The 144179-nt window shown below is 39.0% G+C and overlaps 1 protein-coding gene, 1 non-coding gene and 1 pseudogene across 3 annotated transcripts; 2 read left to right on the top strand and 1 right to left on the bottom strand.

Moving 5' to 3' along the window:
* Nucleotides 1–45226: 45226 nt before the first annotated feature.
* On the bottom strand, nucleotides 45227–45333 carry LOC120072430. Its single transcript, XR_005480489.1, has one exon. It is a non-coding gene; the product is annotated as a small nucleolar RNA R71 (small nucleolar RNA).
* A 34375-nt stretch (nucleotides 45334–79708) lies between these two features.
* LOC120070744 lies at nucleotides 79709–137492 on the top strand. 2 transcript variants are annotated; one of them, XM_039022617.1, is made up of 12 exons: nucleotides 79709–80156; nucleotides 80255–80384; nucleotides 80488–80590; nucleotides 84733–84856; nucleotides 93986–94051; nucleotides 99089–99127; nucleotides 111762–111842; nucleotides 111966–112013; nucleotides 136208–136258; nucleotides 136363–136431; nucleotides 136541–136777; nucleotides 136968–137492. In XM_039022617.1, the coding sequence occupies exons 1-12, from the start codon at nucleotides 80019–80021 to the stop codon at nucleotides 137217–137219; spliced, it is 1338 nt and encodes a 445-aa protein (XP_038878545.1). In that variant the 5' UTR covers nucleotides 79709–80018; the 3' UTR covers nucleotides 137220–137492. The 2 variants fall into 2 exon arrangements, with proteins under 2 accessions (XP_038878545.1, XP_038878544.1); XM_039022616.1 differs by having other exon boundaries at nucleotides 79712–80168.
* Nucleotides 137493–138574: 1082 nt separating this feature from the next.
* On the top strand, nucleotides 138575–141157 carry LOC120072189 (annotated as a pseudogene).
* The last annotated feature ends 3022 nt before the right edge of the window (nucleotides 141158–144179 follow it).

The following is a 144179-nucleotide window of genomic DNA, read 5'->3' as shown; positions in this document are numbered from 1 at the left end:
GCATCTCTACAGTTGTAATGCCACACCTTCCAGGGACGCCTCTCTCAACCTTATTCTTTTGCATTTTGTATTTTAAGTTATGTTTGAATTTGTTAGTTTAGTTATTTGAAGGTTTTAAGTTAATTGTTTTGCCTTTACAAAATTTGGAAATTTGATTGTTTTTCTTTTAGAAAAGTTGTGTATAAATTAAAACTGAAACATTGGTCGCGTTAGACACAAGTCCAATGCAGGGGGCAGTTGAAGGCATGCGTCTCGAAAACACAAAACACTCGAGTGTTTTGGCTAAACAAGGCGCCACCTGACGTCAGCCACAATCATCCTCTCCCCCTACAAAAACCTCACTTGAACCAAACCATTTCTTCTTCTCCTTCACCGCGCCTACGAACCTCCATTTCTTCAGAAATCCTAGAACCTCAGATCCACCAAACCTCCATTTTTCCTCTCTCACTCAACATCTTTGGTGAACAGTGTCTTCCGGCTCAGATTCTCAGAACCAAAGCTACAGCCTAGGCAATGATTCGCTGATAAGTTCCTTCTCTTCCTCTTCATTTTCGAGTTCACCACCACCTAGCCCTAGGAAATCAACCTCTGGCCCTTCCCAATTGAAAGCCTCTTACGGCAGAGCTACCTCTGCTCAGCGTCTGGCCACCTCTACACCTCCTTCCACCTTCATGAAAGCTTTGGCCAAGAGCTCCAAGAAACCTGTAAACCCTCCGGCCAAAACTTCTTTTCCTAGGGCTAAAACCCTACAAAAACCCAAGTCTGCCCCTAAACCAAGGGTAAAGACACCAGCCAAGACTAAGACGCATCTGTCATTTATGGCCACGTCCAAACCTTATACCAAGCTTGCCCCACCACCATTTATCCTGAACATAACCTTGGTGGTTGCAACGCATGAACCCCTTCCTTCCTATGCCCATGCCGCACCATCTTCAGTGGTGTGTCCACCTCCCCCTCTATCCATTGAACCCTTAGCCACAATTTACCTGATTGATTCAGACACGTCTAACCAGCCATCACCTTCACCCATCCTAATATCCTCTCCGGGGACGCCTCACACCCTTGTGGGCACCCCGCTATTCACTCCACCTATCCCAGCCTCTGACAGTCCTGCGTCAGAGCATAACCTTGAAGACTTGGCAAAGTTAGCAAGAAGTGATGAAGAGGAAGTATTTGGAGCTATTCTAGCATCGCTCAACCAAGAGCAAGAAGCAACTCAAGTGTTGCGTTCAGATCCACCAAATGCATCACTCGAGTTGGATGAAACAGAAAGATATGCAGTGATGCTAGAAGAAGAGATGGAAAATGAAGAAAGGGAAGAGAATGAAAGAAGAGAAGAAGAAAGTAGAGAAAGGAGAGTTGGCCCCGACGCGTCGCAACTACGCCCATCTGATGCGAATGAAGGGACTATAAAATCAAAGAGAGTATCAAGGAAGAGAAGGTTGATACTGGAGGAAGAAGAAGAAGAAGAAGAAGAAGAAGTTGCACCCGGACCTGAGGATGCAACGCGTAAAAAAGGGCACAACGCGTTGGAAAATGAATTGGAAGATTATGCGCCCGCGAGACAAGGGCGAAGGAAAACCAATCTCCAAAAGGAGTTGGAGAATGAGTTAAGAGAGTTGGCTAAAGAGGCAAGAGAACACACGGCAGAGAAACGTGAGGTAACAAAGGCGTTACCTAAGAGAACCATGGGAAGGAAGCGACAGTTTAGTGACATATTAGTAGGGAAAGGCTTCTTCCCTGAATGCCACCCATTGCCAGTCTATATCACGGAAACCATCAATGCACTAGGGTGGAATCAATTCTGCATTGGGCACGATCGCATCTGGACCAACCTTGTCCACTCGTTCTATAACAGCGAATTCGACATGGAAAAGAACACCGCCTTCGTGGAAGGGGTGTTAGTGCGCTTCTCAGCAGACAAGATAAATGAAGTGTTCAACTTGAGTAGTAATCCTGATACAGAAGGAAACCACATCTTAGAGCAACCGACGCCTGATCAATTGGAAGATGCGTTGAAGACAATGGCCAAACCTGGAAGTAAATGGCAGACACGAAGGAATGGATCAAAGATGCTTGCTTCCAGGAATCTGAACCCAGACACTAACATGTGGTATTATTTAATCAAACACAGCATCATGCCTACAACGCATGATGAAACGTTATCCAGAGAATGCATCCTGGCCACTTACTGCATAATGCGATGCATCCCGTTGGATATTGGGAGGATTATATGGGACCAGATCAAGGCCATCAAGAACAAGCCTCGAGGGCAACTATATTTTCCGTGGCTGATTTGCGCGGTTATGCGAACACTGGGGCATCCCTCTGGGGGATGAATATGAAGAAGTCAATGGTCTAATAGACATAAAGGCAGTAAGGCGTCTCCTTCGAGGATCACAGCATCAACCAGCCTTACCTGCCAAAGAAGTGGCATGTAGACGTCGACCAACAAAACACACCCCCAAGAAAAGACGTGTCATGACAGTTGAACACAACGATGAAGCTTCAGAGAATGAAGAATGTGAAGATGAGCCAGAAGCTTTGGCTGAAGAAGTGCAACTTGCACTTGAACTTTTCCATGACTCACCAATAGCCCAGCCAAAAGGGGGTCCTGAGTAGACGCATCAAGAACCCATATTCATAGATCAGGACCTCCCTCACTCCATTCTTTCGCCCCAACAAAGTCCAATCCAAAATTTTGTGCCACCTCCAGTGATCTTTGAGCTAACTGGGTTAGGGTCCAGTAACGCAGTCTCATTTGAAGACCCAGTTGGACGAAAAGAACCAGTACCCCAATGCAGTATAGACTTGGAGGAGTTGAAAACATTCATCAGTGATCAACTCCGACCGTTGGCCGCATCAATTGAAGATCTTCAACAACAAAACCGGGTATTAAGGGATTACTTGAGGCAACAGACAAGATGCATGCAAGACTAATTTGTCTACACAATGCAGTATATTAATCAGGTCTTGGTAGGTATGTTTGCCTTGCCTTCGTTACCAGCCCATCTCAGAAATCCCTTGCACTTCATGGACGAGAACCCCGAAGAAGAATGCAGAGATGATGTGCCAGCACCGTAGAACCTTGGGGTGTTGGGTTAAAATTATTTTGTAATTTTGGTTTAATTGACCTTTTGCATCTTTTTGCTGTGTTTATGCAATCTATGTTAAAATATGGAAAAAAAAATGAATGAGAAGTTATTATCACTTTGATCCTTGCATTTGTCCTTAGGATACTTTATTTTTGTTCTTTGATTGTTTTCAAGTCTTGTGCTTAACCTCACCTCAATGATATCAACTATATGAACTCATAAGCATAAGATAGGCATTAGGAAAATAGACAAGGCTTGAACTTCTCTTAAAAAGATTAAGTTTACTTTCTAACGCATGCAAGCTTGAAGTCTTACACTTCTTTCAATTTATCAAAGCCTTTTAAAACTGTTTCTCTTTTAGCAATAACGATATAGCTCATCTCCAAATTTAGGGATGAAGGAAATCCGAGCGTAGACGCGTCAATCTATACATCATAAAGAAAAAGGGAAACAAAATAAGAAGAATTTTGAACGCAGCTCCTCTGTCATTACTTCAAAAGAAAGAAATTTCAAATGACATGAGCTTAATTGGAACAGGCACTTAGCCGTAGTTGGATGCCCGCATGACACCCGTGGGGGTAAGCCAAAACGAAGTTAAGTATCCTAGACCAACGCATCCCATAAAACTCCTCTATCTAGTCTTAAAAAAAAAAAAAACTGTACTTTGAAAAAGGAATGAATATTAGATATGAGTTTAGTTGTAAAGGGTTCTCACCCGTAGTTGGATGCTTGCATGACACCCGTGGGGGCAAGCCAAAACGAAAGTGAGATACCTGGAGCAACGCATGGGTAAACAAGTACACAATCGTTTTCTTTTTATCCAGCATCTATTTTTTTTCAAAAGAAATAGCACCTAACGCATTGCTGGTTTAGAAAAGATTGAAATGTTTTGAGAAATGAAAGGAGTTACGATGAGAAGCCTATCACATCGGAAACTAGATATTAGTCCTTTTAAGAAAAGCATCAATCTATGTTATATTTTCTCAACTCTTATTTCAGCTTTGAGACTAATATGATGAGAGGTGAAATTTTCACATCTAAGGCAGAGGAGATAGCAAAGAATTATTTTAGAATGCTTGAGGACAAGCATTGTTCAAATTTGGGGATGGTTGATAACTTGTAAAAATACAGCTTATCTTTGCTCTTAAGTTAGAACAATTAGGATTTTTAATAATAAACTCTCCTCATTTTTAATAGAAACGCATGGATTTACTTAAACATTAGCAATTTCATGTTAAAGAAGTTTATCACTAAAAATCGCGGTGCTAACGCACTACTTTGCAGGATTTCAACGCAAGAACTGACAATAACGCATTAGACAAATGCCGCAGGAAATGTGCTAAAGGCATGTGTCGGAGGAAATTCAACGCATGGAAGATTCATTGCTCCAGGCTGATTGTGTCACATCACCACTTGCAAGCATGGGCTCCTGCAATAGGCGGCATCTGAAAAGCTTCCAACAGCAGGCGCCGTCTGAAAAGATTCCAGAGGTTAGGTAGCCAACCAGGACATGGAGTTTAATGTTGACCAGGGCATGGACTTAAATGCAGCCCATCCTTCAAGTGGACGAGACCAACACCTATAAATACTTGAAGACCCTTCAGAATTAGGAGTTTGGAGAATGAGAAGCTCCATACTTTCTGTAAATTTGTAGACTTAGTTTTAGTTTGTACAAGCCGTGCCGAGGTGTAAGACGATCGAAGGAGCTGAGAACCACCACCACCATCGGCCAGGGAGTGGAGAAAGTTATTCTTGAGAAAGATACTTTGTCCTCGACTCTTTAAAGTGATTGCACACAACAAGATTGAGCCAAAGAACTACAAGAGATTGTATTCTTTGGCTTGACTCAGTTTCTCTCTTAATATCATTTCCATTTCATTTTGATTGAATATAGTTCTTTGTAAAAAAATTCATATATTTGATCATCACTTTTGCTATTGTTTATCTTCTGTTTATGTTGAAAGCATTAGTACTTCATGCATAATTCTGTACCAACGCCTAAACCAACTTGACAACTTGGTGAAAGCTTCTTTACTTAGTTGATCGAAAGAATAGCTAAGCCGCATTAAGTAGAACGCCTAGTACAGCTAGAGATAGACTTACTAGTGTTTCTTGCATTCTAAGTTAGACGCATGCACCCTAGAGATAGGCTTGTATGTTAGTCGCATTGAAAAGTGATAAATGATGTCTAACGCATGAACAGAAAGATAAGCAACCCATCCCATTTCATCCACATTACATCAATTGTGTGCAATTATCTTTAACCGGCGCGTCCACCTACTTAAATTCCATTTTCACATGATCCTTCATTTTCCACTCAACTCTTTTGTATTATCTTGCACAGGCATAGCATGTTAGTGTAAATAATTCATCTCTCACATTCATTTAGGAAAAACCTCCTACTGCAAGTACAACGCATGATCTGTGTTAGTGAAATTGAATCCCTGTGATCGACCTTGGACTTGCCAGGAACCTAGATTAGATTTATACTTGGGTTTAATCTAGGAAAACTTGAACGTTATTATAAGGGGTTGTGTGCCTTCTATGCATAATACTAACGCCCCAACGCGTTGCATTCATTTAAATGCATCAAGGCAGAACACAACACTTAGACTTTATTCTTCCAACCTTTTTCACTTTATACAGTTCGAAAGCATTGATAGAAAGCGAACAAGTTTTTGGCACCGTTGCCGGGGAATCAGCAACGAGAACTAACTAGAAATTTTGTTTGTATTTGTTGTAGGGACACTTCAATTAAGGGAAGTATTATAAGCTACGTCTAGGCTTGTGAACATGTATGAACAGGGAGAACACTCTTGAGTTCAGATATGACCCCGTGATTGAACGGACCTTCTGGCGTAGGAATCGATCCAACCGTCGTTGAAGGTTGAGGCAACAGTTACTCAGACAACAAGAAAGGGAAAGAGCAATGGCGGAAGAACAACAAAATCAGCAATTAGCTCAGCAATTGGCTCACGCTGCACAGAACCCAATCTTGATGGCAAACAACAACACGCGTCCTATGTGAGAATACGTGTCCCCTATGCTATATGATTTCTCTCCATGAATCATATATCCGACGCTTGATGGAACTAGGTTTGAAATGAAATATGTTATGCTTCAAAATGCTCCAGAGTGCTAGGCAATTTGGGGGTAGTCGTGGCAAAGATCCTCATGCCCATATGAAGCATTTCCTAGAAACATGCAATTCCTTTGTGATTCCTGGAATCACACCAGAGGCAATCAGACTCTCCTTGTTTCCCTATTCTTTGTGAGATGACGCGAAACAATGGGTGAGTTCATTAGAGCCTGGGGAAATCACCACATGGGAAAAGTTGGTGGAAAAGTTTATGCGAAAATACTTCCCACCTACCACCAACGCGAAGAGGCGTCGGAAAATCTTGAACTTTGAACAGGAAGACACCGAGACCTTGAGCGCTGCATGGGAGCGTTTCAAGGGCTTGGTCAAGATCTGCCCGAACCACAAACTACCATTGACTATTCATATGGAGACGTTTTATGGCGAACTAAATAGGGCGTCACAGATGGCAGTAGACGCAGCAGCAGTCGGAGGACTGATGGACAAATCCTATACTGAAGCTAAAGAAATATTAGACCGCATTGCCAAACATAACATGGAGTGGGTAGATGACACCTATGATGGAAGAAATGACTGGAGAAGAAGATCTCAGAACACTAACTCTGTTGATGCCAACGCTATAGCCATGCTCTCCGCTTAAGTGGCTACCATGACCAGCCTTCTATAGAACATAACGCTAAGTAACCCAACAAACCAACAGAAGGTGAATCAAGTGGATGCGTTTGGGCAACCCATAATAACCTGTGTAGGATGCGGAGATTTTGCAATCATCAATTAAAATACATTTAGTTGAATTTGTAGAAGATTCTTAAGAAAATCTAGTTGATGCTATCTTCTTGCTGTCAAAACAGTTTTCTTGTGTGTTAAAGAAGTTTGATAGGAAATAAGGATCCTACTCCCCAAGAATTGCTAAGACTGGCAACAACTTAGGATAAAATATTAAAAGAACTCAACGATCAGAGAAGGACTCTAACAAATTGGGAGGTAACAACATAAATAAAGGTTAACAGTTTCAGTGTTGAGAGTGTGAAAGATTTAGCCACTATTAGTCAAAATGTCCAACATTTATGAAGCGACAAAATAAGAGCAATGTTATGACATTTCAGAAGTTTGATGATAGTAGTGATCCAGAAAAAGATGTCAAGACCTTTATCAGTTGCATTTCATTTGATAGTTTGGAAAATAAAATGCCTATAGATGAACTTGATGTTGTAAGTGGAGATGATGACTCTCATGACTCATCTATTGCAACTTCCTATCGTGATCTTTACAAGCAGATGTGGGAGGATGCTAAGGCTCTTGATGTTCAAAAGGTAACGATAAAGACCCTTTATGTTGACAATGCCCGACTTATGACTATTATTTATGACTTGAAGTGTGAACTCAACAAAGTTAAAGCTGAGAAAGAATCCATGTGCAAATCGGTAGGATGTTAAATTTGGAAACTGATTGTCTAGAACGAATTCTTTCTGAAGGTAAACCTTCCAGAGATGTTCATAGCATTGGATTCTCTAGTTCTAGTTCTGATAGTTAAGGACAAAGTTTAGATAAAGGAAATAGAAATTTGTGTTTGTCGAAGAGCAAGTGTAAACCCCGAACACTATTTTCCCAACTTAAGTATGTTCACTAATATGTTAGGTATGTTAAGAGGAATTAATGTTATGTTTGTAGAGAAAGGCATGAAGATGATTAAAGAAGAAAGGAAAAATCTTGAGTATTGAGAAATGACGTTTTAGGTGGTAAGGTGTTCGCTTTAGCAAGTAGAAATTTGGCTAACTGTAGAAGCCAAGTGTAGTCTTGCGATGAAGATTGTAAAACATGGGCGCATGAAGCATGTGGTGTGCGACAGCCAAGGTTGTGGAAGTTGAGGGTGCTGGGATTGGTGTCCTAATTCTCCCGGTGGTCTCGTAGTTTGTAAATTTTTTGTATACATTATTATTATTAAAATAAATGTTATTTTATTTAGCATTTAGCGACAACAATCCCCGTGTTCGACCTCGGATCATTCTGAGAAACTTGCGTTGGAATTATACTTGGTTTCAGCACAAGGAAACTTGTGACACGCACTACTTCATCACATACTACGAGCATATCACTATCAATGCATACACTTAGAACATAGTATCGCATATTATCTTTATCACAAAGCACTTGAGCGCATATAGAGCACTTTTATTCATTCATTAGCGCAATAGTTGGGGACATGAACTTGCATTACATTCATATTCATCATTGTCCATAAAGATAAAGATTAATAATTTTTTTATTCGTTACAAGTTTATGGCAACATGAGCTTGTATGATTCATCCATCAGTAGTGTGCATAAGCGATACAAAACATACACAGCATAACAAAAACATACATATTCATATCCGCACAATGATCTAGGACTGCCGGAAGAAATCTCCATAGGTTAAAATTAATATGAACATGATTCATATTAAAACTATAGGTTAAAATTAATATTCGAAAATAAATCCCAGGGAGTTAATTTCACGATGGTGGAGATAATTCCCTAACATTTCTCTCATATGACCATCAAATAAAGTTTTTTTAGGACGAGTTCAATACGTGAAAAAGTTTGAAAAATCTCTTCGATCTTAATTTTCCTCCTTTAACAATTCTCCTAAAAAGAAAAATTATCCCTTCATTAAAATTATCAAAGCAATCCCACATACACTTCTTTGATTCTCACCTAGAGAATAGCAAGGAAGACTTCATTGGTGGTGTCCAAGTTTCACTATTAATCGTTGTTGTGTTCATGGGAGAAATACTTTGTTCGTGATTTCATCGAAAGAGGAATTCATGAAGACTATTTTGGCTTCAAGGGTAAGTTTTCTCCTACCCTTTTTCCTCTTTGTAATTCGTTGAAAGCATGCTTAGTTTTCTAAATGTTTATCATTGTCTGTAAATTCTTTGTTTCAAGTTTTTCCAAAATAAAATTCTTAGACAGAAGACGATCACTCGTTTTCGCTGCGGGAGTTCCATTCCTTCAAGGAGATCAAAAGATATTTTGCTTGAGATAAGTAGTACCCATTAAATAGAGACGAGACCTCAAGTTCAAGAAAATAACTGAATGGTCCCAAGTCTTTCATTTCAAAGTGTTTGCTAAGATAATGTTATGGATCAAATATAGCTTGAGGATCACCACCTATAATATTCAAGTCATCGACATATGAAAGAAGAAGAACAATACTCGAGAAGCTTGTTTTAATCCATATAGGGCACGATGAATGAGCCATACTTTCTGATGTGGAGGGGAAATGTCGGGTGGAGGATTCATATCGACCTCCTCAGATGAAGTGTCATTCAGAAAAATATTTTTGACATCCATCTGCAAAAGTGGCATTGTTTGACAGCTGCTACAGCAAGAAGACTATGAGAACAGATGTCATTTAAGCAACTAGAGCAAACGTCTTCCCACAGTCAACCCCATATTTCTAAGAATAACCCTTTGCCACAAGACATGCTTTATAATGCTCAATAGATCCATCAACGCGAGTTTTGATTTTATAAATTCACTTACAGCCTATAGGTCTTTTTTCATGAGGCAGATCAACATAATCCTAAGTATGGGTCTTTTCTAAAATCTGGAGCTCTTCATCCATTGTTTACTGCCAAAAGAGGGTCAGTATGGCTTCATGATAAGACGAAGGTTCAACTAGAGACATAATAGTGGAAAAGCAATGGAAGTATTTTAGATGATAGGGAGGTTCTCTTACCCCGGATGAATAGGGTTAGATTCAGGATCAATGATGGAGGCAGGTGATGGATTAAGGAGTGCAAAGATAGGAGAAAATTGAGTAAGCTCAAAAGGCAGGTAGTGGGTGAAGCTCAAAAATAGGTATAGGATCACACGTAGGAAATAAACCAATGATGACGGGTAGAAATGCACGTTATTACAACGCAAATAAGTAAAACAATGAGGGAATGCGACGGTAAAAATATATAAAATCATGTCCAAAAGCGTTAAACTGAGAAAATTGTGATCGCATGCGCCCATTGCATAAAAGTAGCTAATTTACTTATTTTGTGCAGGAAAAATGCGTTGACGCAAGTAAAATTGTGATCCAAGGAATTAGGCGTCCGCGCGTATTCAAAGATTGCGATCACAAAGTCATGCGATCGTATCCGATCGCGAGAAGTTGCTCAAGAAGGTGGCCACATAAGGACGGCGCATCAAGGTGAAAGCATAATAAATCATATGGGACGGAAAGTTGATGACTGGTGCGTTATTTTATGTGATGAATTTATGGAATGAGATGCGGTGATGGAAATGCATTGAGCAACAAGTTTTCTCAATGGAATCCAAGTATAAACCCCACTGAGTTTCCTGGTAAGTCCAGGGTCAAACTCAGGGACTTGGAAAAACGATATGCGGTGGTAATTTCTCAGAAAACTTTGCGGTAACCAAGAAATCAAATAAGTGTTTTGGTTTGTTATTTGTGGTAATAAAATAAACAAATGCGACGGATTTGAGAAAAGGTTGATTATGCGGTAGATACACTGAGTATGCGGAGGAACGGGTTGAGAAGGTGTTTAGCTAGTGTTTCCTGGGAATGCGTCAGACTATGCGATCATGCTACTCTCATGCAATAGCAAATCATTTTCCAATGCAAACACAGTGCTCCTAAGTCTAGGACGCATGTGTTAAGTGCAACAACGTGCATAGAGCTTATTCCTAAGTCTCTCCTCTTTTCCTATGCGATGATGCAAGATGCATACAAGGACAAGTTGACTGCACCCAATCATATCCTATCTCTAGGATGCATGTGATGCGTTAATAGCAAACAGTGCTTATTCCTAAGATCCTATCTCCTGATTATGTGTTCTAATCTGACTCTCCCGAGCCTAGATTCTAACCTGACTTTTCTGAGCCTAGATCCTGTTGAGTACCCTCCCATGTATCTCTAATGGACGAATGAAGCATACATAATACAAGATAATCGCATAGAGTGAATATCCCCAGTTAAGCTAGCTAAGTACTTCTCAACCCATTCAACAGATTTAGCTACTCATGCATGATAAACAGAGAGTGAATAGATATAAAGAAGTAAATTCCATTTCTATAGATAAGTTTGAGTACAAAATGACAATGGAAGTTAAGGATAGAGAGCATGGTAGCAATCCCTTGCTTCCCAAGGCCTTTACACTGTCAACTCTATTCTATTCAAAAGATATTCCTGCTTCCACAGAAGTTGGCCCTCTCTTTGATCTTGAAGCTTTTGGCACTCTCCCAAGTTCACCGGAACGATCTATCGGCACAATCTTGCTTCTCTCGCTTCTGCCTTAAAATAAAAGAAAATCTAAGAACAAGGCTAAACTATCTAAGGGAAAATTCTCTAACTCTCCGAACTCGCTGAACTAGCTGAACCCCTTTTCTGAAGGTTTCCTTCGGTATTTATAGAGCTTCGAGGTGAAAGGCGGCTTCTCTTTTATGATTGCACAGATGGGATGGCTTTAATTCTTTGATTGATGCGCCGAATATTTGTCACCAAAAAACTGAGTGTACTTGTTATCGTTAGCGACTTGTCAACTTAATTCAGATTTGACCGTCATCAGCTTTATGTCCCATTGTGATTAATTATGCTTTTCATCCAGATGTGCCCACCAAGTTGCGTCGGCTCTATGAGGCAATCCTTCTTGAGCATATGTTTTCGAGCACAAATCACCGCAAAGCCCTACGGTAACGCTGCGCTCGACCGTTGATTTCTTGTGATCGCACTTTCCTCCTTGCGTCAACGCATATTCTACATAAAAATACAAAAGTTAACTGATTCTATGCGATGGACACATGCGACCGCACTGTCATGAACTTAATGCTTTTTGGATGCAATCTAACATATTTCATCAATGCAAACCTTCATTGTTTAATAACTTAGCACAGTAATAACGTGCATTTCTGCCCGTTATCAATGATGGTCAAATCCAAATTTGTTGACAAGCTGTTAAAGACACACTGTAGCAAGTACACTCAACTTTCGGTGACCATTAATCGGCGCATCAGAGCAGGAGATTTAATGACCGCCCATCATTGCAATCATTAGAAAGAAAAGTTTCTTCACCTTGAGCTCTATAACTATCGAAGGCCACCATAGTTAACAAGGGATTGTCATATACAAAATAGAGATCATATACAAGATAGAGAGTCGTTAGTCTGTTCATAGTCATACTTACACTTAGAAGACGAAGACGAGCCAAGAGAAGAAGACGCCGAGAGATCATTCTTGGACAACTCAAAAGACTGTCGGGAAGCACTACAAAAGGAGAGAGGGCCAACACTTGCGAAATTAAGGATATTCATCTGGGTAGAGTGGAGTGAAAAGATAGTGTAAAAGGCCACAGGAAGCAAGACATTGCTACTGGGCTTCTTATCTCTACATTCTATTGCTATTCTGTATTCTGCATTTAATTTATAGACAATGGAAATCTCATTTCAACTTACGTTCAATCTCTCCATACTTCACATGAGTAGCTAAATTTCCGAATGGGTTGAGAAGTACTTAGCTAGCATTACCTAAGATTTACACTTTATGCGATCATCTTGTCTTATGTATGCGTCATTCACCCTTTAGAGATACTTGAGAGAGTAGTCTAAAGAAAGAATCTAGACTTGAGAGAGTCAGATTAGAATCTAGGCTTGAGAGAGTCAGATTAGAACCGCATAAGCAAGAGATAGAAACTTAGACATATGTTTTGTTTGTTATCACGCATCGCATGCACCCTAGAAATAGGATATGATAGTATGCGATCACCTTGTGTATGTGTGCATCATTCATCATCGCATAGACAAGAATAGAGGCTTAGACATAAGTCCTATTGACATTTTTCGTATACATCGCATGCGTCCTAGAAATAGGAATTATGGTATTTGCATTGAGAGATGACATGTTGTTGTTTGTGTGTAGCATGATCACATAACTTGAACGTAATCTTAGGAAGTGTTAGCTAAACCCCTTCTCAACCCGTTCATCACATACTCATTGAAATTCTCGATTTCATCAACTCTTTATTTAGACTCTGTCACATAGGAAATATACTTAAACAAAACACCATCCAACTTATTTGTTTTCGCTACCACAAGAGAATAAAAAATTAGCTGTCGCATATTAACTCAGTAGTCCTTGTGTTCGACCTTGGACTTACCAGAAAACCTATGAGGCATATACATGGGTCTTATTAGGAAAACTTGCATGTGCAACACATAACACATCACCAAAACTCCACATCATAATCGCATCACATTTAAAACGTATCAAGTTTCTGGCACCGTTGCCGGGGACTGCGGCAGTACATATTGCGCTAACAGTAAGCCTTTTGATTTTCTTTGCAACTTTCGACCTCTGTTCACTGTCAATCCTTCAGTAAAGGAAGAAGCAGGTGTCGCATGAGTGAAGGACACGTTCCTGAGCCCAACTATGACCCAGAGATCGAAAGAACATTTCGAAGAAGACAGAGATAACCGCCGACAACAACAAGAGAGAAATCCTAGAATGGCGGAACAACCGGAAGAAAGGGTCGCAAACGCGAACAACATCATGGAAAACCCCATTCTCCTAGCAAACAACCACAATAGACCCATCTAGGACTATGCCTCGCCTAACCTCTACGATTTCTCCCCAAGAATCATGAGGTCAGCTTTGGAAGGATCGAGGTTTGAGATGAAGCTAGTTATGTTACAGACGATTAAGACAGCCAGACAGTTTGGTGGAAGGCATGGCGAGGACTGATAACGGGCAGAAATGCACGTTATTACAGTGCTAAGTTATAAAACAATGCAGGATTACGATGATAAAAATATACAATATTGCATCTAAAAGCACTAAGTTCACAACATTGCAATTGCATGCACCCACCGCATTAAAATGGCTAACTTATGTATTTTATGCAGGAAAATGCGTTGACGCAAGGCAGAAATGCGATCTGAAGAAATTAACATCCGAACGCATAAGAGATTGCGACCGCAAGGCTATGCAATCGTTTGTGTTCGCGAAAATCTGCTCAAGAAGGTGGCCGCATAGAGCTGGCGCATCAAGGTGGGCGCATTTGGGTGAAAGTTTAATAAATCACGATGGGACAGAAAGCTGATGACGGTATTCCAAATTAAGTTGATAAGTCGTTAATGACCTAATAATAACTTGTAGAAATACAAGTTATTTATACTATTTTATTTAGATATTGCACCAAAAGAAAGGAAAGTGTGTCAATTGTATAGAAATTAGCTAAAAATGCGAGAATTATAAATTGTCATCAATACACCTACTGACACCATTGCGATGGTAGAAAAGAATATTTCAGTTTTTTTTTCCAGGAAATCAAGTCACCGCATGCGTTCATGGCTCAAAGATAAAACGACAATGCATCTACGTCGCATTGTGCCCATCAGTCAGGAATGAATAGACGATCAACGCAATGACGGTGCATGCGACAATCAATCAAGAGCTAAGCGATCAATGCAATCTCAATCGCATGCGGTAATAAAAAATAACATTGCATGCGGGCAAACGATCGAAGATGTGAAGAGCAACGCAATTGCGGAGGATTCTGACGCGTGTACAGCTGACCGTTGTGCATTTCTAACGGGATTGATTGTATAACAGAAGGAATATTCACTCCACCATTTTAGGAACTACCTTAACAATAAAGTGAGGACCACAAGTCAGAGAGTCAAAGCTTAGCCTATAAATAGCTCCGGCCATTCCACTAAAAAATGATGCTTGAATATAGAGAAAAGTGTATATACTGATATGAGGGAGAGACTGGTTGAGCGACTAATCAGAGTAGATCTGGGAAGAATTAAGAGACAAGGCCGAGAGGTGAGTCTCCAGGCAAAGAATCCTTTCGATCCTCGCCGTCGAAGCTCACCTCTATCAGACGAGTAAGCCTGAGAGGGAAGCTCTTCTATTCATCCATTCCACATGTCGGCAAGCAAAACCATCGTCCAGATCTGTCTCAAGACGTTGACACTCTTCTGTATTTGTTTCTATCTCTTTTCATCACTTTTACTCATCTTCTTAATCTCTATCATTCACACCATGTATCAGACGCTTAATCGTAGTATTAAATGTTACAATTAATAAGATTATGTATCAGACGCTTTATCAGACGCAACTTTAGTTTATCTGCAAAATTTTGATTTACCGCAATTTACTTTCCTGTATAAACACATAATCTTATTAATTGTAAAAAACCGATCGCATATATCAAGAATGTGACACATTAACGACAACAATCCCTGTGTTCGACCTTGGATTACTCTAAGAAACTCGCGTTGGAATTATACTTGGTTTCAACACAAGGAAACTTGTGACAGCGCATTATTCCATAGCATACTACAAGCATATAGTTAACAACGCATATATCTAGAAGTAGTATAGCATAAAATGTGCATGAGCAACAACACAGCATAAGATTACATTTTGCGTTACAAGTTTATGGCAACATGAGCTTGTAGCACATCATCATGCATGCACATTACACACGCACCAAATCCCAAGTCATCATCTACTATAGCAAGTACACTCAACTTTTCGGTGACAATTATTCGGTGCATCAGACAGAGAATTATTTCCATCCCATCAGTGCAATCTAAGAGAGAAAAATCTTTTCACCCTGAAGCTCTATAAATATCGAAGGCCACCATCAATGAAGGAGTTCGTTCAGTTTTACAGAATTCACCCTATAGATAGAAGTTAGCCTTGTTCATAGTTTTTCGTTTACTTAGAAGGCGGAAGTGAGTAAAGTGAGATTACACTGAGAGATCATCCCAGTGAACTCGAAAGAGTGCCAGGAGCATCGAAATCAGAGAGAGGGCCAACTCTTCCGGAAGCCAGAACATCTTTTGGAGCAAAATAGAGATAACACAGTGTAAAAGCCTTGGGAAGCAAGGAATTGCTACCAGGCTCTCTACCCTTATTTTCCATTGTCATTTTGTACTCTGAACCTATTTATAAAATGGAAATTGCATCTTTATATATGTCCACTCTTTTTACATTACGCATGAGTAGCTAAATCTTTCGAATGGGTTGAGAAGCACTTAGCTAGCATAACCTGGGATCTTCATTCTATGCAATCATCTTGTATTATGTATGCGTCATTCGTCCATTAGAGATACTCGGGAGGGTAGTTTAAGGAAAGAATCTAGGCTTGGAAATGTCATATTAGAATCTAGGTTCGGGAGAGTTAGATTAGAACCGCATAATCAAGAGATAGAAGCTTAGGAATAAGTTTTGTTTGCTATTAACGCATCGCATGCATCCTAGAGATAGGACATGATTGTATGTGGTCGCCTTGTCCTTGTATGCATCGTCATCGCATAGGCAAGAAGTAGAGACTTAGGAATAAGTTCTATAGTCATTATCGCATTCATCGCATGCGTCCTAAAATTAGGAGCTAACGCATTTGCATTGGAAAATGATTTGATATCGCATGAGTGTAGCATGATCGCATAGCTTGAACGCATTCTCGGGAAACGCTAGCTAAAGACCTTCTCAACCTGTTCCTCTGCATACTTAGTGCATCTGTCACATAATTACTCTTTTCTCAAATCCGCCGCATACTTTTTATAACTTAAACAACAAACCAACCAAACCATTGATTTAATTGTTACCGCAAAGTGATCTAAAATTACCATCGCATATTGTCTTCCTTAGTCCCTATGTTCGACCCTAGGCTTACCAAGAAACTTAGTAGGATTTCTACTTGGGTCTTACTAAGAAAACTTGCATGCTCAACGCATATTCCACCATCGCATACCACTCCATTATTTCATCGCATAAAATAACGCATCAAGTTTGTGGCGCTGTTGTCGGGGACTTCGGCAATACATTGTGCTAACGGTAATTTTTTTTATTTCTTTACAGCTTTCAATCTCTAGCGAATTACAACCCATAGATTGAAAGAACGTTCCGAGGAAAATTGAGAGACAGCTGCCAACAACAACAAGAAGAGAAAAATAACATGGCGGAATAACCAAGAAATGGAGCACCAAATGAAAATAATGTCATGCCGAATCCCATCCTATTGGCAAACGACCGCAATAGGCCCATTCGGGACTATGCGTCATCCAACCTCTATGATTTCTCCCCAAGAATCATGAGGAGCGCTCTTGACGGATCAAGATTCGAAATAAAACCGGTGATGCTGCAGATGATCCAAACTGCCGGACAGTTTGGTGGTAGGCGTGGCAAAGATCCTCACGCCCACCTCCGGAGTTTCATCAAGATCTGCAACACTTTTGTGTTCCCTAACATCTCCTTTAATGGCCCCGGCATTCCCCTACGTCCCCTGCGACCTGGCTATGTCATCCTCCCTTCCCTATGCATCCTAGGAAAATTCCCAAGAGGTCACCCAACATAAGATTGTTCCAAGCTAAACACGCTTAACTTCTGAGTTCTTATGATTGAGCCACCAAAAAGGAAGGTGCACCTTGTTGGTATAGGTAGTAACTTTCAATTCTTATGGCCCCGGCATTCCTCTAAATCCCCTGCGCCCTAGCTATGTCATCCTCCCTTCTTCCTCCCTTGCCTTGAATGCTTTAGAAGTGAAAGTTGTCCCCATAAACCAACACGGGTCCTTTCAGCATGCTTTTTCCTCACTCACATGCATCCTAGGAAAATTCCCAGGAGGTCACCCAACATAGGATTGTTCCAAGCTAAGCACGTTTAACTTTAGAGTTCTTATGATTGAGCCATCAAAAAGAAAGGTGCATCTTGTTGGTATAGATAGTAACTTTCAATTCTTTTAAGCCTTTCTTAGCCATACTTTCATGTCCTTACGAATCGCTCAGCGACGCTTGGGCGAGGTTTAAAAGCCTTAAGAGATTGACCGCATAACGGCTTACCAGAATTCTTACAAATAGAGATTTTCTACCACGGATTAAACCCTGCATCGCAGATGGCTGCCAATGCGGCAGCAGCTGGAGGTCTACTAAATAAAACTTATGATGAGGCCAAGAATATCCTTGATCACATTTCTAAAAATCATGAAGACTGGGGAGAAAGTGATCAAAGATTGAGAATCAAGGACAGCGACGCGAGTAACGGGGCCATCACATCTCTTCATAGTCAAATGACTGCCATGATGAACTTGATACAGGGAATCGCAATCAATATCCCAGCTATGCATAGTGGGCAAGTGAATGCAATCAACCAAATGACTGCAAGTTGTGCTACTTGTGGTGAAGGACATCCAATGGTGGAATGCCCGCGAAACCCACAGTCAGTCTATTTTGTGAAGAATAATCCATTTTCTAACACGTACAACCCTGGGTGGAGAAACCACCCCAACTATCATGTTGAAAAATCAAACAGCATCGGTGGTGCAAAAAGAAGGGCCACTAGGATTTTTCCCTTGAACCAACGGTCAAACGCATAATCAAGCCAACAATTCACAGGCAGCACAATCTTCCTCTTTGAGAGTTTGTTGAAGCAATATATTGAAAAGAACGAAATAGTGCTTCAAAACCAAAGCGACGTCTAATCCGCAACATGGAAATTCAGATAGGCCAGATTGCAGGCAAACTCAAGAATAGACCGCAAGGGGTCCTGCCAAGTTCAAAGGAACTCCCACGCAACCTAGGGGGTACGGGTAAAGAGCAATTTCAAGTTGTGACGTTGCAGAGCGGAAAGACTGTGGCAGGGGAGAAGAAGAAGCTTAGTCGGACTGCTCCAATTGCACTGATGGAACCAGAGAATTTGTTGACTCAAGGAGAAACAGAAGAAAAAAAGGTGATGGAACCAAAAATTGCGTCCACCTTGGAGCCGAAAGAACAGCGGACCGTAAGAATACACCTGCCACTATTCCCCCTCAGAGACTCAAAAAGAAGAAAAACGATGAGGTACAGTATCAACGCTTCATGAATATGTTAAAATAGTTGAATATTAATATTCCGTTCACTGAAGCAATTGAGGAGATGCTTGCATATGCGAAGTTTCTAAAGGATATGGTGACAAAGAAGAGAGGCACTTGTAAGTTTGCAATGGTGGCTTTGACGTAGAGTTCAAAATATATAATCCCACCGAAAATGTGCGACCTTCGGAGTTTCACCATACCTTGCTCTATTGGAGGATTATACATCGCTCAAGCGCTATGCGATCTCGGGCCAGCATCAACTTAATGCCCCTATCAATTTTCAAGCAGCTGAATGTGGGGCAACTTGCGCCCACGACGGTGACTCTCCAATTAGTGGATAGATTTCTTGTGCATCCAGAAAGGAAGGTGAAGGATGTTCTAGTTACAATCGACAAATTTATATTATCAGCAGACTTCATCATCCTGGACTACGAAGCAGACAAGGATATGCCCATCATTCTGAGGCGACCATGTTTATCCACCGGTCGTGCCTAGATTGATGTGTACAAAGGAGAGATCACGCTGAGCTTGAATGGATAGAAGCTTAGGTTTGACATTATTCGAGCCATGAAATATCCTGATGAAGAAGACAATGAATCCGACAATGAACCAAGTCTGAGTGAAGAAGAAAAGTCTGAAGATGAAAATGAAGATGAGGATGCGATCGCATCCAATATAGCATGCAATGCAATCACAGAAAAGACAACCAAAGAAGATGAGATGATCGCATCCCAAGAAGACAAGTCGGCGGTGAATGAAGAAAGAAAAACAACAAAAACATCCTTGGAACAACCACCAACAATAGAGCTAAAGACCCTTTCTAACCAGCTGAAATATGTGTTTCTGGGGCAGAATGAAAAGCTACCTATAATCATTTCCTCTGCACTTAATGAAGACCAAGAAAATGCACTGCTGAGCATTCTGAGAAAGCATGTAAAAGCAATTGGCTGGACGCTCGCAGACATTAGAGGAATCAGCCCCGCATACTGCATGCATAGGATTCGTCTTGAAGAGAATCACAAAGGATCGATCGAACATCAGCACAGACTCAATCATGCGATGAAGGAGGTCGTAAAGAAGAAGATAATCTAGTGGTTAGATGCGGGTATCATCTATCCAATAGCCGACAGCACGTGGGTCAGCCCCGTGTAATGTGTACCGAAGAAAGGTGGGATGACGGTAGTCCCTAATGCAAATAACAAACTGATACTACAAATGACAATCACGGGATGGCGGATTTGCATGGACTACCATAAATTAAATGCGACAACAAAGAAGGATCATTTCCCTTTACCTTTTATCGACCAAATGCTAGATCGTCTAGCTGGAAATGATTTCTACTGCTTCTTGGATGGATATGCTAGCTATAACCAGATTATGATTGCTCCTGAAGATCAAGAAAAAACCACATTCACCTGTCGGTATGGAACATTTGCGTTTTGACGCATGCCATTCTTCCTCTACAATGCGCCGAGCACTTTCCAAATGTGTATGATGGCCATCTTTTTTTAATATCTCAAAGACTCAGTAGAAATATTCATGGACGACTTCTCTATGTATGGGCAAACATACGAAGTCTGTCTTAACAACCTAGAGAAGATATTGAAAAGATGTGAAGAGACGAACCTCATGCTTAATTGGGAAAAATGTTATTTCATGGTGAAGGAAGGCATTGTGCTTGGGCACAAGGTCTCCAAGGATGGGTTGGAGGTGGAAAAGGCAAAAATTGAGGCGATTGAAAAGCTCCCACCTCCAGCGAGTGCAAAGGCTGTCAGGAGCTTCTTGGGACATGCTGGATTTTATAGACGTTTTGTCAAAGACTTTTCAAAGATTGCACAACCACTGAGTGCGTTGATGGAGGCAGATTGAAAGTTTAACTTCGATGACTAATGCCTCAACGCATTCATGATTTTGAAGAACACGTTAACAACCACACCTGTGTTGATCGCACCAGACTGGACACAGCCCTTTGAATTAATGTGTGACACAAGCGGTTATGCAATGGGAGTAATGCTGGCACAAAAGAGAAAAACAATACTACATCCCATCGCATATGCGAGAAAAACCTTGAATCCTGCTCAAACAAACTACGACACCACAGAAAAAGAATTGATTATGGTGATATTTGCGTTGGAGAAATTCAGAGCTTATTTGCTAAGAACTAAAGCACTCATCCACACAGACCACTCGACAATAAAATATTTGATGACAGAAAGATGCGAAGCCGATGATTAGATGGGTTCTCCTCCTCCAGGAATTCAATATGGAAATCATTGATCGCAAGGGGATGGAGAACTAGGTTGCGGACCACGGGTAATATTTCATGGAAACATGTGATGCCCATGTCTGGGTATTGACTTCATGGGACCATTTCCACCATCGAATGGTCACAAATATATTCTGTTAGCCGTTGACTACGTTTCTAAGTGGGTAGAAGCGGTAGCATGTGTCGCAAGCGATGCGGCGGTAGTCTCCAAATTCCTAAAGAAAAATATTTTCACTCGTTTTGGAACTCCACGTGCCATAATAAGTGATGAAGGCTCCCACTTCGTCAATCACATAGCCAACAACTTGCTGCTCAAATATAATATCCTCCATAAAGTGGCCACCGCATACCATCCACATACAAATGATCAGGCTGAAGTGTCCAACCGAGAAATCAAGCTGATATTGGAGAAGGTGGTAAAGCCTTCACGAAAAGATTGGGCATCAAAGTTGGACGATGCACTATGGGCATACAGAACCGCCTATAAGACACCTATAGGCATGTCTCTGCATGCGTTGGTGTTTGGTAAAGTATGTCATTTACCACTTGAGCTGGATCACAAAGCGCTATGGGTGGTGAAAAAGCTTAACTTCGACTTAAAGGCAGCAAGGGAAGCAAGGAAACTCCAATTGGTCGAGCTTGATGAGTGGAGAACGCAAGCTTATGAGAATGCCAAAATTTATAAAGAACGAGCAAAACGTTGGCATGACAAACAGCTATGCGGAAAGAATCTTCACATCGGACAAAAAGTCTTACTTTTCAATTCGCGACTACGTCTCTTTCCCGGAAAATTAAAGTCACGCTGGTCTGGACCCTTTATAATCAAAGAAATATTCTCGCATGGTGTGGTTGAACTGATTAATGAGGAAGGGACCCGCACATTCAAGGTTAATGGGCAAAGAGTCAAGACATATTGCGGGAGTGATTTTCATAGAGAAAAGACCTCTATAGACCTGAGAAATCTGGAATGAAGAAAAATCGAGTGGCCCCTACATTGGCATGCAACAGAAAATCATCAGGGGCACAAATCTTTTGGAATATCCTTTTCTTACCAATGATTAATGAACTCTCACTACTCATCTTTCTTTTATCGTATTTTTATCTTTATATAAAAAAAAATCGGCACCGCAATCGTGTTGAACGATTGTGGTAAACGATTTTGCTAACTCTATCTGTTATTTGACCCTCTCATTGTTTTCTTTGCAAACGATCAAGGTGAACGATTGCGAAGGCGCTACACGAAAGACGCAACTAGCTCATTCCACCACTGCAATCAAAAGAGAGCAGTTCGCCGCAAAGAAGGATGCGTTCACAAATAATGCGGGCGATCGCGCAAATTTGGGGGTTGTATCTTTCCTTGACTTTATTTATGCCAACTTTTTCACTATCGCATCGCATTTTAAATTTGATCATTTTCACATCGCATCCTCTTTGGTCGGCACAATCATTTAACATTGATTAACTTAGTAAGCCACCGCATTATTTCTCTTTGTTAGTAAGTCACCGCATTATTTCTCTTTGCCAATTATGATTTCAATGATGAAACGCATGCCTCTATTTTTTCATATATGCTAGAGTCCACTTAATTTTAGGACAGTCATCTCATGAAATATTTCTAGAAGTTAGTGGTCTGCTAGCTTTCTTTCAAACTGACTTTTTATGAAACTTCCTAAGAGCATCGCATGACTTCTTTCAATCTTTCCGCAATGGGGACATTGCTACGTTTTAAATTTGAGGGTGCGGTATTCATTTTCAACTTTTCTATTTTTAGATTAAAAAAAAAAATCATAATGTTGCGATTGGATCCTACTTGTAGTTGGATGTCCGCATGACACACGTGGGGGCAAGCCAAAACGAAGGCTAAGCACTTGGATCAGCGCAAGGTCAAAGAAAGAAAATATATGTGTGTGTGTGTGTGTGTGTGTGTCTGTATGTGTGTGTGTCTAAAATACGCAAGGATAAAAATCATTTGAAAACACTCAAGTTGGAAATGTTTTTATGAAATAAATCATGCGATGCCCTGGAATCTAGTAAAGTCTTTTTGAAGTTTAAACTTGCGGTCCCTAAATTTTAGAAATATTTTAAGAAGCCTGGATAAAAATTAAGAAGATTTTGGTACATGGATTTGAATAAGGCATCCTTGAGAAATCTAGGAAAGAGAAGGCGGTCGACTTTCTAAAGGAAATCTTTAGCTTATGCTTGAGGACAAGCATTGTTTAAATTTTGGGGTGTCATAACGGACAGAAATGCACGTTATTATAGCGCTAAGTTATAAAACAACGCAGGATGGCGATGGTAAAAATATACAATATTGCGTCCAAAAGCACTAAGTTCACAACATTGCGATCACATGTGTCCATCACATTAAAATAGCTAACTTATGTATTTTATGCAGGAAACTGCGTTGACGCAAGGAGGAAATGCGATCCGAAGAAATTAATGTCCGAACGCATAAGAGATTGCGACCGCAAGGCTATGCGATCGTTTGCGTTCGCGAAAATCTACTAAAAAAAGGTGGCCACATAGAGCCGGCGCATCAAGGTGGGCGCATCTGGATGAAAGCTTAATAAATCGCGATGGGACAGAAAGTTGATGACGGTTGATTCCGAATTAAGTTGACAAGCCATTAATGAGCTACTGTACCAAGTGCACTCAACTTTTCAGTCACAATTATTCGACGCATCAGACAGAGAATTAATGTCATCCCATCAGTGCAATCATAAAAAAGAAGAAGCTTTTCACCTTGAAGCTCTATAAATACCGAAGGCCACCTTTAGTGAAGGAGTTCGTTCAGTTTTACAGAATTCACCCTATAGATAGAAGTTAGCCTAGTTCATAGTTCTTCATTTACTTATAAGGCGGAAGCGAGTAAAGGGAGATTACACCGAGAGATCGTCCCGGTGAACTCAGAAGAGTGTCAGGAGCGTTGAAATCAGAGATAAGGCCAACTCTTCCGGAAGCAAGAACATCTTTTAGGGAAAAATAGAGATAACACAGTGTAAAAGCCTTGGGAAGCAAGGAATTGCTACCAGGCTCTCTACCCTTATTTTCCATTGTCATTTTGTACTCTGAACCTATTTATAAAATGGAAATTGCATCTTTATATCTGTCCACTCTTTTTACATTACGCATGAGTAGCTAAATCTTTCGAATGGGTTGAGAAGCACTTAGCTAGCATAACCTGGGATCTTCATTCTATGCAAACATCTTGTATTATGTATGCGTCATTCGTCCATTAGAGATACTCGGGAGGGTAGTCTAAGGATAGAATCTAGGCTTGGAAATTTCATATTAGAATCTAGGCTCGGGAAAGTCAGATTAGAACCGCATAATCAAGAGATAGAAGCTTAGGAATAAGTTATGTTTGCTATTAACGCATCGCATGCATCCTAGAGATAGGACATGATTGTATGTGGTCGCCTTGTCCTTGTATGCATCGTCATCGCATAGGCAAGAAGTAGAGACTTAGGAATAAGTTCTATAGACATTATCGCATTCATCGCATGCGTCCTAAAATTAAGAGCTTAATAACTTGTAGAAATACAAGTTATTTATACTCTTTTATTTAGATATTGCGAAAAAAAAGAGAGGAAAGTTACTCGATGGTATAGAAATTGGCTAAGAATGCGAGAATTATAAATCGTCATCAATACACCCACTAACACCATTGTAATGCTAGAATAGAGTGTTTCAATTTCTGTTTTGCAGGAAATCAGTCACCGCATGCGTTAATGGCTCAAAGATAAAAGAAACAATGCATCTACATCGCATTTCGCCCATCAGTCAAGAATGAAGAGATGATCAATGCAATGACGGCGCATGCGACAATCGATCAAGAGCTTAGCGATCAACGCAAATTCAACCGTATACGATAATAAAAAATAACACCGTATGCAGTGATCGATAGAAGATGTAAAGAGAAACGCATTTGTGGAGGATTCGGACAAATGTACAGCATTCAGTAGTGCATTTCTGACGGATGATTGCGTAACAGAAGGAATATTCACTCCACCATTTCAAGAACTACCTTAACCATAGAGTGGGGACCACAATGCAAAGAGTCAAGCTTCGTCTATAAATAGCTTCTGCAATTTCATTGAAAGATATACTTGAATACATAGAGACGTGTATATACTGATCTGAGAGAGAGACTGGTCTGAAGCGATTTCCATAGTAGATCCGGGATAATCAAGAGACAAGGTTGAGAGGTGAGTCTCCGGGCAAGGAATCCTTCCAATCTCCGCTGTTGAAGCTCTATACGAAGGTCACTTCTATCAGAAGAGCAAGCCTGAGAGGGAAGCTCTCTTCTCCATTACTTCCACATGCCGGTAAGAAAAACCTCCGTCCAGGATCTGTGTAAAGACGTTGACACTTTTCTGTATTTGTTTCTAATCTCTTTTTCATCATCTGTATTCATCTTCTTAATCTTTCATTCAACACCATGTACGAATGCTTAATTTTAGTATTAAATGTTATGGTCATTTCCATTGTCATCTCTCTACTATTCCATTCATTCCATAACCATTTTCTTCCATGATGTTTTCCTAATTCCCTAGGTAATAGCAAAATTAAGCAAGTAAATTAATTTGTGTTAAGAGAAATGATTAAGTTTAGCTAAAGCATGCTCGATGGGCATCTTCACCTTAGAGACAGAAAGAATGAAGATGTTATTCCGCCTATTGAGATGAGGGTTGGAAGAATGCGTTAACTAAAGTGAGAAGTACTTCCAGAGATGGAAGCAACCTTGTGTTCATCACGTTCATCCCTGTTTCACCATAGAGATATGGGAACGCGGCCGATCACTGAGAGGTGTACGCCAAGGGAAAGCGGAACCTTAGTTGCATCTTTAATGCAATTAACAAACTTGCGTTGTTTTTACTATTTATTCTTTCTCTTTCTGATTCATCCATAAAGACTTGCCATTGCATACAACGATCCTTTATATAACTTCACAGTCAGTCTCGAACTCAGTATCATGTATCATGTATCTTATATCTTGTATCATATTAGTTAGGATTTTACTTTCAACGCAACTTTATCTTATCAACGCAACTTTATTTTCATCGCACTTTAGATTCCTGTATAAACCAATTCTTTATTAATTGTAAAAACCAGTCACATGTATCACAAAAGTAACGCATTAACGAAAACAATCCCTGTGTTCGACCTCGAATTATCCTGAGAAACTTGCGTTGGAATTATACTTGGTTTCAAAGCAAGGAAACTTGTGACACACATTACTCTATCACATACTACAAGCCTATCATTAACAACGCATATTTAGAAGTAGTGTGCATAAGCGATAACACAGCATGACATTCCATTCCTATGTCATCGAGTTTATGGCAACATGAGCTTGCATGATTCATTCATTCACATTCACATTTGTTCACATGCTGTAAGACGATAAATCCCCGTGTCAAGTTTATGGCACCGTTTTCGGGGATTGGTAATGGTTAGTGTTGAGTACTTTTGTGGTATTTTGCAAGACAGATCTCTTTGTACTGTCTGTTTCACGCGAAGAGCAGACTGACGGTTTATGAGTACTGGAACTGATCTAGAATTCGAAGCTGACCCAGAGATCGAGCGTACATTTCGCACAAGGGCATGCCAGAACAGAGCGAGGTGAAAGAGAGCCAACATGGCAGAAAACAATAATAACAATGAGGCACCCGAAGTAAATCTAGGGGTAAACCGGCCAGCGCAAGATCCCATTTTTCTTGCTGCTGACCGCAATATCCGAATGAGGAACTACGCGGCACCTAATCTGTATGAATTCTCACCTGGAATTTCACGTTTGATAGTTGAGGAGAATGCACGTTTCAAAATTAAACCGGTCATGCTCCAAATGATTCAAAATACGAGGCAGTTCGGTGGTCTACAAAATGAGAACCCACATGCCCATCTGACCAGTTTTTTCGAGATGTGCAGTAACTTCTCCATTCCTGGTGTTACCCCAGAATGTATCAAACTTTACCTCTTCTCATACACCTTGAGGGATGAGGCTAAGAGGTAGGCTCATTCATTGGAGCCAAAAGAAATAACTTCCTAGGATCAGTTGGTAGAACGGTTTATGAAGAAGTTCTTCCCTCCAGCAGTCAACGCAAGAAGACGAAAGAATGTGTTGAACTTTGATCAGATGGATAACGAGACCCTAAGCACTGCCTGGGTGTGATTCAGAAGGCTGGTGAAGAATTGTCATCGAGATACCGATTGCATTCTAATGGAAACGATTTATAACGGCTTGAACAGATCAACACAAGCTGTTGCTGATGCCTCCGCTGCAGAAGGATTTATGGATAAAACATACACTAAAGCCAAGTTCATCCTTGACCGCATCTCGCGGAATATGGATGACTGGGTAGACGACGGGTACGGAGGAAGAGGCTCTGAGAGAAGAATAAATGATAATGCCATTGTACCAGCGGACACAATGACAACTTTGGCCGTACAGATGGCCACGGTGACCTCTCTTCTACAATCCAATACGCCGGCACAAGTGGCCACAATAAGTTGCGTCCAATGTGGAGGGGACCATGCGGTGGAAATGTGCCCATCAAACCTGCAACAAGTTTGTGCTATCCAGAATAATTCGTACAACAATACTTATAATCCTGGTTGGAGGAATCATCCTAACTTCGGTTGGGGAGGAAATCATAACCAAGGTGGGTCGAGTAACCATCAGAACAGTAACTACGGGAATCGAGGAAACCCTCCACCTTTTCACCAAAACTAGAATCAAGGTCATCAGAGACTACCACAACACTAACCATCCTCCTCAAACACCTCTGGAAATTCATTGGAGTCCCTGCTCAAGCAATATATTGAGAAAAACGATGTTGTAATGCAGTCGCAGGCATCTTCAATCAGAAAGTTGGAGGTCAAAGTTGGGCAACTGGCAGCCGAACTACGCAATAGAACACCTAGAACGCTGCCAAGAAATTTCGAAGCCCCAGGATCTCACAGGAAGGAGCAATGTCCTTGACGACATTGTGCAGGTAAGCTTGACCGCCTGTGGAGGTGTGGATTGCGTTTTTCATGGGAAAGTGTCTTCTGGTCCATATCTCTAAATTCTAAGTTTAAATGCTTTCTTAATTACCTCCTTTATTGCTTTATGAATCTTGTTATTTAATGCTTCCTTAGATTTTCTTTTATGAAATTATCTCTCATTTAATTCACTTGCATTAATTTCTGTGCTCTCTTTAATTTCATTACTTTTCTGTATTAAATGTGCTATTCTTCAATTTTGGTGAATAATTGTTTAATAAGAAGAGAATTATTACCGCAAAGTCCTTTGTGGCTTGCATTGATGAAAAAAATAAATAAATAATAATAACAATCAACATCCGATATGCATTGCGATGATGGGTGCATCTTGTGCTAACAAGAAACACTTTGCATTCATCCTACCCAAATACATTGCGTTGAGGGGTGTGTTGTGTTCGTATGTATTTTTTGCCCGTCCTTAGCAAAAACGCACTATGTTGAGGTAGTGTTGCGTCAGTAGAAATACAATGCGCCCGTCCTTCAAAAATGCGTTGAGCCGGGGGTGTGTTGCGTTGATACATGCATTCTTGCCCCTCCTCTGCAAAGATGCATTTGTGTTAATGGAAGCGTGGTGTTAATTTTTAATCATGCACCCGTTTGAATCAAATACAAAAGATAATTTAATTCATTATTTTTCTATGTATAGAAGCTAATTCTTTATTCTTTGTACATGCTACAATTTTGTATTGCGTTATTTGTAATTCTTTGTATACTTGGTTAATTTTTAATACAATTGAGTAACAATTCTTTCCGTATTCATTAGCCTCTCCTTTCTCATCTTTTTTCAATGCGATATTCGTTATCTTTTATTTTGCGTTATTTATTGCGCTGCCATGATGACTTATATGCATACACTTAGTAACATTTCCCACACTTCGTATTTTCTGACTAACACTCAGTTAATTCGTAGTAATAGCACTGCTTTACCTTTTATCCTTCTAAATTCTGCTCAAACCTTCTTGTTAACATTTTGACTAAGTGTTTGTCTATTCTGTCCAAATAACGTAATGAGAACCTTGCACATCTCTAAATTTGGGGGTGGGGAGAGTCTGAGCAGATGCGATCAAATGGATGCAGTCATTAGAAAAAATGCATTCATTATCATTAAAAAAAAATTTGAAAATAAAAGAAAATAAAAAATTTTCATACAAAATTCCAATGTCAACACAAGGAAATTTCAAAACAATCCCAACCTGATAAGAGTTAGTTGTGAAAGGAACCTGCTCGTAGTTGGATGTTCGAATGACACCCATGGGAGCAAGCCAAAACGAAGGTGGGTTTCCAAGAACGACGCAATATGAAAAGAAAAAAAATGAGAGAAAAAATAAAAGAATATAAGAGACAACTCCTCTAACCTGCAAAAGTTATACTTAGATGAAAATCAAGAGTTGAAGTTGAAATTGGCACACAACCGTAGTTGGATGTTTGCATGACACCCGTGGGAACAAGCCAAAACGAAGGGTGTAACCATAATCAACAGTCTCTAATAAAATAATGCAACCTGACCATTGCATTCAAGACGCATCAAGTTGTTTTTGCAAGAAGAGGTAAACAATCTTTTTAAAACTAGAAGGGAATTTTTTAGTAGAGATTTGTTGTATAGAAGAATAAAGTAGGGTTATGTTATTAATTGTCAAGGATAGAAAGAAATTGCGTTGTTAAGTAATGTTGCCTAAGTAGAGCATTCGGAGCAACCAATCGACACAAAATTTAGGACAAGAATTGAACAATATTTCCTTAGTAGAAAATATGCTTGAGGACAAGCATATATCTAAATTTGGAGGTGTGATAACTTGTAGAAATACAAGTTATTTATACTATTTTATTTAGATATTGCAGCAAAAAGAGAGGAAAGTTACGTCGTAAGAAATGCGAGAATTATAAATTGTCATCAATACACCCACTAACACCATTGCAGTGGTAGAATAGAGTGTTTCAATTTCTATTTTGCAGGAAATCAGTCACCCATGCGTTAATGGCTCAAAGATAAAAGAAACAACGCATCTATGTCGCATTGCGCCCATCAGTCAGGAATGAAGAGATGATCAACGCACTGATGGCGCATACGATAATCGATCAAGAACTTAGCGATCAATGCAAATTCAACCGCATACGGTAATAAAAAATAACACCGCATGCGGCGATCGATCGAAGATGTAAAGAGCAACACATTTGCAAAGGATTCAGACAAATGTACAGCTTTCAGTTATGCATTTTTTATGGATGATTGCATAATAGAAGAAATATTCACTCCACCATTTCAGGAACTACCTTAACCATAGAATGGGGACCACAATGAAAAAAGTCAAGCTTCGCCTATAAATAGCTTTTACAATTTCATTGAAAGATATACTTGAATACATAGAGACGTGTATATACTGATCTAAGAGAGAGACTGGTCTGAAGCAATTTCCATAGTAGATCCAGGATAATCAAGTGACAAGGTCGAGAGGTGAGTCTCCGGGCAAGGAATCCTTCCAATCCCCACCGTTGAAGCTCTATACGAAGGTCACTTCTATCAGAAGAGTAAGCCTGAGAGGGAAGCTCTCTTCTCCATTACTTCCACACACCGGCAAGCAAAACCTCCGTCCAGGATCTGTGTAAAGACGTTGACACTTTTCTGTATTTGTTTCTAATCTCTTTTTCATCATCTGTATTCATCTTCTTAATCTTTCATTCACACCATGTATCGAATGCTTAATTTTAGTATTAAATGTTATGATCATTTCCATTATCATCTCTCTGTCTATTTCCGTTCATCCATAATCCATTTTCTCCATGATGTTTTCCCAATTCCCTAGGTAAATAGCAAGAATTAAGTAAGTATATTAATTTGTGTTAAGGAAATGATTAAGTTTAGCTAAAGCATGCTCAACGGCATCTTCACTTGTGAGAGCAGATGTGAAGATGTTATTCCACCTATCGAGAGATGGTTGGAAGAATGCGTTAACTAAAGTGAGAAGTACTTCCAGAGATGGAAGCAACCTTGCATTCATCACGTTCATCCCTGTTTCACCATAGAGATATGGGAACGTGGCCGATCACTGAGAGGTGTACGCCAAGGGAAAGCAGAACCTTGGTTGCATCTTTAACGCAATTAACAAACTTGCGTTGTTTTTACTATTTATTCTTTCTCTTTCAGATTCATCCATAAAGACTTGCCATCACATACCACAATCCTTTGTATAACTTCACAGTTAGTCTCGAACTCAGTATCGAGTATCATGTATCTTGTATCTTGTATCATATTAGTTAGGATTTTATTTTCAACGCAACTTTATCTTATCAACGCATATTTTCATCGCACTTTAGATTCCTGTATAAAACAATTCTTTATTAATTGTAAAAACCGATCGCATGTATCACAAAAGTAACGCATTAACGAAAACAATCCCTATGTTCGACCTCGGATTATTCTGAGAAACTTGCATTGGAATTATACTTGGTTTCAGCGCAAGGAAACTTGTGACACGCATTACTTTATCACATACTACAACCCTATCATTAACAACGAATATTTAGAAGTAGTGTGCATAAGCGATAACACAACATGACATTCCATCTATATTCCATTCCTATGTCATCAAGTTTATGGCAACATGAGCTTGCATGATTCATTCATTCACTTTCACATTTGTTCACATGCTGCAAGACGATAAATCCCCGTGTCAGAGCTATCGTATTTGCATTGGAAAATGATTTGCTATCGCATGAGTGTAGCATGATTGCATAGCTTGAACGCATTCTCGGGAAATTCTAGCTAAAGACCTTCTCAACCTATTCCTCCACATACTCAGTGCATCTGTCGCATAATTACTCCTTTATGAAATCCACCGCATACTTTTTATTCCTTAAACAACAAACGAACCAACCAATTGAATTGATTGTTACCGCAAAGTGATCTAAAATTACTATCGCATATTGTCTTCCTTAATCCTTGTGTTCAACCCTGGGCTTACCAGCTAACTCAGTAGGATTTATACTTGGGTCTTACTGAGAAAACTTGCATGCTCAATGCATATTCCACCATCACATACCACTCCATTATTTCATCGCTGATGATGGGAAATTAGAAGTCAATTTTACTCGACAACCAACTTCCCTTGGACGCGGTATGTGATGCATGTTCCTAAGATATGCGTTGATAGTCATGCGTCGATGGTCATGCGTTGGAATGAAAATGTGTTAATCGAATGTATGCGATGACCATGCGTCCTGCCACAAGTTTTCTTACATTCACACAAAGTATAACATGAACGCAAGTTTCTTGGGTAATCTGAGGTCGAACACAGGGACTTGTAACTATATGTTTGCGGTGATGTGCATGCGGAGGTTTAAATAAAAGAATGGAGGGGATATTGCTACGTTAATCCTACTCCTACTCCTATCTAACAGACAGCGCAATGAGAATATGCATGAAAGGTAGAGATGCGACAAATCTTGACATGAAATAAATGAATGGGAAAATGGATAAAATGTGGAGATGTTTCCATTGCAACCCTTAAGAGTGACCGTAAGGTTACTCAGCGTCAGACTGTGCGATCATGTTACAACCACACACAGTAAGTCATTTTCCAATGGAAATGCAGTGCCCCTAATTCTAGGACGCATGTGTTGAATTCAAAGTGTCCATAAAGCTTATTCCTAAGTCTCTAATCTTGTCCTATGTGATGATGCAGAATGCATGAAAGAAAGGTGACTGCATTCAATTGTATCCTATCTCTAGAATGCATACGATGCGTTAATAACAAATAGTGCTCACTCCTAAGCATCTATCTCTTGTATTATGTGTTCTAATCTGGCTCTCTCAAGCCTAGATTCTGACCTGACCTTCCCAAGCCTAGATCTTGTCCTTAGACTACCCTCCCGAGTATCCCTAATGGACGAATGAAGAATACATAATGCAAGACAATCGCATAAACTTCGTTGACCTACGGTTGTTACTATCCCTAGTGAACAACGCATACCTTGCTTAATGCGTCCAACCACTTACCCTCCCGGGCAGTTGATTGTTGCTGACTTCACTCATAGACAAGTAATGTGTTAGCCTATAGACAGGTGTTGCAGTAGCTTTATACTAAGCAAATAAGATTACTCACATACTCGCGCAACGCATACCTCTCGGTAGTTTGCTACATGCTTCATATCCCTAATCCACATGACTAAGTATGCAATACCCAAGCAATCCCACTAAGTGTTGCAATGAAAGTAAGATGCTAAGTAAGAAGATGGAAATGGAGTCGAGGAATAGAGAAATGCATTGAAAACAGATTGTATTGATTTCTTAATTCCAAAATGTTATACAATACAATATGAGAAAAGAAAGGAAAAGCGATGACCGGCTGGAAGAAAAGATTTGCTTCCAGTGGATGTGCGTCAAGGCTGCCGGTGCTGCCATGGATGGGCAGAGGAGCTGACTCTCTCGAGATCTAACTCCGGCCGAAGGCTCCGGTCGTCACTCGGAATGGATGAAGGAGGTGAAGAACTCTCAACTGTCTTCTCACGCGTTTGTCTGGATCGCAAGGATTCGCCATAGGCGAACCTTAGACGAAAACCCTAGATGAAATGAATTTCAGCTCATCGGCTTCTATTTATAGAGCTTGGATCGCTGACAACATTAATTGGGCTGCTCTGAGTCTGACGTTTGGCGTGTTAGTCCTTTTCTGAACCTCTGCCACTAATGGCGTGGTAGGTGAAATGTCAACATCAGCTTTGGATTTTCTCGAGGTAGATGCTTTGATGCGTTCATTCCACCTACCTTGCATCGATCCCAATAGAATGCGTTGTCCTGTAGCTGCAATCATTCAATGGCCGCATTCACTTAACACCGCAATTCTACATGATGACCGCAATCGCTTGACGAGCGTAACTCCCATGCGATGGACGCATATGGCCGATTACCGCAACATCCATCATTGATCGATGCGTTTGCCTTGTGATGGAGTGTTTCTCCACATGCGGTCATCTATGCGATGGTCCGGTTTCCGCGTTTGAGTTCATTTCCTGCATTGGCTACAAAAATAGAACATTGAACGCATAATTAACGCAAAATAATGAGTTAGCTCATATTCGACATGCTGATCAACGCAAGCTCATATTCTTGTGTATTGCTATGATGATCGACGCATATTCTACCTAACAACCTTCATAATTCTTAGTAAAAGGCCTAAGATGTCATGCATTTCTGCATGTCATCAATCGCATAAAATAAAGCATAAAGTTTTTGGCGTTGTTGTCAGGGACTTCGACAATACATTGTGCTAACGGTAATTTTTTTTATTTTCTTTGCAGCTTTCAATCTCTGGCGAATTACAACCCAGATATTGAAAGAACGTTCTAACGAAGATTGAGAGATAGCCGCCAACAACAACAACAAGAGAAAGATAACATGGCGAAAACACCAGGAAATGGAGCATCAAATGAAAATAATGTCATTGCGAATCCCATCCTATTGGCAAACAACCGTAATAGGACCATTTGGGACTATGCATCACCCAACCTCTATGATTTCTCCCCAGTAATCATGAGGTCCGCTCTTGAATCAAGATTCGAAATGAAACCAGTGATGCTGCAGATGATCCAAACTATCGAACAGTTTGGTGGTAGGCATGGCGAGGATCTGCATGCCCCGGAGTTTCATCGAGATCTGCAACATTTTTGTGTTCCCTAACATCTCCACTGAGGAGGTTTTACTAACTTTGTTTCCATTTTCGTTGTGTGACCAGGCACGAAAATGGGCTTATTCTCTCAAGCCAGAGGAGATTACCTCATGGGAGCAAGTAGTAGAGAAGTTTACGAAGAAGTACTTCCCTCCAACGGAGAATGCCAGGAGAAGGAAGTTGATCACCAATTTCGAACAGGATATTGACAAATCACTTAGCGATGCTTGGGCGAGGTTTAAGAGGCTGGTAAGAGATTGCCCACATAACGGCTTACCAGAATGCTTACAAATGGAGATTTTCTACCACGGATTAAATCTTGCATCGCAGATGACTGCCAATGCGGCAGCAGCTGGAGGTCTGCTAAATAAAACTTATGATGAGGCCAAGAATATCCTTGATCGCATTTCTAAAAATCATGAAGACTGAAGAGAAAGCGATCAAAGATTGAGAATCAAGGACAATGATGCGAATAACGGGGCCATCGCATCTCTTCATAGTCAAATGACTGCGATGATGAACTTGATACAGGGAATCGAAATCAATAACCCAGCAATGCATAATGGGCAAGTGAATGCAATCAACCAGATGATTGCAAGTTGTGCTACTTACGGTAAAGGACATCCAATGGAGGAATGCCCGCAAAACCCACAGTCAGTCTATTTTGTGAAGAATAATCCATTTTCTAACACGTACAACCCTGGGTGGAGAAACCACCCCAACTTCGCGTGGAAAAATCAACAACATCAGTGGCGCAAAAAGAAGGGCCACTTGGATTTTTCCCTTGAACCAACGGTCAAACGCATAATCAAGCCAGTAGTTCGCGGCACCACAATCTTTCTCTTTGGAGAGTTTGTTGAAGAAATATATTGCTCTTTTCCCGCTCTCTACATTGCTCTTCTTTCTTGCTCTCAGCGAGCTCTTTGCCCTTGCTCTTATATAAGCGCTTCTTGTTGGCTTCGCGCTTCTTCCTTTTCTCCTCCAACAACAATCTGTCCTCTTCTTCCTTCTTCCTTCTCTCTTCTTCTTCGTCTTCTCTTTCTTCTCTCACAAACTCTTCTTCAAATTGCTCAAAGGCCAGTAACAGGCGTTGTTCCTCCTCGCGCTTCCAGATCCCTTCAAGTCTGGCAAGCTCATTGTTGTGTCGCATTTCTTCAAACTCCAATCTTCTTCTTTTATCCCCCTCTGCGATGATGAGCTTGCCCCTTTCCATCTTTTTTTGCTTCTCCTCCTCTTCTTTTCTTTTTCTCTCTTTCTCTTCCAATGCCAAAATTAATCTTTGAAGGTCAATTGTGGACCCTTGAGGCGCACACACCCCTTAACCAATGCATTTTTTTAGGATACCTCAACATAGTGCATTTGGCTAAGGACGAGCAAAAGATATATGTGAGCGCAACACACCCCTCAACTCAATACAGTTGAGTTAGGTGAACGCAAAGCATTCCTGATTGGTTTGATATGCGTCCATTGCCACCTTGCATATTTGTTGTTATTTTCCTTTATTACTCAATCATTTACCAATTAAAGCACAACGCATTGATTACAAAATAAAGTCAAAGAATTAAAGACGAGACAGAATTAAATGCAGAGAAGTGAATGAGAAGATAAATCCATAAAGTCAAAATTGAATTAAATGAAGAATTGAAGACATAATTCAAAATTTAAAGAGACAGAAATTCAATAAAGCATTAAACATAGTATTGAGATATGGACCGAAAATTGCGTTGTCCTGGATGATCGCAATCCACATCTCCGCAGGTGGTCAGGCTTGCCTGCTCAATGTCTTAAGGACATTGCTCCTTCCCTGTAGATCCTGGCGCTTTTAAATTGCTGGGCAATGTTCCTGGTGTTCTACTTCTTAGCTCAAAGTTCAGCTGGCCCACTTGGATCTCCAGATTCCTTATAGAGGACGCTTGTGCTTGCATCACTACATCTTTTTTATCCATATACTGCTTCAATAGCGTCTCTAACGAGCCTCCCGAGGTGTTAGACGATGATGGTTGCTGGTTATGCAGTCTTGATTGCCCTTGGTTGTGGTGAAAAGGGGGATTTCCTCTACTGCCCTTTTAATGGTTCACTGGCCCCCCTAGGTTGGGATTGCCTCCCCAACCGAAGTTAGGATGGCTCCTCTAGCCCAGATTATAGGTGTTACTGAAAGGGTTGTTCTGGATGACTTTGGCCTCCGTGTATGTCTTATCCATAAAACCTCCTGCCGCAGAGGCATCAGCAACAGCCTGTGTTGCTCTGTTCAAGCCATTGTAAAACGTTTCTATCAAGACGCAATCAGGAATCCCGATATGCAGGCAGTTTTTCACCAGTCAACTGAATCGCACCCAGACGGTGCTCAGGGTCTCACTCTCCTTATGTTCAAAGTTCAACATATCCTTTTGTCGCCTTGCGTTGACGGCAGGTGGGAAGAACTTCTTCATGAACCGCTCCACCAATTGCTCCCATGAAGTGATCTCATTTGGCTCCAGTGAATAAGCCCACCTCTTAACCTCATCCCTCAATGTGTAAGGGAAAAGATACAATCTTACATTTTCTGGGGTCACGCCAGGTAAGGAAAAATTTCCGCACATCTCGACAAAGCTGGTCAAATGGGCATGTGGGTCTTCACCTTGCAGACCTCCGAACTGTCCGGCATTTTGAATAATTTGCAACATGACCGAATTAATCTCAAAACGCATGTTCTCCTCTACAGTCGATCTCGAGATTCCAAGCGAAAAATCATAAAAATTGGGTGCCGCATAATTACGCATCGGGATGTTGCGATCAACCACCAAGAAGACAGGATCCTGAGCCAATCGAACAGCCTCTTGGTTCACAGCCGGTACCACATTATTGTTATTGTCCACCATGTTGGCTGCCTTCTTTCGCATAATTCGGTTCTGACGTACCCTTGCGCGGAAAGTTCGCTCGATCTCAGGGTCAATTACAAATTCCAGTTCAGCACCAGGACTCATAGACCGTCAGGCTGCTCTCCACGTTGAACAGCCAGTACAATGAGGTATGTCCTACAAAATACCAAAAACACACTCAAAAAATAAACTGTTAACCAAGTCCCCAGCAACGACGCCATAAACTTGTAACGCAGATTTTGATAGGTATGATTGATGATGTTCTATGCTCGAAATAATACGATACTACCGCTAGATATGCGTTAATGATGGATGTTCACGTAGTACGCCATGTGTTGTCACAAGTTTCCTTACGATAGAACCAAGTGTAATTCCACCACAAGTTTCTTGGTGTGATCCGAGGTCGAACACGGGGACTGATTTAGGTTATTGTGGTATATTCACGATATATGCGACCAGGTTTTCAATCTTTAAAAATGTGTTTGTACAGATATATAAATTGCAATAAAATAAAGTAAAGTAGTAAAGATGCGATAATAAAATGAAATACAATAAACGTAAGCTAGATGATACAAGATACAGGCTTCATGTTACAAGATGCTGAAGTCAAAACTAGCTGTGAAAGTTGTGCAAAGACGTGGAATGCGGCGGCAAGTCTTGTGAACATAACGGAAAGACAAAGACAAAGAATATAACAATGCAAGTTCTCGATTGCATTGAAGCTACAAATGTTGTCCCGCTCTTTTCTTGGCATATACCTTTTAGTGATCGGCTGCTCTCCCACATGTTTGTGGTGAAACAGAGACTAACGTAATGAACGCAAGGTTGCTTCCATGTCTTGAAGTACTACTTGCTTTAGTTAACGCATTTATTCTGACCTTCTCTCGATTGGTCGGAATGGCATCTTCACTTCTGCTCTCATAGGTGAAGATGTCGTCTAGCATGCCTTAACTAAACGCATTTTATATCTTTAGCACTTGATATCAAATTAAGTACTTGGTTAATTCATATTGCTTATCAGGGAATTAAGAAGACATCATGAAGAAAGTGATTGACGGAGGAATGGAAATAGACAAAAAATGGTAAATGAAAGCTATCGAAACATTTAATGTGTCTATTAAGCACTTGATACATGGTGTGTGAATGAAAAGAGAATGAGAAAGTGAAATACAACGATGAAAGAGATATAACAAATACAAACAAGTGCCAATGTCTTGGCACTGATTCGATGGAGATCTGCTTGCCGGATAGGATGGATTTCATGGTAGGAAAAGCTTCCCTCTCAGGCTTGCTCCACCGGTAGCAGGGATCTTTACACAGAGCTTTCAATCGGGTGTTTGGCAGATTAGTTCTGAGATTCACCTCTCAGCCTTATCTCGTCTTCTTCCCGGATTTCTTTACTTAAGAACTCAGCTCAACCTTTTCTCTCAATATTTTTGCAGCACTTACCCCATATCCCGTAGCATTCTTTTCTCTAAAATCTATGGGGCATTTATAAGTGCAGGTCTTTGACTCCGGCCTTGTGGTCCCCACTGATGGTTATGGTAATTCCAAAGATGGAGGGATATTATTCCTTCTGTTATGCAATCAGACCATCAATTCTGCACAATCGTTAGTTGTACGCGTGTCTCAATCCTTCGCTTTTGCGTTGCTCAGCTGCATCTTTCGATCATGAATTCGCGTGCGGTGTTGTTTTTATTACCACGTGCGGTTGCACACAGCTCTGGATCAACTTTCGCATTGTGCCATCATTGCAGTAATCGTCTCTTCATTGTTGACTGACGGGCGTAATGTGACAGAGATACGTTGAATAGTTTCTCGTGAGCCTTGAGCGCAAGCGGTGACTTGGTCTCCTATGAAACAGAGTAAAATTTGGCTTGTCTTCCATCTTTATGGTGTTAGTGGGTGTAATTGCAAACATTTATAATTATTATAATACTAGGCTAATTTTCATACAATCGGCACATATTTACAAAATTTTGGCCGCAATATCTAGATAAGGTGGCATAAATAACTTGTATTTCTACAAGTTATCAAATGCATACCGAAGAAAGGTGGGACGACGGTAGTCCCTAATGCAAATAACGAACTGATACCGCAAAGAACCGTCACGGGATGGCGGATTTGCATAGACTATCGCAAATTAAATGTAGCAACAAAGAAGGATCATTTCCCTTTACCTTTTATCGACCAAATGCTAGATCGCCTAGCTGGAAATGATTTCTTTTGCTTCTTGGATGGATATACCAGCTATAACCAAATTATGATCGCTCCTAAAGATCAAGAAAAAACCACATTCACCTGCCCGTATGGAACATTTGCGTTTCGACGCATGTTGTTCGGCCTCTGCAATGCGCCGAGCACTTTCCAAAGGTGTATGATGGCCATTTTTTCTGAATATCTCGAAGACTCGGTAGAAATATTCATGGACGACTTCTCTATGTATGGGAAAACATACGAAGTCTGTCTTAACATCCTGGGGAAGATATTGAAAAGATGTGAAGAGACGAACCTCGTGCTTAATTGGGAAAAATGCCATTTCATGGTGAAGGAAGGCATTGTGCTTGGGCACAAGGTCTCCAAGGATGGGTTGGAGGTGGACAAGGCAAAAATTGAGGTGATTGAAAAGCTCCCACCTCCAGCGAGTGTAAAGGCCGTCAGGAGCTTCTTGGGACATGTTGGACGTTTTGTCAAAGACTTTTCAAAGATTGCACGACCACTGAGTACGTTCGATGACCAATGCCTCAACGCATTCATGATTTTGAAGAATGCATTAACAACCGCACCTGTGTTGATCGCACCAGACTGAACACAGCCCTTTGAATTAATGTGTGACGCAAGCGGTTATGCGAGGGGAGCAGTGCTGGCGCATAAGAGAAAAACAATACTACATCCTATCACATATGCTAGCAAAACCTTGAATCCTGCTTAAACAAACTATACCACCATAGAAAAAGAATTTCTTACGGTGATATTTTTTGGCTTTTTGGCCCTTAATCTCAAATTAATTAATTAATCAATGTTTTGATGATAACAAACTCAATTTTTTTTATTGAAAATCTTAGTGTTTTACTATGTCTATAGCGTAGAGCTCGAAACAACGATTCCAACACCTCTTGAATCATTCAATTGGAGCTAAAACGAAGACGATATGACCGAAACAAGTCTATAGAGATAGTACCGTGGTGGATGACGTGGCATAACCAGACCATTTGCATGTAGACATGTGGCAGTATATTGGTTGAATGGTGGATCATTAAGAGATTAACATATGATGGACTTTTGATTTTTGGATTGATTTAAAATAAAAAATAAATTGAAATTAAAAATAAATTTAAAAGGAAAATAAATTTAATATTATTTTATGTTTGTGTCTAACGGCTAGTTTTTTAAACATGGTATGTTTTTTATTTTGATTGACTTTAAAGAGAAATGAATTTAAAAGAAAATGAATTAAAGGAAAATGAATTTAATATTATTTTATGTTTGTGTCTAACGGCTAGTTTTTTTACACAGGTATGTTTTTTATTTTTGGATTGACTTTAAAGAGAATGAATTTAAAAGAAAATGAATTAAAAGGAAAATGAATTTAATATTAGTTTTATGTTTATGTCTAACATCAAGTCTTTGACACATGGTATATTTTTTTTTTATTTTTGGATTAATTAAAAAAAAATGAATTTCAAAAGAAAAGAAATTTAATATTATATTTTGTTTGTATCTAACAACTAATTTAGTTTTAAAATCTCCATCATTGATTTTTCTTTTCAAAAATCCAATGGTCCAAATTAATTGTGTTTCTAAAAATTTTTCCATCTCTATATAAACATCTTCCTCTCCAAATTTTAAACCAACAAATTTTACATTTCATAATCCTCCAAAACTCAAAAGTTTCATTGTTGCTCTCTCTAAGTTCCCAATTTTTTTCTTTTCATCTTATTCTTAAAAGAGTGTTATTGTATTGTGAGGATAAACTTGTTGAGTGCTTAAACTTATAAATCCACTCTAGTGAGAGTCGTATTGTGTTCTTCAAAAATTCCAACATTTGTAACGGTTTGATCATAAACTGTGGAAAGGATCGGGTTTGCTTTTGAACCCGTAAAAGGAGCAGTGGTGTAACGGTTGGGCTCTAATATGTGGAAAGAGTCGGAAAGATTTTATTCAAATTCCCAAGAGGCGCTTGAGTAGTGAAGTAGGTCGAGTTTGATCGAACCACTATAAAAATTACGGTGCTTCTTCTCTAACTCTTTTCTTTTTATGTTTGCAATAAATTTAAGCAATTTATTGTATGTTTTAGTTTGTTCTTATTTATTTGCTAAATTTTGATAGAATTAAATTATCACATTTTTTGTCATCTTATTTGTTGCATAATTTGAATTTTTCTTATTATTTATAAAAAGTGTATTAATTATTTTAATTGGGTTAATTTAGAAAAAAAAAATTAATTAAACCCTATTCACCCCCCTCTAGGGTTGCCATATCGATCCAACAATATTTTCGTTGGAGAAATTTAGAGCTTATTTGCTGGGAACTAAAGCACTCATCCACACTAACCACTCGGCGATAAAATATTTGATGAAAGAAAGATGCGAAGCTGAGATTGATTAGATGGGTTCTCCTCCTCCAGGAATTCAATATGGAAATCATTAATCGTAAGGGGATGGAGAACCAGGTTAAGGACCATTTATCCATATTAGAAAATCCAGAAGTTGACCACAACCAGTCAGAAGTGAGCGCAATGTTCCCAGATGAACAGCTATTTAAGATTGAAGAATTGCCATGGTACGCATACATGGTAAATTTTCTAGTTTGCGAGAAATTTCCCAAAGATTATACCGACCACCAAAAGAGGCGGCTCAGACATGAATGCAGATCATATTATTGGGATGAGCCAAATCTTTATAAGAGGGGGTCAGACCAGATTCTGCGACTGTATGTACCGAATGCTGCTCACCAACGCATATTATCACAATGTCATGACTCGCCTTATAGAGGGCACTTTGAAGGCCAACGTACAGCAGTGAAAGTATTACAAAGTGGGTATTATTGGCCAACACTATTCAAGGATGCAAGAGACTACGCGATAAAGTGTGACTGGTGCCAACGCATGGGTAATATTTCATGGAAACATGCGATGCCCATAAACATCATTTTAGAACTGGAATTGTTCGACGTCTGGGGTATTGACTTCATGGGACCATTTCCACCACCGAATGATCACAAATATATTCTGTTAGCCGTCGACTACGTTTCCAAGTGGGTAGAAGTGGTAGCATGCGCTGCAAGTGATATGGCAGTAGTTGATAACGGGCAAAAATGCACGTTATCATAGTGTTAAGTGATGCTCGATTTTATGAAGTGGAAATGTGGATGATATGTGATGGTGAAATTGCATCGTGCACTCAAGTTTCCTCAGCGGAATCCAAGTGTAAATTCCACTGAGTTTCCTAGTAAGTCCAGGGTCGAACTCAGGGACTTATGAAAACAGGTTGTGTTGGTAATTTTTAGGAAGAATTTACGGTAACCAAATAAATAAATTGTTAGTTTGTTGTTGATTGCGTTAATGAGAGAATAAACAAATGCGGCAGATTTGAGAAAATTCAGTTGTGTGATAGATGTACTGAGTATGAGATGAACAGGTTGAGAAGATCTTTAGTTAGCGTTACTTGGGAATGCGTCAGACTATGCGATCATGCTACCACCATGCACAGCAAGTCATTTTCGAATGCAAATGCAATGCTCCTAAGTCTAGGACGCATGTGTTGAATGCAAAAGTGTCCATAGAGCTTATCCTTAAGTCTCTACTCTTGACCTATGTGATGATGCAAAATTCATAAAAGCAAGGTGACCGCATACAATCATATCCTATCTCTAGGATGCATGCGATGCGTTGATAACAAATAGTGTTTATTCCTAAGCTCCTATCTCTTATTTATGCATTTTAATCTGATTCTCCCGAGCCTGGATTCTAACCTGACCTTCCCAAGCCTAGATCTTGTCCTTAGACTACCCTCCCGAGTATCTCTAATGAACGAATGAAGCATACATAATACAAGATAATCGCATAGAGTGAAGATTCCCTAGTTGTGCTAGCTAAATGCTTCTCAACCCATTTAACTAATTTAGCAACTCATGCATAAATAACAGAGAGTGAACAGATATAGAGAAATAGATTCCATTTCGATAAATGAGTGGAGTACAAAATAACAATGGAATTTAAATGTAGAGAGCCTGGTAGCAATTTCTTGCTGATCGAGGCTTTTACACTGTAATCTCTATTCGGTTCTAAAGATGTTTCCACTTTCGCAAGCATCGGCCCTCTCTCTGTCCTTAAAGCTTCTGGCGCTCTCCCAAGCTTATCGGAACGATCTGCTGGCACAACCTCCTCTCTCTCACGTTCGCCTTAAAACGAAAGAAAATTATGAACAAAGACGTATGAAACTTTGACTAAAGAATGGTGAACCCCTTTTCTGAAGGATGCCCCTGGTATTTATAGAATATCCAAGGTGAACGGCAGCTTCTCTCTCATGATTGTATAGATGGGATGGCTTTAATTTCTGACTGATGCGCCGAATATTTTTCACCGAAAAGCTGAATGTACTTGTGATCGTTATCGACTGTCAACTTAATTCGGATTCAAATGTCATCAGCTTTCTGTCCCAAAGCGGACTCGAAAGAAGAAGGTTGTGCTGATAGATTGTTCCAGTAAGCTTGGGAGAGCATCGGAAGCTTCAAGGATAAAGAGAGGGTCGACACCTGCGGAAGCAGGAACATCTTTGGAACCGAATAGAGATTGACAGTGTAAAAGCCTCGGTCGGCAAGGAATTGCTACCAGACTCTCTACCTTTATCTTCCATTGTTATTTTGTACTCAAACTAATTTATAAAAATGGAATTTCCTTCTCTATATCTGTTTACTCTCTGTTATTTACGCATGAGTAGCTAAATCAGTTGCATGGGTTGAGAAGCATTTAGCTAGCACAACTAGGGAATCCAGAACTAAGCGTCTCCTAACCTCTATGATTTCTCTCTAGGAATCATGAGGTCGGCATTAGATGGATCGAGGTTTGAAATGAATCCGATAATGTTGCAGATGATCCAGGCTGCTAGGCATTTAGAGGAAGGCGTGGCAAAAACCCGCACGCCCACCTCTAGAGTTTCATAGAAATTTGCAACACTTTGGTGTTCCCAAATATCTCCACCGAGGAAGTTCGACTCACTCTGTTCTCATTTTTCTTATGCGATCAAGCAAGAAAATAGGCATATTCTCTTGAACTGGGGGAGATAACTTCATGGGAATAGGTGGTGGAAAAGTTTATGAAGAAGTATTTCCCACCAACCGAGAATGCTAAGAGAAGGAAATTAATAACAAATTTTGAACAAAAAGATGACGAATCGCTCAGTGATGCCTGGGCGAGGTTCAAGTGACTGGTAAGAGACTGTCCACATAATGGCTTACCAGACTACCTGCAAATGGAGATCTTTTACCAAGGATTGAATCCCTCTTCGCAGACCGCTGCCAATGCGGCAGCCGCTGGTGGTCTGCTCGATAACACATATAAGAAGGCAAAGAGTATACTTGATCGCATTTCCAAAAATCACGAAGATTGGCGGGAAAGCGATCAAAGATTAAGAATAAAAGATAATGACGCAAACAACGGGGCCATCGCATCCCTGCTAAATAAAATGGTTGCGATGATGAATTTGATACAAGGCATCACAATTAATAATACGGGAGCGAAGAAAGGGCAGGTCAGCACAATTACTCAAACGACTGCAAGTTATGTCATTTGCGGAGATGCTCACCCGATGGAAGAATGCCCAACAAACCCGCAGTCGATATGTTTCATGAGAAATAATCCCTATTTTGATACATATAACCCCCAGTGGTGAAACCACCCAAATTTTGCGTGGAAAAATCAACAACAAAGCTTTTAACCTGTGGCACAAAAAGGAAGGCCACATGGATTTTTCCCGCAAAACAACGGTCCAACGCACAGCCAAGCTAGCAACTCACAACCACCGCAATCTTTGTCCTTAAAGAGCTTGTTGAAGTAATACATTGAGAAAAACGAATCAGTGCTTCAGAATCATGCTACATCCATTAGAAATCTCAAAATTCAAATGGAACAAATTACAGGCGAGCTAAAAAATAGACCGCAAGGAGTGTTGCCGAGCTCAACTGAGCTCCCTCGCAATGTTGGAGGTAACAGGAAGGAACAATGCTTAGCAGTCTCCTTGCTAAGTGACAACATGACTGCGGAAATAAGGGAGAAACCCATTGCGACCAACTTGAATGCGGTGAAATCCAAAGACCCGTTGACCTATAGTTTGGAGAAGCCCAAGAAAATAGACCCTGAAGTTGCATCCACCCTTAAGCCTCTAGATCTTGAGACAGAAGAAGTCCAACCACCAATAACTCTGCAAAGATTGAAAAAGGAACAAAATGAGGAAGAAAAGATCGCAATAGTGGCTGCAGCGCAAAATGCTATGATCCCACCTAAAATGGGCAACCCAGGAATCTTCACTATACCATACTCTATCAGAGGGACCTACAGTGGCCAAGCATGACGATCTTGGGGCAAGTATAAACATAATGTCGCTATCAATCTTTAAACAATTGAATGTCGGCACACTTATGCCCACAAAGGAAACTCTCCTGCTCGCAAACAGATCTCGAATACATCCTGAAGGAGGGTTGAAAAATGGCACAATTTCAATCGATAAATTCATCCTACCGGCAGACTTCCTCATTTTGGATTATAAAGCAGACGAAGATGCACCCATCATATTGGGACGACCATTCCTTTCAACCGGTCGCGCTCAAATTGATGTGCGCAAGGGGAAATTGTAATGAGCATTCATGGGGGAAAACTCTGAATTAAGGCAGTAAAAATCCCAAAGGACAAAGAAAAGAGAGAAAAGCCACCATAGAGGTGAACAAACCAGCCTGGAATAAGTGGTCCCTAAGTATTATATGATTCAACCTCATCAGGGACGCAATCCTTTTGAATATCCTTTTCCTGCATCAAATACTTCATGAACTTTTATCATCTCGTTACTTATTATCGCAATTACCTTTTTGTTACTAGCATCGTTCTTACTTCTCTACAAAAAAAAAAAAATCGGTGGGAAATTGTGATAATGAATTTTGCTTGGTTTAAAATAATTTGACCCTCTCTCTATTTTTCTTACAACGATTAAGGCACAAGATTACGAAGATGTTACATGAATCAGCAAATTATCTCACTCTGTCACCGCAATCCAAAGAAGATAGATCGCCGCAAAGATGGATGCGTCAATACACAATGCAGGCGACAGCACAAATTTGGGGGTGTATTCTTCCTTATCTTTATTTCAAATTTTGTGTTATCGCATCGCATGTTAGTTTTAACAGTTTTATCACCGCATCCTCTTTGATTACCGCAATCATTTGACATAGATAAATTTAGTAAGATCCGCATGCTGTTTCTTTGCCAATTATGATTTCAATGATGAAAAAATATACTTCTATTTCTTTCGTATATACTAGAGTCATCTTAACTTTAAGATAGTCACCTCATGAAATATTTCTAGAAGTTAGGGGTTTGCTAGCTTTCTTTCAAACTCTCTTTACGAAACTTTCTGAGAACATCGCATGACTTATTTCAATCTTTTGGCAATGAGGACATTGCCGCATTTTAAATTTGGGGGTGAGGTATTTATTTTCGACTTTGCTATTTTGAAGAGAAAAAAAGAAGGAAAAAACTTGAGAATAACAACTCCACTGTCAACGCAATGGGAAACCCATGTTGATATGAGTTAAGTTGTGAAGGCACTTACCCGTAGTTGGATGTCCGCATGACACACGTGGGGGCAAGCCAAAGTAAGTCACCAGAATCAACGCATAAATAAATGACTGCAACTCCACTGCCAAGTAGGCATGAGTTTAGTCTGAGAAAGAGCGCATTGCTCGTAGTTGGATGTCCGCATGACACACGTGGAGGCAACCCAAAATGAAGGCAAGGCACTTGGATCAGCGCAAGGTTAGAAAAAATAACATTGACAAGAAATATGCAAGGATAAAATCATTTAACACCCCGGTGAAAAAAATTTATTTTTGAAATAAATCATGTGATGTTCCGAAAATTAGTAAAGTCCTTTTGAAGGTTAAGCTTGCAATCCCTAGATCTTAGAAATATTTCAAGAAGAGACTTGAATAAGGCTTAAGAAAACTTTGGTATATAGGATTTGAACGAAGTATCCTTGAGAAATCTAGGAAAACGACATTGCGGTTGACTTGCTAAAGGAAGTCTTTAGCTTATACTTGAGGACAAACATTGTTTAAATTGGGGGTGTGATAACGGGCAGAAATGCACGTTATCATAGTGCTAAGTTCTTAAATAATGTTGGCTTGCATTGATAAAACTTGTTAAATTGCGTCCAAGAAGCATCAAATTCATAATATTACGGTCGCATGCATTTATCACATTAGAACAGTTGATTTTTGTATTTTTGTGTAGAATATGCAATGGTGCAAGGCAGAAATTGCGATAATAGGAAATCATTGGTCGAGCACAGCATTACCGCAAGCCTTTGCGGTAATCGTGTTCACAAATATTCTCCCGAGAAGGATTGCCGCAACTTGGTCAACGCAACATGGTGGGCACATCTGGGTGAAAGGCTAATAATCGCGATGGGACATAAAGCTGATGAAAGTCGAATCCGAATTAAATTGACAGCCGATAACGATCACAAGTACATTCACCTTTTCGGTGACAAATATTCGGCGCATCAGTCAGGAATTAAAGTAGTCCCATCTGTACAATCACTGTCTCTTATACACATCTAGATGTGTATAAGAGACAGGGGCACATCTGGGTGAAAGGCTAATAATCGCGATGGGACATAAAGCTGATGAAAGTCGAATCCGAATTAAATTGACAGCCGATAACGATCACAAGTACATTCACCTTTTCGGTGACAAATATTCGGTGCATCAGTCAGGAATTAAAGTAGTCCCATCTGTACAATCATGAGAGAGAAGACGACTTTCACCCTGGATGTTCTATTAATACCAAGGGCATCCTTCATAAAAGGGCCATCTTACGAGTTTAGCCTGGTTCTTAGATTTTCTTTACTTCAAGGCCGACGCGAGAGAAGAAGGTTGTGCTGACAGATCATTTCAGTAAGCTTGGGAGAGCGCTGAAAGCTTCAAGGATAGAGAAAGGGCAGACGCCTGCAGAAGCAGGAACATCTTTGGAATCGAATAGACATTGACAGTGTAAAAGCCTCGGTCAGCAAGGAATTGCTACCAGGCTCTCTACCTTTATCTTCCATTGTTATTTTATACTCAAACTCATTTATGAAAATGGAATTTCCTTCTCTATTGTTCACTGTGAAACCCGAATTTCCATTTTTCCTACTTTAGCAGCTAGTGAAGGAAATTAACTAAGTGAGAGTTAAATCCTATGTTGAAATGAAGAAAATTTCTAAGTGTTGAATAGATTTTCCTTTAGTAGCTTTGAGTTAAGCTTAAATTGATGAAAATTGACTAACTGTTGGACTAGGCATTGCCATGCATTGGCCATAAGATCTTAGAGAGATTACTTGGGCCAAGGGAGAAGTTGAAGTGGGAGTGACGCATGCCTTGGAGGTTAGACCAACGCATTAGGCTCAATGGATGCGTTGCAGGGTGGTATGCGGTTGAAGGAAGGCAGCTGAGGGTGATGCATAGGGGTGGCACGCGGGCATGCGAGGATGCATGGGGTAAGCTAGGACGCGAGGTAAGGCAGGCACTAGAGGATGGCATGCGCCGATGCACAGCGCCCATGTCAAGCGCCCATGCGTCGGAGACAAGTGCCCATGTCAAGCGCCTATATGTCGACGCCAGCGGCCGTGCCAAGTGCCTATGCGTCGATGCGGCCGAGCGAGCCATGGTAAGTCGATGCGGCCAAGCGCCTATGCGTCGATGCAGCCAAGCACTTATGCGTCGATGCGGCTGAGTGAGGCCATACATTGGTGTCGTGCGACCTTGCTATGCGTTGGAGGTTGACGATGGCTTGCATGATGGATACGTTGGATATAGGCCATGCGATGAGCTGGGTTGGACGCATGGTGGTTGGCTCTTGCAATGGTTAAGGCTTGCGGTGACAAAGTAAGTGAGTTGGGTTGCGTTGTAAAAGATGCGATGGTGTTGAGTTGAAAACCAAGTGGTGATGATAAACCATGTATTGGTGATACACTATGCATTGATGACCCACTATGCGTTGAAGATTACACTATGCATTGATTATAAACTATGCGTTGATGGCCAACTATGCGCTGATGGCATACTATGCGTTGAACATCCAAGGGTTTGTGGACGCATATGAAGGATGAGCTCATATCAAGGACGTCATCCGGACTTGTGGCTTCTTAGGAGGAATTCTTAAGCCTTAAGTAAAAGTGGTGGATGCATAAGAAGACATGTAAAAGTTGAGGGCTATGCGTTGGTGAAAGGAGAAGAAGACACTTTGGCTTGCGTTGATGGTGTGAAGAAAAGACACTTGGACATGCATCCAAGTAGGAGATGTTGGTCGTAGAGCAATCTTGGATGCATATAAATAGGACCAAGGACTTCAGATGAGAACTCAAATTCTCTTCAAAGGACATAAAGAAGAGTGTATTGGGAGGAGGCTATGCGTTGATGGTAAGACCATGTGTTGGTCAAGATGTTCCAAGAAAGGGGACGCAGTGGACAGTGAAGTATGGAAAACAGCATTATCTTAGAAAGAGAAGTTCTCCCAGAATACTCGTGCATTTGGAGTGATTCAAAAGCCACCTGAAAGCTATGAAAGTTTAGTTTTCAGGGTAGGGCTGCCTGAGAAGAAACTTCAAGGGATCGGGCTGGAAGCTGAGAAAAAGACAGAAGGGTTGGGCTGTCGGGTAAGCTGAGCCAGTCTTGATGTTTTAATGATTCCGGCCAAACCACGAGAAGTTATGACCTAAGAGTTTATGGTAAGCTTCCTGAGAAATTTTAGAACATGTTTGCAGAAGGAAGTATCTTAAAATAAGATCTGGAACTATGAGTAATATAGGCTGATAATTGAATCTGGAATTTAGGGTTCAAAAGGAAATCAAGGAAACTGAAGGAACTTCGGAAAGAAAAGTTCCTAACCAACCAAAGTGAGTGGTTATTGTGTGTTGTATTGTTGATGTATTTTCGATATATAGGTAAATATATATAGGGGATAATGTTAAATTGGCATAATCAGGGATATATGTTTATTTGATTACTACGCTTGTTAAGATATTGCTTGTATGTTTGTTTTGGAGACTAAAATTGTACCCGGGATATATAGTTAGCATGCTTGAAAAGGGTACTTGGTGTAAAAATAGAGTCGACTTCGATCGGCAGGATATGATAGTCGGTGACGACCGGCGGGAAATATAGTCAAGTTACCTAAGCATAGCTAGCGGGAAAATAGTCGATGTGCACATTGGCGGGATAATAGGGTACAGGGAAAGTTTCCACAGGAATTGTTATTGTCTTAGTATACGTGTGAAAGTACTGGGGATGTTTTTATTATGTGATAACCAACGGTCAAGCTGGGATTGATTGTTTTAACCAACGGTCGAGTTGGGGATTGTCCAGCGGTTTGGCTGGAAAATAATATCGAACTTGTGGTAATGTTCTTGTTGACTATGCATTGCTTTCCAAAAGTATATTTCTGTTGACAAAGTTATTTGTTTAGCTAAAGGCACCACTCACTGGGCTTTATAGCTCATGTTTTCCATGTTTACATCTATTCACTCTCTGTTATTTACGCATGAGTAGCTAAATCTGTCGAATGGGTTGGGAAGCATTTAGCTAGCACAACTAGGGAATCTTCATTCTATGCGATTATCTTGTATTATGTATGCTTCATTCATTCATTAGAGATACTCGGGGGTAGTCTAAGGACAGGATCTAGGCTTGGGAAGGTCAGGTTAGAATTTAGGCTTGGGAGAGTCAGATTATAACGTATAATTAAGAGAAAGGAGCTTAGAAATAAGCACTATTTGTTATCAACGCATCGCATGCATCCTAGAGATAGGATATGATTGTATGCGGTCACCTTGCCTTTATGCATTTTGNCTTGGTATCAGAGCATAAGTTTCTGGGACAATTGAGGAATTAGTTTATATTGGCTTTTTATCAAAGCATAAGTTTCTGGGAAAGTTGAAGGGTGAGTTGATACTAGTTTGGTATCAAAGTATATGTTCTTCAAAACCTGAGGGTTGAATTTAGTAAAACCAGAGGGAAGTGTGGTAGAGTAAAGGTTTAGAAGGAAACATAAGAAATTAGTCAAGGTAGACCAAGAGGAATGGCAGAAGTGGCATGACCTAGCAGGCAACCGGAGCTGGAACTCACAACGCTACCTGAAGATCTACCGAGGAAGGTAAGTATGAATTTAAGTTATTCTCATTTAGTATTTGAGATAGAAAAGTTATATTGTAGATAGTTTGATTCAACATCTAGCTTAGAGATGGCTGGGTAAGGTATTATTGGACAAACTAACAAAAGTTGATATCAGAGTAGCATAGTGGAAGTGTGGTAATGGACGAGGTTATAAGAGATTACAACAGCAGTTGTTGTGGAACCTTAAATCGGAGTTAGTTCGAGTAACTTTCAAGGACGAAATTTTCTTAAGGGGGAAGTAAATATGAAACTCGGATTTCCATTTTTCCTACTTAAGCAGCTGGTTAAGGAAATTAACTAAGTGAGAGTTAAATCCTATGTTGAAGTGAAGGAAATTTCTAAGTGTTAAATAGATTTTCCTTGAGTAGCTTTGAGTTAAGCTTAAATTGATGAAAATTGACTAAGTGTTGGACTAGGCATTGCCATGCATTGGCCATAAGATCCTGGAGAGATTAATTGGGCCAAGGGAGAAGTTGAAATGGGAGTGACGCATGCCTTGGAGGTTAGACCAATGCATTAGGCTCAATGGATGCATTGAAGGGTGGTATGTGGTTGAAGGAAGGTAGCCGAGGGTGATGCATAGAGGTGGAACGCGGGCATGCAAGGATGCATGGGGTAAGTTAGGATGTGGGGCAAGGCAGGCACTGGAAGATGGCATGCATCGATGCACAGCGCCCATGTCAAGCGCCCATGCCAAACGCCTATGCATCGACGCCAGCGGTCGAGCCAAGCACCTATGCGTCGATACGGACGAGCGAGGCCATACGTTGGTGTCGTGCGACCTTGCTATGCGTTGGAGGTTGAAGATGGCTTGCATGATGGATACATTGAACATAGGCCATGTGATGATATGGGTTGGATGCATAGTGGTTGGCTCTTGCGATGGTTAAGGCTTGCACTGACAAAATAAGTGAGTTTGGGTTGCGTTGTAGAAGATGTGATGGTGTTGAGTTGAAAACCAAGTGGTGATGATAAACCATGTGTTGGTGATACACTATGCGTTGATGGCATACTATGCATTGTTGACCCACTATGCGTTGATTATAGACTATGCGTTGATGGCCAACTATGCGCTGATGGCATACTATGCATTGAACATCCAAGGGTTTGTGGACGCATATGAAGGATGAGCTCATATCGAGGATGTCATCCAGACTTGTGGCTTCTTAGGAGGAATTCTTAAGCCTTAAGTAAAAGAGGTGGATACATAAAAAGACATGTAAAAGTTGAGGGCTATGCGTTGGTGAAAGGAGAAGAAGACACTTTGGCTTGCATTGATGTAAGAATGCATTGATGGTGTGAAGAAAAGACACTTGGACATGCAGCCAAGTAGGAGGTGTCAACCGTGGAGCAATCTTGGACGCATATAAATAGGGCCACAGACTTCATATTAGAACTCAAATACTCTTCAAAGGACATAAAGAAGATTGTATTGGGAGGAGGCTATGCATTGATGGTAAGACCATGCATTGGTTAAGATATTCCAAGAAGGGGGACACAGTGGACAATGAAGTTTGGAAAACAGCATCAACTTGTGAAGAGGAGTTCTCCAAGAATACTCGTGCGTTTAGAGTGATTCTAAAGCCACCTAAAAGCTCTGAAAGTCTAGTCTTCAGGGTCGGGCTGCCGAAGAATAAGCTCCAAGGGATAAGGCTAGAAGCTGAGAAAAATGCAGAAGGGTCAGGCTATCGGGTAAGCTGAGCCAATCTTGATTGTTTGATGATTCCGGCCAAACCACGAAGATTTATGAGCTAAAATTTTATGATAAGCTTCCTGAGACATTTTAGAACATGTTTACAGAAGGAAGTACCTTAAAATAAGGTCTGTAACTATGAGTAATATAGGCTGATAATTGAATTTGGAATTTAGGATTCAAAAGGGAACCAAGGAAACCGAAGGAACTTCGAAAAGAAAACTTCCTAACCAACCAAGGTGAGTGGTTATTGTGTGTTGTATTGTTGATGTATTTTCGATATATAGGTAAATATATATAGGGGATAATGTTAAATTGGCATAATCAGGGATATATGTTTATTTGATTACTACGCTTGTTAAGATATTGCTTGTATGTTTGTTTTGGAGACTGAAATTGTACCCGGGATATATAGCTAGCATGCTTGAAAAGGGTACTTGGTGGAAAAATATAGTCAACTTCGATCGGCAGGATATGATAGTCGGTGACGACCGGCGGGAAATATAGTCAAGTTACCTAAGCATAGCTAGCGGGAAAATAGTCGATGTGCACATTGGCGGGATAATAGGGTACAGGGAAAGTTTCCACATGAATTGTTGTTGTCTTAGTATACGTGTGAAAGTACTGGGGATGTTTTTATTATGTGATAACCAATGGTCAAGTTGGGATTGATTGTTTTAACCAGCGGTCGAGTTGGGGATTGTCCAGCGGTTTGGTTGGAAAATAATATCGAACTTGTGGTAATGTTCTTGTTGACTATGCATTGCTTTCCAAAAGTATATTTCTGTTGACAAAATTATTTGTTTAGCTAAAGGCACCACTCACTGGGCTTTATAGCTCATGTTTTCCATGTTTTAAGTCCCCCCCCCCCAGGTAGCGAAAGGTGAGGAGTTCCAGGGTGCTGCTAAGGTCAAGGTCTGCCACGTGCCACAGTTACAATCCCAAAGGGCTTTACAGTTGTTGTAAACTTGTAATTAAGTCTTGGAGTTATATAAATGCTACATTGTTGTAATAAAATGGACCTACTCAATCAGTTGATTGTTTAATTTGTACATTGGTATCAGAGTTATCAGGCAGTAAGTGTCAACGAAAGGGTTGATAACTGCTGCGGTCACGCCCTTTCCCATGCTCGGAGGGTAGTCTGAGGTGGGGTGTGACATTCACTCTCTGTTATTTACGCATGAGTAGCTAAATCAGTTGAATGGGTTGGGAAGCATTTAGCTAGCACCACTAGGGAGTCTTCATTCTATGCGATTATCTTGTATTATGTATGCTTCATTTGTCCATTAGAGATACTCGGAAGGGTAGTCTAAGGACAGGATCTAGGCTTGGGAAGGTCAGGTTAGAATCTAGGCTCGGGAGAGATAGATTAGAACGCATAATCAACAGATAGAAGCTTAGGAATAAGCACTATTTGTTATCAACACATCGCATGCATCCTAGAGAGAGGATATGATTGTATGTGGTCACCTTGCCTTTATGCATTTTGCATCATCGCATAGGAAAAGAGTAGAGACTTAGGGATGAGCTCTATAGACACTTTTGCATTCAACACATGCGTCCTAGACCTAAGAGCATCACATGACTTCTTTCAATCTTTCAGCAATGGGGACATTGCTGCGTTTTAAATTTGGGGGTGCGGTATTCATTTTCAACCTTGCTATTTTTAGGTTAAAAAAATCATAACGTTGCGATCGGATCGTACTCGTAGTTGGATGTCCGCATGACACACGAGGGAGCAAGCCAAAACGAAGGTAGGAATCGTGATCAACGCACAAATAAATGATCGCAACTCCGCTGCCAAATGGGCATGAGTTTAGACTGAGAAAGAGCGCCTTAATCGTAGTTGGATGTCCGCATGACACACGTGGGGGCAAGCCCAAACGAAGGCTAGGCACTTGGATCAGCACAAGGTCAAAGAAAGAAAGAAGATATATATATATAAATATGTATGTCTAAAATACGCAAGGATAAAAATCATTTGATTACACCCAAGTTGGAAATGTTTTTATGAAATAAATCATGCGATGCCCTGGAATCTAGTAAAGTCTTTTTGAAGGTTAAACTTGTGGTCCCTAAATTTTAGAAATATTTTAAGAAGCCTGGATAAAAATTAAGAAGATTTTGGTACATGGATTTGAATAAGGCATCCTTGAGAAATCTAGGAAAGAGAAGGCGGTCGACTTTCTAAAGGAAATCTTTAACTTATGCTTGAGGACAAGCATTGTTAAAATTTGGAGGTATCATAACGGGCAGAAATGCACATTATTACAGTGCTAAGTTATAAAACAATGCAGGATTGCGATGGTAAAAATATACAATATTGCGTTTAAAAGCACTAAGTTCACAACATTGCGATCGCATGCGTCCATCGCATTAAAACAGCTAACTTATGTATTTTATGCAGGAAATGCGTTGCCGCAAGGTGGAAATGCGATCTGAAGAAATTAACGTCCGAACGCATAAGAGATTGCGACCGCAAGGCTATGCGATCGTTTGCGTTCGCGAAAATCTGCTCAAGAAGGTGGTAGCATAGAGCCGGCGCATCAAGGTGGGCGCATCTGCGTGAAAGCTTAATAAATTGCGATGGGACAGAAAGCTGATGACGATCGATTCCGAATTAAGTTGACAAGTCGTTAATGACCTAATGTAGCAAGTACACTCAACTTTTCGGTCACAATTATTTGGCACATCAGACAGAGAATTAATGTCATCCCATCAGTGCAATCATAAGAGAGAAGAAGCTTTTCACCCTGAAGCTCTATAAATACCGAAGGCCACCTTCAGTGAAGGAGATCGTTTAGTTTTACAGAATTCACCCTATAGATAGAAGTTAGCCTTGTTCATAGTTTTTCATTTACTTAGAAGGCGGAAGCGAGTAAAGGGAGATTACACCGAGAGATCGTCCCAATGAACTCGAAAGAGTGCCAGGAGCGTCGAAATTAGAGAGAGGGCCAACTCTTGTGGAAGCAAGAACATCTTTTGGGGCGGAATAGAGAAAACACAGTGTAAAAGCCTTGTGAAGCAAGGAATTGCTACCAGGCTCTTTACCCTTATTTTCCATTGTCATTTTGTACTCTGAACCTATTTATAAAATGGAAATTGCATCTTTATATCTATCCACTCTTTTTACATTACGTATGAGTAGCTAAATTTGTCGAATGGGTTGAGAAGCACTTAGCTAGCATAACCTGGGATCTTCATTCTATGCAATCATCTTGTATTATGTATGCATTATTCATCCATTAGAGATACTCGGGAGGGTAGTCTAAGGATAGAATCCAGGCTTGGAAAAGTCATATTAGAATCTAGGTTCGAGAGAGTCAGATTAGAACCGCATAATCTAGAGATAGAAGCTTAAGAATAAGTTCTGTTTGCTATTAACGCATCACATGCACCCTAGAGATAAGACATGATTGTATGCGGTCACCTTGTCCTAGTATGCATCGTCATTGCATAGGCAAGAAGTAGAGACTTAGGAATAAGTTCTATAGACATTATCGCATTCATCGCATGCGTTCTAAAATTAGGAGCTATCGCATTTGCATTGGAAAATGATTTGCTATCGCATGAGTGTAGCATGATCGCATAGCTTGAACGCATTCTCGGGAAATACTAATTCAAGACCTTCTCAAACCGTTCCTCCGCATACTCAGTGCATCTGTCGCATAATTACTCTTTTCTCAAATCCGCCGCATACTTTTTATAATAAACAACAAACCAACCAAACCATTGATTTAATTGTTACCTCAAAGTGATCTAAAATTACTATCGCATATTGTCTTCCTTACTCCCTGTGTTCGACCCTGGGCTTACCAGGCAACTCAGTGGGTCTTACTGAGAAAACTTGCATGCTCAATGCATGTTCCATCCTCGCATACCACTCCATTATTTCATCGCATAAAATAATGCATCAAGGACCCACACGCCTATCTCCGGAGTTTCATGAAAATCTCTTATACTTTTGTGTTCCTAAACATCTCAGCTGAAGAAGTTCGACTAACATTGTTCCCATTTTCGTTATGCAACCAAGCAAGGAAATGGGAATATTCTCTCGAACTACGGGAGATAACCTCGTGGGAACAAGTTGTAGAGAAGTTCATGAAGAAATACTTCCTTCCTACTGAGAATGCAAGAAGGAGGAAGTTGATTACAAATTTTGAATAGGAAATTGATGAATCGTTCAGCGATGCCTGGGCGAGGTTTAAGAGGTTGGTGCGAGATTGTCTACACAACGGTTTACCAGACTTTCTCCAGATGGAGATATTTTATCACGGTTTGAACCCTGCATCGTAGATAGCTGCCAATGCGGCAGCAGCTGGTGGTTTGCTTGACAAAACTTATGATGAGACGAAGAATATCCTTGATTTCATATAAAAGAATCACAAAGATTGGCGAGAAAGCGAACAACGACTAAAAATTTGAGAAGGTGACATAAACAATAGGGCCATCGCATCTCTACAGAACCAAATGAATACGATGATCAATCTGTTACAAGCCATCACAATCAACAGTCCTGGAATGCAAAGAGGGCAGGTCAACGCAATTGAACAAACGAGCACGAGTTATGCTACTTTTGGAGATTCACATTTGATTAAAGAATGTCCAAGGAACCCGCAGTCAGTATACTTCGTAAAGAATAATCCTTTCTCTAACACATACAACCCCAGGTGGAGAACCCATCCCAACTTCGCGTGGAATAATAATCAACAACAATATTATCAACCTATGGTAGAAAAAGAAGGACCGCCAGGATTTTTCCAGCGAACGAATGGTCAACCGCAACATCAAGCCAGCAACTCGCAAGCACTGCCATCTTCTTCTCTAGAGAGTCTATTAAAGCAGTATATTGAGAAGAATGAAATGGTCCTCCAGAACAAGGCGACTTCTATTCACAATCTGGAGATCCAAATAGGACAGATTGCGGGAGATCTTAAATGTAGACCACAAGAGACGTTGTCGAGCTCAACTGAGCTCCCTCGCAACCCGAGGAACATAGGAAAGGAGCATTCTCAAGTCGTGACATTGCGAATTGGAAAGACAATAGCGAAAGAAAAGAAGGAGCCAAGTAGGACTAATCCAATTGCAATGGAATCCAAGAACCTATTGACACAGAATGAACCAGAAAAGCCTGAGACGATGGAACCAGAAGTTGCGTCCACTTCTAAGCCTATAGAACAAAGAACCGTGAAGGTACAACTGCCACCATTCCCACAAAGACGTAAAAAGAAGCAAAATGATGAAGTGCAGTATCATCACTTCATGGAAATGTTAAAACAGTTACACATCAACATCCCTTTTACAAAAGCGATAGAACAAATGCCAAAATATGCTAAGTTTTTTTAGGACATGGTGACAAAGAAAAGAAGCACAGGAAAGTTCGCAACAGTGGCATTAACATAAGAGTCAAACACTATAATCCCACCAAAGATGCACGACCTAGGAAGTTTCATGATACCGTGCTCAATTGGCGGGATCCATATCGGTCTAGCGCTATGGGACATTTAGGCCAGTATAAATTCAATGCCCCTTTCAATCTTCAGACAGTTGAATGTGAGGCAGCTGACGCCCACAAGGTGACTCTCCAGCTTACGGATAGGTCCTTAGTTCATCCAGAGGGAAAGTTGAAGGATGTCATAGTTACAATTGATAAATTCATTCTACCAGCAAACAAAGAAGAAAATTAAACTTTGAATGAAGAGAGAAAAACACAAAAACCTTCCTTGGAACAACCACCTACCGTGGAATTAAAAACTCTGCCAAGTCATCTGAAGTGTGTTTTCCTAGGGCAAAATGAAACTTTGCTGTGATAATTTACTCTATGCTACAAGAAGAACAAAAAAATGCGCTACTTAGCATCATGAAGAAGTACATAAAAGCAATCGGGTGGACGCTAGCAGATATAAGAGGAATCAGCCCAACATACTGCATGTACATGATACATCTCGAAGAAAACCAAAAAGGGTCTATCGAACCTCAATGCAGACTGAACCCTGTGATGAAGAAGGTTATGAAAAAGGAGATAATTAAATGGTTGGATGCAGACATCATATACCCAATCGCCGATAGCACGTGGGTCAGCCCCATGCAATGTGTGCCCAAGAAGGTAAGAATTACGGTAGTCCCAAATGCAAACAATGAATTAATACCAATGAAGACCGTCACTGATTGGTAGATTTGCATGGACTACTGCAAGCTTAATGCGGCGACGAAGAATAACCATTTCCCCTTGCCTTTTATTGACCAGATGCTAGACCGCCTAGCAGAAAATGATTACTTTTGGTTTCTGGACGGGTATGCGGGCTACAACCAAATAATGATCGCTCCTGAAGACCAAGAGAAACCACATTCACCTGCCTATACGGAACATTTGCTTTTCGTCCTATGCCCTTCGGATTATGAAATGCGTCGAGCACGTTTCAGAGGTTCATGATGGTTATCTTCTTCGAATATCTAAAGGATTCAATGGAAATTTTAATGGACGACTTCTCGGTTTGTGGGCAAACGTATGAAGTCTGTCTGAACAACATGGAGAAGATATTAAGAAGATGCGAAGAGACAAATCTTATGCTGAATTGGGAGAAGTACCACTTCATGGTGAAAGAAGGTATTGTACTCGGGCACAAGGTTTCCAAGGAAGGGCTGGAGGTGGATAAAGTGAAAATCGAGGCCATTAAAAAGCTTCCACCTCCAGCAAATGTGAAGGTTGTCAAAAGTTTCCTAGGACATGCAAGATTTTACCGTCGTTTTGTGAAGGACTTTTCGAAGATAGCTCGACCATTGAGTGCATTGCTAGAGGCTGATAGAACTTTTGACTTTGATAAATAGTGCCTCAACGCATTCAAAATACTAAAGAATACATTAATTACTGCACCTGTGTTGATCGCACCGGACTGGATAAAGCCATTTGAGCTACTAGGCGATGCTAGCAGTTATGCAATGAGGCAGTGTTAGCACAAAAGAAAAAGACAATGCTATACCCCATCGCATATGTGAGTAGAACATTGAACCCTGCCCAAGTAAATTACACTACTACTGAGAAGGAGCTACTTGTGGTGATCTTTGCGCTAGAAAAATTTAGAGCTTACTTGTTGAGATCCAAAGTGATAGTTCACACCGACCATTCGACAATCAAATATTTAATGACTAAGAAAGATGCAAATCCGAGATTAATCTGATGGGTTTTCCTCCTCCAAGAATTCAAAACGGAAATAATTGACTGCAAGGGGACGGAGAACCAGGTTGCGGACCACCTATCAAGATCAGAGAATCCAGAAGTAGACCGCAATAAGTTGGAGGTGAACACAACCTTTCCAGATGAGTAGCTGTTCAAACTTGAAGAATCACCATGGAACGCAGATGTTGTCAATTACCTAGTCTGTGAGCAATATTCGGAAAATTACACAGCCCACCAAAAGAGGCAACTTATGCATGAATGTAAATCCTACTATTGGAACGAGCCGAATCTTTATAACAGAGGGTCAGACCAAATCTTGCGACTATGTGTACCGGAGATTGCTTATCAGTGCATACTTTCCCAATGCCATGACTCACCTTATGGTGGACATTTTGGAGGCCAACGCACAGTAGCAAAAGTGTTACAAAGCGGGTATTTTTGGCCAACTCTATTCAAGGATGCGCGAGACTATTCTATGAGATGTGACAAGTGCCAACGCACGGGAAAAATTTCATGGAAGAATGCGATGCCAATGAATATTATATTAGAATTGGAACTCTTTGACGTGTGGGGCATAGACTTCATGGGACCATTTCCACCATCAAATGGTCACAAGTACATTCTGTTGATCGTCGATTATGTCTTCAAGTGGGTTGAAGCGGTATCATGCGATGATAGTCTCCAGATTCTTGTGAAGAAACATCTTCACTCATTTTGGCACCCCACGTGCCATAATAAGTGATGAAGGCTCCCACTTTGTCAATGGCGTCATCAACAAACTGCTACTCAAGTACAATATCCACCATAAGGTCGCCACCACATATCATCCACAGACAAACGCCAAGCCAAGGTGTCTAATAGGGAAATCAAACTGATCCTAGAGAAGGTGGTGAATCCTTCACGCAAATAATGGGGCATGAAGCTGGACGATGCCTTGTGAGCATACAGGACCGCCTATAAAACACCTATAGGAATGTCCCCATATGTGTTGGTGTTTGGAAAGGCATGTCACTTACCGCTGGAATTAGAGCACAAGGCACTGTGGGCAGTGAAGAAGCTCAATTTTGATTTGAAGACTGAAGGGGAGGAAAGAAAACTTTAGTTGCTTGAGCTAGACAAATGGAGAACTCAAGCATATGAAAATGCCAAGATCTACAAGGAATGCGCAAAACGTTGGCATGACAAACGACTATGCGAAAAGAATCTCCAGGATGGACAGAAGGTCTTGTTATACAACTCTAGGCAATGACTTTTTCCCGAAAAATTAAAGTCATGCTGGTTCGGACCATTTGTAATCAAAGAAGAATTCTCGCACGGTGCGGTCGAATTAACCAATGAAGAAGGGACCAGTGCATTTAAGGTCAACGGGCAAAAAGACAAGATGTATCACGAAGGAGACTTGCATTGCGAGAAAACCTCCGTGGACCTAAGGAATTCCTGACTAAAGAAGAAATGAGTAGTCCCTGTGCTAATATACGATACAAACTCATCAGGACGCAATTTTTTGAAGTATCCTTTTGATATCTTTATTTCATGAACTTACTTTACCTTTTTGTACAAACACTACTCTTTAAAATTATCAACTCTGTCTTTCATACTTTTTTACCCTCTTGATTTTTAGCAACGATCGTAGTGAACGATTGCAGTGGAGCTACGCGATAAATTAAAAACACGCGACCAGTTCGATCAAACCATCGCAATCGAGAAATCAACCCGCCGCAAGCTAGGACTGTCTCTTATACACATCTAGATGTGTATAAGAGACAGCCTAAAAACACGCGACCAGTTCGATCAGCCCATCGCAATCGAGAAATCAACCCGCCGCAAAGAAGGATGCGATCACAGATGATGCGGGCAACAAAGTAAATTTGGGGGTTGTATCTTTCTTCAACTCTTTTATTCCAATTTTGCACTTCTCATACCACATTTTAATATTGCTAATTTTATTATCGCATCCTCTTTAAGTTTGGCACAATCATTAGATTTTGATTACTTTATTTAGTCACCGCATTCTTCCTCATACCAATTATGATTTCAATGATGAAACTCATGCCTTTATTTCTCATTGCATGTACTAGAATCAACTTAATTTCAAGAAAGTCAATTCATGAAACATTTCTAAAAGTTAGTGGTCCACCAACTTTCTTTCAAAACAATTTTTACAAAATTTCCTAAGAGCATCACATGAATTGCTTCAGTCTATCAGCAATGAGGACATTGTTGTGTATAAATTTGGGTGTGCTAGTATTTATTTTCAACCTTGCTACTTTTAGAAATTCCACTAAAAAAAAATCATAACACTGAGATCGGATCCTACTCATAGTTGGATGCTCGCATGACACCTGTAGGGGCAAGCCAAAACGAAGGTAGGAATCGTGATCAACGCATAAATCAAGTGATCGCAACTCCGCTGCCAAATGGGCATGAGTTTAGATTGAGAAAGAGCATCGTGCTCGTAGTTGGATGCTCGCATGACACCCATGGGGGCAAGCCAAAAAGAAGGCTAGGCACTTGGATCAGCGTAAGGTCACAAAAAGAATATCCAAACTACGCAATGATAAAAATCATTTGGAAATACCCCGGTTGAAAAAAAAGGTTTTGAAATAAATCATGCGATGTTCTGGAAACAAGTAAAGTATTTTTGAAGGTTAAACTTGCGGTCCCTAAGTATTAGAAATATTTTAGGAAGAGATCAGGATAGAAATCAAGAAGATTTTGGTTCATAAAATTTGAATAAGGCACCTCAAGAAATCTAGGTAGGGAAAAGGCGGTTGGTTCTTTAAAGAAAATCTTTAGTTTATGCTTGAGTACAAGCATTGTTTTAAATTTGGGGGTGTGATAACGGGTAGAAATGCACATTATTACAGTACAAATAAGTAAAACAATGAGGGAATGCGACGGTAAAAATATATAAAATCATGTCCAAAAGCGTTAAACTGAGAAAATTGCGATCGCATGAGCCCATCACATAAAAGCAGCTAATTTACTTATTTTGTGTATGAAAAATGTGTTGGCACAAGTAAAATTAGGAATTAGGTGTCCGCACGCATTCAAAGATTGCGATCGCAAAGTCATGCGATTGTATGCAATCGCGAGAAGTTGCTCAAGAAGGTGGCCGCATAAAGACGACGCATCAAGGTGAAAGCATAATAAATCATGATAAGACGGAAAGCTGATGATGGTCGAATCTGAATTTAGTTGACAAGCCATTAAAGAAACACTGTAGCAAGTACACTCAACTTTTGGTGACCATTAATCGGCGCATCAGAGCAGGAGATTTAATGACCACCCATCATTGCAATCATTAGAGAGAAAAGCTTCTTCACCTTGAGCTCTATAACTATCGAAGGCCACCATCGTTAACAGGAGATCGCCATATATAGAATAAAGATCATATACAAAATAGAGAGTCGTTAGTCTGTTCATAGTCATACTTACACTTAGATGGAGATGAGCCAAGAGAAGAAGACACCGAGTGATCATTCCCAGATAACTCGAAAGACTGCTGGGAAGCGCTACAAAAGGAGAGAGGGCCAACACTTGCGAAAGCAAGGATATTCATCTGGGCAGAGTGGAGTGAAAAGACAGTGTAAAAGGCCACGGGAAGCAAGACATTGCTACCGAGCTTCTTATATCTACATTCTATTACTATTCTGTATTCTGCATTTAATTTACTGACAATGTAAATCTCATTTCAACTTACGTTCAATCTTTCCATACTTCGCATAAGTAGCTAAATTTCCGAATGGGTTGAGAAGTATATAGCTAGCATGACCTAAGATTTACACTTTATGCGATCATCTTGTCTTATGTATGCGTCATTCACCCTTTAGAGATACTTGAGAGAGTAGTCTAAAGAAAGAATCTAGACTTGAGAGAGTCAGATTAGAATCTAGGCTTGAGAGAGTCAGATTAGAACCGCATAAGCAAGAGATAGAAACTTAGACATAAGTTCTGTTTGTTATCACGCATCGCATGCACCCTAGAAATAGGATATGATAGTATGTGGTCACCTTGTGTATGTGTGTATCATTCATCATCACATAGACAAGAATAGAGGCTTATACATAAGGCCTATCGACATTTTTCGTATACATCGCATGCGTCCTAGAAATAGGAATTATGGCATTTGCATTGAGAGATGACATGCTGTTGTTTGTGTGTAGCATGATCACATAACTTGAACGCAATCTTAGGAAGTGTTAGCTAAACCCCTTCTCAACCCGTTCATCGCATACTCATTGAAATTCTCGATTTCATCAACTCTTTATTTGGACTCCATCGCATAGGAAATATACTTAAACAAAACACCATCCAACTTATTTGTTTTCGCCACTGCAAAAGAATAAAAAATTAGCTGTCGCATATTAACTAAGTAGTCCCTGTGTTCGACCCTGGACTTACCAGGAAACTTAGTGAGGCTTATACTTGGGTCTTATTAGGAAAACTTGCATATGCAACGCATAACACATCACCGCAACTTTACATCATAATCGCATCACATTTACAACGCATCAACCAACAATTAGATTAGTGAAGAACTGGTGTGGGCTAGTTAGACAGTGTGGAAAGAAGAAAGAAGAAAGACTAGAAAACATATGATATTTCCAAAGAGTGACATGATGAGAGATACATAATCGTTTAGAGATAGGATCCCAACAACAAAAACCTTTATGTTTTGTACCATAGCCAACAAAACAACATAATTGAGCACGAGATTCGAGTTTGGTGTGTTGCACAACCAAAGACTTTAAAGTGAGAGTAAGAAAGAAGTGCCATATAATCGTTTAAAATGAGACATGTTCTAAATAGTGGAGGAAGGAAGGCAATTGATGACATAGACAAATGTGAGAGTATCCTTACCCCCAAAACTTTTTAGGACGAGAAGTAGAGAGAAATTGAGCACGAATAGAATCTAAAAATATGACAATGTTTTCGTTATGCTCATCCATTTTGTTGAGAGGTATGAGAACAAGAGCATTGAACAAGGGTACCTTGTTGCTTAAAGAAAGAGATAAGACTGGAATCCTTATACACCATTGCATTGTTTGTATGAAGTATTTTGATGGTACAAGAAAATTGGATTTGAACCATAGTAGCAAAGTCAATGTAAATTCAAGGCGAGACAGAACAATTTTTTTTTTTTTTAAAAAAAAAAATCCAAGTAAAGTGAGAATAATCAGTTATAACACTAAAATTGTGTTATCTCGCTCCACTTAATTCAAGGTCGTTACTATGTCTAACGTGTTCATTTGGTGCTTTTCCAGGTTTCGGGCACATATGAGGTAGAATCGTCCATTACAAGTTGTTCGAGGTTAATTTGGAGCCATTAGAAGCATAATTGAGCATCCGGACTTCAAAGGATGTAAAATGACCAAAATGCTTCTAAGGAGGGCATTACGATGCTCTGCATAGCGTAACTATGCTCAAAGTAGAGAGCGCTATTTTGGAGAGCATCACAACGCTACGTACTTTGACGAAAAAAACAAAGGCGCTCGCACCCTCGAGTGTCGCATGCAGCCTTACGACGCTGCGAGGCTTACACTTCAATAAGGGCGTCATATGGCTGGTATAAATGATTTCCTTGAAGGGCAGTTTATTACCTCTCATTTGGCTCCCAACTGAATTTCTTCCCCTTTTCCCTCTTCCACTTGTATTTTTCTTCCTTTCCCTTCATGTAATCGATAGAGATGAAACCAGGTCTTGTATTCTCCATCTCCAAGAAAAGGTAAGGTTTATGGGTTTCTAGTTTTCTAACTTAAGGGATTTGGAACAATGTAAATTTTGAGAGTTTTATTTGAATGTAATTTCTATATTTTCATTATGGGTTTCTCTCAATCTAAATTTCTTTACTAATTGCATCTTCTCATGATTGTTTGACAGACTAATTGAGAATTTGTGATTGAATGCTTAGAGTTAACTTTCAATGTGTGGCATGAAATTATTTGTTCATCCATGAGAAGCAATAGGTTAGTTAGACTTACATTTTTATTATCTATAACAAAGAATATTGCCCTATCAATCTAGAAAACACCACATCGAATGTTTAATTAGACGGCAAAAATTAAATATTCATTCTAGTGTAATCCCTAGAGCTTAATGTACTCAGTTAAATATGTTTGGTATGGATTCATCTATGCATTTTTAGCTAATTAGGTAACTAGGACCATTGTTTGGATTTCCAATCAATTGAGTTAGGCATAGTCAAAAAGCTAAAATTCATTTAAATAATTTGATGAACAAGATTGCATTGAGCGATTCCAATTCTCTAAGCTAAAATGTCTTTATTGTTGTATTTCTATTCTTTAATTTTTTGCACTTCATTTTCTATGCNTTTCTATCTTTTTACTTTCTTGTACTTTATTTTCTATGCATTTCTAATCATTCAATCCACACCAAACCCCCCTCCCCCAATTTACCACTTTAACTGAAAAATATGCTTTGAAGGGCTAATCTTCCATGCTTTCCTGTGGCTCAACCCGAACCTACCACCTATGTTACTAGTTAGTACAAGTAGTTAGTTCCTGATTACAAATATTATTTGATTAGTTGAGGTTTTCTAGTGACGGTAAAATTTTCTCTTTTAATCTTCAATAAATAAAACAAAATATCAATAATCGTTAATCATAGCAATAGTAGCAGGTGATAGTTCTCAAAAAGAGTTATTATTCCTAGCTTAATTTGGGCTTGTTATCAAATTTTACGTGTTTATTTTCCTATTTTGTAGGTACCGAGCAATCAAGTAGTAGAATGAATCATTTGGTGAATAACAGGGTTAATTTGAAGTAATTTGGAGTTGATTTGAGTATCTGGGCTTCAAAGAAGTTGAAAAGACCAAAATGCCCCTACTAGAGCATCACAATGCTCATGATTTACCTAAGTCTAACGCTCACCTGATGCTTGGAGGCAGTAGCTTGAAGTGCAAGGCAACGTTGCAACGTTGCAACGCTGCTTCGAGGGTCACAACACTGCGAATATTTACAACGCCACCGTCACAATGCCACATAATGCTCCAACCCTAACGCTTGTGGATAGAATGGGTAGCGTTGCAACTACCCACCAGCATTGCAACGCTATTTCAAGCGTTATGACGTTGCCTCGTTTTCTTTAAATACCTCTATTCGATTTTAGGTCGAAATATGCTGAATTTTGGGGGGCGAATGGATGGCCAAAGTTAGACTTCAATCTTCTTTTTTTTCCTTCAGATTTTAGTATCCTTAGGTTAGTTTTTCCTTTTTATTTTGGGTTGTAATCGATGGATCGAACATGTATCTCGGATTTGTCTATGAATTAAGAGGTAACTCCTATCTAATTTCTTTTGAGCAAGAGCCCTATGTTTATTTTCTTGACGGTTTTATAATTAATTTAACTGAATTGTTGTGAACTCTTTGGGATGATTTGATTGAATCTTAATGGATTTTTTATAAATTGATTTGACAAATCGGTTTATCGAAATTCTTGTTTGCAAAATTATCATAGCCTATGCATATATTGATTGATTTAGTTGCACGTATTAGGATCGTATGCTTAAGGTGTAAACTTTTTCTGGCCAAATGCATGTATACATAATATAATTTTTCCCAAATAAACCATGCTATAAGATATGGCTTTCCGGCTTGTAGTATGTCTCAACAATTGAACCCTTTGTAATGCAATTTAATTCTAACTTGTATGTCGCTAAGAATGAAGAGTTGTAAATTGAATTAGGGCTAATTTGGTTTGATATCGAATTTGGCTAATTGGGCTATTAGATTTTTTAATAGGTTGAGGGCTTAACAAATTCAGTGTAATTAATTGATGCCTAATGAAAGAAATTGCATAGGAAACTCTCTCTTGCTCTAGAAATTAGATAGACTCCTATTCTAGATTACATTTACCTTTTTATTTCAATTTCACACATTTATCTCTTCCACACCAAAACCCCATTTTCCGCTCTAGTTAGAAAATTAACTTAGCGAAATAAATCGCGCTTCCCTGCGGATCGACTCGAACTTGCCACTGTTGCTACATCTTTGTAGTGATAGGAGTAGTTCGGTTTTTACAAATTTTCTTTTGTTTCGATTTAGAGTTAAATTAACAACATCGATTCTTGATTTGAACAAAATGGTGTCCTTGTTGGGGAAGCCATTGACATTTCGTTAGTTAAATTTCTAGTTAGAGTATTCTTTTGCTTTTGATTTGTTTTCCTTTTTGTGTCAATATTTTAAGCATGGACAGATATCATCAACAAGGATGGGGACAATCAAGTGGAGCATCTCAGCTTAGTGACGAGGTTCGTGTCCTCCAAGGTCAACTTGCTGAGTTAACTTCTTTGGTTAGTTAGTTGGTTGCAGGTAACTCGCAGCAAGTGCAAGCATGTATGACTGATCACCTTGAGTAAGCATGCCTAAGTCTGGAATGGAGCCCTATGCCACGAACTACTCCATGGGAGGTTATCCTAGTTACATGGATGACGATTTTCATCGGCCTAGATGGAAGGATCTTATGGCTATGGAAACCTAGGATGGGACTAGTTCCACTATGATCCACGCCCTGCCATATCCGACATGAAAATGCATGCGCACACCGCCGACTCAGATATGTCATTAGAAGATGTGCTTAGACAACTTGCTATCAACAACATTGTTTTTTAGTAGGAAATCTACAACTTCCAAAAGAGCTTTAGTCTTCAGACTACAGTTGGAACTGATCTTCAAGGTTTGAGAGACTCAGTCACTTAACCTTTCTGATTCAGTTGAGAGAGGACGCGAACCCCTATTACACACATCTTATGACATCACCGAGGCGTGCAACGATGAGGTAATCTATGTCGACATTGAGCATGAGTTGGAGGATAGCATGCCATGTTTAGAACCAGTTTATGAGGACTATGTAGAATATGAGCCTAAACTTGTCGATTTTCAGGTGATGGAGTTAGAGGTTGAAAAACCTTGCCTCGGTGATGGAGTCAGTTGAGTTGGTTGATTTAGAGTCTTTATTTTCAGTTGAATAAGTCCTTGAGTCTTTTTTCTTTTTCCTTTTTTTCAAACAAAATTAAAAATATCAAATTCGACCTATCTGGTTCTCTTAAAAAAAATGAAGAGCCTTATAGCCTTACCGGGCTATATCGACTCATCCAAGAAGGGACCACAGAAATATGAGAATTTCTTTGTGTCTTGACAGGGGACAGGTCATGTCGAGCAATCGACGTTAAAAATTTTCCCTTCCTGAGGGAGCTAGGTGAAAATTTTACTACTTTATTTTTTTTTTTTTCTAGATTAGGTTTCTTTTTGTTTTTGTTTTATAGAGACGACCTAGAAGAGGAGAGCATCTTTTTTAGAGGTGAGCCCAACCACCACTATTCCGTGCGCGACATTGTTATCAGGGGAGGTTTTCCATTCCTTGTTCCTTATTTTTATTGAGCTTTATTTGAGATACATTGGGGACAATGTATCATTTTAAGTTGAGGGTGGGGTACTCGTCAGGTAGTATGGTGTGTGCTTGATTGCCTTGCTTGCCATTTGCTCCATTGTTGTCATGATTGTTTATGACATACTCTTCTTGTGATGAAATTTGCATGAAAGAACGTTAGGACGCATGATCATGATTAGCCCATTTTTTTTTAAAAAAAAAAAAATCTTATCTTTCATGCATCTTTAAGTCATTGTTTTGCGAAATTAAGGTCTTGCATGCTTAGAATTAGGTTATCTGGTTTGTATTTCTGTTGTCTCCCCGAAAGGTCCACCTTTGAATAGGAGTAACTATGCTTGTTTTAGAGCAAAACTAAACAAAATGGATAAAATAGAGCCTGTTGTGATTAAAAAAAAAGAGAGAGAAAGAGAAAAAAAAAAATAAAGAAAAGCAAATTAGTTGAAATTATGGAAAAAAATATAGAAAAAAAAGCATTAAAAAAATGAAACATATGCTAGCATGCCTGCAAAAAAATAGTGTGTGTGTGTGCATGAATAGAGGTGAAAAGAGCTACCTCCATCGTGTCTAGTTAGGGCTCGCGAAAAAAGAGTGATAGGTTCCTGACGGTGGAGTGTGAAAGCTAGCCCTCTAGGTAAACTAAATGCTCTTTATATTTTGTGTGTGTAAGTTTAGGCACCTTTGTCTTAGTGTTGCCCTCTTTTTTTTTTTTTTTTTTTGCAACTATGGTATGTCCAAGGTCGATAACCGAACCAGAGAGGGGAAAGCGAGATGAGGACCTTTTAAAACTTTTACGGGTTGTGCAAACATAACTAGCAAAACTCTAGGCTCACTCATGCACGAATAGATTAAAAATCATTCTTAAACTTGTGCTTCATTGATTCATCATAATTGATTTTCGTTCATGATTTCAAATTTCATTCCATTTGACTGTTGAGACTGGAGTAACAACATTGTGAATTAAGGTAGTATCTTTAATTGGTTTATATTCTATTTTGTGTGTTCCTACCTTGCTCGGGACGAGCAAGAATTAAGTTGGGGGTGTTTGATAGCTTTCAAAAAGAGTTATTATTCTTAGCTTAATTCAAGCTCATTATCGAATTTTACGTGTTTATTTTCCTATTTTGTAGGTACCGAGCAATCAAGAGGCAGAATTAACATTTGGTGAAGAACGGGGTTAATTTGAAGCAATTTGGAGTTGATTTGAGTATCCGAGCTTTAAAGAAGTTAAAAAGACTAAAATGCCCCTACTGAAGTGTCACAACGCTCGTGATTTGCCTAAGTCTGACACTCACCTAACGCTTGGAAGCAGTAGCTTGAAGTGCAGGGCAGCGTTGCAACGCTGCTTCGAGCATCACAACACTATGAATATTTGCAATGCCACCGTCACAACGCCACACAATGTTCCAACCTTAAAGCTTGTGGACAGATTGGGTAGTGTTGTAATGTTGCCCACCAATGTTGCAACGCTACGATATTTGATGGACGAAGAAACGAAGCGCGCATAGGTGAACGTTGGAGCCAATGTTGGATTTCTTCCTTGACGCTTCTGATCGAATGCTTCAACGTTGGAACACTATTTCAAGCGTTGCGACACTGCCTCGTAATCTATAAATACCTCTCTTCGATTTTAGGTCGAAATATGTTGAATTTTGGGGGCAGAATGGATGGAGACCGAAGTTAGACTTCAATCTTCTTCCTTTTCCTTTAGATAGTATTCTTAGGTTAGTTTTCCTTTTTATTTTGGGTTGTAATCGATGAATTGGACATGTATCTTGGATTTTTCTATGAATTAAGAGGTAACTCCTATCTAATTTCTTTTGAGCAAGAGCCCTATGTTTATTTTCTTGAAGGTTTTCTAATTAATTTAACTGAATTGTTGTGAACTCTTTGGGATGATTTGGTTGAACCTTAATGGAATTTTTATAAATTGATCTGACAAATAGGTTTATTGAAATTCTTGTTTGCAAAATCGTCATAGCCTGTGCATATATTGATTGATTTAGTTGCATGTATTAAGATCGTATGTTTAGGGTCTAGACTTTTTCTGGCCAAATGCATGTATGCCCTAATATAATCTTTCCCAAATAAATCATGCTATAAGATATGGCTTTCCAACTTGTAGTATGTCTCAACAATTGAACCCTTTTATAATGCAATTCAATTCTAAGTTGCATATCGCTAAGAAGGAAGAGTTGTAAATTGAATTAGGGCTAATTTGGTTTAATATCAAATTTGGCTATTCGGGCTATTAGATTTTCTAATAGGTTGAGAGGTTGACAGATTCAGTGTAATTAATTGATACCTAATGAAAAAAATTGCATAGGAAACTCTCTCTTGCTCTAGAAATTAGATAGACTCCTATTCTAGATTACATTTATCTTTTTATTTTAATTTCATGCATTTATCTCTTCCACACCAAAACCATTCATTTACCGCTCTGGTTAGAAAATTAACTTAACGAAACAAATCGCGCTTCCTTGCGGATCGACTCGGACTTACCACTATTGCTACGTCTTTGTAGTAATAGGAGTAGTTTGGTTTTTACAAATTTTCTTTTGTTTTGATTTGGAGTTGAATTAACGACATCGATTCTTGATCCAAACAGCAGGATCCCAAATATTAAAATGTATTAAACCAAAAGGTATATCATGTAATGATGCTGAAGTAGGAAAAGATAAAGCAGGTTGTTTTGCAAGCTAATAATGCATACAATCAAAGGAAATAAATTTGGAAACAACATTCAAAGTACCAACAAAGACTAAATTGCGAAGTTTGTCAAAAGAAACATGACCAAGAAGAAGGTGTCATTGATATAAGCGAAAATGGATGGAAGTGAAGATGACCGAAGAGATGTGAGCTTAAATAATCTTCTTACTTTGCGACCCGTACCAATCGTCTATCTCGTCTATGGATCCTGAACTCGATAACAATGGGAAGAGAAAAAGACAATTAAACCAAGGTCACATAGTTAGCTGACAAATGTGAGATTAAATGTTAGGTTAGGGACATGATAAGTATTAGAAAGATTTATGGTGGGTGTATCAACAATGGCAATACGAGAAATAAACATTGTCACGCCCCCTTCTGAGTCTTGTCTTTCAAACCTAGAAGGATACGTGAAGATAGCTGATACCACCCTTATGATACCAACTGCCCAACTTCATAACATTCCACAAATAGCTAATAAATAATAACTTAATTAATTTTTATGAATAGTTACACGGTTTGTACTATTATACAATATTAGCTTTAACAATCCTAATGATATTCAAAGACAACCCCAATCCGAGTCTCGCACTGGGAAAGAGTAGCAGTTCCAGACCTTGGGTGGCTTTCCTCAGAATGTTTCGTTATTCTGCTACCTGGGGGGGGGGGGGGGACGTAAAACATTGGAAAATATGAGCTAAAAAGCCCAATGAGTGGTACCTTTAAAAAAAATAACGAAAACAAGTTTGATTTAAGGAACACGTTTGTGGGAAAACAATTTTCACACAAGATAACCATCACAACAACAATGCAACCCTCCCAGTCTGGTAATTGGATAACCCTGGCATGATCATGTATCTCCCTGGGTATTCCCGTGAATTCCCGATATGAATGATGTGGAAACAATTCCAGTACCCTTATAACCAGCTAAATGTGCACATGTCAATATTATCCTATTAGACGTGCTGTAGGCACGCTAACAATTTTCCAGGGTACAATCCCATTTTTCAATGCCAATCATAACAACAATATATCATAAATGTAAGTCAACCAATAAAATCCAAGAAAACACATTTCCCGATCATGCTAATTTTCCAAACAATATATAATAACATATATATATGGAATTCAACATAACAAAATAATAAAAACCACTCACAATCCTCCTGTTTATCCTTCAAGACTTTGCCTAGCATAACTCTTGACCCGGATTTCCATGAATTTCTCTTCTTTTCAAGAAATCCCAAATTAGTCCAAAAATTCCTTCAATAATTCTATTTTAATCCAAAAATAACTTTAAAAATAAAATAATCAGCTTATCCCCTTTGAAAATACCAAAATAGGCCTAACTTCCCATAAATAGCCTTTTGGAGGTTATTTTAGCAGATCATGGGCGTTGGGGCTGCAAAGTGGGCATGGACATGTGTAGCTGGGCATCAGGTGTCGCACAAGGTGAGCAGGAATGCAGCGCTGGGCTGGGCGTGCGCCTAGTCGATCGCGTGCAAGCATGCATTGGGATGTCCACGCGTGCCTGGCGTGGAGCATCTACTGGCGATAACGCACGAACAGGGCTGAGCGATGGGTTGCTGGGCGCGCGCGTAAGCACGGGCATCAGGCGATGGGCACTGTGTTATGTTGTGCGTCCGACTAGGCCTCCTGCCTTCCAAAGTCAATTCCTCTTTTCTCACAACTTCAACTCAAATGGTAGCCTGGGGCTTCTCACTTAACTTCTGGACACTCTCACACTAGAATCACTCAAAAAGCACGAGTGAATTGTGAGAACTAAACTTCCCAACCTACCCTATTTATAAGCGTCCAAAACTCCCATCTGCTTGACATCTTCAGCTTCTTTACATGTCTATATGACTTCCTCTTGTGCTGCCAACACCTACCTTTGCCACCTTTGCCCTAAAGTGGCTTCCTCTCCTTTAGCCAATGCAAAGTCCCAACTTTGCATGCCTTCTTAAGCCTCCACCTAGCCTTGGCTCAATCCTAGCTCTCCCTTGTTCAGCCACATGTCCGAATATGTGGCTAACTTAGCCTTGCTCTCCAAGACATAACTTGTCAACTCATACTTTAACCAAATGATCGCATGCTCCCTCGATCGCATGGTCTTGTCTAATGCTTGTCTCTTCCTTAGGCCTCACTACTTTAAACATCACATGACCTCCCTTGGCCGTATTCTCTTTTCCCACACATGGCTTTCCCTTGGCGCATGCCTTCTTTGGCCAACGCATCCCCATGCACTCATCAACCATACTTAGGCCATCGCATGGTTCTCCAACTCATACAACACCATCAATGCATGCACACTTCCTTGCCTAGGCCAACCTTGTCACATGCATCCATGAGCCTTCCCTAACCTCTCAATGACCTAGCCATTGCATGGCTTTAACGTATAGGCATTTCCTTGCCCTTCTCATGCGATCAAATTTTAATTACCTTGGCCAATGCCTTGTCCCTTCTCTTGGCCACCCACACCATGCGTCCACCATGGTCTTGCCAAGCACAATAGCTCTTGCGTGGTGTCTTGGCCACAAGCTTCACACTAATGCCTGCATCAACACATAGCCATTTCATCGCCTAGCCTAATGATAACGGGCAGAAATGCACGTTATTACAGTGCTAAGTTATAAAACAATGCAGATTTGCGTTGATAAAAATATACAAGAGTACATTTAAAAGTATTAAGTTCACAATATTGCGGTCGCATGCATCAATCGCATTAAAATAGTTAACTTGTGTATTTTTGTGCAGAATATGCGTTGACACAAGGCAGAAAATACGATCCAAAGAAATCAACGGTCGAACGCATCAAAAGATTGCGTTAACGCAAGGCTATGCGGTCATTTGCGCTCATAAGTACTGCTCAAGGTTGCCGCATAGAGCCGGCGCAACTTGGTGGGCGCATCTGGGTGAAAAGCGTAATAAATCACAATGGGATAGAAAGTTGATAACGGTCGATTTCGAATTAAGTTGACAAGCCGTTAACGAACTACTGTAGCAAGTACACTCAACTTTTTGGTGACAAATATTCGGTACATAAGACAGAGAATTAATGTCATCCCATCAGTGCAATCATAAGATAGAAGAAGCCTTTCACCTCGAAGCTCTATAAATACCAGAGGCCACCTTCAGTGAAGGAGTTCGCTCAGTTAGATAATTTTCCCTTAGATAGAAGTAGCCTTGTTCTTAGTTTTCTTTTACTTAGAAGGCGGAAGCGAGGGAAGTGAGATTGTACCGAGAGATTGTTTCGGTGAACTTGGAAGAGTGCTGGAAGCGTCAAGATCAGAGAGAGGGCCAACTCCTGTGGAAGTAGGAACATCTTTTGAGCAGAATAGAATTAATAGTGTAAAAGCCTCGAGAAGCAAGAAATTGCTACCAGGCTCTCTACCCTTATCTTCCATTATCATTTTGTACTCTGAACTGATTTATAGAAATGGAATTTACATCTTTATATCTGTTCACTTTCTGTATATTACGCATGAGTAGCTAAACTTGTCAAATGGGTTGAGAAGCACTTAGCTAGTATAACTGGGGTTCTTCATTCTATACGATTATCTTGTATTATATATGTGTCATTCGTCCATTAGAGATACTCGGGAGGGTAGTCTAAAGATAGAATCTAGGCTTGGAAAAGTCAGGTTAGAATCTAGGCTTAGGAGAGTCAGATTAGAAACGTATAATCAAGAGATAGGAGCTTAGGAATAAACGTTGTTTGCTATTAACGCATCGCATGCATCCTAGAGATAGGTTATGATTATATGCGGTTACCTTGTCCTTGTGTGCATCTAGCATCATCGCATAGGCAAAAAGTAGAGACTCAGGAATAAGCTCTATAGACATTATCGCATTCATCTCATGCATCCTAGAATTAGGAGCTACCACATTGCATTGGAAAATGATTGTTGTTGCATGAGTGTAGCATGATCGCATTCTCGGGAAACGCTAGCTAAAGACCTTCTCAACCCGTTCCTCCGCATACTCAGTATATCTGTCGCATAATCAATCTTTTCTCAAATCCGCCGCATACATTTTATATCGCAAACAACAACCCAACAACTCTTTGATTTATTTGTTACCACAAAGTTATCTTAAAAATTATTGCCGCATATTGTTTTCCTTAGTTCCTGAGTTCGACCCTGGACTTTCCAGGAAACTCAGTAAGATTTATACTTGGGTTCGGCTGAGAAAACTTATTGCACAATGCATTTTCCATCACCACAACTCCTTTCATTATATCACCACATAAAATAACGCATCACCTAACAACCTTGGCATCACATAGTTCACAACCGCATGCCTCAACGCACATCTCAACGCTTCTGCTTTCGGCGCCTTGCACGTAACCGAGCATTCACCGCACGCATCGCTTGGCGTCCATTGAACGGCTCGTGAGCCTTCGCCAGCGCCACGCCTGGCTGCATGTCCTTCCACCAGCGCCTCCTCATTCACACATGGTGTCTACTCGATGCTCAATCCTTACCTTGTCGAGTGCCATGCTCCAACACTTGGTGTCCTAGCTTGGTCGTGTGACTCTTACCAACGCATGATGCCTTCATGCATTCAACACTTAGTCAAATTTTTGTCACCTAAATCTTCACCTAACTACAACTCAAGTTTTAGCCTTTAAGGTCCAATTTCCAACACTTAAGGCATTTTCCTCCTTTTTTATTCCTCTACAAACTTCCTTATTAATCAAGTTCCAACCTAAATCACTTAGGTGAAATTTAGGGTTTCACAAACATGTAATTTCCATCAGTAGCATGAATGGAGGGAGAGATGTGATAGGAGTGGAGGAGGACAAAAAAGAACCATCACAGGTCATATGATTGCAATATGTTGAATCACGAAGCCAAGAAGTATTTGGTGTGACAACAAGAGTAGAAGAATTGGAGGAGATCACCTATTTTAATAAATCTTGAAGATCATTGATATGAAGATTGGAATGGGTGACATCATCGAAGGAAGTGGCAATAACAACGATGGAGGAGGAACCAAGTTTAGAAAAGTTCCTTGGTTTGGTGGAATGTCCTAGAAAGCGAGGTGGTCGGGTAGAACAATTGTCCAAAATGTGACCTTGCTTGTGACAATATTTGCACTAAATTGTAGGATAGTTAGCAAGCTTATGACCATGATTCTTACAATACTTGTAGAAGAGAGACTCAAAAGTAAGTCATGGATGACTTGTTGCAAGAGCTACATCAGATGACAGGGAGGAGCTTGTGCCAAGTCTTTTCTCCTCAAACAAAATTTCATGGATTGTTGCATCTAAGAGTAGTGTGCAATTGATAATAAGAAACAAGAATAATAGTTTAAAAGCATGTAAATAAAAATTCCCAAGCTCTTTGGCAATATCAAAAGCATCAAATTGATTATGGATAGTAGGAATAGAGGTGTTACCCAACCAAGTTATGATTTGATGATTTTTTGCTATCCAAGCCCTTTAGTTGCTCGATAAACTTAATATATTCGTCAATAATATCATAAGATTTGATGTATCACTATTGTTATCATTCATTTTAGTGTACTTGACAGGTTGATGATATCTCTCGTAATAATTCACCATAGCTTGCCACCAATAAAAAAAAACTTTTTATTTGATGAGCTTAAGTAATATAATTAGACATAGTACTAATAGGATTAAATATATCACTTTTCTCCATTATCAAAATAATAACTAGGTAGGAGAGAGAAGTAGAGATGCAAACAAGATCTGTTTTTCAAACCTCAAACTAGATCCCCGTCCCCATTCCCGCCCCATTCCCCATTTTGAGAAGTCGGAGTTGGGGTCGGGGAATCCTCATTCGGGGATCGGGTCCTTGCGGGAAAAAAATTCCCCGCACATTAATTTTTTTTTATTTAAAATCAATAATTTTTGTATTTCTATTGAAATGACATACTTTTTAGGTAATACGTTAGTATTATTATTGTTTTATTTATTTAATTTAATAATAAAAAAATATTTTAGCATTTCTTTAGTTTAAAATTTAATAAAAAGTTAAAGTTAATTATATTAGGAAAAAAATTTTAAAAAATAAAAACGGTAGCTCAAAGCTATTGTTATATATATACATATATATAACAATATTATGAAATAAAATAAAAAATAAAAAAATAAAAACAGTAGCTTATTATATATATTCGGGGCAGGATCGAAATTGGGGTCGAGGACGGGGTGGGGATATGCTCCCCATCCCTGCCCCGTCCTTAGTTCAGGACCTGTTTTGGGTCCTCGATTTGACCCCGTCCCCGGTCAAATCGGAGATTCACTATCCTGATCGAGATGATCCACAAGGGCCCGACCTGCTGGAGTTTTTGTCAATCCTAACTAATGTCTTTTTTTTTTTTCTTTTTTTTTTCCACGTGGAGTACCTCAACCGTATCCGTATGGGTACTTGTTGAAAAAAGGGCAGGCTTGTACGGTAAAATTTGACTAAATCTGACGGAGGAGCTGTGGTGGTGAGAGGAAACGTCGGGAACTGCTTGGAACGGAATCAGAAACTCCTTACGGAGCCGGAAACTGGAACGAAGTTCGGCGCTGGAGGTGAGCCGGAAACTGCTTGGATCGGGCGCTGGAAACGAAGCTCGATTCTTGTGTCTTCGGATCTGTGTGCTGGAACAGGCAGATCTGCTTGGAGCGGTGGTGCTGGAAAGGATAGAGAATAGCTACAATGAGTAGGTTGTCATTCAGGTCTCGTCCGAAAATTGGAAAGGATAGAGAATAGCTACAATGAGTAGGTTGTCATTCAGGCCTCGTCCGCTTGACATTCACAAGAAACTCCCTATTGTCAAGTCTGTGAAAGAATTGGAAGATGACGAAACCCCCACTTCTACCCGCAATTCCCAACTGCTTCGTCTTGCGGCCGAGGTAGATAACGAGGTACAGGAACTGTACATATCTTACCTAGTGCTTCCCCTCATCCCATGTTTTTCTGGATCAATCTGAAGTCTTTCCCCTTAATTTAGGTACATCAAGTGCCTTGCAAGAAATTGGCTCCTGATATACCCACTCCTCAGTTTGTTGTTGTTGATACATATGAGATAGACTACTCCCGCACTTTTAGCCAACCAACTTCTTACTTACGTGGCAGAGGAGGTTGGTGATATATCGGAGTTCTGTAGATGTTTTTAGGCTTATAAACTTTTCTACCATTACCAATGCCTGCGCGTAAATATGTACACATACTCTGTATTTGCAGCTCGGACAGAGCTTGGAGAGTTTGTTGAGTATGACTTGGACAATGAAGACGAGGATTGGCTTCAGGACCTTAACAGAGAAAGAAAGATGCTCACTCCTGAGAGGCAAATTTTCAACTTGTGGACACGCTCTTGCATATTCACGTGTCCTTCCTTTTGTTTGGAAAATTTCCTTAGTTCAACTTTATTTTTGGTCTTGCAGTGTGTTTGTTTGTTTGAGATATGGATTCTAGAAACCTGTTTAGTCTCTATTCCTTTGTTTTTATTCTTTATGCTCATTGGCTGTGAGTACCAAAATAATTTGTTCTTCCATTGACCTTACTCTGAAGGATTTTTGGCACTTTCTATTTGGATGCTTACATTCAAGCTGTTGGCTTTTTTGAGTGGTGTTCGGGTATGAGGACTAATTGGGAGAAATTTGGATTATGTGCAATTAATGTGGATGAGTTCGAAACTCAAACATTTTCTCAGAGCCTAAACTATGAGGTTGAATTTCTTCCCTTGCTTTACCTTGGTCTTCCCTTTGTAGGAGCCCCAAGTGATTCTTTTTGGCAGTCCGTGAAGGATAAAATTAAGGAAAAAAAACTTGATAGATAGAAGTGTTTTTTAATTTATCTCAAGGTGGTCGATTAACTCTGTGTAATTTTGTTTTTGAGAGGGGCATCCAGCCCCCATTCTCCTAAATTAGCTTTATCCTTCATTGATTATGATCAATGTCTTAAAAGGTTTAAAGCGCCTCGAGGTGTTTTCTAATAGAGAGGTGAGACTTAAGCCTTGAGTTGGTGTAGGGCATAAGCCTCATTTTAAATTAAGAAAATATATTTAAATCATAAAACATATATTCTTAACGTTGTAATGTTCCTTAAAATTAATCATGACAAAGAAAAAACTCTCAATAGTCCATCTGAATCTCATCCACCACATTGTTACATTATCACTACTAGGATCTTCCATAGAGTCATCATCATATCTAATAGTTTCATCCTCATTCTGTTGTTCCTCTCAATATCAACCCATTTCTCTTCATCCAATGTCATCATCGACCTCTTCCCTTTATTTTTCTACGAAATAAATAAAAGATGTAGTTCTCCGTTTCTTATAAAAAAAATTGTAAATAAAAGTTAGAACTAAGTGAATTTAGGAAACTTGTTTAGATTCAAAAGCCATTTTAACAAGTCACATACCTTCACTTTTAAGATTTGGTTGTTCCACTGTCGGGAACTACTTCCTTCTCCAAGCTCATAAACATTGATGTTAGAGTCATCATCTATGGATTGGGTCGTAAGCTTCTTTTTAGGTAATACAAAAGGGTTGGGTCATGCCTTGAGGCATAAGGAAGCTGCCTCACCCGAAGATGAGCCTCAAGGGATACCCCTCTTTTGATTTTCATCTTGGAACACGCAAGGGTTGGGAGACAAGTCTAAACGATCAACTTTGAAAAATTTTCTCAAGGTGCAACATTTGGATTTAGTATTGATTCAAGAGTCTAAGCAGCTGGATTTTGACTCCTTTTTATTAAATCATTATGGAGTTCAAAAGGAATTGAAAGGTTTTTTGTAGAAGTTCTTGGAAATCAGGTGGAGTTCTTATTATATGGGATGAGTGCAAGGTGGAGTCTTTAATATTACAAGTTGGGCTCATGAAAGATCCCCCATTGGGAGAATGACCAAAGGAATGCGAAATTTTTTTAGTGATTCTGGACCAATGGAAATTCTTGTATAATGGAATCTTCACTTGGTCAAGAGATGGATGACTATGGAACCTGGGAAGATGACAAGCTTGATGAAGTTTCTTATAGGGAGATAGGCTTCACAAGCAAGGTCCTTTAATATTATTGTGGAAGAGTATTATGCTGCATGGTTGGAAGCTGCGAAAGCGAAGGAAGGAGGGGTCAAGAAAAGGCAAGAGTCAGCTGGCAACATTAGTCGCAAGCTTAAGCAGGAGTTGTTTGCTCAAGGATTATCCATTGATATGTTGGCTTCTAAATTGGACTATGGAAGAGTGTTGACAATGCATTGAGGGATGAACCTTTGAGTTCTATGCAAGATGGAAATCTTGGGGTCAATCAAGCAGACAATGTTGGAAGTAGTTTGGATTTTTCAGTGTCTAGAAACGAATCTGTTGATGTAGATGGAAGGGATTGGTCATCCTCCAAGGAGATCTCTGTAGATCTTATGTCTTCACAAGAAAATGAGTAAACTGTTGATGTAGATGGGAGGGATTGTTCATCCTCCAAGAACTTTCCAGTGGGAAGAATTTGGTGAAGTTGGATGGCTTATGGAAGAAGAGGGTCCACTAATGATTCCAAAGGCTGTTCTTCAACAATTATGTCAGAAAGAAGGACAGGATTATCAAACTTTAATAAAATCAATAAAAAAGAAAACAATATTTTTCTATGCTGTCAATATGTTGCGTAAAGCAAATCGGAGAGGTAAAAACCAAATTGCTGGAGGTCTTAATTCTTTAGTTTCCTGATGAGGATGAATTTCTTGAATCTGCAGAGTTTGTTTGGAATTTGGATAACTTTTGCTTCATTCCCTTGCTTCTAAGCATTGTTATTTGGATCTATTGGGCAAATTCTCTCACAAGCTTCAGATGCTTAGCTTTTGTCCCTATATTTGCTCCTTGAGTTTGGCTCACAGTGCTTTTTGAAGTTTTTTCAAGGCATACCATTTCGATGGTTGGATCTTTTGGATTCTACTCATCTTCTTGACTCTTCGTGCCGTTCTTAACGGAAGCCTTGTGCTAATTATTCTATTCAAAACATTTGCTTGGACTCGAACATTTTTATTTTTTCTGTTTAAGTTTTGTTTTGTCTCTACTATCTTATTACTCTTCTATGCTTTTTGGTATCATGTATTTTGAGCATTTTTTTTGATTTTATCAATGAAATATATATATATTTTTGTTTCTCCAAGTAAACTGATGATATGTTTTCGTTGATTCACAAATGTACCTTTTTTGGATCTTGCAAACTCCATTACTAGGTATTTTAGTTTTCCTAGGTCATTGATCTGAAATTCACTTGCAAGCACATCGTCATGCACATGAAAATGGTATCATCTACATCAACAATCAAAACTGTAGTTTTGTTATTAGCAAAATGCTTATTGAAAGAAGGTATGATGAACTTGACTTTGAAAAAATTCAAAGCTCATATAACTACTTTCCCAAATCGTTCAAACTTCAAACCATAACCTTTGGATCATCTAGTCTATTCATCTCTGATATGAGATTTGTGGGCGCAGTGTGCTAAAGGATTTTAGGCATTGTGGCCAAGTGAATTAAAGAATTCCTTTTTATTTCTTTCCAGAATCTTGAAGAGAAAGAAGTCAAAAGGCATTTAACATTTTGGTCAATGCAATGACGTGGAAGGACCTTGCCATGAGTGATTTGTTGAAAAATGAAAACTTATTCCTTTTACTTTGTCCATGTTACAAATACTGGAGATCTTGGGTGAGGGTACTATTTGTGTCATTCATGGAAAACAAGATCATAATAGAAAAATAATGTGGCTCCCGAGGAGAAAAATTTTGTGGAGTGATTAATCATTCTAACTTTGATGTTGATCAGAAACACAATATGCTGTTGGTCAAAAGAGAATGACAAGGAATTCAGACTTGGAAATCAGGAATGGTTAGAACTTAAAGATCTCAAATCTTTGAGTAGAAATAGTTTTAGAATATCAGTTGATGAAGAATCTGTCTTGCATTGTTTATGGTACGATGTAACTAATTCGTTAACTTCAGTCCTCTATAGCTATATGGGAAATATTAGGCATTCTAGGACATGCTTCCTCCTGATTGACCATTGTCATCTTTCATTATGCGAGTCATCTCCTTTGTTTGTTTGCATCTTAGGAATCTTTACTTCTTTTCGAGGTATACGGTGCTGTGGTGTGTGCCAGTGATAGAGGACTGACCAACCGAGTTTAAAGATTGAGTTGGTGTTTACGAGATTTTAGAAGTCTCTTCATTAATGTAATTATCTAAGAGATTTTGGTTTCTCTTTGATGATTTGATCATAGAGTTTTCTTGTACTTAATTTTTTAAAAAGATTTTTGTTTTGGTTTTGAAATCCTTCATTGAGTGGGACCATTTTTTTTTTGTATTGTATTATTTTTTACAACCTTGTACATTTTCTCCCTTTCTCCTAAACAACTATCTCCTATATTTGAGAAGTACAATTCGCTTTTCCGTTTTTCTTGGGGTTTGTTAATGGTCATTGAGGTGTATTTGTCAATGCAGATTTGAGAGTTTCCTCTTCAAATTGGAGGTATTGGATCACAAGGCTCGAGAAAGAGCTGGTATAATAACAACTACTCTTGGTTCACCTGTTCCTGTACTCCTACAACATGATAATGCTATTGAGGTGATGTATTTTTTATCATAGTTGGAAATTTGTACTCAAATTAGATTTCATGCATATTTTAACCCTGAAGTGTTGCTGTTATTATTTTCAATCGATTCAATATTCATCACAGGATAAGTATCTTCCATTTGAATTTTCTTTTTTGTTCAATGCTATGCTATACATCTCACATGTGTGATCAAACAAACTATGAGACACAGAATGTGATCAAACAAGCTACGAGACATAGAAGGTGAATGCCGATAGGAAGGGATTTCTGGTATGGAGAATAGGTATCTGGTATGGAGAATAGGAAGTGTAAGGGAAGTCTAAGTAGAGGATTGTAGAGGTAATTGGGTAGAGACGTTGGATTTGGAGTTGGGTTCATTAGCTTGAGTTAGGGATTGTCGTTAGGGGAATCCAACAAGTTTTTGGACAAGACGAAGGTTGAATGTGACATTGATATTTTTTTTCCCAAGTGCGGGCGTGGGATTGGCTGCCTCTTGCTAACGCTTTCTCAGGATGTATTTCCAAGCCCCTATTTCTGCTTCAACCTCTAAGCAAGTGAATGAGAATGTTATGGAGGGAAGAAGAGAACCTTTGTAGATGTTGTATTTGGGCTGAGAGAGTTGGAGCTGCATGGTACAGTTTCCAAAAGGGATTATGATTCAGAATTGAACATGAAATTTTACTTTGTTTTTGTGTATGATGCAACGGTAATCATTGAGAGGTAGTTGTGGGGTTGCGTGGTATGAAGTCAAAGAATGTATTCTGGAGTTCGAACTTGGGTTTGTCTAGAAGCCTTTTTGCATGAACTTAGTCGTAGGTCTTTGTGGAAATGACAAGGAGGCTAATGAGGTTCACAAATAATATTTACACAATCATCCATAAATAATAGAAAATCCAACAGAATGTCTTTGGAGCATGATGGTTCCTTCTATTAGATCACACTCGTTTAAGCTGGACATTTCTTATGAAAGATAAATCTGAGACTAACTAGATATTTCAAGTTTTACATAAAATAAACCTAAATCAATTTCAAGTCAACATCATAGTACATAAAATTGATAATCCTCGTGATTTATTCAACTCTCTACCCTTGGACCTTATGTTCAATCTTATGGTATTATCTGATGTAGTGTATTTTAGGAAAGTTTGTTAGATTTCCTTTCTTTTTGTATTCTTTGGGAGTTCTTGAGTTCTTTAAAAGACTCTCTTAGTTATTTTTACTGTTTGGTAGCCTTTTACCTCTCGGTAATGTTTTAGTGTTGTATCTTTTCTTTAGCTTCGGTTATATTCTTTACCTCTCGGTTATTACGGTAAAGTTAGGTTGCATTTTCAGTTTTTAGCCTGTAAGTAAGGCTGATTACTTTCTGTTTGAGGTTAATTTTTTTTTTTTTTTGAAAAGGAAACTAGCCTTTTTATTCATTAAGAAAATGAAATGAGACTAATGCTCAAAATACATGGATACCAAAAGGATCAGGAGGTGCACCAGGACATCTCAACTAGGTTGACACCCCCTTAGCACCCTCATCACTTCCGAATACTAGTAGCAAATGAAAATACACGGTTTCAAAGCATAACATTGAGAGACAAAACTTTAAACGGGGACAAAATAAGAGCTAGACAAACTGAGAATAAGATAAAGCAAAGGAAGCTAAAAGTCCTTTGGAAGGGAGGCTTCAAAATGCCGAAGAAAGAAAGGCATGCCAATTCAAGCTGATTTCCTGACTAGAGTGGTCCGCGAAGGAGCTTGTGAGAGAGCACCAAAGTGAGGCTTTAAGCTTTGCTGCTTCAAACCTTGTAAACCATGGAGTTTCCTTGTCTTGGAAGACTCGGTTCCGTTCAAACCATAGCTCAGAAAACACTGCCTTTACAGTATTGACCCACAAAATTTGATGAGATTTCTTGAGGCTTGGACCTATTAACAGTTGCTGAACATTATCTCTAAATGCTGACCCAAAAGCCCAACTTAAATTAAAGATCTTGAAGAGGGATACCCAGCAGTTTTGTGCATAAACGCTATCGAAAAAAAGATGTTGGAGAACCTCCCAATTTCTTTTACACAAAGCACATCTATTGGGAGAAATGTAATGGGAGGCAAGCTTCTTTTGCAGCACACTTGAACAGTTTAGAGTTCCAAAAATCATTATCCAAAGGACTATATTTATTCTCCTCGGACTTTTATACTTCCAAAGAGCTTGATTTAAGAGTTTATCGATTGGAGGGGTTTTTCGAAGGTGAGTGGCTAAAGATTTCACCAGTCCATTGGGTTCCAGTGACCATGACCGTGAGTCGGGACCATCCTTCACTTTTATTTATGCTATTAGGCTTAACAACTCTTGAAATTCAGTAATCTCATCTTCTTTCAATAATCTTCTAAAAGAAATGCTCCAAGAGGTGATGCTTTGATTCCAATGATCCGACACTGAGCCATTTGGTTGGGTAGATTAGCGGAATAAACTGGGGAATCTGGTCATAAAAGGAGGGTTGCCTATCCAAGCATCCAACCAAAAAGCAATTTTAAGGCCATTGCCTAAAACAAAAACGGCCAGATTGTCCACTTTCTGCCAAGCCCTTAATATGTTGATCCAAGGGCTTCTAAGACTACAGCTTGCCTTACTGGAAGTGTGCCACCCAAACTCGTTGCTGCCATGAATTCTTTTGACCACTTTACACCAAAGGGAGGAGCTCTCATGCATAAATCTCCAGCCCCATTTTGCTAAAAGAGCCAGATTCTTTTCTTTCAAACCTCCCAGCCCAAGGCCTCCTTCCTTTTGAGCTTTAGACACCTGCTCCCATTTAACTAAATGGTTTAATTTCCCCCACTTTATGGCCTTCCCAAAAGAAATTCCTCAAGATTTTTTCTAAATTGGATAACACCTTCCTTGGTATTAAGAAAGAAGACATATAGTAGGTGGGAAGATTTGAAAGAACTGACTTACGAAGAGTCGCCCGTCCTCCTCTTGATAGGTTGTATCTTCTCCATTTATCCAGATTACCATGAAGTTTGTCAATAACTGGCTGCCAGAATTCCACTTTTTTGGGTAACCACCCAATGGGAGACTGAGATAAACGAGAGGGAGTTGCTCAGCTTTACAATTGAAATTAGCTGCCATCGTTTTCAACTTGTCTGAGTCTACATTTATGCCACAAGGAGCTGATTTCTCTCAATTAATTTTCTGACCAGAGCACCATTAAAAAAGATCAAGGGTAGCCCGAAGAGAATCTAGCCTAGCATTTTCATATTTGCAAAAAAATAAGATTGTCGTCAACAAATTGAAGAATTGAGACATGGACTTTGTCCTTACCCACCAAGAAACCTTGATAACTTCCTTTTTCATGCAAACTGATTAGGGCATTTAACACTTCACCCACTTGGATGAAAAGGAAAGGAGAGAGGGGATCTCCTTGCCTAATTCCTCTTGTTGCATTGATTCTCCCATGTGGCCTTCCATTAATGAAGATGGAGAACTTTGGGTTGACAATGCAGCCCATTATCCATGAGATCCACTGTGTCAAAATTCTTGCCATAAAGCACCTTTTCTAGGAAGGACCAGTCCACTGTATCAAAGGCTTTTTCCAAATCTAGCTTAAGGATCCAATCTTTCTTCTTTTTCGATCTATAATCTTCAACGGCTTCATTAGCTATAAGGATGTGGTCTAGGATCTGTCTCCCCTCAATGAAAGCACTTTGAGTAGGAGCTATTATACTTGGCATGATTCATTTTAGTCTTTCAGCTAATACTTTTGCAATTATTTTATACAAAAGGGTTGTGAGACTGATTGGCATGAAGTCTTTAACTTTCACAACATCGGCCTTTTTTTGAATTAGGCAAATAAAGTTCTCTTTAATACAAGAGTTGAGTTTACCATTTCTATAGAAATCATCAAACATTCTTGTAAGGTTATCTTTTAGTTGAATCCAAAATTTGATGAAGAATTCTGGTGTGAAACCATTTGGGCTTGGTGCCTTGTTTCTTCCCAATCCTTCCACTGCCATTTTGATTTCTAGGGCAGAAAATCTTGCCACAAGCTGCTCATTTTGGCTTCTTGAGACTCTAGACCAGTCAAGATTAAGTGGAATTGCACAAGGATTATCACTTTTTGAGTACAAAGAGGAGTAAAAGCCTAAGATGAGTTCTTCAATGTCACGGGTGGATCTGGTTGGTAAGCCTCGATCGTTGAGCAATTCTGCAATTAGATTTTTCCTTTTTCTTGCGGATAGGAATCTATGGAAGAATGAGGTGTTTTCATCCCCCTCTTTTAGCCATTTTAATTACATTTTTGGATGAGGTTTTTTTCTTCCTGCTGGTATAAGGCCAATAGGTCTGCTTTCAATGCTAAATTTGCTTCTTCATCCCTGTTTTGAGGGGTTTCTTCATCTGCCAATAAATCCCTTCTTTGTATTTCTTTTAAGAGGCTTTCCTCCTTCTTCTTCAGCTCTTTTCCATGATCATGAAGCCATTTTTTTAAAGCTGATTTAGTCTGTCTCAATTTTGTGGAGAGAGTATAGCCTGCCCAAAGGTGCTTTTCCTCCCTGCTCAGAGTTTTTTCAATCAACCTACAACACTCCTTGTTCAACCAGCTATTACAAAAATGGAAAGGAGAAGGACCCCACTCAAAAGCTCCTGCTTCTAAGATGAGGAGAAAATGATTTGACATGGTTCTTGCTTGTCTTTCAACCCTAGAATTATCAAAAACATCTTCCCAATTATGTGATACTAGAAATCTGTCTATGAGAGATTTGGAGGCAACTTCTCCTTCCCTAGACCAAGTGAATCGACCGTTCGAGAGGGGAATTTCCAGCAGGCTGTTTGATCTGATGAATTTGTTGAAGTTTTTCATATCTCTTGTTGCTCCTCCTAAAGGGAATCTCTCACATCTTCTTCGAATGCTGTTGAAATCTCCCCCAATGCACCAGGGCTCCTCAAATTTCTCAGCAAGGGAGGATAATTCAGCCCACAGTTTTCTCCTTTCTCGGTAATCAGAAGGGCCATTGACATTTGTAATCCAGCAAAGTTTTTTGTTTATTGTCTGACACTTGACTGATAGAGAGAATTCATCTTTAGATGTGGTGGATACTAAAAGTTTGCTTTCGTCCCACATTGTGAGTAATCCTCCTGATTTTCCTTTAGCTTCAACAAAGGATCACCCTATATCTTTTGAGCTCCATAGGCTTTTGATAAATGAGACATCGAAATTGACTTTTTTGTTTCTTGAATGAGGACAAGATCCGGATTGATTTTTTTTAGAAATCTTTTCAGAATCAATCTTTTTGAAGAATCCCCTAATCCTCTTGTGTTCCAAGTAACTATCTTCATTAAGACACACCGAGAATTCAGAGCCTTCTTGCCCCTTTAATCAGGCCAGGACGATATCACACTCTTTTAGGATGGAATGCAAGGATTGGGGGATAACTGACAATTTTAGAGGGGGGCAAGGGAGATCTTTTTTCCTAACTTGTGGGGATCTTCTGGATGAAGGAAAAGTTGACTTAGGGAATGGTCCAAGCCCTCTTGGCTGTCTTCAAAATCTTTGTTCTCATCAACTTCTATTTAGTCTAGCTCCTCACTGCTTACACTAGCCAACAAATTATCTTCTGAGTCTTGAGAGTTCTGAGTTGGCGATATAAAAGAATTGCAGTTGGATCCTTGTTCATCCGAGGAGAAACTCTCACTTGGAACGCATAGCTGATGAGAAATTAAGCAGGTGGGGGAAGGTAGGAGCATAGAACTCTCTTTACCTAGGCCCGAGACTTGAAGATTTGCTTGGAGATTTGCACAGCTAACTTCTAGAAGATTAGGATTAGAGATGGCAGACCAAGGGTTTTGAAAAGAAGTTTGCTTTCTGACAAAGTGCCTGGGGAAGGGCCTGAACCCAAAAGGCTTTCTTTTATCTGACTTGAGGGTCTTGATAGACTTACTTCCTTTCAACTTTTGGTGTCGGAGGGGAGTATAAATCTACTGCTGTGGAAGAGAACTCTGATTAGTGGTGAGTAGGGGTCTTTTATTAGAACCCAAATCCGCGCTTTCTTTAGTGAGATGGTCTGGAGAAGAGTCTTCCCTTAAGGGTTGGAAGGAGGATTCCAAAAGCGAAGGAGGATTTAGTTTGGAAAAGTCGCCTTGAATATCGGAGCCAGTCGGCTCATTAATGCTTGGGGTCGATTCGACTTCCTGGAGAGAATATACCGGACCGACTTTCCAAATCTTTTGTAAAAAATCTTTGGCGCCTTTTTGAGGAGAAGTTGAAAGGTCGTGACCCTTGAGCTTCCTTTCATTATTATAATCTTTCTTCAATAAAAGCACTTCTGAGAAAGGATCCAGGGGAATCTCAATCGGTTGAGAAGTGTGTATAGTTCGAGGGGGCGGTTCAGAATACGAGCGGCCCTTTGACTTTTTGGCCCTAATCTGAATCTCTTTCTTCTTAGCCTCCTTACCTTCAACAGAAACGGCTGGACTTCTAGAGTATTTTACTTTGCAGTTTGAGGGGAGGAGGAAATCGAACTTAGGGTTTAATGGGTCACATAAAATGTCTTCATCTTTCATAACTTCACTTAGATGAATAATATCAATAGGATTTGTAAAATCGGACACAAAAAGCTCTCCTCTGACCTTGTTTGGAGGGCTGATTGACAAGATATCACCAAAATTCAAAAAAATGGTGCCCCTTCTTTCATCTGAGATTTCAAGAGTTGCTGGGAAGAATCCACAAAGATTTTCCTTGACTTGGATTTTGGCTTCTGAAACATTAATCAAATTTAAGGTATCCATTAAAATGTTCACTAAACCTTCGAAGTATTTCCCGATTGCTTCAAAAGTTTGCTTGCACCAATAGTCCTGGGGTAAATTCTTTATTGAGAGCCAACCTCCATAACCTTTTGCATACAAGGGCCTGCCGTGGATGAATTTGTTCCATTTTTCGAATTTCAGGCGGAAGGGGCTAAACTTCTACCATTTGCCTGGGCTTTCAATCAACTCATCCATTGAGTCTCGGTCCAAAGCCACTAGTGCATTTTCTGCAAATAAAGGGTTGATAATAACATTAGATTGAAAGTGGACTTTATATCTAGCCAATTGTCAAACTCAAAGAGACGTGAGACAACCCATAAGTTGTTAAAGTCTGGTTGGAGCACAGTGGAATTCTTGATAACCCATTGGTGTTGCATACTCTGTTTTTTTGACAATTGAAGCAGGGGCTCTCGAATCCACTGAGATTCTCCTTGACTGTTTTAGGGAGGGGTTGTCTGAAGGAAATTTGCCCAAGAATGGCCTGCCATTTTTTGATGCAGGCTGGGGAGCTTCAGAAGAAGGTACGGAGGATAGGGAATCCTTGAGGCAACCGCTGACCATATCATTGAATTCTTGCCAGCCGGATGTACCATCACCATAAGGGATATGGATATTTTTTCTCCCTCCCTTCGAGGGCTAGACTGCACATTCCACAAACCAACCTTTGTTATCACGGAATTTTGAGAGGCGGAGGACACATTGATCTACTCTTTCCTTGAGAAGGAAAAATTCAAACGTTGGACCGTTTAGTAACTTTTTCAGGTTTCCATCTAGTCAATGGTATCTAACCAATGTACCATTGACGATGAGAATATAATCTTTTGCCCTTTTTCCATATCTTCTATGTAAAATCCATTGCACGCTCTCCACATACAGAAGAAGTGGTCTCCAATTTTGCAACTCTTCACCTCCATGAGTTATGAGACTGGTAGTGGTTAGAATGGCACCGGAGAAATGGAGGAGTGTGGGAGGAGAGGACAAATCCGACTGGCTGGAGATGTTTCAGCAGGAGGAGAAGGTTAGGATTGGTGAGGGAGGAGGTTAGGAGGGGGGAGAGGAGAGAGGGGAGAGCATTTTTTATCAAAGGCCTTATGATGTACGGTCCAAATCAATTACGTCTTGGTCTTTCTGTTTGAGGTTAATGAGAAGTTATTAATTTTTTTTGACAATTTTTCTCGGCTAAGTTGGTATTAGAGCGTGCCCGATCCAAGGCCATAATTTTTTTCAAAGTTGGATCATCAAGAACGAAGCAGAAGCTTCTTCTAAGATTAATCAAACAGTTGACCAATGCTTGCAGTTGGTTGAAGCATGGATTGAGAATGAGAAACAAGTGACGAACAATAATGCGATGATAATATAAATGCAGCCAGCTATGCTGCTATAGGACAATTGACATGCCAATTGAATCAGCTTCGGTTAACCCTCCAGCCTTTAATGATGCAAGACAAGTTGGAGATAGGAGAGGAATTCAAAGAAATCAAGAAGAGGTCTTTGCAAGCAAGAAGGAGAGGTGACATTCCTTTTGAACAACCACCAGAAGCTCAAATGCTTGAATTTATGATTCAAGATTCTGAGTCTTCTGATGAAGGAGTTCATGACAATCGGCAGCAAGAGTTTGAGGAAAGAGCTCCAAGAAGACATCAATATGCATATCAAGAAAGTCAAAGTACGAATGAAGGTTGATTTACCAAGTTTCAGTGGCAGGATGGATGTGGAGAACTTCTTGGAGTTGGATAAAGAATGTTGAAAATTTCTTTGATTATGCCAATACCCTCAACAACAAGGTGAGATTGGTATCTTCTGAACCTTGAAGTGGGGCTTCAGCTTGGTGGGACCAACTACAAAACAATCGTCATTTTATGGTAAACAACCAATTAAAGGCTGGCCTAAGATGCTCTGATTAATGAAGAAGCGATTCATTTCAGTGAATTACGAACAAATTTTGTACAATCAATACCAAGAGTAATTATAACTTGTTTGCCTGATATGCTTATTCATGTTGGTTGATGAGCATTTGCACATGGTTTATGTATTATCTCAATTGGTTTTTAGTCATTTGGAGGTAAAATATTTTCATGTTCTAAGTTTTTTTATAAAAAAATTCATGTTCCAATATACTAAATTCATTTTTATCTGCTTCAGCTAGTTCCTCTGATTATGTGATTTTACACCTTCCAAGGACCTTGGATGCATATACAGAAAAACTTACACAGAACATGGAATATTTCTGACGCTCTAGCTCTTGGATAGTTTCAATGCACGACTTTGTCGATTAGTTTTAGATAGATATCTCATATTGGAAAATTTATTGTTTCATTTATTTTTTTTAATGACACTGTTTCTTTGATTTCAATGCCAGGCTCTGCAAACTCAAGCAATCAGACATTCAGTTATTGAATCTGTTTACACTTATTGGAAGGAAAAGGTATGAATCAACCCCTAGTTTTATAGAGGTTTTGAGTAGTATTTTGATGTTTTGCTTTTGTCGATTTGTAGAAATTTTTGGGAGCTTGTATCATTGAGCATTAGTCTCTTTTCATTTTTTTTGAAAAGGAAACACCACTTTTCATTGATGAAATGAAAAGAGATTAATGCTCGAATTATAAAAAACTACTAAAAATAAGAACTAGGGATCAACAGATGCACCTGGCTATCTCAACTAGGTTGACACACCCATTGCATCCTCATCATACCCCAAAATTAACATTTCGAATACAATAGATAACCATGTGTCTAAAAATACTATTACATAGAATGAACGAAAACATTCCAATTAAGACAAATATCTTGAATAAAATAATCCGAAAAATTCTTGGAAAGTGAACACCAAGGAGAGGCTTTAACTCTTGCAATCTCATAACGGTCAAACCATTGAAGAGACTTTTCTTGAAAAATACGCTGTTGTAGATGAGAGAGTGGACCACTTGCAATATCCTCCTTCAGCGCCTTCGGTCGGGTGATTATGCTCTGTGCATCTTTGGTTGTCATATATATACCAAATTTCTGTCAAAACTGCTTTAATTGCATTAATCCATAACTGAAGCGAGTGAACTTTTAAAAAAGGATTGATGATAAGCTGAGCCACATTCTCCTTGAAAACATTGCTGAAAACCCAGTGAAGATTGAAAGTTGAAATAATTTCCTCCATAATTCCAAAGAATAATGACATTCAAAGAAGATATGCTGGCTGTCTTTAGAATTCTGCACACGCAGGGGGCAGATTGAGGGCAAAAGATAATGATTTGGTAGCTTCCTTTGAAGAGTTTGTGAGCAATTAAGAGAACCAAAAATCATTACCCAAATTATAATATTTATTCTCCTTGGACAGCTTGATTTCCATAAGTTTTTGTACAACAGACTGTCTATTGGTGAAGATGAGTTCAAATGTTTGAATAATGATTTCATCAAAAAAGCACATGAAGCATCTAAAGACCAAGATCTACAATCTTGCCCATTGGCTATCCTTTACCTTCTAACAACAGTAAAAGATTTTGAAAATCTTGAATTTCATCATCTTTTAGTAATCTTCCGAAAGTAATTGACCATGATAAAGTAGTTGAATCCCAATGTTGAAAAATTGAACATTCAGAAGACAAGGTATTTCTATATAATTTTGGGAACAAAGAACTCAGTGGAGAGGAACAAAACCAGCTGTGATGCCAAAAGGAAATTTTAATGACATTACCAAGTTTAAAGGATGAAAATGATGCAACTTTTTGTCAAACTCGGGAGTTAGTAATCCAAGGACTTCTAGTTTCTTTTCCAGCCGTGTGTCACTCAAATGAATCACTACCATGAATACTTTTTACGCATTTTGCCAACAGAGGCACATTTTGGTTTTTTAGATCACCAAAACCAAGGCCTCCGTGTTTTTGTTGTTCGGAAACTAACTCCCGTGTTTTTGTTGTTTGGAAACTAACTCCCATCTGACAAGGTGATTAATCTTGCATCCATCTGAATCTTCCCAAAAGAACTTTCTCATAATCTTCTCTAGTTCTGAGATCACTTTTGAAGGCATTGCAAAAGAAGACAAGTAATAAATTGGAATACTTGAGAGAATTGCCTTGATCAAAGTGAGTTTACCTCCCCTTGACAAATTAAAACGCCTCCAGCTGACCAACTTTTTCTGAATTTTATCAATTATTGGCTGCCAAAAAGATACATTTTTTGGATACCCTCCAAGAGGGAGACCAAGATAAAGAAAAGGTAATGTTTCTGTTTTGCAATTCAAACTAGAAGCAGCGGCCAACACCCTTTTTTCATCAATATTAATTCCACATGAAGCAGATTTTTCCCAATTAACATTTTCTCCCGAACACCATTGAAATAAATCAATGGCATTAATTAATGCCTTCAAACTTTTGTCATCATCTTTGCAAAATAGTAATGTATCATCAGCATATTGGAGGATTGAAACATGAACTTTTTCCTTGCCAACTAAAAAGCCTTCATTATCCCCTTTCTCATGTATTACATCAACAAGGACATTCAACAGTTTGCTAACCAAATGGAAAAGGAAAGGAGAGAGAGGATCTCCTAGTCTAATGCCTCTAGAAGCAAAAATTCTTCCACGTGGCCTTCCATTAATAAAGACTGAAAACTTTGGACTTTTTACACATCCCATGATCCATTGAATCCATTTGGCAGTGAAGCCTTTTAAATTTAGCACTTTTTCTAAAAAATCCCAATCTACTCGATCAAAAGCTTTCTCTAGATCAAGTTTTAACATCCAGCCCTTCTTCTTTTTAATTCTATATTCTTCCACCACTTCATTTGCAATAAGCACTGGGTCTATAATCGGTCTTCCATTGATGAAGTCACTTTGAGTGGGAGAAATGATACTTGGCATCACTCTTTTCTACCGTTCTGCCATGACCTTTGCCACAATCTTGTAAACTCTTTTCAACCTTTCTGCTAAGACCTTTGCCACAGTCTTGTAAACTGAGTTAGTTAGGCTAATAGGCCTAAAATCTTTCACAAAAACTGCTGTCTCCTTTCTCTGTATCAAGCAAATGAAGTTCTCCTTAAGACAAGCATTTAAAATGCCGTTTTTGAAGAATTCTTTAAACATTTTCTGAAAATCACTTTTAAAAATATCCCAATTCTTCAAGAAAAACTCCACTGTGAACCCATTTGGACCAGGAGCTTTGTTTTTTCCAATGGAGCCAACGGCTCTTTTAATTTTAGCTAAAGAGAAAGGAGAGATGAGAATTTGATTTTGGGCTGAACAAACTTGAGTCCATTGAAGATTTAAGGGGACAGACCGATAGTCAGGGCACTTTAGATATAAATTGTTGAAGAAACCCAAAATTTCTTGTTCTATTTCCTGAAAAGTGAAGATTGGAGAACCATTGCTGGAAATCAACTCTGTAATAAGGTTCTTCCTTTTTTTTTTTGCAGCCAAGAATCGATGGAAGAAACTAGAGTTCTCATCCCTCAATACAAGCCAATTTAGTTTACTTTTTTGAATTGAATTTCTTTCCTCAATTTGGTATATGTCCAGCAATTCCCCTTTAACAGCAGCTCTAATATCCATTTCCAAAGCAGAAATATCATCAGCTTCAGCTTTAGCATAAAAAAAGTTCTGATAGTACACTTTTCTCCTTTTTTCTTTCAGACTCAAAATTAGCATACCAAGCTTTCACCACATGTTTTATCTTTCTAAGTTTAGCATCTATAACAAAACCAGTCCATCCTTGAACATGGAAATCAGCAACTGCATCTTTGATCTGATCACAACAGCCCTCTTGAAGTAACCAACTATTAGAGAGAGTCTCTCATAAGCTTCTCAATGCTCTTGCAAACCAAAACAGCAATTACCAATCTCTAACCCCCCCTTGATTCACAGGTTTCTCACAATATCCCAACTAACTGGATGAGATCTTTTCCCTTCCTCCACCCCTTCCCAGAGAAAGTCTCTCATAAGCTTCTCAATACTCTTGCAAACCAAAATAGGTGCTCTGAAAAGGGAAAAGTAATAAATAAGGATTTTGCTCAATGCCGATCTGATTAGCGTAACTCTCCCAGCTTTGGAGAAATAAAATTTCTCCCCTTTGTCTTGAATGGTCTTTTTCAAGGTTAAGCCAAGAAGAGAGGGTTGAACTCAGAGCAAGTTTCACCCCTTTGTCTCCCTCACAAATTCCATCTAACCTGAAATCAATTATTGATATTTGCAGCATTCAACTCGGTTAAGTCCCTTCTTACCTTCCAACCGTTTGATTATAAAGCCCAGCTGATGTTAATCTTTCTCAAGGAATTCAAGAGGGTTCAGAGCCATTTTTAAGTAGGCTGCCAGGCTTTTTTATTTTATTACTGCCTTTGTCCTCCTAAAGGAGAAAAATCAGAACTGATGGTTATTCTGGTGCTTTTAGTTGGTATGTTGGAAGCAGTTGGTGATGCAATAGTTGCAAGAAAATTAAGAGTTTCTTGAAGAAATCTTGGAGAAGGAATTTTATTGATATTAAATAATGAATTAAATGCTAACAAGTTCCCTTTAAATAGACCCAAAGAGAAAGGGTGGTTTCACACCTAAACTAACTAACTAACTAATTCTAACCTCCTTTGAATAGACCCGAAGGAGAAGGGTCTTGTTAAACCTAAACTAAAATATTAATTTAAAAAATGATTAAAACAATCAAATGAAATACAGCCAAACAAAATTCCCAAAGTAGCCCTACATCACTATTCTTCCTGTTGGATATGGGATCCCTTTAGAATTGAGATTCTAAATTTGCCCTCGTATTTATTAGGGTCGGGGAAGACAACTCTATTAATAGCAAGGCTCGATCTTGATCTAAACGTTTTTTTTTTGTATGTTAGATGTCTTTCAGCCACCAAGATATGCATAGGATTCGATCTTTGATCACCCTGTAAATTGAAATTCTTCTATCAATTCCCCTCAAAGCGTTCTTCCAAACTTAACAAGTGCTTTGGTTGGTCTGCCTCTATCAAAGAATTAAACGCTGGAGGCAGTCCGACTTTGCTTTTGCCTTGGCTAGTGACCTCTCCGATGTTGTGGGATCCAAAAATCATAGCCCAAGTGAGAACATTAATCATAGCCTAAGTGCTGAAGGTCTTCCACATTAATGCGAGGATCCTTTGTTTCTAAGTCTTGCTACTCTTATGGTTTGCCTTTTACTTTCTACTTTGTTTGATTTCTTCATCATCTTTTAGAGTTTTGTATTTTTGAGCATTAGTCTTTTTTCATTCTTTGAATGAAAAGCGTTATATCTTGCTGATGAAAGAAAATGATTGGTATATCATATATCTTTCCAAGATGGTTTGCTCAAGTTCATTACAGTATTATTACCTAAAAATGTATGTTAGAATGCTTTTCCTTTTTGTTCTTGCAAGTATATTGAGCTCTTCTAATATTCGTACTACTATATATATATATATGTATATTTGTAATTAATGGTATGCATATTTATACATATTTTGTTTCTTTCCCTCTTGTTAACAGCGTGAACGGTGGCAAAAGCCTATATTGCGGCGTTTGCAGGTTAATATGTTGTATTTTTTTCATGTTACATATATTAATTGCTTTATGTTTATACATGTTAAATCACCAACGGAACCAAAAGTGTATGCTGATGGGTTACAGTAAATTTAATTGTATCACAACTTTTAATATTCTGCCTCACTTATGAGGTTGAAAATTTGTAGAAGGCCTAACTAGTGGAAATCAATAATTAATTGGGAAGAATAATATTATTGGCATTCGAACTCATTACCTCTTTCAATACAAGCTTTTTAACGTTTTTTTAATAAAGGAAACGAACCTCTTCATTGAGATAATGAAATGAGACAGTACATGGTGTATAATATGGTGTAAACCAAAACTCTACTTTTTGAATCAATATCAATTCTCTCTCAAATGAGGGAGAGGTGTTTTATTTATAGAAAAATTGATTACAAGTAGGCTAAATAACAACTAACTAACAAGTAACTAACTGTTTACTAACTAACTCTTATTCTAACTCCCTTACATTGATTCTCGGTACACCATATTCCACCCCCCTAAAATTTAGACTTGACCTTGAGGCTATCAAGAAGCTAATTGGAATTCATCAGGGGCAAAGTAGGGTTTCAAAACTCCTACATTGAATACTGAATTGATGTGAAGGTCAACCGGTAGCTCAATGCGATAAGCATTCGAACCATATCTTTGTAGGATTTTAAAAGGCCCCAATTGTTTGTCTTTCAGCTTGTTGTAAGTTCCAGTTGGGAATCTTGTCTTACATAGGTGGATCATTACAAGGTTTCCTTCTTTGAAATTGACTTCTCTTCTTGATTTGTCTTTAGTTTCCTTGTAAGACTGCATGGTCTTCTCTAAATGGTCATGAACTTCTCGGTGCAATTCTTCTATTCTTTAATTATACTTTCAGCTTCAAGACTAATATCCATAGAAGAAGGTAAATTGGCAAGATCAAATGTGAGTCTAGGAGGTTGAGTGTATACTACTTCGAAAGAGCATCTTCCCGTTGATCTATTCTTTATATTATTGAAAGAAAACTCCACTTGAGCAAGGGACAAATCCCATTGTTTTGGTCGTGAACCACTTAAACATCGTATAAGATTTCCCAATGTTTTATTGGTTACTTCAGTTTGGCTGTCGGTTTGTGGATGTGTAGTGATGCTGAACTTCAAACTAGTGTCAAACTTCTTCCATAAAATATGCCAAAAATGACTTAAGAATTTCACGTCCCCATCTGAGACGATTGATTTAGGTACTCCATGAAGTCGAACTACCTCTTTAAAGAAGAGGTTAGCAATATAGACTGCATCACTCATTTTCTTGCATGCTAGAAAATGGGCCATTTTGCTGAAAACAATCCACAACCACCATGACTGCATCATATCTCCTTTGTGTTTTGGGTAGATCAAGAACAAAATCAACAGATAGGTCTTCCCAAATGGTCGTGGGGAATCGGTAATGGAGCATATAATCCGACATTTGTAGAAGTTCATTTGGCTTTTTGACAAACAACACACCTTCTTACAAAATTATTATCATTTTTCAAAGTGTTGCCGACCTGGTAATGTGGCTTATTACTCAAATGAGGGCAAAAAGTGGTTGAAAGTGGGCTCGGCCCAGAGGGTTAGAAATTGAGCTTACGACAGTTGATCGAAAGCCCGAGGAACGGCCTGAGGCTGACTTGACAGAGCACAGCTTTTAGCCTCCCGCATCTGGCGGATGGAAGGAAACCGAGCCGGTTCTCCTAGGCGGCCCAATCTGGGTTGGGGCTTTATCTAACATCTTTTCGAAGTTGTTGCCAATAGAATCGATTGGATACTAATTCAAACGTTTGCCTTGGCCAAAGTACCCTGCCAAACCTTCGGAGTGAGCTTCTTTTAGGAAGGCTTCTCGAAGAGATGTATAAGGAATACACAACTGCTCTCCTTTGAATAAGAAACCGTCCATAATATGGAAGTCTTCAGCATTCAAGAAATTAGTACATTAGTAACAAATATCAGCAAAGTCTCGATCATTTTCATATAATTCTATTAGGTGAGAAAATGCATTTACTTCTATAGCTAATGTAGTTAGAATCAATCATTTTCTACTAAGAGCATCAACCACCTTATTCTCCTTGCCTGATTGATGTTTGATCATGAATTTAAATCTTTGTAAATGAAATCCACCGTGCATGCATACGACTAATATTCTTTTGAGATTGTAAGTATTTGAGTGAAAAGTGGTTTGTGATTAGGAGAAACTCCTTGGATAGAAGATAATGCTCCCATTGTTTGAGAGCACGAACAAGAGCATATAATTCCTGCTCATATGTACTCTATTTTTGCCTTGACGGACTGAGTTTTTCACTAAAATACTCAAGCGGGTGGCCTTGTTGAGATAGGACAGCTCCAATATGGAGAAGTCTGGTAGTTTCAAAACAAGGCTGCTGCTCAGTTTGTTCTTGGTGTTTTCAAAGCTGTTTTGTTGTTTTGGGCCCCAAGTGAAGCTCCCTTTTTTTAGACAAACAGCCAAGGGTGCTGTCATAGAGCTGAAGTTCTTGATAAATTTCCTATAAAAGGAGGCCAAGCCAAGGAATGCTTGGACATCTTTCACAGATCTGGGGGTGGGCGATTGAGTGACAACTTCAATTTTCTTTGGATCGACTCTGATTTGACCGTGGCCTATTAGGAAGCCGAGGAAAGAAATTTCTTTCACAAGAAAGAGACACTTCTTGTGATTGATATATAATTTTTTTGTTGACAAAACTTGAAACAATTTGTGAAGATGTTGTAAGTGCTCATAAATGTGCTTGGAGCATTCGAAAATACTTGGTTCATGAGTCTCGTAAATGTGCTAGGAGCATTTGAAAGACCAAATGGTATAACAAGCCACTCAAAAAATCCCTTATTGGTCTTGAATATGGTCTTCCACTTATCGCTCGGTCTTATTCTTATTTGTTGGTAGCCACTCTTCAAATCAACTTTTGAAAAAATCACTACTTTAAGTTGATCAAGTAAATCATTGATTCTTGGAATTGGAAAACGATATTTCGCTGTGATTCGGTTGATTGCTCGGCTATACACATTCTCCAACTTCCATCTTTCTTTGGAGTAAGTAGAGTGGGCACTACACATGGGCTCAAGCTTGGTTTGATGTGGCCTTTCTTTAGGAGCTCTTCAATATGTTGATGCAAAATTTTGTACTCCTTTGGGTTCATTCGATAATGAGGAAGGTGTGGTAACATTGCTCCTAGAATTAGATCAATATGGTGTTGGATGTTCCTCAGGGGTGGTAGTCCCTTGGGTTCATCTTTCGAATGAGGAAATTCATCAAAAAGTTTCTGTATTTCTAGGGGTACTTCACCATTTTGAGTGTCTTTGGACTTTTCAGCCACTACAAGTTCTAAGACATCGGCCTCTCTTTCTTGCATCAAGCTTCTGCCACCGATTGTGGTAAAAAGGTAGCTGTTGTCCTCTTTTTTCTGTTTAACTCCCTCATTATTCTTCTTACTCAATGGAAGTAGAACTACTTTCTTGCCCATCCAAAGGAATTCGTAAGTATTTTCTCTCCCCTTGTGCAAGGCTCGAGTATCATATTGCCATGGTCTTCTCAAGAGTATGTGACAAACATCCATTTCGAGGACGTCACACACTATTTTGTCTTTATAACTATTGCCAATTGAAAGAGAGATGGTACATACTTCACTTACTTGTGCTTTGCCTCTTTTTTTCACCCAACCAATCTTATAGAGGTTTGGATGAGCTTTCACCTTAAGATTCAAGGCTGCCACTAACTTCTTGGAGATAAAATTTTCCTACTTCCACTGTCGTTAATTGTGCATCGTGTTTTGAAGAGGCAATGTCTTTGAGGGTTTAAGTCTCCTTTGGGAGTGATTAGCATCCTTTGGAGAAAACAAGATACCGTATCTCCATCATCTGGTTCAATGAGCTTGGTTTCTTCTTTTTCTTCACGGTGTTCAGTTAGGGCTTCTTCATCTCCTTCTTCCATGTAAGCTACCGTCTTTCTTTGTGGGTACTTATTGGATAAGTGACTAGCTTGGCCACATCGGAAGCACTTACCCAAAGAGGGCTGATTATATGGGTTTTGGATTTTCTTGGTTGTTGTTTCTGTGGACTTCTTTGTCATTCCCTCCGAGCTATCTTTCTCTTTTTCTTTAGGTGAGGACATGGAAGATGGTTGATTAGTGATTTTGGATGAGGAATTTACTTTCTTGCTTAAAGATGTCTCCTAAGAGTTCTTTCTTGAAAATTTCTTAGATCACATTTCATTAAGTTCCTCCACAGTCTCGGAAAACGCAATCACATCAGCCAACACATTAAATTACTGAAGTTTCACCTTCTCTTTGATGTCCATATGCAAACCTCCAACGAACAACAATCATCGTGTGGTGGATTTTGGACAGAGGGTGGGGTGTCTTCCACCTCTTGAACTAGCGTCGGAGCATCATCTCCTCCTCTCGGATGCACGTGTCTTCCTCTCACCATTCGTCCGAGGATGCTGTTGCTCTGATATCACTTTTGGTGTAAACCAAAACTCTAATTTTTGAATCAATATCAATTCTTTCTCAAATGAGGAAGGGAGGTGTTTTATTTATAGGAAAATTGATTACAAGTAGACTGAATAATAGTTAACTAACAAGTAACTAACTGTTTACTCCCTTACATTGATTCTCGGTACACCATAGTAATACAATGAAGAGACAAGAAAGCTAAAGCCAATGGATCAGTGAGTGCACCTGGACATCTCAACTAGGTTGACATCCCCTTAACACTCTCATCATGTCCAATATACGAAAGAACTAGCCAAGACCAAAAACAAATATTACCAAGTACAAGGTTCCAAAAATAACTTGGAACCAGAAATAAAAACAAAAGCAGAAGCAGAAGCTATTACAAGAACAAAACCAAACTAGGTACAAGTTACAACCATCAATAACAAAAACTAAATTCATTTTTTTTATTCAGGATCGCGAGATCGTTGTTTTGTTCTTTTTTTTTTTTTTTTTTTTTTTAAAGGAAACAACCTTTATTAATCAATATAATTAGTACAAGAGATGAGTACTTTGATAATAAAGGCAAATACAAGGAAATCAATCAGGAAACTAAAAGGATCAGTAGGTGCACCAGGGCATCTCAATTAGGTTGACACCCCCATAGCACCCTCATCATATCCAACAAATTGAGAAGAGTAGTCTAATGAAGCAATACAATCTGAATGTTGCAACCGAACAATATATAGAACTAGGCTATAGAAATCTAAATTACATCAAGAAGCTAAGACAAATAAAGAGTACTAAAGAAAGCGAAGCTGCTGTCTCTACTTCTGATGCTTCGATTAATCTTCCAGTTGACAAAAAGATTACCAATTTAAAATTATGTCTTACAAGGAGTAGGCTTCAAAGCAATTAGAAATGGAGCACCAAATCGAGGCATTGAGCTTTGCTGCCTCAAAGCGATTATACAAGGAGTTTCAATCCCATTGAATATTCTTTGATTTCTTTCAAACCAGATTTCAACCAGCATTGCTTTTACTCCATTAATCCATAGTAAATTGGAGTATTTCTTCAGAATAGGACCTGAAAGTAGCTGATGAACATTGCATCTAAAGGAAAAATCAAAGACCCAAGAAGTGTTGAAGCACTTAAGGAATTTCTTCCAGCAGTTGAAGGCAAAACAACAGTCAAAAAAATAAATGTTGGAGGTTCTTCTTCGGCTGATTTACAAAGGACACACCAATTGGGGGAAAATAGAAAAGCAAGGCAGCTTTGTTTGCAGCACCGATGAACAATTTAGGGTTCCAAACAGCATATCCAAATAGTTTATATTAACCCTTCGAGGGCTGTTAGACTTCCATAGACTCTTGTGAAGGCTGGTTGATAATGGGGTGGTCTCGGAAAGACTGGTTAAACAGGGATTTTACTGAGAAAGAGCCCTGTTTTTTTCAAGGGACCAAATACAAATGTCTTCCTTAATTGGATAATCTTTGCTCAGCCAATAATGCTAGTAAGGCTTGGAACTCTAAAAATCTCATCATCTTTTAGGTTCTCTTCTGAAGTTTAGAGTCCAAGAAGAGGTGTGATAGTCCCAATACTGTGATAATGAACCATTTGGAAGCAATGTTAGTCTGAAAAGGGAAGGAAATCTGTCTTTTAACTGAGAGAGGTCCAGCCAAGGGTCATGCCAAAAAATGCAATTCTGGTTCCATTCCCTACTTTAAAGACTGCCAACTTCTCAATAATACAACCAAGATCTTGAAATACTTATCCCAAGGGCTTCGACGACTACAATGAACTTGCCGGAAGTATGCCAACCAAAAGACTGCTACCATGTATACTTCAAAATAACTTGGCTCCAAAGGGAAGGTTGCCTCTTTTAGGAATCTCCAACCCATTTGGCTAATAAGGCCATATTTTTAGCTTTTTAAACCTCCAATTCAGAGTCCCCCATCAGCTTCATTCTTAGAAACTAAGCTCCCATTTGCTAGATGATTTATCTTTTCCCCCTTTAAAACCTTCCCAAAAAGAGTTTCTGATAATTTTTTCAATGGCTGAAATCACTTTTTTAGGCATCAAGAAGGACATATAGTAAGTAGGAGGTTGGCAAGGACTGAGTTGGATAAGGTAGCTCTTCCCCCTCTTGATAAGTTGATCTTCTCCACTTGTCAAGTTTTTTGTGAACTTTATCAATGATCGTTGCCAAAAACAATAATTTCTTTGGGTGCCCCAAATAGGAAGGCCTAAAATATATGAAAGGTAGGTGTGTTAATTGGCAACACAGTCTTGAAGCCACTGCCCTTAAATTAGAATCTTCAATATTTATCCCACAGATGGCAGATTTTTCCCAATTAACTTTCTGCCCCGAACACCACTCAAAGTAATAGATTTTTTGAGATTGTCTAGCATGTCATCATCATACTTGCAAAAGGGTAAAGTGTCATCAGCAAACTGGAGAATAGAGAGAATGTACCTTGTTTTTTTTCAACCACAAAGCCTTCAAACAACCATTTTCATGAAAATTTCTGTCAACCAAAACACTAAGCAAGTCCACTTACCAAAGGGAAGAGGAAGGGGGATAGGGGGTCCCTTGCCTAATTCCCTTGTAGCTTTGATCCTTCCCCTTGGTCTTCCATTAATGAAGATGGAGAACATTGGGTTAGTGATGCAGCCCAAAAATCCAAGCTATCCATTTGGGGTGGAAGTTCCTTTCCTTAAGGGTTTTTTCAAGAAAATCCCAAATCCACTCTATCAAAAGCCTTTTCAAGATCAAGCTTTAAAATCCAACCCTTCTTCTTCTTAATTCTGTAGTGTTCTACGACCTCAATAGCATTAAGACCGGATCAAGATTTGTCTCCCTTCAATGAAAGCACTTTGAGTTTTGACTTATAGGCTAGGCATTACTTTCTTGAGCCTTTTGCAAGTACTTTAGCTATTATATAATAGAATGTGATATGGGGTCTGAAATCTTTCACTAAACTGCCTCTGATTTGTTCTGAATTAAGCAAATAAATTTTTCTTTGATGCAAGAATTAGCATCCATCTTTCGGTAGAAATCATCAAAAATAACTCTTTATATTGTCCTTTAGAAGCTCACAAAATTTTAGTATGAATTCAATTGTGAAGCCATCCGGTCCTAGGTTTTGTTTTCTTCCCAATCTTACTGCTATTTTAATTTCTGTTAATTCGTAGCCCAAATTCTGATTAAGGGATTGGCCGCTCAGTTCTGAGGTATATATCTCCTTACTCTTTGAGTATGATTGCTGTAAAAATCAATAATTAGGGATTCCACTTCTCTGAAATTCTTTGTAGCTTCCCCTTGGTCATTGATTTCCGTTATTAGGTTTTTCCCTTTTCTTGGCAGCAAGAAAACGGTGGAAGAAGGCTGTATTTTCATCACCCAATTGTAAAACACATATATATATATATTTTTTTGAATAAGGTTTCTTTCCTCTGTTTGGTAGATGGAAACTAATTCTGCTTTTAGAGAGATTCTTAAATCTTCCTCAAGAGAGGGTTCCTCTTGAGACTCCATAATTAAATCTCTTCTTCGAATTTCTTCTAGTAGTGTCTCTTCACTAGCTTTCAGCTGCTTGGTTTTTTCAGCCTACCATCTTTTGAGGACTTGTTTCAACTTTCTTAGTCTGATTGAGAAATTAAAACCAGCCCACCCTTGCTAAATTTCCAGACTTAGAGAATGTTCAATAATTCTACAACACTCCTTATCAAGTAGCCAACTATTGCTAAATCTAAAAGGGGGCCCCATTCAACAGCTCCAGCTTCAAACAAGAGAGGGAAGTGATCAAAAATTGATCTAGTTTGTCTTGAGACTCTTGAGTTTTCGAACAAATCATCCCAACTACATGTGATGAAGAATCTGTCAATCAGTGATCTCAATATTGTTTCTCCTTCTTGTGACCAAGAGAATCTTCCATCTGACATGGGGATTTCAAGTAGATTCATATTTCTAATGAAATTATTAAATTTTCTAATTTCTCTAGTTGCTCTTCCTATTGGAAATCTTTCTTGTCTTCTTTGAATACAGTTAAAGTCCCCACCGATACACCAAGCACTATCACATCTTTCTGCTAATGAGGTTAATTCAATCCACAAATTTCTTATTTCACTAGGGCTGTTTGGTCCGTATGCATTGGAAATCCAGCATAATTTCTTACAAATGGTACTGCACTTTAATGTTAATGAGAAATCTGCCTTGAAGACCTCCAAAACTACAATTTTGCTTTCATCCCAAAGAGAGAGAATAGCCCCGATCTGCCTTGTGCTTCTACAAAAGCCCAGCCCACCTCTTTAGAACTCCAAATGCTTTTTATGAAAGGGAGATCAAAGCTGTCATTTTTTGATTCTTGAAGTAGAACAACATCCGGATTTATTTTCCTCAGAAGCTTTTTTATAACTAATCTTTTAGATTTATCTCCAAGTCCCCTAATATTCCATGAGATAATCTTCATTTGCTGATTATGTCAGGGTAATATCACAAATATTTAAGAAAGAATTGAGCTCTTGAGGTAGTTCAATGTGGGATGGAGGGATTAAGACGGCTGAATCTTGTACCTCCTCTTCATGGAAAAGCAAATTGTTGCAATCTCTATCCATATATCTGTTGTAGATATAGATATTTATCTAGATTTTGGTTCTCACTATCATTTGACGAGGTGAAAGCTACTTTATCTAAAGATTTTGCTACCACCAAATCCAAAAATTTAAGCTTAGGCTGAATGCAAGCATATTGCATATGACCTCTTTATCTAGTACTTCATGCTCATCGTTTTATTTTATTTTATTTTAAAATTTTTAATTTAATTATTGTTATTATTTTTCTACGCCTGACAAATGAAGAACTTAAATACTTAAGAATGAACTAATACATGAAATTGAACTAAGAGAGTTAACATTGAAATGCCCATTGAAGTTGGAATAGACTTTCGAAAGCTCCATCGTGTATAGGAGAAGAATCTCAATCTTCCGAAAATGAAAAGAAACTAATGCTCAAAGATACAAAAAGAACAAAAAGAAACAGAACAAGGAAACAATATAGGAGCATAGAACAAAATGTCAGACAAAAATACAAAATTAAGAATGTGCTTAAAAGGAAACCCAACAAAAAAATTTGGGGAGGAAGCAACACGAAGGTAGCCTATAAATGGATTGAATCAATCTGAACGACTCGACATTGGGAAGAATTTTGGAAGATATGTTGAATTCTTTCAAACCATAGTTCTGAAAGCAAGGCCCTGATTCCGTTTTTTTTTTCTTTTGGAAAAGGAAACGGGTCTCTTCTCTAAGATAATGAAATGGGACAGTACAGAGTATATAATAATACAAAGAAGAGGTGGATCAATGAGTGCATTCAGACATCTTAACTAAGTTGATACCCCCTTAGCACTCTCATCATGTCCAATAAACGAAAAAAACTAGCAAAGACCAAAAACATACGTCACCAAAGACAAGGTTCCGAGAACAAATTGGAACCAAAATACAAAAACATAAGCCAGAACAGTACAAAACCTTGAAGCTATTACAAGATCAAAACCAAACTAAGTACAACCAACATTAACAGAGACTAAAGAAGGGAGGGAAAATGAAGGCTTTCCAATTTAGGCTGATATCTGGATGGAAAAATCTTCAAAAGGCTTGGAAAAAGAACACCATGAGGATGCATTGAGCCGAGCTGTCTCAAATGGGACCATCCGAGGGGAAGCTTTGTCATGAAATATTTCTTTCAAACCAGATTTCTGCTAACACGACTTTAACTACATTAGACCAAATCAGCCTTAGATTTGATTTAAGTTTATTAGGGCTGATCAGCAGTTGCAAAACATTATCCTTGAACACATTACCGAAAGCCCAACTAAGGCTGAAGCAATCGAACAAACAATACCAGCAATTTTCAGCATATCCAGAGTTAAAGAATAAATGCTGTAGGTCTTCTGAATTTGCCATACATAGAGGACAAACATGTGGGGATAGGCTGTGAGAAGGAAGTTTCGTTTGCATAACTGATGCACAATTTAAAAGCCTCTTAAGCATTATCCAAATCGTGATATTAACCCGCTGAGGACTTTTAGTTTTCCGCAAAGAAGTTTCCAAATGTTTCCCTATGGGGGAAGCCGTAGATAGTTGTGTAACAAGAGATTTCACCGAGAAAGTTCCATTAGCTTCTAGATCCCAAACTCGTTTTTCAGGATTCACCGAGATTGTTTTGGCTATAACAAGACCAAGGAGGATTTGAAAATCAGCAATCTCTTCCTCCTTTAGTAACCTTCGAAAGTTGATGGTCCGAGAGGAGAGTGAGGAGTCCTAATAATCTGAAACTGCACCATTTGGATTGAAGGAGATTCTTTATAGTCTTGAAATGATGTCTTTTAATGGTATACTGTCCACCCAAGGGTCAAGCCAAAACACAATTCTTCTTCCGTTGCCGATTTTGTAAACAGCCAATGATTCAACTTTTAACCAAGTCCTTGATATGCTAATCCAAGGACTACAAATGCTGCAACTTACTTTTCCATTTGTGTGCCACCCATACAAACTTGGCTCCATAAGGATGTTTTCCTTCAAAGTCTTTGCAAAAGTGGAACTATTGTTGAAGAGATCAAATATGAGCAGAATATGATGAGGGTGCTAAGGGGGTGTCTACCTAGTTGAGATGCTCGGGTGTACCTACTAATCCTTAGCTCTATATACTTTTGTATATATCTATATTTGTACTTTGAGCATTAGTCTCATTTCATTATCTTAATAAAAAGGCTTGTTTCTATTTAAAAAAAACGAGCCTCCAACAATGCAGAGTATAAGAACACTAAAAAAGATATGGTTGAGAGATCCCTCATTTTTAAAACAGAGAAAGCAAACTGAGGGTCTAAGGCACCTAGTCGGGTTCTTCCTTTGTAGTACTTCTGAAGAGTTAAGACTCCCATTAAGCTATATGTGGTAAAAAGTATCAATTTTCTTGGGGCTTTTCAACTTCCACAAAGCTTTAAACAGATCATTGGGAATCAAAGGAGAGGATGCCAAATGATCTGAGAGATACTTAGCTGAGAAGGAACCCAAGTGACCAAGTATGAACATCCCCTCCTGAAGAAAGTGAGAATAAAGAGATGCAGAGAAACTTTAGGAACTTTATTTGACAAAGAAGCTTTTCCTTTCAAATTCTATCCAATTCCTCATCGAGATGAGCTATCCAAGTCTATAAATTCACACTAGATATGTTGAAATAAATCTTAAAGAGAGCCTTTGAAGATAAAATCACACAACATCAAAAGGAATGCAAATAAAACAGAGAAATGGCAAAAAAGTTCCCGAACTTCCAAAAAAGAATCATTTTTCTCAAAAAAAATGAAGGTATAATGAATACTTTGAGAGAAACTATGTTGTTTCTAAGGACCGAAATTAATACCCTCATTCATGGTCTTGATCGTGCAAAATTTTGATATTTTTAGGCTTATTCTATGAAGTGGTAGATTAGATTAAGTAGCACTTGGGATGAGATTGTTGTATGTTTTCCTAAGAGTGGCAATTGGTTAAAAGAAGGATGGCAAGTGGAAATTCCTCGTTCTAATAGACTTGAATGATACCATGTAGATAAAGAGCTAGCAGGAGTAGAAGATTGTTTATTAGTCTCCTAGTAGGAGATTTTTAAGGTTTTGCAGGCTAGAAATATTTTCAACAGTCTTAGTCGAAGCCTAATTAAAGCGTGATTGGAAGTCCAAAAGATAGGTTCAGTGCAGGCACGGGTGCCATGATACCAAAACTCGAATACTAAAGAGGCTGATGCACTGGGGAACAATAATGGTAGTACCATGTTTCAATGTAAAGAGCTACGCCATAGAACGAAAATTCAGCGGAATGTAACTCTAGGTCCTTGTGTTAATTTCGGTTTATCTTTTTTCTCATTCAAAAGAAAAAAGAATCACAGTTGGTTATCTGGTTCATTATTGATCCTGTAGTCCTAGATCTTAAGAACATTTTTCAGGAAAGGTTTCGCCTTTTATGATTTTTCATCTCAGGATTCTTTGGAGTATAGAACATGATTTTGTCATCGCACAGGCTTTTGTGTTTTAGTCTTCTTCAATTGTAATTTTTGTGTGATGCATTCCAGTCTAAATGATATTTTTGAGTTAATTGCTCCCATTTCTTATGTAGCCGCCTCCACCTGTCAATGATACAAATCCGTACAATGTCTTTAGGCCAAGGGAGAAAGCCCATAGACTTCACACAAGAAGGGTACGTGAGATCTTTGCTTGCTTACTCTCATTTTCATTTACTGAAGGATGTTTGTATTTGAAGTTTCCACTATGCACTTTATATTATTATTATTATCATCCTCATTCTTGATATTATAAACAGATGCAACGGAGGGAAAACAATGTGCAATCTTTTGAGAAGCTTCGCCAGGTCGGTAGTACTTTATTAAATTTAGATGTTATATTACTTCCAATTGGTTCTTCCAGCTGTCTCTTTCCTTCAAGTTCGATTAGGTCTCTTCCCATACCTCCTTCGATGAGATTGCAATTGATATGTAAGGTCCCAAGTTGTGGAAACATATTGTAGGAGGTGTACTAAGGGAATTTGAGGGTGCTGACAGTTGGTGAATGGGATGGAGGTTGAGAACAAGGGGATGGATGCCAAAGGGTACCTGCTGACAGTTAGTTAATTGGATAGGGGTCAGAGCGTTGAGCAACTTTTTGTGCAAGAATTGGTTGTGTGCAAGGGAGGTGCCAGCTCTCTCCTAGTAGCGGGGAATTGTTATTTTCTTGTTCATCTCGTTCTTGTTGTGTTTGATTATTTATCTTTCATATTATGTATCTTTTTTTTCCCCTTGAAAATCATATTGTGAACCTTTTATGTTAAAGTGATGTATCTATGTTTAGCCTACCAATGGCAATAATCCTGAGCCCACAAACAAGGTGGGTACATCCACCGCTCTATCACCTAGGTCTTCAACGAGACGCATGCTGTCCGTCGAGGAATCCATTGGTGGTATCCACCGATTGTTGGAGAGAATAACCTTGAAGATGGAATAGATCGCTGGCGAAGTCCAAACCTTAAGGCAGCTGTCGCAAATTCAAAAAGACCTTCCAAGACTCAACAATCCACCACAAGAAAGACAAAATATCAACGCCCGACAGTATAATCAACCAAGAAACTACCAAGTTTTACTTGCTATCAATCAAGATCGCCCAAGAATGCAAGTTTATCAAAGGAGACAGCAACAAGATAGTGATTTCTCGAGTGAGGAAGAGAGGGAGAATGAAGATCAGCTTGGACGTTGGCGAATGGGGGTGCGGCAGTACAATGAGACAAATGAATATAGGGCAAAATTGGACATCCCCAATTTTAATGGTAAAAGAGATATTGAAGAGTTCTTTGAATGGATCAAGAACGTGGAAGGATTCTTTAAATATGCTAACACTCCCGAACACAAGAAGGTACAACTTGTAGCACTGAAATTTCGGGGGTGGGGGGGAGTGCTTTGGCATGGTGGGAGCAATTAGAAGTTAATCAATTCTGAAATGGAAAGAACCCCATCTCCAGTTGGGAAAGATTGAAGCACCTTATGAAAGATCGTTTCTTGCCAGCCAATTATGAACAAACTCTATACAATCAATATCAAAATTTGTGGCAAGGTTCAAGAACCATGGCTGAATACACAGAAATCTTCCACCAATTAGGGGTTAGAACAAACCTACTGGAAAGTGAACAACATTTGATAGCTAGATTTGTGGGTGATCTATGCTCGGACATCAAGGAAAAGGTAAAGATTCAACATTTAAGCTTTCTCACAGACGTGATCTCTTTAGCTGAAACAATTGAGGAATTGAATAACTTTGAATCAAGAACGACCAATAGAAGAAATCAATGGGAATCTTCAACAAGTAATGCTAGAAAAGGAGGTACACCAGTGGCTAAAACTCAGTTCAATTATATGCAAGAACACATACCAAGGCCAAAAGAGGACGCGACAGTAGCCAATAAGGAATGGACAGCTAATGAAGCAGCCAAAAAACAGCCTAATCAATTTGGTAGACCCACGCTTGGAAAGTGTTTTAGATGTAGGAAGATTGGTCACCTATCTAACAATTGTCCCGAACGTAGAATAATGCCATTTTAGATGACGAAGACTGTCATGAACAGATGTCCGAAATTGAAGAAGATGAGGAAACAAATATTTTGGAGCCGGATGAAGGGGATAGAGTAAGTTGTGTTATTCAATGCATTCTACTCAACAAAATCAGAAACACACAACCAACGACATTCCTCTTATTCAAGACTAGATGTACGGTGAAGAGAAAAATATGCAATGTCATCATAGACAGTGGAAATTCTGAAAATGTGGTATCTAAGAAGCTTAAGCACTGAACCTAAAAATGGAATCACATCAAAACCCATATAAGGTCAGTTGGATCAAGAAGGGAGGCGAGGTTTAGGTATCTCATACCTATACAGTCCAATTCTCAATTGGCAATAGTTATAAGGATCAAATTGTGTGCGATGTTTTGGACATGGATGTCCACATTCTTCTCGGTAGGCCATGGCAATATGACATACAAGCCATCCACAAAGGTTGTGAAATATGAGTTCTCTTGGCATGGGAGGGAAATTGTACTCCTTCCACTCTTGACATCAATTACATCAACTGAATCCTAAAGGACTACTATTTTGCATCCTCAATGGGAAGCAATTCCTAAAACAGAAAGAGGAGATAATGTGGGGATTAATAGCAACTGGATGCGAAAACAATATTAACACAAAAGAACTCCCTGAGCAAGTACAAAAACTATTCTCAGAATTCCCAAATATCTTCAACTGCCAACTACATTGCCTCCCCTATGTGATATTCTAGATTTCATTATGAGAGCTTCCTTTCCACACCTTCCTTATAATAAGATAAGCCCAGCTGAATATAAAATCTTACATGAACACGTACAAGACCTACTAAATAAGGGGTTTATCCAACCTAGCATCAGCCCATCTGCTGTGCTTGCTCTCCTCACCCCAAAAAAGGATGGGAGTTGGTGAATGTGCATTGATAGTAGAGCCATTAACAAAATAACTATCAAGTATAGGTTCCCAATTCCTCGGATTCAAGATTTACACGATCAACTTGACAGTGCCACCATCTTTTCTAAGTTAGACCTTGGATATCATTAAGTCCGTATTAAACCAGGTGATGAGTGGAAGACAGCTTTCAAGACAAATGAGAGGTTATTTGAATGACTTGTCATGCCATTTGGCCTTTCCAATGCCCCAAGCACATTTATGCACCTTATGAACCAGGTCTTTCTTCCCTATCTTAATAAATTTGTTGTTCTTTATTTTGATGATATACTTGTTTTTAGTAAATCCAAAGAGGAACATATGACACTTATGTATAGTTTTTCCTTTTTTTTTTTTTAAAACGAAAACGAGCCTCTTTATTATAATAAAATAAAAAATAGACTAATGCTCAAAGTACGAGAGAGTCATACAAGGAGCATGAAGCAAAACCGAAAGAGAACTACAAGGAACAACTGAGAGAAAGGATCAAGAAGTGCACCCAGGCATCTCAACTAGGTTGACACCCCCTTAGCGCCCTCATCATGTCCATACAACAGTACAACTTCCAAGTAAAAATAGGAAAATGATAATGCAATAAACCGGAATTAAAACTAGACAACAATCCTAAAAAGCAGGGAAAATGAAGGTCTGCCAATTCAAATTTAAGTCTTGTATAGAGAAGTCTTCAAATTCACTGTTTAAAGAGCACCAAGCTGAAGCATTTCTTTGAGCTGAGTCAAAACGAGTCCTCCAACAAGTTTCAATATCATGGAAAATTCTCTGATTCCTTTCGAACCAAAGGTCTGCTAGAATGACCTTGACCATATTGATCCAAAGCAATCGTGGCCTCTTTGTGAGGGAGGGACCCGAGAGAAGATGAAGTATATTGCCTCTAAAACTATCTCCAAACACCCCAACGAAATTGAATAAGTGGAAAAAGGACCACCAGCAATTTTTTGAATAAGGACAGCTGAAGAAAAGGTGTTGTAAATCTTCTCCTGCCTTCTTGCATAAAGGGCAAAAGGATGGTGATAAGCTAGCCTTGTGTAATTTTCTTTGCAAGACCGAGGAGCAGTTTAGGAGACCGAAGAGCATAATCCAGATCTGAATATTGACTCTCCTAGGGCTCTTAGTCTTCCATTGGGCCTTGAAAAGATTTTTGTCCATTGGGTACGAAGGGGAGAGGTGTGCTGTGAGGGATTTAATTGTGAAGGTACCTGAAGCTTCCAAAGACCATGAACGTCTGTCCGAGCTTGCTGAAACTGATTTTTCTGAGATGACAAGCATCAAGGCTTGAAAGTGTGTGATCTCCTCATCTTTTAGCAAACGGCGAAAAATGATGGACCATGAGTTTAGGGAATGGTCCTAATGAGAAGCTATTGAGCCCCTTGGCAATAAGGTAATCCTAAACAAACTTGGATAGAGTGTGGACAGTGGGGATGAGTCTATCCAAGGACAGTGGGGACACTATCAAGGCTTGAAAGTGTGTGATCTCCTCATTTTAGCAAACGGCGAAAAATGATGGACCATGAGTTTAGGGAATGGTCCTAATGAAAGCTATTGAGCCCCTTGGCAATAAGGTAATCCTAAACAAACTTGGATAGAGTGTGGACAGTGGGGATGAGTCTATCCAAGGACAGTGGGGATCACACACTATCAAGGCTTGAAAGTGTGTGATCTCCTCATCTTTTAGCAAACGGCGAAAAATGATGGACCATGAATTTAGGGAATGGTCCCAATGAGAAACTATTGAGCCCCTTGGCAATAAGGTAATCCTAAACAATCTTGGATAGAGTGTGGACAGTGGGGATGAGTCTATCCAAGGATCTGTCCAGAAACTGATTCGGGAGCTGTCACCAAGAATAAAAGAGGCCAAAAACTCCACTTTGGACCAGCATTTTGAGATGTTAATCCACGGGCTTCTCAGACTATTCCCATATTTTTCGGATGAGTTCCAATCAAAAGGACCTTTGCCATGGATGCTGGTGATTACTTTCCGCCAAAGAGAGTTTTTCTCCTTCATGTAATGCCAGCCCCACTTAGCAAGCATGGCTGAATTTTTAAATTTAAGCCCTCCCACTCTGAGACCTCCATTAATTGGAGACTGAGATGCAATACTCCACTTTACCAGTTGATTGACTTTGCTTCCTTTATGGCCTTCCCAAAAGAAATTGTAGATTAGTCTTTCTAAAGCTTTTACCACAGATTCCGACATTGTAAAAATTGACATATAGTATGTTGGGAGATTGGAGAGAACTGAGTTGCAAAGAGTTTCCCTTCCTCCTCTTGAGAGATTAAACCTTTTCCATTTATCCAATTTTCGATGTACCTTTTCTAGCATTGACGGCCAAAAGGAGGATTGTTTAGGATATCCTCCTAGTGGCAATCCAAGGTACATGAGAGGTAGTGATTCGGCTTTACCGTTGAGAAGATCAGCCATATGTAACAAATCCCCTTCTTCTATGTTGACTCCACTAAGAGCTGATTTTTCCCAATTCACCTTCTGACCCAAGCACCATTCGAAGAGACTAATTGCTTCTTTCAATTTTAATAACATTTTGTTATCATAGTTGCAAAAAATAGGGTGTCATCAGCAAATTGAAGCAGTGGAATGTGAATCTTCTCCTTCCCAACCACAAAGCCCTCAAACAGACCATTATCGTACAGCTTGTCAATGATGGAGCCTAACACTTCACTCACTAACAAGAAAAGGAAAGGGGACAAGGGATCGCCTTGTCAATGCCTCTAGATGCGAGAATGCGGCCTCGAGGTCTTCCATTGATAATGATAGAGAATTTTGGGTCTTGAATGCAACCCAAGATCCAAGATATCCAACGAGAGTCGAAGTTTTTTGCAATTAAGACCTTTTCTAAAAAGGACCAATCCACCCGGTCAAAAACTTTTTCCATATCGAGTTTAAGGATCCACCCCTTTAACTTTTTTGCTCGGTACTCCTCCACCACTTCGTTAGCTATCAAGACAGCATCAAGTATTTGTCTTCCTTCGATAAAGGCATTCTGGGATGGCCCAATGATAGAGTGCATCGCTTTCTTTAGTCTTTCGGCAAGGACTTTTGCAACTACCTTGTAAGTTAGAGTGGTAAGGCTGATTGGCCTGAAGTCCTTGATGGATGCTGCATCTTCTTTCTTTTGAATGAGGCAAATGAAATTTTCTCTCACACATGCGTTCAATCTTCCACTATTGTGAAAATCTTCGAATAACTTAATGAAATTATCTTTAACCAATGGCCAAAATCTCAAAAGAAACTCCACTGTCAACCATCTGGCCCAGGTGCTTTATTTTTCCTAGGGATTTAAGAGCCATTACTATTTCAGCTTTAGTAAACTTTGCAACGAGTGAAGCATTCTGTGGTTGTGTGACTCGGGGCCAATTTAGGAAGGCCGACAAGTACTTGATTCTGGGGGATCTTGTGTAGAGGGTGTCATAGAAACTTAGAATAATACCTTCCACTTCCTTAGAAGAGCTAGTAGGCACCCCTTGTTCATTTAGGAGCTCATTGATTAAATTCTTCCTTTTCCTTGCTGCCAAGAAACGATGAAAAAAGCTAGAGTTTTCATCCCCCAACTTCATCCAATTCAACTTGCATTTCTGAATTAGATCCCTTTCTGTCAGCCTATAAATGCACATCAATTCTGCTTTTAAATTGGAAATGCAGCCTGCCACCTCGAACTCCCATCCCAAAGATTCAATCAGGGCTTCTTTTTCAGCTATTTCTTTTAACAAAGCCATTTCCTTTCGGGTTTGAGATTTTTGGTAGTCTGCTGACCAAACTTTCAGTGCACCTTTGACCAATCTTAAGTTTGCATTAATAACAAAACCTGGCCACCCTTTTATGTTGCTGTTTTTCCAAGAATTTTCAATGGAAATGACACAATCTTTGTTTGATAACCAGCTGTTACAAAATCTAAAGGGAGAGGGGCCCCAACTAATTGTGCCTGCACTTAAAAGCAATGGAAAGTGGTCAGAAAGTAGACGTACCTGGCGAATCACCCTTGAATTGGTGAAAAGTTCATCCCACTCCTTATTGATAAAGAATCTGTCTATAATAGAGATCTGGAAGAGGAATTTTCTCCCTTGGACCATGTGAACTTTCCATTAGATAAGGGAATTTCCAGTAAGGTGGTTGTATCAATAAACTTGTTAAAAAGCCTCATTCCTTTAGTATTTCTTCCAATTGGTGATCGTTCATGACTCCATCTTGTTATATTGAAATCCCCTCCTCAGCACCAAGCTTCTGAACAATAGGCTAAAAGTGCGAGAAGTTCGGGCCATACAAATCTCCTTTCCTTGTAATCATTTGGTCCATAAACGTCCGTGACCCAACAGATTTTTTTGCACAAAGTACGACATTTAACTGCCAGGGAGTAGCCCCCTTTAAGTGATTCTGTTACTTCTATTTTGCTTCTGTCCCACATTGTCAAAAGACCACCAGACTTGCCAAAGGATTCCACTGACTCCCAACCAATTTCCTTAGAACTCCAAATGGATTTAATGAAGGCAGCATCGAAATCCTCCTTTTTTGATTCTTGTATTAGTACTAGGTCCGGATTCAGGCTCTTGAGGAGTCTTTTGAGCGCAATTCTTTTATTTGGGTCTTTAAGGTCCCTTGTATTCCAAGAAAATATCTTCATTATTCAATAGGTTGGAGGAGGCTGCAGATCGCCGGGAATGGGGAGAATTCAGGCCAACACAAAACCACAATCCTTAACAATGGATGTTAAGTGGTCTGGAATCACTGGTGAGGGTAAGGACAAGGAGCGAGTGGAATAATGCTCCAAATAATTTACCTTATCTTCATAGGAGAATAGGGTCTGCAGATCCAGACCGAAAGCTAAGTCTTGGACACTATCTTCTTGAACTGAGGCTAGATTCCGGGCTTCCAATTCTGCACTACTTGCACTGAAAGGTTATTCCAACTCCAACTCTTCTTTCTTTTTAAATTAGGGGGCAGCAAGGTGAGCCCTTTACAAAGATGTTACTTGAATTTGGGATGATGAAGTTATTGTGCTTAAACTGCTTAGGTAATAAATGGGGGATAAACTTGCTTGAGGGAGGAAAAGGAATTTGAATTTTCGTGCAACTAACCTCTAACAAGTCCGGATTGTTGTCTATTAATGTTGGTAAGGAACTTCCCGAACTCTCCAATGGCTGCTCAACTGAGTTGAGGGTTCCTTTCTCCCTTGACACATCATCATTAGTTTCTGTCCATCTGTTGATGAAAGAGGTTCTTTTTCTGACAAAGTATTTAGAAAAATGCTTCTGAGCATTTAATTGTTTCAGTCGAGAGGCTGAGGAGGCAAGGGATTTAATTGGATAGCAGCTTGGATTTTCCTTGCCTAGATTAAAACAGAGATCTTCCTGAGGGTCCCCTTTATGACAGATGTCCTGCCCTATCCCCTACACTAGCAAAAAATCAATTAGTTATAAATCGCAAAATGTGTCTTTCTTGTCAATGAAATATCTTTTCTAGGTTTTATAATTGGTTGGGAGGGTATTAAGGTTGATCCTCAGAAAGTAGAAGTCATTTCTAATTGGCCTATACCAACATCAATCAAACAAATCCAATCCTTCCTAGGTTTAGCTTCCTTTTATAGGAAATTCATTAAAAATTTCAGTACAATAACGGCTCCTCTAACTGATTGTCTTCGAAAAAATAATTTCATATGGGGAAAAGAACTAGGGAAAAGTTTTAAAACAACAAACATTATCTGTGTCATAGCCCTGTACTAAGATTACCTGACTTTACTATCCCTTTTCAAGTAGTTGTTGATGCATGTGGGGTAGGTATTGGAGCAGTTTTATCTCAAAACAATCACCCTATTAAATATTTTAGTGAGTATCTCAGTCCACCTAAGCAAAATTGGAGCACCTATGAGCAAGAATCCTATTCACTTGTTAGAGCACTTAAGCAATGAGAGCACTACGTACTTTATAAGAAATTTATTTTGCTCATTGACCATTTTTCTTTGTAGTATTTGCAATCTCAAAAACAAATTAGTAGGATGCATGCTCGTTGGCTATTATTTCTCCAACGATTTGATTTTGTTATTCAACACCAAGCTGAAAAGGACAATTAAGTCGCTGATGCTTTGAGTTGAAAAAATGAATTACTAACCCTTCCAGCATATCCCAAAACTTTATCCTATTGATCCAAATTTTGAAGGACCCTGGTACAAGTGTTCTAATAACATCCACTGTCAGACTTCCATATATTTGATAATTTCTTATTCAAGGGAGATTGCTTATGTATACCACATACTTCTCTTCGGGAGTCCTTGATAAAAGACCTTCACTCTGGAGGTTTGGCCGGTCACTTTGGTATTTCAAAAACATTTGAGTTGATCTCTGCTCGTTTTTTCTGGCCTCAATGGAAAAGAGATGTATAGAATTTTGTCAAACGATGTTTCATTTGCTAAACAGCAAAAGGAACTTCCACTAATGCGGTACTTCACACACCTCTACCAATTCCAACTTCTATTTGAGAAGATTTGTCCATGGACTTTGTCCTTGGTCTTCCTAAAACTCAACGAGGATATGATTCGGTAATGGTCGTGGTAGATAGGTTTAGCAAAATGAGCCATTTTATCGCCTGTAAAAAATCTCATGATGCTATACACGTAGCTAATCTTTTTTTTTCAAGGAAATAGTCTGCTTACATGGTATCCCTAAAACAATTGTTTTAGACAGGGACGTCAAGTTCCTTAGCCGTTTTTGGAAGACTCTCTGGCAAAAATTCCATACTTCTCTTAATTATAGCACCACCAGCCACCTATAGACTGATGGCCAAACCAAGGTCACTAACAGATCCTTAGGCAATTTGATCCAATGTTTATATGGAGAATACCCTAAGCAGTGGGACTTAGTCCTCGCTCAAGCCGAGTTTGCATTTAACTTCATGAAGAATAGATCAACAGGGAACTGTCCATTTGATATTGTTTATACAAAACTCCTAGCTTTAAATGTTGATCTTGTTTAATTTCCTTCTTTTGTTGATTTTAACAATGATGTTGAAGAAATGACTGAAAGGATTGTTTGACTTCATCAAGATGTCCAAACAAACATTGAAAAAGCAAATGCTTCTGTTAGGAACCCTCCTAACAAGAACGGTACTAAAAGATATGGAAAAACTAAAGGACAATTCAATTATAGAAATATAGAAAAATGTATTGAAAATATGCTATAAACTCACAAACTAACAAAATAAACCCTGACCTTCTGAGAGGGCTAGTCTCTCCCCAAATTCCCCAATGGAAATTCTCACCAAATTCTTCACACCCTTTTCTCCTACTCCACTCTCCCTATTTATAACTGAAATTCCTAACAAACATACTATCTAATTACTCATATGCCCCTTCTAACTACCCTCCTAATATTCTACTAGTATTCTTTTTATTGCAAGGGTCTTACAATACTCCCTCTTTTGGAGACACCTTGTCCTCAAGGTGTCCTAAAAAAACACACACGAAAATGGCTCATCAAGCAGCCCAAAAATTCTTGAATCTCCCTTTTCTCACCCATCGTTGGCATCTCTGGTTTGAAAACTTCCTTACTCCAGCCCATTATCAAGCCCAAAAGTATGCTGTTACCTTTGCCCATTCCCCGGCCTCACCCCGTGTTTCCCTCAACTAATTTCTCAAATACCCCCAACTTCCTTAGCTGACATAGTCCATTAATTTGGGCTCCAAAACTCAGCCCATCATAGGTGTATATCCACCAGCCCATCGTAGGTATATATCCCATGTCCTTAGGGTTAGTTTTTGCTGTCCTTGATTCACTCCAACCTACTAGCTTTTGGCACGTCATTGGCTCCCTTTGAACATTAACCCCATCCCAACCTTCCACCGTTGTTGCTGTCTTCTGTACATCTTCTTCTGTCTCTTCAAGAAACTTGGTCTCTGTTTTTGCTAACCCACCCATCTTCCTCCGATGATCATGTGAGTTTATATCTTTTCCCATATTCAGATACAGCCCATTCAGTTTTAATTCTGCAACTCCTTGATAACCAAAAATTAGGGCTTCTACCCATTTACTCTTAATCGGCCCATTATGGAATTTCAACCCCCGTTTGTATAGCCCAATTAATAACACCTCGCTTTCCTCTTTGGGCCGCAAGTGGACAACTCTCATATTCATTTTTAGGTCCATTATCCCATAATTAACTTGATTCCATTTCTCTAGCCTCCCACCGATTGCCATGTGGATGGCATTAGGGTTAAATTTTTTGTTTTTCTCCTCTTTTTGCCTCTGCTCGTTTCGTCTTCCCAACTGTTTTAGTGGTCCCCATCTATCACGTGGTTGTTCCCTTTCCTCTGCCTTCCTCTTTGTCACGACTCCATCCACCATGAACGATCCGAATACCCGCATCGCCAGCCATCTTCCCTTTCGTCGTTGGATCTGGATGTTGTCCTCTTTGTTTTTAGATCCATCGTCGTCTTGGCTACTGATCGGCCTTTGAATCTGCTCACGTCGTCTTCTTTCGATCTTGGTACGTAGCTCTGCCTCTCTCTGTTGCTTCTTCATCAACTCCGGCCCTCCATGCCATCGCCTCCGATCCTCATTACTCTTCTTTCGCACCTTGCGACTTCCGAACCAACCTTTTTTTTATCTTTTAGCCACCTCAGCCGCTGAACTGCTGAAGACTTCTTTTCCATCCTTTGACCACCAAGTTGTTTTTCCAACCATTTGATAACCGGAAAGTTATCCCTCCAATGTTTTTTCGTGCGACTGCCCATTCCTTTTGAGGGTGTTGTTCTTTCTCCTTTAGGTGTTACTGCTGTCTCCTTCAATTGACACTTCCAATTCCACCAAGTTCTCATCTCCAGCCCTCTCATCTTTTGCCGGGCCATGGGTATGCGTGATCAAGATTCGTTTCTTCTTTCCATCTTCTTCCTGAGCCTTCTCCTCCGGTTCCACCTTCGTAAGTTTGCTTCAACCTTGTTTAGCATTTTTTTCAGATTCGTCTCTTTCGGTCATCCATGTTGCAGTTTCCCTCGATTCTTCATCCTTCTTTCCTCCGATTGGACCCCTACCTTGCGTCGACCCCTTCTTTTGAATCAGGCCATCATCCCTCTTCCAACCACTCTCGGTCTTCATTTCCCCATCAAACTTGAAAAACTCACCCCGATTTTGTTCTACTCTTGGATTTCTCGACTTATCTTGCAATTTCTCTTCATGGCTATACCTTTCTGAGCCATGCTCTCTCTTTTCTTGGAGCTTATATCGGTACTTTTTAAGAAACTTCATCTCTGACTTTGCTGATTTGTGATGTTTCTTCTTCCACTTGCCCTTCTTTCTTTTGGCCGGTATGTTTCTCCTTCCTCTATTTATCTTCGCCTTTCGCTTGCTATCAAATTTGTTCTCTCGAACTCCCTCATTCTTACCTCCTCTTTTATTGTTTTGAGATCGTTCCCCTCCAACAAGGCTGAACCTAAGCTTTTGTTCTGGTTTTGTCTTTCTTGGTGGTATCTCTTTCGTTCCTTCCCTCTTGGTTTGTCGATCGACTCTTCCTTGCTTTTTCGGAGGTGTTCTCAGGTACAATCGTCGCCTTCCAGCCACTCTTCGAACTCGTCTTAATAGTTTCTGGATAAGGTTTCCCGTCTCTATTTGTGTGATTGCCAGCCTTCTCTCTTCTCTTTCTCTATCTCTTTGCAGAGACTCCTTGATCCTCTGTTGTATTGCCTTTATTTCCTCTTGTATCTCCAATAGCCTTGATTCTAGCCTCAGACCACGATCCATAGCAAAAATAATTTTCCCAAGAACGGCTCTGATACTAATTTGTTAGGAACCCTCCTAACGAGAACAGTACTCAAAGATATGGAAAAACTAAAGGACAATTCAATTATAGAAATATAGGAAAATGTATTGAAAATATGCTATAAACTCACAAACTAACAAAATAAACCCTAGCCTTTTGAGAGGGCTAGTCTCTCCCCAAATTCCCCGATGGAAATTCTCACCAAATTCTTCACACCCTTTTCTCCTACCCCACTCCCTATTTATAACTGAAATTCCTAACAAGCATACTATCTAATTACTCATATGCCCCTTCTAACTACCCTCCTAATATTCTACTACTATTCTTTTTATTGCAAGGGTCTTACAGCTTCATATAAAAAAGCAGCAGATGCACATAGATGTATCCAACAATTCCAAGAAGGTGACTTGGTGATGGTTCATCTTCGCAGAAGTAGATTTCCAGCTGGTACTTACAACAAGCTTAAAAAAAGAAAGCTTGGCCCTTTCAAAGTCATCAAAGTGTTTGGATGTAATGCCTATACATTGGACTTGCCTTTTGACCTACACATCAACCCTATTTTCAATGTTGCAGACTTACACCCATATCAAGCTATAGATGGTTTTCAGTTAGCAACTTGACTAGTATTTTGGATATGATGATGGTGTTAAGGGGGTGTCAACCTAGTTGAGATACCCAGGTGCACCTACTGATCCTTTAAGTAGTTTTTTTTTTTTTTGTACTTTCATTATATTTGATTCTCAAACTCAAGGACGAGTTTGTTTTTTTTTAGGAAGGAATATGATGTATCTATGTTTAGCACACTTAGTTTGTTTTTACCTTTTTTTTTTTTCCTTTTTTTAATTTTCTGTTATTTCTGTTATTTGACCGGCTACCTTGTTAACCGGTACTAGCTGTGTAACTACCCTTACCTATAAATTAAGAAGCTGGGTTCTTCATTTAAGGAGATACAATCATTCTTTAGCATACACCATGAAGTTAGCTATCCAACTCTATATCGTTGCTCTGTTGTGTGTTTGAGTATTTTGGTTGATTTTGCAAGTACCTATTAGGAAGGGATACCAAACAAATTTGTATCAAAGTTGAGAATCCTGGAGAAGTTGGGAAAATGGCTCCACAGAAGTTGGCAAAGAGAATTGAAGAGAATGTGGAAAGAGCTATTGGAGATGAAAAGTTTTTGAAGTACTTGGTAGCAGAGGTGAATGAAAGTCGTCGAGAGGGAGAAGGGAACAATATTGTCTCTCCTCTAAGCAAAAGCTAAAGATGGTCGAGGGAGGTGGAGGGAACAATACAGTAATTGAAGATTTGCTAGACTAGTACTTTTCTTATCGATATCTGTACAAACCTAAATTGGAAGAGAGAGGAAAAGCTAAATATGGAAATATACCAATGGTAACAATGAGGAGGGGAAGAAAGGAAACAAATACAAGGAAAGGAAATTACTGGGAAGGAAAAAAATCTAGGATGAACTTTCCTATTTTGACACTCCTTAAACTGGATTATATATGTCGATTGAATCCAACTTGTATTTAATATATAGAAAACATTCTTGAATAAAGACTTGGTAACTACCTATGAAGCACGAACACGCAAAAATCAGTGTCCCTTTTTATTTATTGTTTTTTAGTTTTGGACACGTGAGGACTCGTGGTGACACACCATCGGACAAGCATAGAAAAAAAGAACCAATCCTTTCAAACCAACTGGCAGCATTGGAAAGGGGTGGTCCCGCGTGCAACTTTGACAATGGGGGAAGGGAGAGCAGAATTGAGGAGGGGGAAGGAGGGCAGCTGTGCGTGTATGGGAAGAAGAGAATAGTGCAAGAAGGAAAAGGAAACATTATTTAGGGTTAGGGCTTTTGCTTTGGGCTTTGGGCTTTGGGCCTTATTACATCCGTTCGTGGCCATAGGTTTTTTTGGTTTTTTTTTTTTCTCTCTTTAAATGGGCTCTTGGTTTTTTTTCCCTCTTTTAAATGACCTTTTTTTTCCTTTATTAACTTTTGAAAAGATGTTATTTTTAGTAACTAATAAAAAGCTAGTATTAATTATTTTTAGTACATAAAAAACAGTAATTTAAATAATTAATAAAAAACATTATTTTAATAACTATATATAATTTAAAAAATAATTAAAAAATAACGCGTCCCCAACGTGTTGTGTCTTACATTTTTAGAAATTGGCATGTCATCGTGTCATGTCGTGTCGTGTTGCATGTCTAGTGTCGGTATCCATTTCCATGCTTCTTAGGTAACTACTTATAGACTTGGTTGTCATAATGGACCTTCATTGGTTTTTCAGAAGTGATTCTCAATTTTGATAAGATGCTTTAAGCCATATTCCTTCACATATTCCTTGATCTAGAGCCATCAATTTTGCTTTACCACTACTAGACAACCAATTTAATTTCTTTTTACTTCTAAATGACCAAATTTTCCCACACAAAAATTAAGTATTTAATAACTAACCTTTGGTCAACTTGTAAGCTTGCCTAATCGGCATTTGTGAAGACTTGAACGTTTTCTTTTCTTGATTTCTTGAAGTACAATTATTCTCCAAGAGTTCCTTTTAAGTATTTGAGGATCCTAAACTTGCATAGTTTCTTCCCTAGAATTGTTCATAAAGAATGACTCACAAAGTTTACCATAAAACAAATAGGAGGTCTAGTGTGGTTAAGTAAATCAACTTTCAACAAGTCTTTGATATTGTTCCTCATTTGCTTATGTTTTCTTTTCCTATGGTGTAGTTAGGATCAATAGGAGTATTAGTGGGCTTACATCCAAGTATACTTGTCTCCTTTAGAAGATCAATGGCATATTTTTGTTGAGAGGTACACAACTTTTTTTTTTTTTTTTTGAGCGGGTCACTTTCATTTGTAGGAAGTATTTGAGATAGCCCAAATCTTTTACTTCAAACTCTTTAGCTAAGAGTAACTTTAGATCTCTTATTTCTTCTTCATGATCTCTTGTGAGAATGACTTTTAAAATAAAAATTATAATATTTCCTTTGTAGGAATGCTTGATAAAGAGCATGTGATTAGATTGACATTACAAGTGTCCTTAGGTTTTCATGACTCTTGAAAACTGGTTAAACTAGGCTCGAGGGGATTGTTTTAGAACATAAGAAGTTTTTTGAGTTTGTACACTTCATTAGTGATTTTGTTGATTCCATACTAGTAGGTAATCCACAGACTTCTTCATGTAATTCTCAATTGAGAAAGACATTTTTTTATGTCAAATTGTTGATTTTGACATATAAAAATTAGTGATTTTGTTGATTCCATATTAGTAGGTAATCCACAGACTTCTTTTAATTCTCCATTGAGAAATACATTTTTTTATGTCAAATTGGTGCAGTACTAATGTTATAGGATTAAAGTAAACTAGGGTATCTTGGTCAAATCCTTGCTTGATTAGGATTGGGATTAGTTTCCTTGGTTTATTAGGATTAGGATTAGTTTCTTTGATTAATTAGGATTAAGATTAGTTTGCTTTCCAATTCTCTTTAAACAGACAAATTGTCTTCTAATATTGCTAACTTTTAATTAATAATAAAGACTTTGACTTGATTCTTGGAGAAAATTCTCCTTTAATCTTTTAGGCTACATCAATTTGGTATCAGAGCGGCCGTTTGGGTCAACATTGATTGTCGTCCAATGGAGAACTAGGAAACTCTTGGTGACGTCAATTGCAACTGTAAGGAGCTTCATGAGTTGTGCTCGTTGTTGAACAATGCACATCTAATAAGGGTGTACTTGAATTTCTTATCATTTAATTAGATAAAAGGTACATATATATAGAAGAATGAGAAATCGTACTCTAGGATATACAAAATTACAATAAAGGATAACTGTACATATTAATTTAAATATATATTATAACACTCCCCCTTAAGCTAAAGCAAATATGTCAGTCGTGCCCAACTTGTTGCATAAATAGTTTATTCTTGCTCCATTAACAACTTTGGTAAATATATCTCCCAACTATTTTCCAATCTTCACATATCCTATAGATATTAACCCTTGTATTTTCTCGCGAACAAAGTGACAATCCACTTTAATATGTTTAGTTCGTTTGGATGCAATGTGAAGTGTAGCTTGATTATCACACCATAATTTAACTGGCACGGTAGATAAAAGTTGGTGTATCCACACTATTCCACACACGGATTGTGCATAGCTCTATATTCTGACTCGACACTCGAACGAGAAACTACATTCTGTTTCTTACTTTTCCATGACACTAGGTTTCCTTCTACAAAAACACAATATTCAGAGGTTGATCTCCTATCTTCTTGAGATCCAGCCCAATCAACATCTGAAAAATATTCAACCCTTCTATGACCATGATCTTTATATAATATCCCACGTCCCAGGTGTAACTTTTAGATAACATAGAATTTGTTCTACTGTAGCCCAATGATCTACTATAGGAGAAGACATAAACTGACTCACTATACTCACAGAGTAAGCAATATCTGGTTGTATCATTGTTAAAAGTTCAACTTTCCAACTAATCTTCCATATCTCTCAGGGTCTTTAAACAATTCTTCTTCTCTAGTAAGTTGCAAATTTGGTATCATCGGATTATTACATGGTTTGACTCCTAATTTCCTGTCTCAGACAACAAATCAAGTACATATTTCCATTGTGACAGATAAAAACCTTTCTTATTCTCATTACTTCAATATCCAATAAATACTTTAATTGTCCTAAATTTTTAGTATGAAATTGACCCTGAAGAAAAGTCTTGAGAGAAGATATACCTGATATATCATTTTCAGTGATAACGATATCGTCAACATACACAACAAGCAAAGTAATACCATTATCAGATCGTCGATAAAAATACAGAATGATCAGAAGCACTTTTCTTCATACCAAAACATTCGAGTGCTTGACTAAACTTACCAAACCATGCACGAGGACTTTGTTTCAGTCCATACAAAGATTTTCGAAGACGACACATCTTATCGCTCTCCCCTGAGCAACAAACCCAGGTGGTTGCTCCATGTAAACTTCCTCCTGAAGATCACCATGCAGAAAAGCATTCTTAATGTCAAGTTGATGCAAAGGCCAATTATGAGTAGCAACCATGGATAAAAATAGTCGAACGAAAGTTAATTTAGCAATAGGAGAAAATGTATCAGAATAATCAGTCTCATAGATTTTGGCATAACCTTTGACAACAAGACGAGCTTTCAAGCGAGCCATTGTTCCGTCAGGATTGACTTTTATAGCAAACACCCATTTACATCCAATAGTCTTCTTTCTTGCCGGACGCGAGGCTAAATCCCAAGTACCATTCTCATCCAATGCAGTCATCTCCTCAATCATTGCACTACGCCACCCAACATGAGATAAAGCTTCATGAACTGAGTGAGGAATAGAGATGGAATCAAGAGATGTAATAAAGGAATAAGTGGGTGAAGACAACCAGTTATACGAAACAAACGAAGAAATAGGGTAAGTACAAGTGCGCTTACCTTTCCGAAGGGCAATGGGTAGATCATCACTCAATTCCGAATCTGATATCGATGAAGCCATCAGTGTAGGACATGTGTCTGAAGGTGGCTTTAATGTTCTATTAACTCGTCCAGTTTGTTGTAGGTTGGATTGTGTAGCCTTTATGTTCTTGGCTTCTCTTCATTTTCAGGGGTAATTTGATTATTTGAATAAAATTCCTCTCTGATTTAAACCAGTTTTGTTTTGGAAGAATTCTTTGAGCCTTTCAAGATTAGTCACTTTCTTGGTTTTTAGTTTGAGATTAATTAGAGTTTAGTCTTCTCTTGTTTTATTTGGATTGTTTCAGTTTTCTGCTTAGATCTTATGCTTTGTTGTAAAAGGATTGGCCATCTTATTTTTATGTTTTTGTATCATGAGCAGTAATTTCTTTTCATCATTTCAATGAAAAGTTACATTTTCTTAAAAAAAAAACCACCCACAAGAATGTCAATTGAAAAATCCACAAAAAAAATATTAAGGATTCCTCTAACTGACGCAAACTGACGGCGGGAGATGGTAAGATTGTCACTAGGCAAATTGATTAGCGGTTGTAGTTACAGGTCAAACAATCAACATTGTTGAAATATGGTGTTGTAGCCCTAAGGGCATATTTGTCTTTTATTTTATGCCTACTAAATTAGGTTTTCCCCTCATTCTATTCATATCTGAGGTTGGGGTCTCTTATATGTATGACATTAAATAATAAAACTTTTCTATCGTGGTTTTTTCTCCCTGTATGAGGGTTTTCCACGTAAACCTTGTCTTGTCTATTTTCTTCTTATCTTTCAATATGGTATAAGAGTAAGGTGGTGAAACCCTAGCCCTGATAGAAGAAATTCAGTCATCAAACTTGGTAGGTGAGGGAACAATGGCAGACACGACTAATATGGCTATGATTCAAGCAACTGTGGATCGATATCTCCAGACCATCTTGAACTCGGCGCAACCATGACCGGCGATTGGAGCTATGTCGTCGGATTTCTTCAACCCAGCTCCTAGAGCCGTGCCACCATATTTCTTCAACTCAGCCCCTGGAATCGCACCGTCGAGCGTTCTCAACCCAGCTAGATTGCGAATCGTCCAGACGCCTGGTGGGTTCATTCCAACCTATGTGCCGCACACCTCCCAGCTCCAGTGACAGCAGTCGATCGACAGGTTTGCCCTAGCCGCCGCGCCACACGCCTCCCAGCTCCAGCAACAAACGATCGACGGGTTTTTTCTAGCCACTAGGTCGGGTCAGATCGGCGCCCTTGCATCCAGTTCGCAGCCAACCGCCGAGCCATCTTCTCGCTACTCATCTTCACAGCCGTCTAGTAGCAGTACCGATCACGAGCAGTCTCCATTTGCCATTGTTGGAGTTCTGACAGCAGCCTCCTTTCCTTAGCAACATGGTGGACAGCCTCTCCCTCACGTATACCCGGTTCAACCTTAGTTTCGAATGGGTGATTCCATTAGAGAAAATTCCATTCCCTATGGACAGAAACATTTCGGATCTGAATCCCATGGGGAACTCCAACAGCAATTGGCTAGTCTCCAACAACAGATGGCCGCTCTTAGGGCCAAACTCTGAATGGTCATGATTCTTCCAGTGTTCCAATCTACTCAGGAAATCCGATAATAATGTTTCCTACTCTTCCTATTGCTAATCTTTTATCTGGAGCTATAGGAAACTCTGCAGGGATGATCACAGTTGAGAAGCTGAATGATTAGAATTACTTCTTCTGGTCCCAAACAATTAAAATGGTCCTTGAGGGGCGCCATAAATTTAGGTACTTGATCAGAGAGATACCACGACCAAGCCCTGGGGATCCTCAAGAGCGTGTCTAGAAGGAAGAGGATTCATTGCTCCGCTCGATGTTGAGCAGTAACATAGAACCACAAATTGGGAAACCCCTGCTCTATTCAGCCATCGCACTGGATATTTGGGATACGGCCCAACGGTTATATTCGAGATGACAGAATGCATCTCGCCTGTATACTCTATGTAAACAGGTCCATGAGTGCAAACAAGAGAACATGGATGTAACGTCATACTTCAACAAGAAGTCTTTATTATGGCAAGAAATGGATTTGTGTTGGAAGATCATTTGGAATTGCCCACATGATGGAATTCAGTACTCGAAGATCGAAGAGGTTGATCGTGTGTATGATTTTTTTGCGGGATTGCACCCCAAATTTGATACGGTTTGGAGTCGAATACTAGGGCAGAAACTAATACCGTCTCTCATGGAGGTCTGTTAAGAGGTTCGATTGAAAGAGGATAGATCGAGTGCGATGAATGGGTCTGTTGTTACCACTGTAGAGTCAGCTGCCTTTGGGGTGAAATCCTCTAGATTGGATGGTGACAAGCAAAATGGCAAAACACCCCCAATATGTGAGCATTGCAAGAAGCCGTGGCACACAAAGGATTAGTGCTGAAAACTGCATGGTCAACCTCCTAATGGAAAACGTCGCCTTCCAAATGACAAGTCAAAGTCTAGTCGTGCTCTTGTGAGCGAATCTATTGAGGGGGCCACACAACCTCAGACATAACCTCCGGTGACCAACCCAGGTGATTCAGATATCGTAGGGATCAAAACAGTTGCTCAGTCAGGTACTCCTCAGCCTTTTAGTTTCTTTGTTGAAGGGAATGAGTTACAGATTCTAGATTCAGGAGTGACCGATCACTTGGCTGGCTCATTTGGTCAATTCCTCTCGTATTATTCGAGTGTTGGAAATGAGAGGATTCGAATTGCAGATGGGTCCTTCGCTCCTGTTGCTGGAAAAGGCCATTTGTTAGCATTTCAGGGATTAATTCTACTTCCTATACGTGCCAAAAATTTCTTACAACCTGTTGTCAATAAGTAAAATAACAAAAGATTTGAACTGTAGAGTTGTCTTCTCACCAGATGCTGCTTTGTTTTAGGACTTGAGTTCGGGGAAGACGATTGGCACTGTCCGATATGACAGGAGCCTCTATTTCCTTTCTGAAGATGCTTCCTCCAGGAATTTGTTTAGGACTAGTCTTTTATCTTCATTTACTATGTCTGAAAAAGATTATTTATTGTGGCATTTTCGTCTTGGACATCCAAGTTTTCAATATATGAGGTATTTGTTTCCCCATTTATTCCATAATGTGAATATTTCTTCTTTGTCTTGTGATGTCTATATACGTGCTAAACAACCTCGTGTTTCTTTTGTTTCTCAGCCTTATAAACCTAGTCAGCCTTTCCACCTGATCCACAGTGATGTTTGGGGCCCTTCAAACATCTCTACCTTGTCCAGTAAACGATGGTTTGTCACGTTTATTGATGATCATACCCAGCTTACATGGGTATATCTCCTTGTTGATAAGTTTGAGGTTCTGCTATTCCAGTGTCTATCCTCCCTACTAGACAAGTGCCCTGGATAACATACTTTAGGAAGAATCTCAGAAAGGAAACCTAGGAAACTCCTGCTATTCCATTGGAAATTGTCCAAGCATCGGAACCAGCTCAGGTTCAAGATCTTGTTGTTTCAGGGAAGATCCTTGAAGAGAAGTTTGGGCACGTAGAAGATGGTGAGACAAGCTCAGAGAAAGTTGAAATTACATAAGGTAATGAGGTGCTGGAAGATCCACAGGAAGATGAAGAATTGTCTTAGAAGTCTGAGCAGAGTTGGTATCCTGATACTGGAGAGAGGCTGAAGAAAACTGGCAATTATGATACCACTCTTGATATGTCAATTGCTCTGAGGAAAGGAACTAGGTCATGTACAAAGTATCCTATGCACAGTTTTCTGATCGATAGTAACTTGTCTCCTGTTTTTAAGGCTTTCACTACCCAACTGGATGCTCTAGCAATACTTACCAGTATACATGCAGCCATGGAGGTTCCCGAGTGGAGAGCGGCAGTGTTGGAAGAAATGAGAGCTCTTGAGTCGAACAACATTTGGGATTTAGTGTCCCTCCCTAGAGGTCACAAGATAGTTGGTTGCAAATGGGTGTTCACAGTGAAGTATAGGTCTGACGGAACGGTCGAGAGATATAAGGCCAGGTTAGTTGCTAAAGGGTTCACTCAGACGTATGGGGCTGTCTCTTATACACATCTAGATGTGTATAAGAGACAGACTCAACACGATCCGAGTTCTTCTGTCTGTTGCCGTGAATAAGGATTGGCCCCTGCATCAGCTAGATGTAAAAATACCTACCTGAATGATGATTAGAAGAAGAGGTTTACATGAGTCCTCCTCGAGGTTTCGAAGCTAAATTTGGGAACCATGTTTGCAAACTCAGAAAGCCCTTATATGGGTTGAAACAGTCTCCTAGAGCATGGTTCGATAGGTTCACGATATTTGTTAAATCTCAAGGGTTTGTTCAAGGGCATTCTGATCATACCTTGTTCACCAAAAAATCACTTTTAGGGAAGATTGCTGTTTTGGTGGTTTATGTCGTTAATATCATTTTGTCAAGAGATGATACGACAGAAATTGTTAAGCTAAAACAAAGGATGGCAGGCGAATTTGAGATCAAAGATCTTGGTAGTCTAAGGTATTTTCTTGGGATGGAAGTGGCAAGATCGAAAGCAAGAATATCTGTGTCTCAACGGAAATATACTCTAGACTTGTTAAAGGAAACAAGAATGATTGGATGCAAACCCGTTGACATTCCTATTGAGGTCAATGGCAAACTGAAAAACACTACAGAAGGAGTTCCTGTAAATAAAGAGAGGTCTTATTAACGCCTTGTAGGAAAACTAATTTATCTGCCTCATACTAGGCCTGACATCTCCTATGCTGTGAGTGTGGTAAGTCAGTTCATGCAGAGTTCGTATGAGGAGCACATGGAAGCAGTGACTCGAATTCTGAGATATCTGAAATCCACCCTAGGCAAGGGCTTAGTTTTCATAAAATATGACACATGGAGCATCGAAGCATATACTGACTCAGATTGGACAGGATTAGTGACCGATAGAAAGTCAACCTCGGGATATTGTACCTTTGTATGGGGAAATTTGGTGACCTGACAGAGTAATAAACAGGGTGTAGTTGCCAAAAGTTTTGTCGAGGCAGACTATAGAGCTATGAGCCTGAGAGTGTGTGAAGAAATATGGTTACTGAAAGTTCTTCACTAGTACAGTCCGAGTCCCATGAAACTGTATTATGATAATAAGGCTGTCATCAGTATTGCCAACAATCTAGTACAACATGATAGAACCAAGCACGTTGAAATTGACAGACACTTTATTAAAGAGAAGTTAGTCCACGGGGTTATTTGTATTCCCTATGTTCCTTCAGTCCAACAAGCAGATGTTCTTACCAAAGGATTACCGAGATAGACGTTTGAAGCTTGTGTTAGCAAGTTGGGTCTTGCTGATATCTACGCCCCAACTTGAGGGGGAGTGTTCAAATATGGTGTTGTAGCCCTAAGGGCATATTTGTTTTTTACTTTATGCCTACTAAATTAGGGTTTCCCCTCATTCTATTTATATCTGAGGTTGGGATCTCTTGTATGTATGACATTAAATAATAAAACTTTTCTATCGTGGTTTTTTCTCCCTGTATTAGGGTTTTCCATGTAAACATTGTCTTATCTATTTTCTTCTTATCTTTCAATAAGAACGATTTTGAACAAGTTTGGAATTGACAATCAGTGGTCGACACACACTATGGCGGTGAAAGTAGGCAGTAGAAATTGCAACTAGGGTTAGGGTTTTTTTTAGGGTTTTATTTTGTTTACTCTGATACCTTGTTGGTAATATTGGAATATTCTTAATTTATTCATATTTTTCACTCTTTACAAGAATACAAAGGTCTATCCTAAATAGAAGAAAGACCTAAACATAGTAGGGAAAAAACCTACTATAATAAGCAAATGTTAATTACAACTAAACAAATATTTAAGAGTACAAATCAACATAAAGAAATCATGTTGATTTATTAATTTATGTGTGAATTTGTTAAATCACCGACCAATCCAAAAGCTGAAGTGGATGAGTTAAATATAATTATATTGATATTTTGGATGTTCTATCACAACTTTTGTAAGGATATTATTCTTGCAGGAGTTGTTGGGGTTCTTATGGTTTGGTAGATGAGTAGTATGTGGGCTCAAATTGTATTTGTTTTTTAATATTACTCTCTCATTATATCTCTCTTTTGGTGAACAATTATAAAGTCCTATAGGTCTCTTTAGCTTTGTAAGATATGTTGTAAAATATATTTGTCTATATATCATATTGATCTTAAATGTCTATTTTCTTTTAACATAGATTAACATTGTCTAAATTTCATTACTATGTTTGGGATTGTCAAATTTCAGGTTAGGCGCAACCTGGAACAAGCTAAAACCTTATTGGAGGCTTTAATTAAGGTGATTAATTGTATTCATGTATTAGCGTAGGTGCGTTTGCATTTATTTTGAAGCTACATGACATTGAAACACTGCATTGGCTTAAGACGTGCATCTTTGTGCAGAGGGAAGAGAAAAAGAGAGATCTGATGGAAAGTGATGTTGGCCTTCAGAGGGTTCATTTGAAGTATAAGGTATGTGTGTATGTCTTTTATATCCGGGATAATTGTTTGATCTCACTCTAGTTATCTATATCTTCAAATTTTCTTACAACATTGGGCTTGTTTTCTTATTGGATATCAGCATGAAACCGAACTTCTGGAAGAGAGCTTAGCACTTCCCAGGTTCTTACCCTTCTCTTGTAAGTTTGGTTCAAGCGAGGACGAATTTATGGAGTTGGATGATATTGCAATCAGTCGCCCCCCACGAATACGAACTTCTGGATCTTTCGTGGAGGCAAACACAATTATGTTCCCAACTGAAAGCGTGAAGCAAGAGTACAGGCAACAACAGTTGCCACATGGATGGCTTCACAAAATGGTACCTTTATGATGACTTATAACCTACCCTATCCATTTTAGTACTATATCACCAAGTGCTATAACTGTTCTGGCAATCCTGTTACCGGTTAATATATTGAGAATTGACTTGCCTCTAAAATCATAATTTTTCTTAGAACATTTAACCATATTATTTTAACCGTTAAAAGAGGATTGGGGGATTTGTGCAGGATCCACTGGAGCCAGTTTTGTTGTTTGCAAAACCTCTGATTGCAGAGAAGTTGACAGCTGCAGCGATAGTACCACCATCAGATTCTTCGACAAGGAGTAGTGTGTCAATGGGTTCTCATAAATTCCGGGGAAGAATTGGCCGGGGTGGCAGAATAATATTTGACAGATGGAATCCATTATTGCAGACTGCTATTGACTGCAGTAACTCGTACTATTCACCACCAAAACAAGCGCATATAGCATATAATTGATAAGTCTGATTTGAGATCATCTGTATAACTGCCCCCAGATTCTTTTGATGTACAAACGCTAGAAATTGTATGTTATAACGGCGTCAAAACGAGACTTGTTTTTCCTGACTTGAGAATTAATGTAAAAGCAAGCTCAGTCTGCATGTAGCAGGTGTCTAAAACTGCTGCCCAATTTCTTCTTCTTCCTCTCATTATAAGCTCAAATGTGTAGAGGTGAGAGATCGAACCATCAACTTTTAAGATACAATTGATGCTCTAAAATTGGGTATGCAATTTCTTATTTATACGTTGGCAATACTTCGTTGGAAAAAAAAAACTCAATATGAGTGGGTTCCCATCAGCCCTCTTCTCTCCTTCACGTTTCCCTAATCCCTTTCTCAATTTCAAATCTCTTCACCTTTAATTCTCACTCTCAATTAATCATCTCCTCTCTCTCTCCTTTCAACTCTTCACAATTCCTTTCTCAAACAATATATATCAAATATCAATCTCTTTCCCCTTTATTTTCTCCCATTTTTCCAATATCATTTTCTCTCTCCTTATTAATGATGCATTTTTCTCCCTCTTTCTAATTCTTCTCTCATCCCAACATCTTTTTCTCCCCTAAATTTCGATTTTTTTTTAAAAAAAAATCACTTACTCTCTCACTTCATTAATTCAGTTTCTTTTCCCACAATTTTTCTCCTTTTATCTTCACATTACTCTAATTTCTCTCTCGTTCCCTCAAACCACAGCACATCTTCATCTTCATAGTTTATCAACATGTTCAAGGTCACTGTTACGTTTGTTCGCGTGCAGGAATGTTAGATGTTTAGAGTATATGTTATATTTAACTTTTTCATTATTTAGTCAACTAGAAAAACAAAACAAGGTCCAATATTGATTATGTTTGATTAAATTAAACTTCCTATTTTATTATATATACTCTTATACATTCGGGGACATTATATGTAATGTGAATTATGTAATATTGATTATGTTTGTTTAGTATGATATTAATTGATATGATACATGTCAAGTTCACTTTAAAAGGTAACTTAATGACAACCCTAAACAAGGATATTTCATAAATTAGTTAGAATATTTTCAAACACCTAACACAATATTCTAAGATATATTTAAAAATAACTATGAATTTGCCAGAAGAACTAAGAAGGTATCCATCAATCACTTGATATTGCATAGCATTTATTGGGTAACCCTGCAAACAATATATCAAATATTAGATAGTACATTTCCAAAATTGCATATTAAGACTAATCATCATATAAACATGGCATTAGAATCACATACATACTACAACCTTTGTGCTACATATTAAATAAAATATATATTATAGTATATGCATGATAACAATGGGTGACACATACATACTCTAAATAAACTATGAAACATAATAGACAAATCAAATAAGAAAGACCATCATATATACTTGGCAACGTTCTTCACACGCAAGAAAAATGATAGAGACGTTAAATATATATATATATATATATATTAGGAAGAAAATTTAAATTAGTTAATGTAATTTAATAAATGTATATTCTTTTTCTAACATTAAGGAAACTTCGTAAATACGGAAAGAGAATCATAACAAATAGGCGCAAAAAAATTAGTTGACTACCTCTAGAGATATTATAGTCCCAATTGATATTAAATCCCTTTGAAAATATTCAATTATTTTGACATTGATGAAAATAAGTTTTCAAAAGGGATTGAACCTCTAATAATATTTTTATTTTATATGTAAAAACCCGTTGGACTCATTTTAATCCTTGAATTTAGGTTTGCTTTCCTCTCATTGTAATATAGAGAGATCTTAATGAATCTCCACAATTTACCTCTCTAGACGTCTCTCACTCTAAAGGTTTTCATCCCGTATATCCGAGCAACCTTTTTATGGTGATTAGCTAGAAGTAAATTTTCAAGCATAGTTAATTCTAATTTTCATCTTGATCAAGGTGTTTATAGCACTACTGATAAATGGAATTACCTCAATCATGTTTGAGAACTCACTCCCCTATTTTTTTGCAGCAATAATAAGTTTAACCCCAATAAACTAATTGATAAGCTACCAGAAGAAGGCTAAATAGTTTGGCTTGAAAGATTGATCAAAGATCAAAAAGAAAGAAGAACTTGTTCCTAACTTCAAGATTCCGAATTCTCTACAATCTAATTAATCAGACTAGATTGAAAGTTCTACAACATGCTTTCTAACATAAAATACAAAGAAAATATAAAAGCTTAAGACTGAAACTCTATAATGAATATTCATTCCAAATCTAATTCTCTCTTCTAAATTATAAAAGTACAACAATATTTATGCGAATTGAAAGGTCACTTATGAAAGGTCACAACCTTTCATCTAATTGCTAAGTTCAACAACTCTTCAAGTTCATACATTGAACCTTCATAAATGTAAATGCATTGAAATAAATTGATACATCTAGTATTGAATATATACATAAATGAATAACCTTAAAACTTCAAAGGTTGCATCTCTTCAACTCTATTTGAAAACTTAGCTTAGAAGTCAACATTTGATGTTCCACCTCCTATCGTTGTTAATTATTTCCTTACCATGGCTTTGTAGATCTCAGTACCTTCTTTGCATTGACCTATGGTCTTGGATTAAATTTGCTACACTTCTTTATATAGTTGTGCATATCCTTCTCTTCAATGACAAGTAAAATTCTCGACAAAACTTCAAACTAGAAAGTGCAGTGAATTGTGGAATCTTGTCTAATTGATTAATGTTTATATGTAGGAAACTATGGAACCAAAACAGAGTGCCTTTGGTGGGAAGAGAAAAATTGACATACATACAAAGTTTATACAGGCTTATTGACAGGTACTAACATAGTGGTTCATCATCATTCTTGTGCTAAACATTGGTCTCTCCATTTTTTCTTGTCAATATTACAATGTCTCGCTTCAATTGCCTAGGTGGAGTGTCTTGTTAGCTTGTTTCATTAGCTACTTTCTCACAGTTCCCATTAGTATCATTGCTGCTACCACAAACCAGGTGAACCATGGAACACCGATCCAAACATCTCTTTGGTTTCAAAACTTCCTAGAAATTTTACTCATCATATTAAATCTCATGTATCTCTACTTGCAGCCACCTGATTTGAACATTATTACGAAATACAATATTGGTTTGTGCATATCCTTAATGCTCAGTCACCAATACGTGTTTCAAGGTTTATGGATATATCAACATGACACAGGCTCTAACATGTGTCTGACTTTAAACTTGGTCACTACGTGAAGATTTCACTCAAGACAATGTTCATGGCACAAGTGAATTTTTTTATAACCTTGGTTTAGAATGATATACTCAACATTAAATATAATGTAAAGTTGCTCAAAACGAATAAACTTTATTGCAGGTTGTAGGAACAATCTTAGTTGTGTTTGTGTACATTGGAATTGCTTGGTGGCTAATGAGATGGATTCAAGATTTGTGCAATTCAAACCTCTTGCCAAAAAATAGCCCTTGGACTTGCCTGATGGATGGAGTTTTCTTCGATGCTTCTATATGGGGGCTTGTTGGGCCTCGTAGAATCTTTGAAGACCTTGAAGAATATGGAGTTGTGATTTAGTTCTTTATTGGGGGAGCCATTGCCTCTTTGCTTATATGGATTGCAAATGAGATATTCTTTGAGCAAACTTGGATTCGCCTCATCCACATGTCGGTCCTATAAAGTGCTACATTGATGGTGCCATCAACCAATGCTGTGAACTTCACCAGTCAACTCATCTCTAGTTTCGTGGTTTGATTTTTCCCCTTTTCAAAATATAAGACATGGTGGTGAAAGTACAACAATTACATCTTGTCTGGTGGCCTAGATGCTGCCTTCATCACAATTCTCATCTTTCTAATATTGGGATCAAAGGGCATTGAATGGTGGGAAAACAATATGAAGAAGCTTTGACTCAAATACCTCAGATTTTGTTTGTTTATAATTAACTTTGTATAACAGTCAACTGGTATATTCTATAAATACCACTGATTTCAAATTCAAATCACAGAGTTATCATCACTTTCTTAGTTTTCTGTAAACAACAAAAATCTGTACGCAATCTTCATCAGTAAAAAGAATTCAGATCTTCCCGTCAACGTAGGCAATCTTACCAAACCATGTAAACACTGTGTCACCTTCTTCTTCCCTTATCTTTCTTGTTCATTTGAGTATTTCTTTACTGAAAATCGTGCGTCATTCATTTAACTTTCAAATTGCATCGAGTAATCAAATTATCGAGTCAATCGTGCATTGATTCTTCGCTATCGAGTAGCTTCGAGTACATCGTTTTCACCTTCAGTCACATAGAGTATCGTTCAAGAACCATCGAGTACGATCGAGTATTAGTTCTGTTGTCATCGAGGTTCATCAAGGATTTAACAGAGACTCGTCAGACGAAGAAGGGAATTCTCATCGATGATCGAGTAGGAAGCGGGTCTCTTATACACATCTAGATGTGTATAAGAGACAGGAGTAAGATCGAGTATTAGTTCAGTTGTCATCGAGGTTCATCAAGGATTTAACAGAGACTCGTCAGACGAAGAAGGGAATTCTCATCGATGATCGAGTAGGAAGCGGTCGAGCACCGAGTTTCGGGTATCGAGGATTTGGCAGAATAATTTTGAGCCACTTCTTCATCTCTCCAACGTTGATCTTAAGTATTTAGGACTTGTGAAGAATGGTCAGCCCAAAAATTTGTGGTGTCAGAGCGTTTAAAGATCATCAAGATCAACTTTCTTGGAGCTTCAATATTTTCAAGAAATCAAGACTCAATACTCGATCGGATCAGAAATTGTTGTTGCAAGGTATGAGATTGAGAAGTTTGATGGGAAGGGCGATTTTGGTCTACAAAAGACCAAAATCAAAGTCATTCTTGGACAACAGAGAGCACACAAGGCCCTTTTGGACCCATCAACACTGCCAACCACCATATCAGCATAAGAAAGAGAAGACATGGAGTTTACAACATATGGGACTCTGGTTCTGGATCTCAGTGATAGTATTTTGAGACAAGTAATTAATCAAGACACAACCTACAAGATATGGGTCAAGCTGGAAGGTCTTTTTGCAACCAAGGATCTCCCTAACAAGATGTATCTGAGGGAAAAATTCTTCATGTTCAAGATGGATTCTTCCAAGCCTCTTTCAGATAATTTGGATGAGTTCAAGAGGATAGTCTCAGAGTTCAAGAGTCTTGGTGAGAAAATTGGCGATGAGAATGAGGTTTTTGTACTATTAAAATCTCTACCTAAAGCCTATAAGGAGGTGAAGAATGCTCTGAAATATGGCAGAGAATCAGTTACCACTGATGCCATCATCTCAGCATTAAGAACTAGACTTAGAGCTTCAGTCATTCAAGAAGGAGTAGCCTAGTGTAGAGGGGTTGTTTTCCAAGAGGAAGAACAAGTAGAACCAGTCTAAGGGGAATAAAAACCAGTTAGGTGAAGAGCACAAACCTAAGACCAAGCTGAGATGCAATTACTGCAAGAAGAAAGTCACCTGATGAGAGATTGCTATAGCCTGAAAAGGAAAAACCAAAAAGAGAAGGATCAGAAAGGGAAACAACCAGAAGCATCAATGGTTGAAGGTTCCTACTTATACTCTGATGCCTTAGCCTCCACCAAAAATCACACCAACCAAATTAGTCCTCTTGGGAAGCATGATTGGGTACTTGACTCCAGATGTACCTATCACGTGACATCTTTCAGACCATGGTTTAATACTTACAAGGAAATAGATGGAGAATCAGTGTACATGGGAAACAATAAAGCCTGCAAGATAAAAGGGGTTGGTTCAGTATCCTTGAAGCTAAAGGATGGATCAATCAAGCTTATAAGAAATGTTAGACATGTACATTTGCTTAAGAGAAACTTGATATCTCTAGGCATGTTGGACTCCATTGGGTATGAATGCAGAGGAAAAGGTGGAGTTCTTGAGGTGATCAAGGATTCCAAAGTTGTTTTGGTTGGTGAGAAAGTCAATGACCTTTACATTGTGAGAGGAGTAGAGATGATGACAAGTGCCTACACAACTTCAACAGCAAACTTAACAAAGGATGACTTGTGGCACAAAAGACTAGCAAGGAATCCTGTTCAAAGGTATTAGTGAGCACCTTTCCTTTTGTGAACACTGTATTTTAGGCAAAGCAACCAAACAAAGTTTCACAAAATCTTAGTACGCCACTAAAGGAGCATTGGACTATGTCCATTCTGACCTATGGGGACCATCTCCTACACTAAGCCTTAGTGGCTCAAGGTATTTTCTAGCCTTTATAGATGATTTTTCTAGGAAGAGCTGGATATACTTTCTTAAAACTAAGGACCAAGTTTTTTTGGGAAGTTTAAAGAATGGAAAGCCATGATAGAAAATCAAACATCTAAAAGGTTAAAATACTTTGAACCGGTAATGGGCTTGAGTTTTGCAATGAACACTTTGATAAATTTTGTAGTGAGAATGGTATAACTAGGCATAAAACAACGAGGTAACACCTCAACAAAATGGGGTTGTTGAGAGGTTAAATAGAACCATAATGGAAAGGATTAGGTATTTGCTCCCTGATGCTATCTTAGGGGAAAGTTATTGGGTAAAAGCTACATCCTATATCGTGTATACCTTGAATAGGTGCCGTCACACATCTTTAGAGTTGCTTACCCCTGAGGAAAAGTGGACTAATCATCCTTCTAATCTAGATAACCTCAAGGTCTTTGGATGTGTAGGGTTTGTGCACCAAAATAAGGGAAAGTTAAAGGCTAGATCAGTCAAGTGTATGTTTTTAGGCTTTACAAAAGGTGACGCGGGGTTTAAAATGTGGCATCCGATTGAGAGAAAGTTCATAGTGAGCAAAGACATCACCTTTAGGGAAGAGAAGATGTTTATGCAAAAGGAGAAAAAGGTTGAGGATGAAGGAAAGTCATGTAACATCGAATTTGAGGTG

Source organism: Benincasa hispida, chromosome 2, assembly GCF_009727055.1.
Source record: "Benincasa hispida cultivar B227 chromosome 2, ASM972705v1, whole genome shotgun sequence".
NCBI classification, from domain to species: domain Eukaryota; kingdom Viridiplantae; phylum Streptophyta; class Magnoliopsida; order Cucurbitales; family Cucurbitaceae; genus Benincasa; species Benincasa hispida.
This window is presented reverse-complemented; position numbering and strand designations above follow the sequence as displayed.

What these genes read in the sequence shown, in the direction of transcription:
- LOC120070744 (XM_039022616.1), top strand. Translation starts at nt 80,019, where the DNA reads ATGAGTAGGTTGTCATTCAGGCCTCGTCCGCTTGACATTCACAAGAAA. An exon ending in CGGCCGAGGTAGATAACGAG is followed by an intron (nt 80,169 to 80,254) that starts GTACAGGAACTG and finishes CCCTTAATTTAG; the next exon opens with GTACATCAAGTGCCTTGCAA. An exon ending in TTACTTACGTGGCAGAGGAG is followed by an intron (nt 80,385 to 80,487) that starts GTTGGTGATATA and finishes CTGTATTTGCAG; the next exon opens with CTCGGACAGAGCTTGGAGAG.